Below are 126946 nucleotides of genomic sequence, written 5' to 3' on the forward strand. Positions count from 1 at the left end.
CTCTCCTCACTTTATTCCAACATCTGTTTCCTAACCAGGTCTGCCTGGAGGCAGGAAGTTACGCAAGTTGTCCGGAGGAAGCCAGAAGAGGGCTTAACACCTGTTTCCTAAGTCTTAGCTGGGTCCCTGAAATAGTCAGCTAGTGGTCCCCCAAGTGTTGTGCTCAGACTCCCTCATATTCTTGCAAAAGAAAAATAAGAATTTCTGGGAAGGATTTGACTCCATATTAGGCAAAGCCTCCTGTCTTAGGGCAAGTCAATTCCATAGAGAATCTAAGAATCCTAAGGTAACTTGGAGATGTTCTTTATGTATTCTTGATAATATCCTTCCTCAGTTATGTGTATTCCAAATATCCCTCCCAAGTTGGTAACTTGTCTTTTCTCTTTCCTTCAAGCACCCTCTGATGAATGGTCAGAGGCACCCTGGATGGATCCTCGTGCCTTTGCATTCTGCCTCTAGGGGAGCCCACCCTTATCTGCTGCTGCAGTTTACCATGACTTTGGCTGGCAGAGCTGCATGGGACTCTGGGCACCAGAATAAATAGCAAGCAGGCCTGCAGGCGGCCAGCACCAGGAATCGAGGAAGGGAGTTCCAGATGGAAGCAGCAGAGTGTGAAGATGCTTGACTTCAGGCCAGCCCCACGGCGGGGGGAGACGTGCGGGGGCTTGGAATGCCGTAAAAGGTTCCAGACCAGTGGAGAAAGGCTGCTAGGAAAGGCTGAGAGCATCCGCACGTAGACTCAAAGGAACGTGTGGTATGCAGCCCCTATGTTAATAAGATTTGGGGAATTACAGATGCCCCAGGATTGAAATCACCCTCACCCTAAAATTCTCATATCCACTCTCCAGCCTCCTGCCAGGATTACTAAAGCAGTGTTTCTTGATCGGAGATGGGAATCTGCCACAATGCTTGAAGGTCACTCAAGACCCCCAATACTTCTATTGCCTTCTATGCAAAGGGTAAAAAAATCAAACTTCAGATTCTCCTAAACTAGAAGGAAACAGATAAACACAGAGGAAATGATTTACATCAATGAGATGGATAAAAATTAGAGACAGAAAGAACTTCTCCGGAGACTGAGAGGGTGTGAGATACAGACCATATTCTCAAAAGTGAGTCTTGGTGTTCTTTTGTGGAAGAGACAACCACACTGGGCCTCAGTTTCCTCATCTATAAAATGCAGGGACCATTTTGTATCTTGCCTTATTAATATCACAAGAGAGTAAAGGACATTTGAGATGCTAAGGACTTTAACATTTCAAAAGGACGCTTCATCCCTACATCACCTTCCAGAAGCTCCACATGGGTAAATGTGGCCAGAGCCATCCATAACATGCTACCAGACTCGGCTTATCCTTTCAGCTGCCAACTTTCAGATAATAGCCTACTTTCTTCCCGTCACGGGAACCATGACTTGACCACTCTCAAGACTTGGTGGTCCCAAGCACTGGAAGACCACTTCCTACCAGCCTCCATCACAGCTTGTGAGCAGCAGGCGTAGTCTTCTCCTGGAGGCAGGGGACTAGGGAGATGAAAACAGAACCCTGGGAATGGGCTTAGAGCCAGGGAAGCCTGAAGCACCAGAATAACCTGCAGGTTTCCATGGCAGCCCTGAGGAACTCCAGAGGGCTCATGAGGTGCTTTGGGTGGGGAACAGCCATAGGCCAGGACTAGTTTTGGGTCTCCTATCCCTGCCTCAAACACAGCAGCTTATTAGTCTTATATATTTGTGTTTCTTACATGCTTTTGTTTTAAAAAGGGTCCTGTAGTTTTAAAAATGTTTATAAAACATCTGTCTACAATAATATATTTTATAGATAAAGAAACCATAGCCCAGAGAGGAAAAATTAATTGTACTCAAGACTTCTTTAGAATCAGTTACCAAATCCAACAGAAGAATTCTACTGGAAAGAGTACCCCCGCTGTTGACCCCAAACATGCACGTAAATCCCATCTATCCTTATAGCCATGCTGTGTTTTCAGCTCCCTGTTCCCTCAGTTTCTAAGAACTTCTGGGACAGGTAGGGATGCTATTTAGGAAAATGCTGCACGTGTATCCTCACTCTAGGGCACTGCACACCCTCCCTTCAGCTCTATTTTGCTCATCCTCATTGTTAACACTGCATTGTTGGTTGATTTAGACTACGAACAAACACCTTGAAGGCAGGGACCAGGTCTAATTCCGTAAGTGTGTGTGGTCCCCACATTAAGCACAGTGCCAGTAACTCAAGAGAAGCTCAATAGATGGTTCCTTAATTAATTAATTAATTAGTTAGTTAGTTAATTAATTAAGATACTTCTGCACAGACACAGTCTCCTGGTTTCTCTTCCCTAAGTATGCTATGCTAACCTCCTCCACAGTTTTTTTTTCTTCTGGGTTATAGGAGCCTAATCCTCTCCAAGGGGAAAGTTGGGCAGATGTACTTGAGAATATTTAAAAAACTAGGTTGGCATTGGAAAGGAAATAGCCAATATATTTAGCTACTCATGGCATGCCAAGGCCTTTTTGAGACAGAAATAAGCACTGTAGGAGGAATCTCAATTAAATATTTTTCTAAGCAGTCAATTCTGGGCTTTGCCTGAACATGGGTATAGAGCTGGGGTGAAACATTGGACAGAAAGTCAAAAGAATCCTGAGTGTGGCTCAGCTGCTTGTAATGTAAAGCTGGTGACCCCAGGGGTGAGAGATTGGCCTACCTTCCATTGTCCAAGGAGCAGGACTGGGACTTTCCTGTATCCTCTATGTTGGAGGATATTCCTATTCCTCCAGTCCTATTCTTAAGTGGCACCATATATTTGAAATATTCTTCCTAGGAGCTCCACCCAACCATTTCCATTAGTCAACACTCCCTAAGAACCCTGCCTCATTGAGAAACTGTTCCCAGAATGCCCTGAGGGGAAACAATGACATCTTGGGCATGGAACTCCAGCACGCATCTTGCTTATCTTTGTTAAAATATGCAGCAATTCAATCCAGAGGCATAAGGATAACCACCCCAAACTGAGGGGGTGCTGGGGGGATGAGGATGGGCTCTCCCACTAGGCAGGGTGAAGATGAGAGAGGGTACCTGGTGAGGCACAGTCAGTACAGAAGCCAGATCTGTCTGCCAATGTACACACGTGTGAATAATAACAAGTATCTTTTTTTCATATTTTGGATCATACTGTTTTGAAAACAGCTTTTCTCACTTAAAAATGTATCATCAACATTTTCCCATGTCATTGAGTATTCTTTTACAACGTGATTTTTAACATCTCTATAGAACATGCCATGCTCTCATTTGGAAGTCAGACTTTATTTAGCCAACTGCCAGCTGTTTAGCATTTAGATTGTTTCCTGTTATTATAACGCTAAGAGGAACACCCTCAGGGCACAGCTTTGTGTTCCTTTCTAATCATTTCAAGAAGCAGGATGGCCTGGTGGGTAAGAATGAGGGCCTTGCAGCAGCTCTGCTGGGCTCTCAGTCCCTTAGACCTTAGATGCAGCTCACATGACAGAGTCTCTCTCATCCTCATCTCCTTTATTTTTAAATGCAGATTTACCTGTAAACAGTGTTAACAGTACTTTATAGAGTTGCCCTGAAGATGATATTATTAAATGTAAAGTGCTCAAAACAATTGTCATCTTTAACACAGTGTCATTGGTTAAGAAGGTCTTCAATAAACTTTGTTATGTTTTTGGAGTTACATTCCTTGAAGAAGAATTTCTGATCAGCAATCTGATACATTTTTAAGGCCTTTGAGACATAGTGTCCCATTGCCTTCTGAAAGATGATACCAGTTTACATTCCCACAAGCAATTTAAAAGACCATGGGCTATCCACAGTCTTCCAAACCTTGTCTTTTAAAATACCCAAGATACTTGCTTTCACCAACCAGGATTTCCCTGTAGTAAGACTTGGCACCATTGGCCCTCTTTCTTGAGATCCTCAGTTTTCTGGTTCTCTCTCTTGTTTTCTGGGTGCTCCTTTGGTGTCTCTGATCTTCCCTCCACTGCTGTTGTTGCATGCCCCTTCCTGGGACCACGTGATGCTGCATGCCTCCTCAGGTCCAGGCCTCAGTGTTTCTCCTCTTCTTTTTCCACATCCTCTTTCTTGGAGGTCTCATGAACTCCAACCACCACCTCAGCTTCCCAGTCGTCACCTCTAATTATCACTCATCACTAACGTCCTGTCCTCCATCTCCACGTGGGTGTCCTGTCACCTCAAATCACCAACTCTAACACCGAATCCACTGTATCCTGCCCCCTTCTCTTCCACCTCCCCCAGGCAAGCTCCTGGTTTCCTTCTTTCTGTCACCAAAGCGTGAAACTTCATAGACAGCTTGGACTCCTCATCCTCTAACATCTAAGCAGTCATCAGACCAATACATTGTTTTTTCTCAGTATTTCCTGGAGTGTCTCTCCTTTTCTATTTCCAATACTATCACCCTTATTCAACCTTCATTATAAGGCAGGTCCTCTTACCAACCAGTAGTCCTCTCCTGCACACTCCTTTCTTTGAGGAACTTAGAATGGAACTTAGAAAAGCCACTCTCCTACTCAGGGATCCTCTGCAGTCCTTACTGCTTGAATAAAGCCCATATTCCTCCACTTGGCATTCATGGACTTCAAAGACCTGACCCTATTCTGTATTTCTAGCCCTGTCTTTAGACATCTTTTGCAATTCTCTTTGCATGGAATGTCCATTTGTTCTAACTCCTATCCCATCTTTCAAATCATTCTCATCCCTGAAGACTTTTCTGATCACTCGAACTCACAATAATAACTCAGTTGGGACAGTTGAGTGAAGGTAATGGTTTGAGAAACACTCAAACTGGCTTCAACCAAAAGGATATTTGCTAGCTTGCATCAAAGGAAACCTGTAGGTAGAGTAGCCAACGGGGTTGATGATAGCAAACACTGTTGCTAACCAGCAACTTGTCATGCCCTCGTTCCTCACAGAACTTCAATTTTGTTCAAGTCCCCACCTTCCTTTCACACAGCCCTGTGTTCCATGGAGGCTGACCTCATTCTTAACTCAGGTATATAGTACGGACAAAGGTATTGGCGTCTCAGTTCAAAACTTACTTCTGTCAATTCCTAGCTGTGTGGCCCCTGGGCAAACTATTTAAGCTGTGTATTTCCACTTCCTCCTGTATAAATGAGGATACTAACAGTACTTCTTCTAGAGCATCGCAATACAGGAAGAGAACTTAGAACAGTGCCTGGCAGATAATGAAATCGTATTATGAAGTGCTTGCTCTTTTTATGCAAACTGAGATAGTGAGACAAGTGTGGCATTCCAGGGCCCTTGTTCTTGCCTGGTTTGGGGCAGCTATGGGATCCAGTGCTGCCCCAAAAGTCATGTGGGCAGTCTGCTGGGGACCTTCTGGGGAGACTATCCTAACTCTGAAGAAGGAGACACAAGGGCTTCTGACTCCTTCATTTTCTCGACTGTGCTATGGCTGAAGTCTGATGTCTGGGGTGTGCTGCCTGAGGGGCATGGACCTCAATGTTGGTTGAATGACATCATCAAGAACCCAGACTCTCTTATCTCTTTGTTCATCCCTCTTCCAAGTGCTTAAGACAGCAAGTTGGCTGCAGCATCTCAGTCATAGTGTTCCAGCACAACAGCAACCAGAGCAAGAGAGCGACTGCCCTTTCCTGTGACTTTTTAGGAGTAAGAGAAATTTTCCCATAGGCTGTCCAGCACCCCACATTTCTGCCCCCATTAATTAAAATGGTATCATATGACCTTTCTTGAACCAACTAATAGTGAAGGAGCTAGGATTTTTCACAGCCCAATCAGAGTAAGCCTAGAGCTGGGATGGGGTCCTTATCCCTTGAGACAAAAATGCAACTTCCAGCAGCATCTCTGCTGGCTCCTTTGTCCACTAGAAGTGGTATCAAGATGAAGGATTTCCTTGTAGGGCCCAAGAGACCTGGGTTCTGCTTCTGACACTGCTGCTAGCTAGCTGGGTGAATCTGAGCAAGTCACTTAACTTCTCTGGGTGAGTGTGCTCGTTAAGGTGGAAATAGTTACCTTGCCTTCTTGTTGCAAGAATTCAATGAGAGTATGTGAGACAGCACTTTGTGAACTGGAAATTGCTCTACAGGTATGTGAACTCTAAGGGACTATTGTCTTCCTATACAAACCCACTCTCTCAAGGCAACAGGCAACAAAGCCAGCAGCTAGGCTGGGGAGTGAGTTAGGAGTCTCTGTCTCCCTCCTCTCAGCTGCTCTTCTGGCCTGCCTCACCGCACAGCCTACCCTGAGATCAGCAGCCCCACCACGGCCATCTCTACCCCCACAGACACAGGCCTGTCTTAGGGAAGAAAGAGGACCCACCTCCTTCAGATGCCCTCAGATTTTACTGTCAGGAGGGCTGAGATATCGTGTTTCCATCTAGAAGCTCTAGGCCATCTTACTTTTGAGCCAGTCTCTCAGGATCTGCAAAGGCCAAGCAGGAGAGGCTTTAGAAAGTGGCTGTTAAAAGCATGAGCTCCCAAACCAGGCAGCCTCTGAGTTAGCATCTCAGTAGCTGGTTAAACCAGGCAAATTACTTAACCTCAGTTTCCCCTTTAAACTGGGGCTGTGACTGTTTATTTCATAAGGCTGCTCTGACATAGAAAAACATGAAAACCACTTAGCATTGTGCCTGGCATGTGGCACGAACTCATCAAACAGAGCTAGGCTTTCTATTCTATTTAAGACAACTGTTGGGGAAAACTTGAAGAATTCCAGGTCGTCTCCAGCTGGTAGGAGCTTGGAAAGAGAATAAAGAATGTGGGTTCCAGTCCTGGTGCTACCACCATGAGCTATGTGAATTTGGTCACCCTGTGTTCCTCTGGGTGTCTCTCGATCTAGAAAGTGGTGGGGGGTTGCACGGGGTGACCTCTGAGGCCTACACAGATGCTCTCCAGCTCATCTTTGTGTCTTCCAAATTCTTCCATGACAAGACTTTCAGAGTCCCCTCCTGTCTGATTTTCAGAAGTGGCTCCCAGGAATGTCTATATCCTATTTACTCAGGGGGTCCCTCATCATTTCTGGGCACAGATACAGCATCTCCAGATAAGTGCTGCTATTGCCCTTTCACTTCCATCTGGGGCTCCTCCTGGGTTCCCCAGAATGCCGTTCCCCCCACCCCATCCCTAGGCCTCTCTGTCCTCTCACTTTCTTGTGTCCTGCCAAAATTCCTGACTCCCTAAGCCAGGTAGAAAAGCGGTTTAGTTTGACCCAATCTGGCACTTTCTCAGAACCTCCCCTGTCTCTGGCACATTCTTTGTGTTTGGGCAGGACCCAGAGAGCTAGAGAATTCCTCTCTCTCCTTAGCTTGGGTCCCCGTGTTGGCATGCCAACAGCCCCAAATATTTAAAGCAATCATGAAAATGAGCTCAGAGTCCCATGCCAGCACCTTGAAAGGAATCAGGCTAAAAACAGGACAAAGGAAGAGGTGAGGCCAAATGGAAAATGCCATGAAAGGCACTGCCCAGCATGGCCAGGACCCAGAGCCCTCCTCACTGGCTTCATTCATGTGTAGCCAGGCACTGTGCTGGGCACCAGAGATGCAAAGTGAAATGAATCATCATGCCTGCCCTTGAGGAGATCCCAGTCCAGGCAGGGAAGCTTGCACAAATTGACAATCACAATACAATACGGTAAATATGAACAAGATGCCACCAAAGATACAATGGAGCCACCAAGGACAGGGGCATCAGCTCAACCAGGGTAGGTCAGCAATGCATCTCCTTGAGCCTCGTCCCAGACCTGACTTAGGACAGGCATTTGCCAGGGGACAGGGCAGAAGACAAGCTTCCAAGCAGAGGAGAAACCACAGATGCAAAAGCACAGGCACATGAGGCAGGGTGAGGGAGAGGGAGAGAGAGATTGCTCATGCATAATTGCTTTGTGAACTGAATAGACCCAGCCTCCCCATTGGGCATGTTTATGCACATGTAACGCACAGGAAAGGAGTGGAATTAGACCCAGCCTTACAACTTAAGACTTTTTTAAATGTTGACAGAGATGGACCTTGGATGTACATAGATGGGAAGAAAGTCTTGAGCAGAAAGCCAGTATCGCAAGAGGCTTTGAGTGTGAGCCAAGCACTGCATGTCTAAGAAGAGGGTGGTGGGGCTGCATGTCCATACTGCAGCACCTTTCCTGTGATCAACCCAGGGAGACTGATCCCTGCTGCAGGGGAGATGGGGTTTCCCAGGTCACTTGAGTGATGGAGGGGAGTCACCATGGCAGGCTCGGGAGAGCTGGCTGTGCCCCAGCCACTTGGCACAGCTCTAGGGAAGGTGCCAGGGTCAAAGGCAGATGCCTGAGTGAGTTGTCACTTCGGGAGCCTCAGGGCATCCTAGTTACCAGGAGATGCGAGAAGTGGAGCAGGCCCAGTACCTCCTCCCGGCAGATCACTACTGAGTCCTCACAGCAGGGGTGGAGAGACGCTTTGACCTGAATCTTCGGGTGCTGGGCTGCGCAGTCATAGGGAGGTCTCTTGGAAAGAAATAAGCAAAATGAAAGTGACATAAGCAAAATGACCATCATGTTCTATAAAAAAGGAAATCTATTATGACCAAGACATCTGCTAAGAATGATGGTGTTATTAGCATCACCGTCACCATCAACAGTCATCTCTATTTAAATGGTTCTAATATTAACTAAGCACCTACTATGATCCAGGCTTTGTTGAACCTCATAGGCACTAAATCTTCACAACAACCCTAAGAGATCAGCATCCTTACTAATCCCATTTTACAGAGGAAGAAATGTCTTATCAGAAGACTAAATGAAGGTCCAGGATACCCTGAAACTAGGCAGTATATCTTTAAAAAGTGGAAAGTGTTAGGTGCTGAATTGTGTTCCCCTCAAATTAATATGATAACCTCTGATACCTCAGAATGTGACTGTATTTGGAGATAGAGTCTTTAAAGAGGTCATTAAGCTAAAATGAGGTCATTAAGGTGAGCCCTAACCCAGTATGACTGGTGTCTTAATAAGAAAAAATTTGGACACACACTGGTACAGAGAAAGGACCATATGAAGACACAGGGAGAAGACCGGAAGAGAAGCCTCAGAAGATACCAACCCTGTCAACACTCTGACCTTAAACATCCAGCCTCCATAACTGTGAGACAATGCATTTCTGTTGTGTAAGCCACGCAGCCAGTGGCATTTGTTAGGGCCTCCCGAGTAGACTAATACAGGGAGCAGCAGCCCAGGAATGCCCTAAAGCAGCAGCAAGAACCAAGTCTGCAGGGAGCACGCAGTGCCCAGCAGGGGAGCTGACCACCACGTGCCTTCACTTTGTCCTTGGCTCTGGGGAACCTGAGGACCATTTAGAGGACTGTTTAGCATCCTCAGTGTGTTCTGAGGGCAACAAGCCCCAGACGGTTTGGTGTCAGAGAAGCAGCAGCACAACTGATGGTCTCTCCTTTGACAAGATCCAAGCTTGAAATCAGTGGGATGAAAAATGGGGGTTTAAAGAGATTGAGACACAACACCTAAAACCAAGCAAAACCATCATAATGTTTCCACCTTATAGCCCTTTATATACCAAACCTCCATGAAAGGTGGGTCAAGGAGGCAGGCCAATATTTCCACCTGGCTTGAGAAGCAAAACTGGTGCCCAAAAGGAATGCATGTCCTCATGTGAAATGGACCAGAGCCCTGAGGATGGACCTCCTGAGAGACATCACTAGAATGGGTCAGTGACCAGGCCAACGGTCACCACGTCTGGGCTCTTGCATTCCTTGAAGCAAGCTCATTACAGAGAAGAGGCAAAAATATAGTCTCGAAGTTAGGCTTGGGGTTGATTAAGGATTGTGCATTGAGTCCTCTATAAAGAATTTTATTGTTGTAAACAACCATTTGATCAATAAATATGAGAGGTGTCCTCTCAAAAAAAAAAAAATATATATATATATAGTCTCGAAGTTTGGTTAAACTAAAACTGGTCTAGTCAGAGTGGGCAGGGAAAGGGGGTTTCAGGAATTCCAATCGGCCCCCGATGCAGCTGCCGCGGAGACCCAAGTGGTCTGGAATCTGAAATCAGTATGGAAATCACCAGAAGGACCGAGGAGTAAGGGCTCCAGGTTGCAGGATGGGGGGCCTAGAGATGAGGGAAACTTTAAGGAAGGTGGATTTTGGTGTTAAGAGCATATTTTAAAATAAGTACAAGCTAAGGCAGAGAAAGACAAGTACCAAATGATTTCCCTCATTTGTGGAGTGTAACAACAAAGCAAAACTGAAGGAACAAAACAGCAGCAGACTCACAGACTCCAAGAAGGGACTAGTGGTTATGAAAGGGGAGGGGTGGGGCAGGGCGGGTGGGGAGGGAGGGAGAAGGGGAATGAGGGGCATTATGATTGGCACACATGGTGGGGGGATCACGGGGAAGACAGTGTAGCACAAAGAAGGCAAGTAGTGACTCTGTGGCTGATGGACAGTGAGTGCAGTGGGGTGTGGGGGGGACTTGATAATATGGGTGAATGTAGTAACCACAGTGTTTTTCATGTGAAACCTTCATAAGAGTGTATCAATGATACCTTAATAAAAAAATTAGGTACAAGCTACTAGGACATAGGTCAGGATCTGAAATGAGGAGAACGTTCTAGAGGTGTTCTGCAAGTTGGGCTCCAAAGGAGGAAAAAGATGGAGCTCAAACGACGGAGGAAGAAAAGTGTGAGAAAAGTGTGAAACAGAAACTCAAGAAGGTTCCCTGGAAAGCTGGCAGGAAGTTGTCAAAGAGGAGCTTAAAGCTGGAAGGGGAGCCTAAGGGCAGCACCTGAGTGGGGAGTGGGCTGTGTGCTGGAGTCCTCAGACTCCCATGGGGAGGATTACCTGGTCAAACATCTTCTGTAAAAAGCTGGGCTAACGAGTCAGAGCTAACAACAGTGGGATTTGGAGAGAGCTGGGGTAGTTTAGCAGGCACCTTCCATGGTGAAGGGGGAGCAGGAATAAAGGGTCAGGAAAGAGGCCTGCTGGATTTTTAATCAGACCAAAAGTGTCAAGTTTCATCCCAAGTGGTATCCAGATGTCTCGTATTTCCGTGTTATCATTTCCACACTTACTCCCAGTAAGCAGAACACACCATCTGCACAGTGTTGAGCCAGAAAAGTAAAACCTGAGAGCAAATTGCACTGCAGGGCAGCATAATCAGTCTGATATGCCCAGGACATTCATTGAGACTTCTGTGTCTTCACTTATTTAAGTATTAATGTCCCAGTGCTTCCTAAGCAGGATGTTTCCCATTTGGTCTGGCTAAGAGGCAGCTCCAAAACGAGCCACGGAGTGGCAGTTTTCAGTCTCACAGGGCTTCTCTCCTCTGCTCCCAAATCACATTTTTCCCGTCACTGCAAATGATTCTCATGTGTTGACAGGTTATACAGTTCAAAACAAGACACCAGCAGGAGTCCAGGCTTGAGCAAGAACCAAACAGTGCAGTGGGGAGGCCAAATGAGACAGACATTAAGTGACAGGGGCAGGAGGTGACCTGCCCGCTCTTCCCAACTGTCTCCCTCTTGGCCCTGCTGACATGCTCTCTGCAGCCTCTGGGGGCAGTGGGCCATCTCAGGCAAGTCACGCCAACTCCTCAAACCTTAGCTGCTTCCTATGAAAAGCAGACTTGGTCATGCCTGCCTTGTAGGGCTGTAGGGAGGGCGAAGGTGCTACACAGGAAAAGCTTCTAACACAGCACCAGGCACACAATATCCCCTCAAGAAATGCTTTGGGTAATAATATTAACAGTGAACACCTACTCTGTGCTTGCTCTATTTCAAGAATGGTTTTAAGCACTTCACATATATGACTAACGTAATCCTTCGCAACTCTATAAGGCAAATTCCATTATTATCTCCACTTTACAAAGGAGGATACTAAGGCACAGAGAGGTTCTTTAACTTGCCCATGGTCACAGAGATGGCAGATCTGGGCTCCAGACTCAGGCGGGCTGCCTCCAGAGGCTAGGTATGAATAAATAAGTGAACCAATTACAAAGTTGATATATTAGTGGATGGATTGGCAAAAAACATGGATCCACATGAGCTTCAGTAAGGGGTGGGTTATGGGAGTAGCACATGGACAACTTGAAGGCTGGATGGTGTAACCCTGACCCCCACACTGCCCAGGAGCCACAGTCAGTCATCTACCATTGCTGTGCAGTAGCCTCACCTACTCTAAGCTGGAGGTGAAGGCTGCCTCCCTTACTTAAACAGGGAGAGCATGCCATAGTTTAGAAAGTTAGGACTGGAAAGGACCCAGAGGTCACCTGATTCCTAATTTATGTTGGAGGGAACTGATGCAAGAGAGAGGAAGTGACTAGCTCAGGTTCCCACAGTGCCTGCTGAGACATCCTGTACATGTCCAGCACTGTTTTCACTCTACCCCTGGCCTCTCCTTCATGCCAGGAAAGTCATATCTGGAAGTTGGGAACAGGAATCATGGGTGGAAAAGCAAGTTTGGAGAATTGCACAGCAGACTGTCTTACAATGAAGAACTTCCTTTTTTACAAGAAGTTCCTACTGAGGACTCTGATGAGGTCATCAGGCCTTCTCTCTCCCCAGCACTGATGGCACAGGAAGCTCATGGAGGGGACAAGACACTTATACAGAATGCACTCTCCTTTGGCCAAACAGGCCTCTTGCTGTTCCCCAAACACATCCAGAGCATTCCACATCCCCACCATTTGTTCACTTTGTTCTCTCTGCCTGGATCCTCCTACCACCTCCCCTGCTTCCCCATCAATACCTGGAGGAAACTCCCCAGCATTAAGGGGGCAGCTTGAAAGCTGCTCTCTCTGTGAAGCATCCCCAATGACCACAGCCAGAATGGACTTGCTGGGCTCCAGAGGCACCTCACACTCCCACATCAGCCAGGCCTGGCTATGAATCTCCATCCTCTACTCACTGGGGTGTGACTTTTGGCAAGTATTTTCATAGTCTACCTGTGCTTTTCCCGCTTACCAAGTGAGGCGACATAAATGAGATCAACATACAGAAAGAATTTAGTGTAAGGCCTTGTGCACAAAAAATGGGAGACATGATTGCCTCCCTAGGAGGTCTTATTCCACATGCTGTTTTGACTTATGATTGTTTGAGTTTGCATCTTCTCTGGTCCCAGGGAGACACCTATCTTCCTGGCAGGAACTGAGCCAAGTTCATCTTTCCACATCCACCACGCCCAAGCCCTGCACAAAGCTGGTGTCTGGTGAGCGCATGTTCAGTCAAAGTGAACTGGACACAAACAGGATGAGTTCACTGTAGCCGAAAGGAGGGGTAACTGTTTTTGTATGCAGCCTATGGTGACTGCCTTTGTGCATAGGCTTTAGAGGCTCTGCGTGGAAACGGAGAGTGGGCTCTCTCTCAGCTCTCATTACTAGAGTCATGGATGAGAAAAGCAGAAAACCTCTTCCTATCAAGGACTTCAAATAGTTCACGTCAGGTCCTTCACACTCTCAAACTCATTTCATACTTACTAAAATCTATGAGATAGACATTATTATCCCTATTTTTGGATAGCGAAATAGAGGCTCAGAGAGACTGCATTACCTGCCAAAGGCCAGATGTCAAGTGTATGGCTGACCGGGGGTTTGAACCCAAGGCTGTCTGACTCCCAAGTCCGTGCTCCACACTAGGGGTCTGAAAGCTCCCTCCCAGTATCCTTCCCAGTGCTTAATGGCCATGAAGCTATGAAGAGATTTTATATTGCTAAGTAATTTGGGGAAAAAAATCAAAAGGAGACTAATATTTGTGACTCACAAATTATATGAAATTCAAATTTCAGTGTCTACAAACAAAGCTTTATTAAAATGCAGCTACATCTTTCATGTATGTATTATCTGGCTGTTTTTGTGCTTTAACAGAAGAGTTGAAATATTTGCAGGAGAGACTACATGGCCCTCAAAGTCTACAATATTTACTATCTGGCTCTTACATAAAAAGTTTGCTGACCTCTGCTTAATGCCATTCTGTCTCTTACTGATAAACTACCTGCCAAGAAAATTCCCATTTCATAAAAATCATGCTAAAGAAAGGGGACCTCTCCCTGCAGCAATGGGCCTTGATCTGGGATTCTGACTTTCCCTATGCATGCTGAGCCAGCCCTGGGTTCTCACAGCTGTCACCACTCTCAGTGCAATTTGAAAGGCAGAGCTGAGGGCAGCCTCCAGACTCTGCCAGGAAGGGACAGGCCAGAGCAAGCCTGGAAAGAAAGGGAAAGGGATTTAGACCCAGAAGTCAGCTCAACTTCATTAATGCCTTCACCCCCTTGATTCATGATATCCTGCCACATCTTGTTCAGCTGTGAACGTGCCTGGGCCCTCTAGCAAGGACAGTCAGGCCAGAACCAATAAACACAGGGGCCTCATGTCCCAGGATACTTTACCGAGCCTCCACCCTGGGCAGGCAGCAGAGGCTCTGCTCAGCAGAGCCGTCTCTGGGGGAATCCAGGCAATTCCCTCTCATCCTGAGCCTCAGTCTTCTCATCTGTAAAACAAGAGGTTGACTAGCTGTTCTATTCCCCACCTGCCCCCCACACCTGCAGAAAGCAGGCCTTCTCCTTCAGAGTGCATAAACACTCCAGGAGAGTCTGTATCACCCTTTGCTCTTCCATTACCTCCCTGTGCGGTGAGCTCCAAAGAGCACATTTTGCTCTTTTGTGCCATTCCTTCATTCAGTAGGATTTTTGAGCACCAGCTATATGTCCAGCTCTGTAAAAATATAAAGGAAGTAAAAGTAACAGAGGAGTTTTCAATTTGTTTTAGGATACAAGATGCACCAGGTGAGAAGCTACAGAACAATCCCAGCAAATTCAGATTCTTTGTATAAGGCATCTTGTGCTGAGTGCCGGTCACATATTTGGCATGCTCCAGGTGCTTTCATAACCTTGCTTTTACTTAATCTGGAAAACATTGCTTTTGCATAGGCATCCATCCTTCGACCCATTTTACCAATAAGAAAACACTCTGAGAGGTTGTTTGAGATCAAATGGCTGTTAGGAAGCAAAGTTAGGCATCTAATGCAGGTTTCACTAGTTTCAAAACCTATACATCTTCATAAAACAGGGCTGCCCTTCCACCAAAGTGCAGTTGGGTGCCTGAATGATTGCAGAACAGGGATGTTAATACAAAGAGAAGAAAAACCTTATTTGAGCCCTTATACAACAGCAGAAAGAACACTGGACCAGCAGTTGCTCTGCCTTTTAATGAGCCCTTTAGCCCTGGGTGAGATTTTTTTCCTCCCTGGGTCTCAGTTTTCTCAGCTGTAAAACTACACTGGAGAAGCTGTACAAAGTGATCCCAAAGCACCATCCACCTTCATTGCCTCTCTCTGTACTTGCTTCACAGATGCTGCACTGAGGTCCAGGATTCATTTTTCAGCTCTGGTCATGCATCACAAAGCTCAACTCTGTGCCTATATCAGAACCTTAAAAAGACAAGGAAATCCTAACACAACTCAGATAGTTGAGTTATATGGGTTCAAACCACAAAGCTAAGAACAAATGGAAATTAATGTTACATGTGGTGGGAATGTAAATTGGTACATCCACTATGGAAAGCAATACGGAGGCTCCTCAAAAAACTAAAGATAGAAATACCACAGGACCCAGTAATTCCACTTCTAGGAATTTACCCAAAGAAAACAATTCTCTGGTTTGAAAAAAAATTGTATACACCCCTTATTTATTGCCTCATTATTTACAATAGCCAAGATATGGAAGCAACCAAAGTGTCCATCAGTAGACAAATGTATAAAAAAGATGTGGTACATATACACAATGGAATATTGTTCGGCCATAAAAAAGAAAGAAATCCTGCCATTTGTCACAACATGGATAGACCTAGAGGGTGTTATTTTCCACTGGGGAAAGACAAATACTATTACAATTTCACTTACATGTAGATTCTAAAAACAAAACAAAGCAAAATGAACAAAATAGCAGTAGACTCATAGATAATGTGAAGTGACTAGTGGTTACTGTGGGGGAGGGGAGGGACTGGATAGGGGAGGGGAATAAAGAGGCACAAAAATCTCAATCATAATAGAAGTTGGTCACGGGAATGGTAGTGCAGCATGGAGAATATAGCCAGTGTTTGTGTAACATCTTCCTATGTTGACAGACAGTAAAGGCACTAGTTGTGGTGAGTCTTTAATAATGTGGGTAACTGTTCAGCCACTGTGTTGTATACTTAAAACCAATATAATACTGTATATCAACCATACTTCAAAAAAAAAATACACTTAAAAAAAACATGTTATATAGATACTGTCTCCCCCTCCTAAGTCCATCCTGCATGGCTTTCATGGAATTCTCTTTCCAAGAAGAAGTTAGGTTTCTATTAAAATTGAGTTTCCAAAGACTCCTCAGCAAGCAACAAGATTCAAGGTTATCAAAAAGGAAGCTGGGGTGGGGCTGGGGTAGCAGAAGGGGGCCTGTGGCCTGGATGATGGGAGGATTCAGGCAAAGCGTGGGCCAAGATGTAAAAGGAGGAAAGAAGGGAAGGAGAGAGGGAGGAAGGCAGATGGCCTTAAGGCCTTTGGAGGAAACAGTGAGGTCACCAGCCGACTTTGATGGGAACTATCAGGGGATTAAGAAGAGACCAGGAATACAGTCATCTTAAATGCTTTCAGTGAAGTAAAAAGGTGACTGGACACCCAGTATCTGTAAGCACACCAAGCACCCAGAGATTGGTTTCTATTATCATTCTCCAATAAAAGAAACAGAGATGCCTTAGAATTGGCTTACTAGGACTGCAGCAAAAAATATGCAGTATGAACCTGGAATATTTTGTAATGTCAGAAAGTAAGGAAGTGCTCAAAAAAAAGTTTTGATTTTAAACCATTTACAGGGGTAACTTAAAGGGGCACAGGAACCAACTGAAAGAGCTCCCAATGGACAAACTGGAAAAGTCTGGGCAACAGAACTAATAAAGGAGTAATGATTTCTAACTCAAAGTATAAAACAAATACCCATGAGCCCATACGGAGATAAAAACATATGGTATAAATACATGAATAAATACATAAATGGGGAAGAAGAGAATATCTCTTATAGAAGGATCCCAAATGATTTATATAGATCCTCCTCCCTCCAGGAGGGGGAGCGTAACTTCCCATTCCCTAAGTGTGGGCTGTGCATGGTGACTTCCTTCCGAAGAGCACAGTATGGAAATGTAGGGAAAAAATAATCTCACAGTGGAGAAACTTGACAAGATAGCTGCCTTCTCCCCATGTCTCCACACATCTCTTCCTCTTCTTATAAGATCACCAGCTCTATTGGATCAGGGTAACATCCTATGACCTCACTTAACCTTCATCACCTCCTCACAGGCCCTATCTCCAGCGTATGAACTTCGAGAGGATACAAACAGTCCACAGCATAGAAACATAGTCCTCTTACACAGGAACCAAATGACATACATTAAATCTTATGGGCTGAAAAATAAATTGATAAAAGAAATACTAGCAAGATATTCACAGATACTTAGATGTATAGTCATGATAACACTATTGTAATAGCAAAGGTTGTAACAAAACAATATATTCATCAATAGGACATCTGGTTTAAATAAATTCTGGTAGATGCATTCACTGAAAATACTATGCATCTTAGAAAACAAGAATGAGGATCCTGTCCATGTAACATTACATAATTATCAATTTAGTAAAACAAGTAGGTGCATATCCATTTAACTTGCAAAACCTTTGTGTAAAAAAAAGAGGGAGGATAGGTATATTTTCATTTTGTCATATGTGCACAGAAAGACTTCAGAAGCATATACAAGACACTGATCACTGTCATCTTCATTAACTATTAAATTTAGCATTTAATATGGAAATGGAGTGGAAATAGTATGATAGGGACAGGGCAGTGGGAAGAATTCTAATCTTTTTCTGGTGCATCTTATTTTGAACCATGTAAATGTAATAGTTACTCAAAAAATAAAGTAGAAAAAATGAGATGATTTACAGAAAATCAATAAGTTAAATAGTGAGGTGACATGTGGATATGACAAAAGTTACAAAGGCCTTTAAGCAAATGATTGGTGTAGAGAAGCTCTCCCAAATGCTTCCTGGTGCAGCCTTAGTCTGGTTCTCGTTAACTGATTGATTCTTGATCACCCTTTAAATCATATCAGCTGAAAAATAAAGTGATAAAAGAAGAAAAGAACAAAAGAACAGCATGGCCAGCCACAGATGTTTAGATGGAGCAGACATGGAGAACTAATAACTCGGCATCCTCATCAAGCAAAAAGAGTGTCGGGAAGGCAAGTGACTTGGGCAAGCCTGTTGGCTGGACAGATTTAGGCCACCTAGGCCCTGGGCGCCTCTTCTTTTGGATGCTCTGCATCACATCATGCATGTCCAAACGCACCTATATTGAAAACAGTATGTCCATATAATCTCTAAAGCATATTTCTAAGTTTGCTTTTGAAGTGGGTTATTAGTAACTTATTAAATTTATGGTTACTTATGATTCCTGGGTATTTTAATGGTTGCATTCTCTGGGATTACTGCAAAATAGGAAAAATTTGACTGAAAGTTGTTTCACAGGAAGTTTTTAAATGCTAAATTTAATAGTTAATGAAGATGACAGAAGTTTTAATTAAATATACATTAATTTTGATCTTGTGGTTTCCTTTTGGCATCTTTTTTCAAGGCTTTAGTTTCCTAATGCCTGCAAAGCTTGCAACAGGCACTGTGTGAACTAGTGGCAGCGGAGGTAGGACCCACACACACCCCCCCCCAGACCAGTGCCCCCTCTGAGAACACCAGTCCTCCCCCAACCTCCTGGCACTGTCACAGAGGGGGTCCCCTGCCCACTCCACCTCACAGACACTGCTGTAAGGGGGAGGTGATGGGAGCCCACAGGTCTTTCCACCCCACGGGCCCTACCATTCCTGAAATAACCTGCTGTGTAAGGGGCTGCTCCTCATTCTTTCAGGGACTCCCATCATTTCCATCCACACCATAAATCACCAAGGCTTGGCACAAAACCCCTTCCAAGGTTTCCCAGAGAAAAGTACTATTAAATAAAACAAATAGGGGAGGGTAGTAAATGAGGGAGGCTGACCCAGGCATAAGTAGAAAGAATTTGAGAATGTAAGCTAGAGATAGCAAGCTACTGAGAGCCAGGCCTTTGTTTTCAGGAACAGAGCACAACTGCCCTCCTGCAGCCTCCTTTTCATTTCCGCTGCGGGGGATGGGAAAGGGCAAGAGCTTTGGGGTGGGGGTTCAGTGCTGCGAGTACTCATGCAGAGGAAGGTCAGTCAAGGCTGGAAGTAACCAGATGGCCAGGATGCAAACTTCCCAGTCACAGAGTCACAATTTCTCTTTCCCTTTAGGGACCCAAGGGAGGACTGCAAGGTAAGTCAGAGTCTGATTCTATTACACCGGATGCAGCAGCACAGAGGCTACTGTGTGGCTGCTTTTACTCCCACCCCTCAATGAGCACACAGGAGATAGGGCCACCCAATTACATATGTATTACTGATCCTTGGTATGTACAAATGGCAATGCATTATTCATTGATTGCATCCATTATTCTCTTAATTCCTGTAATTGCTCAATGCTTAGCCTCTGTCCCTGAGACCTGTCCAGCATAGGCCCTGCAAGCAACCAGAAAGCACTGGTTTTAGCCTAGTCCTACAGTCAAATACAGTAATATGTTAATAATGGTAACACTTGTAGGCTTCTTCTTGTGCAGGTACTTTGCAATGCACTCCACTCTTGGCTCATTTAAATCTCAGAGCAACTTGCTGAGATAGGAATCATTACTATCACCACTCACAGTGGGGGCACTGAGGTTTGGAGATGTCTTCCTAGAGGTACTCAGTGGGGGAGAATCAGACTCAGAAAAAACCAGTATAGTGGGGCTTGAGCCCCCACAAGTGCCTTCTCAGTTGACTTCTGATTCTTACAGGTCAGCTAATGACCCAAGCCCATGACCATCATGGGATGAGCTAAGGATCCTCCACTGCTCAGAGTGGCCATTCATAAAGAGCCTGTCCTCAGGGACCCCAAATCCCCATTCTAACTCTGAACCAGGTCCCTAGGGCAGTGGGCACTAGCTTAGCTTTGTACATCTTTTCCTTTTGAGTCTTGTAGCCACCCTATGAGGTCAGGGCAGGCCTTTCTATCCATACTCAACACATGGTGGAATGTCAAAGGTCACTGCAAAAATCTGGTAGAGTTGGAACTCAAGCCTAGTTTTCTAAAGCCAAGGCCATCTCCTCCTACATCTCAAAACAATGACCAGAGAGGGAAGGAGACTCTCCAGGGTCCTTGGTTCTATGGCTTGTCTTTCTCTCCCAAGAGATCAGAGAACAGCTCTCTGGGATTCTCCGTAATGACCAAAAATGATGCTTCCTTCCCTTAAGCACCTTCGGGCTATGCAGCTCCCAAAATTGGCCCTATGCTCAAAGCACAAGTGTGCCCTGGGGAGAATAACACCAGCTCCCTATTTATTTTATCTTGAGAAAATTAATAGTTCCTTTGGTACAGAAGGGAGGCCATGGAGCTGAAAGTTAGGCAAGGGGAGAGGGCTGAGATCAGGCGGATGCAGGCTTCTTTACAGTTCTGCTAAAGTTGGCCCAGCATACCACAGACAGCCTGCTGAGGCCGAGGAGCAGGTGAAGGAGGGTCCAAATCGCACCTTTCTTTGGTCTTCTGTTTTCTGTCCCTCACCCTCTCTTGACCACCTCATTCTTGTTGATCTAGCAGTGTTAAAGGATGCCAACGCAGGGGTTCACAGGGCTTTCTTGAAGGAGTGAGTTATCTGTCTGAAGCACTTGGCTGCAAATGAGGTAAACTCTTCATCCAGGATCCGTAGAGTCAAAGGAATAATCCCAAAGGCTAAATTCTCAGTCCACCATTTTTCAGCACTGCTAGCTTACCAGCTACCTTGTGACCTTGGGTGACTGGCTATCCTCTCCAAACTCAGTTTCCTCAACTTCAAAATGAAGCTAATCAGAGACCTATCTCCACAGGATTGGGTGAAGAGACCATCTAAGTTCTTTGTAAACTCTAAGCCAACAGAAATGTCATTATTCTTCTTCTACTAATTGCCTCAACCCTAATTATTAATCCTAATTGGCTATTGTACACATAGTGAATACCAGATTTTGCCATTAAATTGTTTTATTGGAAGAGATAAAGATAACACACACAAAAAAACCCCAAAAAAACATGTTAACATAAGAGGGCAGACTTGAAGAGATGGTCCCAAACTGAAGTCAACAGCAGCCTTGACAAAGAAATGCCAAGTTCTCCGACCTTTGCACCACACTTCAAAGGGCATTGGCCCCTGACTCACAGGTAACACAAATATTTTCTGCTCTGAAGTATTTCTTTGTTCAATACACTCATCCCATTTTCCCCGGGTCCTCTCCACATTTTTCTACATAGTGGCTGCCTTTTAAGCAGTAACCCTTAAATTTCAAGTGTGATAAAAATATCACAGGCACTTGTTTAAAACACCAGTTTCTGGGTTCCAGAGCTATAGAATCAGGGGTGGGCCCAATAAGTTTGCACCAGGGGTGACCTTGTGACCTTGGAACTCCTTTAGGGTTCCATAGCTTCCAGACCATACCAGTGTGTACCTTATGTTCTACATGTTGACTTTACTGCTAGTTCTCCCCCAGTAGCAGGAAGTATGCCCCCTTCCTTGAGGACAAGGGCCTCTCTTTTGTTTCCACTGTCTACACTAGCAATCAGCACTAAACTAGCAGTAAAAGCACAAAGAGTATGCAATGGGATGGGATAGGGAAGTGAGCCCTCTGTGATGCTCTGGTACAAGGATCCTCTCTTCCTAGGATAAGCCACATGACTGTGTGTGGTTGGTTTCCAAGCAATGGAGATGTTGATCTTGTCTGTGTTCTGGGGGTTTTGAGAAATTACCTCAAGGAATAAAAGGAACATTAACAGATGTTCCTTTTAATGTTGTAGAAGGGTCTCCTAGTTTTCATACCAAATTTGACATCTTGTTTGGCAGCTGTTTCAATTGGCTCATGGCAGAAGATATTGCTCACACTAAGATGATATTTGTCTATGTAACAGATCATCACAAATTTATTACTCCTCACCGGTATCTGGTTACCTCCTTATATAAGAGGATCATGCTCACCCACATTTCTGAACTCCCAAGTGGCCTGCTTTGACCAAGAAATATGAGCAGAAGCAATCATAGTCACTTCTAGATGGATGCTGTAAGAGTAGGCTTGTGCTCCAAATGCCCAGGTCCCAGACAATGATAGGAGCAGAGTCCCCAGCCTGGCATTTGGGAGTTGTCACTGATACATAAGTCACTTGCCTTTCCCTGGCTCATGTCCAGATGCCCACATGTGCCTCATTTTTATCAATGAAAATGTTCACTCACAACTAGGCTGGCTTTGTGATCTTAAGAAAATATGTTTCTTAAAATATACCTTTGTGAGCTTTAGTTTCCATGTCTGTAAAGTGAGGAAAAGAATAACATAATAGTACAAAAAGTTAATTGAATGCTTATCATGTGTCAGGCTGAGCACGTTAGAAAAAGTCTCTCATTTTATCCTTACAATAACCCCATGAGGTATTATTATTATCCTCATCTTATAGACAAGGGAATAGAGGTCTGAAGAAATTAGGAAACTTGCCCAGGGGAATAAAGATGTAAGAATAATTAGTTATGGAATGCAAATGGTCTGACACCAGAGCCTTGTCTCTTGACCTCCACATTCCACCTGTGGGATCATCTCTACGATCCTGTCTGTCTGGTCCCACTAAGACTCTGTGACATCACCGTGAAGTAACAACTGCCCTAGGACTCCAGTTACAAAACTAAGACCCATTTTCACTACTGCTCTACTCTTGTAGGATTAAGAAAATCATTTGTGCAGTGCCCTGAACATCTTGGAGGAAGGCACTGGGGAGATGAAGCAGATGCCCCAGTCCGCTGAGGAGGACAAGCCTGCTCCTGGGTTCAGGAGGGCTGTTCCAGCTACTTTCGTCTCCAATTGCTGTCTTGCTGTGCGATAAATGTGCCGGTAAAGCAGAAAGCCTTCCTGTTCTTGTTGAGAGACTTTTATATACAGATGAAAGATTGCTTACTGGAGAAGTGGTGACCAGGGAGAGAGCTTTCTTTTGGGGGAGGCCAAGGTAAGGAGGTGTGGCCTCATCATGCGGCTCTGGACTTGGGTTTGCAGCCCTTGGTCAGCAGGGAATTTTGTTCATTGTATCTGACTAATTCTCACAAAAGGCACTCCTTAGCCCCCTAAGAATCGCGCAGAGGATAAGAATTTGCCCAAGGATGGAAGCCCATGCTCCTTTCACAGGGCATTGGTGGGACGCAGACTTCCCCTATCTTCTTGTGCCCAGTTAGACCCTGCGATGAACAGACCCTCCTGTATCCATTTCCCTTCTTCTGTTAGGAAAAAAGGCTTTTTTGAGAAGACATTTTCATTCTCCATGGCCCTTTCCTTGGGTGACCTGGCTCTTGAGAATGAAAAATGCTTGAGTCCAACTGAACCTGAAAAGAGTGGTTCCTTCAGAGGAACAGAAATGTCAAACAAAAGCTTCCAAATTCTCTCAACCCCTGGGCACTACTGAATCTCTCATCTGCAAACCTGTGCCCAAAACAACCTCAAGTCCTCCCAACGACTGATGCGGAGTTGATCCTGAGTTCTTGTCATGGAAGGAGCTTCTGACCTTTTGTCATCTAGCTGTGTGCCTGTGAGCAGGTCACTTCACTTCTCTGCACCTGAACCTCCTTCTCTTTAAAATGATGGGGTTGGATGAGATGCCCTTAAGTTTGTCTCCAACAGTACGATTCCAGGATGCCATGAGGGTTGTGGTTCTGAGCACACTGGCATCACTGTGTTGCCTGACCGTTATCAAGAAAAACATCATTGGTTTACTTCTTCCCATCCACTCCCTCCTCCCTGTTAATCGGAAAATTTCTTTTAACTTCTGTCCCTACTTCCAACTACATCCACTGCCCTACCACCTGTGGATAGAATGGGAATTTTTTAGAGTCCTAAACAATATGACTTGAGAGACCCCTTGTGTTTTCCTACAAGAAAGTCTCCTACTAAGAGCTGATGATCAGTGACATCTACAGGTCAGCTCTCTGCTTAGGGTCCCCTTTGACCACAACCCAAGTGCTCTCTTCACCATGCCTTCCTTTGGGCCACTAAATTTTTCCTCCCTTCCCAATGTCCTGCAGTACTCCCCACTACCCCCAGCTGATCTTGGCCCTGATTCATTGGTGCTGACTCAACAAAGAAAAGCGCACCCCTCAGGCAGCCGGATGGTGGACCTCTGCCAGAGCCTGCAGGTGTGGGTGGGCAAGAGGGCAAGCAGACGCGGGGAACCAATCCATCAGCCTGTCACCAAGTCTCTGCTAAGGCCCCTGTCCCAGGATTTGGTCCCATGCCAAGCAGCACAGTAGGGTCCCAGAAGAGGAAGAGAAGACAGGAGTCTTTATTTTGTAGTAACTAAAGATGTGAAGCTAGAGCTCTTTTCATTTTGGGGGTCCCAAAGTGCACTAACCCACCATCACTCACAGGAGAAAGTTTGAGTAGTTCCAGTAAAGGCTGCCACAGAGGAGCTGAGAGAAGGTTGGAAGTGGATAGCTAGGACAGGGTTTTGAAGCTGCATTTGCCAAGCTTTGGACACAAGAGTAAGATAATGTCAGTTTATAAGAAAATGGAGGCAAATGGAAATTATGGGGGGATTTTAAAGCCTCCAAATCCAACCCTTGGTACTGCCATTACCACCAGGCCCCCAGTTTTCTCCTACAGGTGGGTGTGTGACACCTCCTTTGAGATAAAGCACTGTGGTTTTAAAATTTCCCCATTAAGATGAGCTGACTATGCTACTTTCAGTGTCTTTTTAACCCCCTTGTGCCCAGGCTTCCATTTGCAGAGGGGGAATACAGACCCTGAAAGATTCAGGGGCACAGAAAAGTGACTTTGGAATGAGGCTGCACTTTAGAATCCCAGAGCCCGAAAAACTAGAATCCTGATGCAACAACTTACCAGTTGTGTAACTGACCTAGGGACAGTCATTCAATGTCTCTGAAGTTTAGTGTCCTTATCCAGTGAGGTCTACAGCAGCAACCTCACAGGGCCTTGTGAAGAGAGGCTCAACTGCTAACACTTCATAGGCATTTCCATTAGGGAAGCAGTATGTGGGCACTGAGCAAAGATGAGACCCAGGAAAAATCAGCTCAAGGTGGGAGAGCACCAGGGGAAATGTCACTTTCTTATTCTTCCAAATCCAGACTTCAGCAAAATTTATCAAGGGCTCCCTCTGCTGTGGATTCTCTGCACTCATCTTCCTTACAAAATTACATACAGATTCCTGAGTTTAGGGCACAGCATTTGCATGTGCCCTAATCTAACGGAGTCCTATGAGTACTTCGTTAACACTACTCTCTCTTAAAAACATCCTTAACTGTCCATTCTGTTGTTCTTCTCCTAATTTTATGCCTTTGCCTCGTGCCTAGTTTGTCCCTCCCACCACCAATATCCTTCAACATAAGCCATTCTCAGAAAACCTGTCTCTTTACTTTTAAATAAACATTCTCTGAAGTTTAAGCCACTAAGTGCATTGCTGAAGTTGGATAATGTAACTTCAGGGTCCAAAGCTCATCCCTTTTCCAATTATCCCCCTCTGAAGTGTGTGACTTTAGACATAATTATTTAACTTCTCTAACCTTCTTTTTCCTCATCTGTAAAATGGAGGAAACAATCCTGTTAATAATACCATGAGTTTGGTGGTAGGAGAAGAGTTGACAACACAGGAGGAAAGGAAAATTGGGAAAAGAAAAAGCACAGTCAATAATGCTACGATCTTAGGAACTAGAAGAAGCTCAGCATGCCTAGTACTTAAAGGAAATAGGATATGACATAGGTAAAGTTAGGAAGGTAAGCAGGAGTCGTGTCATAAGAGCCTGTAAAATATGGTCCCACATTTACCCAGGGCAGGGCTGTCATGAGGATTACATGAGTTTACACAGATCAAGCACTTAGAACACAGCCAGGCTCACAGCAAGGTGCATGCACTGGGTATTCCTAATGAAACTTTCTCACTGCTAATCATGACTTAGAAACTAAAGCAGGGGAATTTTATGAGCAGAACTGCCTTGAACCGATGAGTTAAATAGGTACTTGGGAGGCAAAAAAGGTTTAAAAGACTTTAGGAAAAAGAACATCAGGAAAGAGAGGTGAAGATCCATATGTCACCCCTACATAATTGGCCTCTGAGTCTTAATAAATCACACCATTTATACACACACACACACAGCTCCCTCTCGACAGAAAGAAGCCCCTCTACTGGCTCCCTTCCAAATTTACTGCCATTGAGCATCGCATTGGCTCTGCCCAGTGGTGACAAAATTAGGGAGTTTCTCTGCATCACTGTAACATTTTGACCCACTTCTGGGGGGCTGTGCTCTCACTTAGCTTCCCCCATTGGTTCATGTCTTCACTGCTCTAGTTACTCAATTACAAAGCCCAGTGATTATGATAGTGTATTTTAATACTTTCCTTCTGATACTGACCTTTTTTAAAGGAAAAATTATTCTTGCAGACTCTGAGAATGTGATTAGAGTCCTGCACACCCTAGTTTGAGAAGTGCATGACAAATAAAATTGCATTCATTTAAATATCTTATTGATGCATTATCACTGATTGCCAAAGACTTGTTTCACAATTGGTAAAAATGATTTTTAGTATTAGAAAAATGGAATTATTAAAATTTTCTCTTCAACTTGCAGACCCTAGAAAATACACCAAAGTTCATCTTAATTATGTCTTGGTGGACTGTTTGTCCCCAAAGACCTACAATTACTAACTCCTTTTGGTATCCTTTTTCTTTACCTTGTCTGCTTGGCCACATTATTTAAAAATAGCTTGGTACTTACTGAACTGTAACTTTACACAAGCTTTTAACCATTTTAAATACAACCTCAGGATGAATCTTCCAAACCTTACTTAATTGTGGGGATGGTTCCTTTCTTCTAGCTCTATCACCCCCTAGTGTTACATATGATGCTCACATCCAATACATACTGACAAATTTCTTGGCTTTCTTGGAGTACTATTTGTAGGTAAGTACTTTCCTGACTTCAAGTTAGATTCTATATATATGCAAACCTTATAATTAGTACACATAATATAGGTAGGTCATGGGGAAAGGCAGTATAGCACGAAGACAAGTAATGACTCTATAGCATCTTACTATGCTGACGGATAATGACTACAATGGGATATGGTGGGGGGACTTGATAATATGAACGAATGTTGAAACCACAATGTTGCTCATGTGAAACCTTCGTAAGATTGTATATCAATAGTATATTTTTAAATAAAAAAATATATGCAAATCCATTGGGTTCCAAGGCCAAAGTGCACTATGTAAAACTTCAAAAATATCTAGAGAACTAGTGACTATACCATGACACTTTGTTCTTTTTCCAAAGTCAGTACACAAAACCAATAGTGAACATAGTCATATATATGTTGTAGTGATTATTCTGCTTTTCCCTGTTGACATTTTTAGATATACATCAATCTTTAATGCCAACCCAGGAAACAAAATGGAGCAGCAGCCTTCAGTAACAGAGAAGAAATGACATACACAAAGAGAGTGGCTTTAGTTCAGCTTGAAAGTTTTTTTTTAATGATCAGCATTTATTACTATTATACTTGAGCTGCTGAAACATTTCTTGATATTTTAAGTTTTTGCTCCATAGGAAATTCTCTTATTTAGAAATTAACTAAGCTATATGCTTTCTCGACTCCAACTTGCTTGGTATCCTTAATCATTAGCACTGACTTCAGAGAGTTTATCAGTGCTTCTCTAAGTTCTTCAGTTCTTCAATTTGCTGAAGAACACCTTCAGAGCCACCACCACCTATTTATATAGTGTTTCGCATTGTCAGTAGACCAGAAATGCTGAAAAATCATGCATACATTTAAAAAATGTTTAATACAGTACCCCTCATCTGTAGTTTCAGTTACCCAGCCTACCGCAGTTCAGAAGCCTATGATCCTCCTTCTGATGAGCCATCAGGTCAGTAGTGGCCTAATGCTGTATCACACCCGTGCCAGTCACCTCACTTTATCTCAGCACGTAGGCATTTGATCATCTCACATCATCGCAAGGGTGAGTACAGTACAGTAAGATATTTTGAGTGATTACATTCACCTTTTAGTACAGCTATATTGTTCTATTTTATTGTTTTCACCTCAATTTTTAAATGCCTAGAGTTTATCAAGTGCCTAATTACAAATTAAATTTTATCATAGGTATGTATGTATAGGAAAAGACATAGGGTTTGGTACTATCTGTGGATTCAGGCACCTCTATGGATAAGGGAGGACTACTGTGTAAATATTCCTGCTTGTCTCTAGCAATGCTTTTCTGCCTTAAAGTCTACTTTGTCAAATACTCAGTTTTCATTTCATGGATTCGTGTTTGAAGGTTGTCTTTTCCATACTTTAACATATTTCTATGTATTTATGAGTATCTATATTCTTAATTACTATTTTATGTCTGATTCCTTATTATTTGGGTGTCTTTTATCTTTACACATTATGTATACAACATTTGACTATCTTTTAATTGAAGTCTGTGTTATTACTAACGTGTATTTATGTACATGCTAATTGAACATCCTACTATGTACTAATTGTCCTACTAGTTTTCCTATCTCTGCTTACTTTAATTCTATTTCCACTGTATTATATTTTCTATTCTCTTAAGTGATTACCAGGGATTACACATGCTTGATTTGTCATTTGACCTCTTCGTGAACAATTCAAGAACTTTAGAACACTTTAACACTATTTACCTTCTTTCTCAACCTGTATTTTATTGCTTTAATGCATTGTAATATTACCCCCCAAATTATAATACATTATAATATTACCCCCCAAATTATTTCTATTATGTATGCAGTCTATGTTCACTTGTATTTACTTATTTTTCCTTTTTGTTGACTTGCATTCATTTCTGCATCGTCTTATTTACTTTCTGTCCAATGGGTGGGTCTGCAGTGATAAATGCTCTCATTGGATTTGTTTGAAATTGTCTTTATTTCACCTTATTTTAAGGATATGGTCACTGAGTATAGAATTTGTAGAACTTTGAAGACATAAATCTATAATAGTCTTGTAGAGTCCACTGTAGTTAAGAAGTCCACTGCCTATCTTATTAGTGCTTCTTTCCTATTGGCTGCTTTTAAGATACTGTCTCTGCTATTATAATACTATTTTTTTTGGTGTGATTTTATTTATTTTGCTTAAGGCTTATAGGGATTCTTCAATCTGTGGCTTGCCATTTTTTTACTGATTCTGGAAAATTCCTAGCCATTAACATCCCTCCTCTTTCTAGGTTTCCAATTACACATACATTAGAATTCTTCATTGTATTTCTCTTACACTTATTCATTCCTTTCCATTGTTTTTTTATCCTTCTGGGTATCTTCTTTTGACTCATCTTTCTAGTCACTGATTCTCTCTTAATTTGAGCCTAATTTGCTGTTAAATCAATTCATGGAGTTCTAATTTTAGTTATTAAATGTTTTAATACAACAATCAACATTCCTTTGCAATGAAATTCTTAGTTTTTTATTTCCTTGTCCACATTTTAAGCAGATGTTTTAAGTCAATGTCTGGTAACTATTATTTGGGTATCCTGCGGATCTTTCTCAGTTACCTATTGCTTCTCTTGGTTTTTAAAATCAAACTACCTTGTCTTCTTGTACACTAGGCTACTTCTATTTGGGTGCCAGGCATATATATGAAAGTCTAAGTAAGGTAAATAGAAGTTTAGGATAGCTCTTCTTTCTCCAAAGGGGATTTCATTTGTTTCTTATAGGCAGGTAGGGCACTAGTAGTTCTAAATTAACTAAACCCAATCATGGATTAGTATGATTTTAAACTCAACTTCAGTCCAATAGGGCTTATTTCTTGTTCACTTATACTCCCAGGGTGTAGCCTGCTGGAATGTAATTCCATATTGGATCTCACCAAATCAAAGGAAGCGCTAATACCCAAGCAAGAACCAAGGCAACTTCAGGGAATCTTAGAGGCAGAAATTCATGGTCTGTCTCTTAGAATGCTTCCATTAAAAGTTTGAATTCCAACTAGCCACCTCTCTGTGCATGACTGGGCCACATTCACATTCCCAGGGGAAATAATTTGATCAGTTTCATCAGTCTGTGTCATGTGACCATCCTTTTGTGGCCAAGGGAAAGGATCCTGTTATTGTTACAGGACATAAAGAAGAGGAAGGATTAATAGATGACATAGGATGGAGAACAAATTTATTGATTTCAGCTCTAGAAACATTAAATAGGTTACTGTGAAACATCTGATCTGCCCAGGGTCCTGGCAGAAAACAGATGGGACACTCAAGTGGGTTGAGGGGAATTAAATAAAAGGACTAGGTTTGACAGTGTGGAAATAAAAAATGCACCAAGCCCTCCAGGAGTAGTAACAACAACAAGGAGCTATTACCACCATAGGCCTACCTGTAAGAGTAAGTGGACACTAACTTTCAGGAGTAACAGCTATTGATACAGGAAAGAACCACCTAACAGATATGTAGCCTTCACTACAACAGTCTACCTGAACTTTCTTCTCATCTGCAAAGTCTTCTTCTGTTGGTGCCTCCCATTTGCTACACTTAACCAGAGGCCAGAGAACAAGGCAACCCATTGCTATAGCCCATACAGGGCAAGAAATCTTCTGGAATACAGAGCTGGGTGATAATGGTGAAATACCTAGGGAGATTCGTCTTTTCTGTTAATTGGTTCAGTGGCATAGAACCCAAAATGATAAGAGAATTGTCTCAATTTTTCATTTTAAATGGAACCAAGGTTACATTCCCTTGAATGCAAGAAGAAACATTATTTCCTTAGGCACAAAGACCTCCAAACTCACCAAACTCAATGCCACAAGAAACAGAAGCAAGAATGCCTTCAACAGGTCAATTGGCAAATTCTCAGTGCTAAGTCCCATTTACATCCCTTGATTTCTTGCCCATGCATCCTAGTTATGGGGGGGAGAAAGCACCATATATTGATACAGTTAAGGCATGTATTGTATCTGTTAGGACAATAACTAACTCAGAGAGTTAACTCACAGCTGGCCCTATAACTAAGCCTTTGACAAACCCTGAAGTCTATTAAGCAAGCTGTCTCTGGATAATGGAGCACATGGCAAGATATCCACATGGCTAACTGGCAATTCCTTCACTTCCCACCATGTCAGAGACTGTACTGCATGGGATATGACAGTGATGCATAAGGCATTCTGCAGCTCTGTGCAGTGATGCTGGCAGACATATTTGTAGGCAAGAAAGATAAATCCACACCCATTATGCATGTCTACCCCTAAGACAAACCACTGCCTTCTGCATGAGGAATGCATCTGATGCAATCACTTGGCTAACCGGCATCCTTGGGGAATGGTGTTGTATTAGGGCTCAGCACTGGCCTCTCTTGTGGCAGTTTGCCACTAAGCAAGGTCATCTTTGGTAAGAGGAGGCCCACCTCTCTGAGCTCATACAGAGGCTCAATCTCTGCTATGATTGTTTAATTCATGGGCCTATTGAACAAACACCAAGGTAGGGGACAAGAGCTGACTGAAATCCACAGAATGGGTTACCTTATTTACCTGGTTAGTGAGAACAGTACTCATGGTGCATACTTTCTGGTGCACATTTACATATAGAGCAATCAACTCAGTACCCATCCTAAGAATCCTATCCACATTATCTGTCCCTGCATCATCTTTGTCACCAACCTTTGATTTTTGTTCTTTCCAACTCTGTGACCAGCCAGTCACTGCCCATGTCCATTGCCTGGAGAGTTTGGAGCAGGTTTAAGTTGTGATCCTGGTACTCTGCAACTTACGTCTCCACAAACTAGCAAATCTGAACATTCCATTTTGGCATAAAATACTGCTCCACACATCTGATTCTGTAAGTTACAGACCAGGTAACATCAAGTTCATAATGGGAAATCTCAGTTGCATAGAAACTATGCTCCATGTTCAAGCGTTCTACAGGTTTCAGTAGCAAACAAATAGGTAACGGATGGAAGCACAAGTCACTAACTCCATATCCCTAGTGCACTATGACGCTTCTTTGGGGGCACCAGAAAACATCTCTGTCTGCTACTAACACTTCCAATCTATTTGGATTTGTTAGGTCATAAACTACATGGCACAGTAACTTGGGACTACAACTTGGACCAGTTCCAAAATCCTTTCTTTCTCCAGTCTCCACTCAAAATTGATAGCCTTACAGGCTATTTAATGAGACAGATAAGCACATCCAAATGTGATGTTTTGCCTCTAAAATCCAAACAGATCCAATGAATAGCACACTCCTTTCTAAGTTGGGGGTGTCTAGGGTGAAGAAATTAACTATTTTAGACAGGAAGTCCTCAAGATGACCTAAACTACCACATGCATATGTTACTAAGGCATACATGGTTCAAACACTTCCTGATCTCATTCAGTCCAGTTATTATGCCATGAGTAAAATAATGGATCAATAAGATCTTTTTTGAGGTATCAATATGATCAAGATCGTTCAGGATCATGGCAGAGAATATGTTAACAGCTCTGAAGTAAAACAATGAAATTATACTGCTTTCCCTGTAATGTAGAAGCTAAAAACTTTGCATATAGTGAATGGGAAAAAAAAACTTAATAGGCTAGCAGCAAAATGTCAGGTGCAGATGTTGATTTTCTCCAATGTGCAACTATATTCAGAACCATAGCTGAGATTGGTTATCATCATGAGACCATGCTCACGACAATTTCAGTTGTTTGGTGGTAACATTAATCTGATTCCTCAAGGGTCTTTTGTTTTACTATCTTGGTGTATGTGCCGCGGGTGGGATCAGAATAGTTTCAGAGGTTTGCACTTGACCTTTTCCAAACCCAGTAGACCTTGCTCCACTGGCCAACAGACAAATGAAGGGACTTCACCAGTTACCAAGTGTATCTCGTCCCATTCTACATTCTGGGGATGGGAGCCACCATTCTACATTACCCACTGACAACTCAATCCAAGGTATCATCTATCAGCTGAATGCCATAAGCTCCTATTCTCAACCATGGTCAATGGCCTTAGGTTTCCAAAGGAAAGAATTGAGTAACAATTTACAGTGTGCACTTTTGGCCATATTGTAGTGTTCTTTAATGAGCTGCCATTTGCAAAGCAGTTTGGGGACAAAATGCATTAAATTAGAAGGCTTATAAAAACAGGGATTAAGAACAAAGAAAATAACATCTCAAGATTCAAAGACATATGCACCCATTTATCACAGCACTATTTACAATAGCCAAGATATGGAAACATGTGTCCATCAGTAGATGAATGGATAAAGATGTGGTACATATACACAATGGCATTATTATTCAGCCATAAGAAAACAAATCCTACCACTTGCAAAAACATGGATGGAACTAGAGGGTATTATGCTCAATGAAATAAGCCAGGCAGAGAAAGACAAGTACCAAATGACTTCCCTCATTTATGGAGTATAACAACGAAGCAAAATTAAAGGAATAAAACAGCAGCAGATTCAGACTCCAAGAAGAGACTAGTGGTTATCAATGGGGAGGGGTGGGGGAAAGTGAACAGGGCGGGCGGGAGAAGGGCATTGAGGGGTATTATGATCGGTACACATGGTGTGGGGGTGGGGGGGTCACAGGGAAGACAGTGTAGCACCGAGAAGACAAGTAGTGATTCTGTGGCATCTTACTACGCTGATGGACAGTGACTTCAATGGGGCATGGGGGGGTCTTGATAATATGGGTGAATATAGTAACCACAATGTTTTTCATGTGAAACCTTCATAAGTGTATCAGTGATACCTTAAAACAAAAAACAAACAAACAATGGAGGTAAGAACACAGTCCAAATAATTCAAGTTTGATATTAAGGACACTTGCCCTCCTAAATTCACAGCCAATTTTATTTCCTTATGGAGATTCTCCATTTTGTATAGTTTTGGTGAGACTGTGTAATGAGGTGCCAAGGGATGGAAATGTAACCCCAATTACACCAAATGGATGCTCTTCAGGTGTTCTCAACTCCTGAACAGTGTCAAGACATAACACAGACCTGACACCCCTTATTGGGGATTCCTTACATGAACTCTTAGCTCCTCCTACTGGTAACTGTGAAGACCCCCTGGTTTCTTCTCTCATTAATCTAGTCCTTTTCTTCTATCCTGTGAAGCACTCTATAACCCTCCAATAGATATCTCTTCTGTTTTAGTTAGCTCTAGCCAGTCTATACTGCATGCAACCAGTAAACTAACTGGATGAGGTAGGAATTGAGGCAACTCAGCACCTTGGCAGCAGGAAGGAGTCCATCAACTTTCCTGAAGCTTGGTGCTCTGCTTTAGTGCAACTCAGCTCCTTATCATTAAATTCTCTGAGAATTGATTGGTTCCACTTTATCAATTATCCATCCCTTTCTCCCTAATGCTTGGGGAAATTCTTTTATAGGTCCCGTGCAAATGCAGCCAAACCTTAACTTACATCTTCCATAGCTTTATTATAAGCTTAAGAGTGACTGAGTAATCAAAATTAGACTAAAATACCTTTGTAAAGTACCCAAAGAAGTTACTGCTTGATCCTTAGCACTCATGTGCTAGAGTTCAACAAACTTCTTATCAGGTCCACATGAAACTTGAGACAATGCAAACAGCTAGGCAGATCACATGCTAATGAGCAAAACCTTCTAAGGGGTATCACAAGAGCCTGAAGAAACTTAACCTTAGAGAGCTCTCTGTATTACAAGCATGTCATTTGGTCATATGCACACACAAAGGGCACGATGCTGGTTTCCTATTATCAAAAAACTTGCTTTAACTCTTCCCCTTTGGGCCAAAGATGTACCTTATAAAGAGACTTCCTCAGCCTGAACCTCACATCTCTTCCTCCTTTCCCAGCCTAGCTCACCGTTTTGTCGCAGGCAGTATTCCCTCCTGATTCTGTCTCGTTTTACCTAACAGCCTCACTGAAAAATAGCATGCTATCTCCAGTTAGTTTTCTCTCTTAAAGACCTAAGACTCTAGTAAATTTAAACTCCTACTTCTTACCCCAGAACCCATGGTAACCACTATGCTACATTGACTTTCTTACTCTTGTCCTAATAGTTTCCAAAATTTTAGAAACTTTTTTGCAGTTCTGGGGAAAGGAAAACTTGCATTTTGACTGGAACTGACACACACACAAATTACTTTGGAATACTTTTACCATGCATGTCTTCCAAACCAGATTATGAAGGTTAATGAGGCATACTGTTTTTCCCCTGCTTGTGACAGTGGAGAGCATCTCTTGCCCATATTTCAGAAAGTAGTCAATGCACCAATGCTGACTTAGCTAAGTCTCTATCCTTGGCTAAGCTTCATTAGATGAACCCACAAAAATACTGGTGGGTCTTTGATGCAAGCCATACCACTTTTGACACTACTCTTAAGGGCCCTGGCCTATAGGGTTGAGTATTGCATGACCTTAATCTGAACAGACTCATTTTTACTGCTGTATCCTGAAATATATAATCAAAAGTTTCCCTTCCCTACTGTTTTGGCCCTAAATGCTATTAACAAAACGGCTTTTGGTTTTCCAAAGACAACAACAGTAAAACTTTTTAAGCTTCGTACAGACTGCTTGGTTCTGGTTGGATGTAGTTCCGATCTTACTTGGGTCCTCCCAAAATCTCTTTAGCTTCATTTGTTGGTATCAGAATTCGGTCTCTAGTCCTCATCTCTCATGGACAATCCTGTAATTAAACAAAGCTCACATAACCCCTATCTTTATCTCCATACCCAAAACAAAATTTGCAATTACATGTGCTCCTGTTTTGAGGTTTCTGGTTACCTATTTATCATAGGATAAACACAAATATTTAGGATGCTTTGAGATGGCCTATAAGCTTAAGAGTCTAGTCAGGAATACTTGCCTTATTCATCTTTGTATCTGGATAGTCAATTAAATTATTTAAAATCAAAGGCTCAGGGAACCATGGGGTGGGAATGCTTTATAAGAATAAAATGAAGGTGAGGATCCTTAGTCTATGAAGAGATAGAATAAGAAGAAACACTGAGCCTCTAAAATAAAAGGCAGCCTAGTACCTATGGAGTCAGAAACCTAATTTTCAGGGAAGGGGAGGGGGATAGAGGCACAAAATCTCAATCATAAGCTGGTCACAGGGATGGAAGTGCATGTTGAATATAGTCAATGTTTCTGTAACACCTTATGTTACTATGTTGACAAATAGTAACTGCACTAGTGGGGGTGAGGATTTAATGTGTGTAACTGATTAATTACTTTGTTGTATACTTGAAACCAATCTAACATTGTATATCAAGGATACTTAATAAAAATAATAGCTATACAGCTGCTTTGTAGACTGTCAAATGCTGAACAGATGTCAATTACTTGTGATTATTTCAGTATTCAGACTGTTCACAATTTTAAATATTTAAATAGCTTCTGACCACACAAAAAAAGGCCAACCTGATTTTCAGCCTTACCTTCCATAACCTTGAAAGTACTAATCCCTTAGCCACGGAAATATTTACTATTCAGCAGCTCAACTGGTAGCCATGTCCCCCCAATCCACTGCTCATTTTCATAAAACACAAGTATGATAAAAGCAACATAAAGTATGTAGGACTATCAGCTCTGGAGCCAAGAACACATGGATTCAAATCCCAGCTCCATTACTTATAAGTTACATAACTTTCTCGTGTGTAAATGGGGAGCCTAACAACACTTCATAAAATGGAGGGATTAAATGATATTCAGTGCTTAGAATATCCAGGCTCAACAAGTACTATTTCACTGCTTAGAAAATTCTAAGGTTCTCTATTGCCTACAGTATCACCTCCAAATTCCTTAACAAAGTAACACAAAAGGCAGGCATTTTCAGAACTGAGACAGAGAGGTTAAGTAACTAAACCCAGACCAGGCAACTACCTACACCTTGGCAGTCTGGCTGAGTTGGTGCCTCTTAACCAGCCACCCGATGCTTATTCAACTTCTGATGCTGACATGAAATCCTAGCCATTCACCTGGAGATACCTAGAGACTGTCCAACATTTCAATTACATCTGATAATCCTGAATTGTCAATTCAGGTCCTATTTCTACTGACTCAGTACTTACTATTGTTTCACAGTACAAAATCAGTTAGAGAACCATGTTACAAAAACAAGATCCACACATTCATCCATCAAATACTTAAGCCTATTAAGTGCAGGGAATTATACTAGATTCTGGGGCTGCCATGATGAACAAAACTGATGGGGGCAACAATAACCCAACAAAACAAAAAACCTATAGTCACGCTATGGGTCCATGAAGAGCTTGGCAGAGCCTTACCCTGAGATAATGTTTGTGCCAAAGCCAATGTTGGAGTAAAGGGCAAAATCTGTGCACAGGCTTACAGAGCATTTAAGAAAAGCCAGCAGCGGGCCACATAGAAGGTTAAAGATGATAGGGTCCAGTCCATGAAGAACTACAAAGGTTTTTACCCTATCCTTAGTTTTATAAGAATTTTATCACATCAGATTTGCACACTTAAAGAATTAGTCTTTGGAGTTGTACAGACATACCTGTTAAGAGGCTCCTGAGGAGTCCATACCACATATGGTAGTTTAGATGAAGGTGAGGAAGAAGTAAACCTGGCAAACTGTCAGATAATGATTAAGTGATGGACAAAATAAAGGGGATGAATGTTTATCATATACGTAACTATTCACAACTCTGTAATCCCTCCAAGGAACTTCCATCTTTTAGTTAGTGTGACCATCTGTGTCATCTTGAATCCTGTGTGCAAACTGGAAAATGGAATAGGTATTTGCAAAATCTGTTCTAAAATTCTTACCATTTCATATTGTTTTCACAAGATGCTAACAGTGTGTGATCAGACAATACCAAAAGTTAAGAGGCAGAATGTCACTCTACCTTAGAAACATTTCAAAAAATATATTAACCGTTATTTAGAAACAAGTTAGCACAATTTGAACCAATATATCTCACAAAAGTCAAACTGCCAAGAACAGACTTACAAAAAGCTAAGACACATTAACTAACCTGTGAGATTTATACTTATGTCACCCATCATTTGACCAGTAAAAATAATATTATGATAATCCATTTTAGCATGCTTTTCCAATTAAAAACCAGAAGAATTTTAATTTCCAAGTCTTTTTTGAGAAAGCAAAATTAATGCAATTCAAAGCAGAAACATAATCACTAAAATTAACAACAAACCAAAGTAACAGTTACATAAATTAACCCATTTATTTGTTGTCTAACAATGCTTCAAAAGGTGGTGCTTCTACTGGTCTTTCAATTCCTTCAGTCTTCTGATAGCCGACTTTACTGTGACAGCAGAAGTGGTGCTGGAAAGAAACACAAATTTGGTTCCAACATAATTAACTATGCTAACATGTGAAAATGACAAATGGGGAAATCTGCCGTATTTTTACATTGCAATCTTGATGGTGGCATCATTTAGTAGGAGTCATGTCTTCAGGCTCTTGCAGAATTAGAAAGGAAATCTCATATATCTGATTTCTCAGAAAACAGAGCATAAATTAACAGGCAGAAATAGTTGCAAGAGACTGACCCAAACTCATTAAGAGGGAATGGATGGAATATATGAAGAAACTAATAAATTATAAGATGGTACAATAAATGAGGTATCAAAAAAACAATGCCTAAGGTAGTGGAGCAGATTAAGTACATTATGGAAAGACAACTATTAAAAATGACTACAAAGTTTTACTGCAAGATTCAGGAACTGTACTGAAAAACATAACCATCCCATCCTGTGTGGTGGTTACAAGAATGCAACTCACTTTACCATACAACCAGAGCACTCTAGTCCCATTTTCCCTTTTGTCTTCATAGCCCCACAAGATGCTTGTACTGTATGTTTAATTCTTTCAACTTTTCCCAATTATTTGACATTGCTTAACTTTCAACTAAAATTTAAAATTCAATTCTTCAGCCACATTAGTCATATCATTTTATATGTAAGTAACCAATGTACTGGACAGAACAAGTCTAAAACACAAGCAGAAGAACACCTGAGCGGTCAAGGTAAGCAATGAATTCCAAGATCAGAGGCCTTCAAGGGTGGCTTTAATTTCCAGAAATGGATCAACTGAAGAGCGCACAACATCAATAACCAGCATAGAAAGATTTATCTCAGCTGCACTTTTCAGGGTCACAAAGCTGAAGAGGTCCAACCAATAGTTATAATGGCAGAGTTAGTGGTCCAGATGGCCTCAAGTTTCTGTATACAGCAACAAGCTGGCTGACCTCTTCATTTTTATAAAACAACTTGTAATACAAGTTAAGGTTCAGTATAGGATCAGTCCTACTAATGGACCTGTACAATATAATGCTCACAATGATAACCCTGACACTCTAAAATTCTAAAGTAATGTTAATCTGACTTATTTTTATTTCAGTAGTTTTGTTTTTCTTTGTGTAACTTTCCTTGCAATATCTGTGTTAACTATTCTTTGAAGAAAAATAAACCATAACTCTCAAAATCCTGAAGAAAGAGTAACATCCTTACTTTCTCAGTCTTGTAAGAGTTAAAACAAGCACATCCAGCGTCAAACCTGGAATTCTGACATGGTCCACACACTTCCACAAGCAAGGAAAAGGACTCACTTGTAGGTCCAGGCACCACCAGCTACTGTTTTCATGCAGGAGCCACAGTGCCAGATCCCCACAGCTCGTCTCTTCATTTTGGTCTGTAAAAAAGACAAGCAGTTTTCCTTATGAACCAAAAATAAAAGCCTCTTATCTCACAAATACCCAGAAGTCTAAATTACACCAGGAAATTAAAGCTGGTGTATTTAATAAGGTTATTCCTGTTTCTAACACCCGTAAGTTCGCTCAACGAAAAATGTGCATTCAAGACAGCGATATTGCAGAGACGTGAAAGACGCCTCTTAGAGGAAAACGGAAACAAGGGTTGCCATAATGCAGTACTTCTGCACACAGTAAACGCACAAATATTAAAGGAATATCTAGCAACACCAGAAAACAAAACTGACAGAATCATTTTCCACAAAGCTTGTTTGGCTTAGGCTGGGGCTTTTTGCCATACGCTTCTTTACCCTTTTAGTTACTAAGTTCTTTTCTTTAAATGAAAAGCGCTTTACAAAATCCTAAATTGTCAGCAATACTCGTCTTGTAAGCGACCGTCAATAGTATGCGCAATTCCATGTGTCCAACTTAGAACGGGCACACCATTTACACAATTCCTCCCAGAAGCCTCACTTCGGAAAGAAGCCGTCCTCCCGCCACCCAAACAAGGTAGACACCATCTTACTTTGCCACAAAAGGAGCAAGTGTACTTGGCGTGTTGGCTTATTTCGATTTTCTTCACCATTTTCCTGAGGGAGGCACCATAACGGGTCCCGTATTTACCGACGATTCCGACCTTCTTGGTGCGTTTCGCCTGTTCGGGGTTAAGAGAAAAACCAGCTACATTAGGCCCGAGGAGCCGAGATCCCGCACTCCCCCAAGGCCCGGAGTCCGAACACCACTCCGCCACCTGGCGCCGGGCTGTGCCTCAGCTCCCCATTCCTGCCGGTAAAACCGGGGCCCAGAGCGGGCCGGCGCTCCGACCGCACCCCGTTATCCTGCCCGGTGGGCCAGGCCCCGCCAAGCCGCCCCTGCCCCTCCGCCCGGTCTGCGTCCGAGAGCGGCGAGGGCACGCAGACCGGGTAGGACCGACAGGGCAGGCGAAGAGGCGGGTTAGGGCGAAGGGACCCAGGAGGGGGAAGATGCGCGCGGATAGACAGCTAGGCCGAACAAGACCGTGGACCTACCATTTCGCCTCTAACTAGGTGCAAGCTGAAAGAGGAAGAGACGCACCGCGCAGGCGCGGCTTGAGGCGGACGAACGGAAGTGGTGCAAGGGAGGCCCAGCTAGGAACTGAGCTCTATGGTCCGAAGGTCTCCTCGCCCCTGCGGCGCCTTGGGGAATGTGGCCACCCCTCTCTCCCTGTTGCTTAGATTTTAAGCAAACTATAGCAGAAAGACCTTCATACATGTCCGCTATTTAACACGTATTTCACAAAATCCTGCAAAGCAGGCACGATTTTCCCCTCTCCATTTTATGAAAGAGGAAAGAGTCCGATTTTAATTGTTCACTAGCACTAGGTTTGGAGAGTAAGTGCTTGAAGTTTATGATTCCAAATCTCCTTTCTTTCTACATTATACCTTCTGACAGCGGCAGGCCCTGTGCAGGGAACTCGCATAGTGGTGACAAAACCAAGGCTCCACTCTCATAAGTTACAGTCCCTCCAGACCACATCAGTAAGTTTAAAAATTTCAAACTGATCAGAGCTTTGAAGGAAGGAAGAGGATTCCAACTGAGCCTAAGACGGATGGGCCTGGGGTTGCCTGAGGAAAATCAGATCTGAAGGCTGGAGGGAGCGAACAGTCACTGTGGACTTTGGTCTTCCAGCTTCTCCCTTCGTCTCCTCAGTTCTGATGGTCCGCCTACCACTTCATCTCAGAATCTATTCCCATGGCCCCATACTAGGCTGACAGGTGCCTGCCTGAAATCTTAAAGCCTAACATCACCCTGTCTAACCACTATCTGTTATCTATCCTTTAGCTCTCTCAAGGAGGTCAGCAGAAAAAAGCTAGCTTTCCAGTTAAGGAGTGGAGTGTGTGTTCTGAAAAGGCAAATGTTACTCTTCATGTAGAACACACACTAGAAGGTTTTGCTGCTTTTTCTCATAAGATGGTTAGGCCAGAGGAGAGGAAGCTCAGAGAACTTTTGGAATTAAAATGCAAGAATGGACCCTTGATTTAGGGTCCAAGAAAGACCATGAGGTCTGAAAGCCACTGGGGACTTACTTGGCCTTGTTTCCAATCACAACTCTAGTAATAAATGGCTTCAGTTCACAAAATGTAGCATTAACTGTCTCAAACGATTTGGCATGTTTTTACTTTTCCTCAGAAGCATAAGCACCTTGACATGTATTTAATATGTCATAAGGCTATATTTACTCTTTGGACCCTTCACAATTTCAGTATTATACCATGTAACCAAATGCAAGGAGTTCATTTCATGGTGAACTGAAGGGAGCCAGACTGTAAGAAAAGAAAGTTTATTACTTACAGTAAGTAAGAAGACCACCAGGGTTAGCTCCCAGAGAAGTGTCTCTCTGAACAATGCACAGGCCTGCTCTTTTATAGGCATAAATCAGTCCCCCATGAAAATAAGGTGAAAACCCAGTGCAATTCTGATTGGTGTACAGAAGGGGAGTAGTAATTGGCTAAAACTCTCAGTTCTTGTCAGCAGGAAGGAGTCCTCCAGGAAACAGGGGGTGCTCTTGCTGGTGACCTCCTGAGGCTTGGTGTTCCTGGAACATCTTGTTCTGCAAAACAGCTTAGCAGAGAATGGTAATTTTAGCTCTAAGTCCCCCCATTAACCCCTTTTCTGCCTAGCTGGTCACACTAAGAGAATCCCTGGGGCTCAAAGGCCGCAGAAGTCATAATATTAATAATGCCAGCTGGCATTTGTTGATAGGTAATATATGATAACTGTTCTGAGTGTTTTACATGGATGTTCACATTTACTTTCCATTGCGATCCTTTGAGATAGGAACAATTATTACCTTCATTATTAGGATAAAGAGAGATATTATGTAACGGTAGGAACATAGGTCTAGTTTCAAAGCAGGGCTCTGCTACTTACCTCTTGCAGGACCTCTGACAAGTTATTTTGCTTTTCTCTATGTCCATTTCCTCAATTGCAAAACTGGATAATTACAATACCCACCTCATGAAATTGTGTGAAGAGTCAATGAACTAAATGTATGAGAAGTATTTGGCACAGTGCTTAGAATACAAGAAACACTATATAGTTGTAACTCTCTCACTATTATTATTCCAGATGAAGAAACTGGAATAGGCTAAGAGAAGTTAAATGCCTTGCCCAAGGTCATACAGCAATAAGTGGTAGTAGAATTAAAACTCAAATCCAGGTCTGTCTGACCTTAAAGTTAGCTCTCCTAATTGTTGACTTGCATCACTCCAAGTCATAACATTTAGTGCACTGAATAACAGCAGAAAATGTACTTAACTTGGAATCAGTCTAGGCCAAGCTCTATGATGACCTTGTGGCAGGTCTTGGGTTAGCCACAGTCCCTGCATGGCCTCAAGAATCACCTCCCTGCCTCCCAGCATCAACCATCCTTATAATGAGGGGTTTTACCCAATGATCTCCAAGGTCGCATCCAGCTCTTATGTTCTGTTGTTTCAGGAAGAGCTCCCAGACTTTGAGTGCTGTTGGGGCAGCTGACTGACCAGGCAGTTTGTGCTGTCACATTCTGGTGGATTTTTTTTTGTGGAACAAAAAGCAACTCTCTCATTATCCTCCCCCATCTGTTACTCTTGTGTAACTCCAAGGAGAAAAAGCAAAAAGGCTATTTTTTGTGGTCATGTATAGTGGAACTATTTGAGTTGGTTTTTGTTTTTATATATTTCTGCATGTTCTAATTATTTTTTGTAATGAACATGCACTTACTTTATAATATGAAAAAAATTACAGTTAAAAAAATAAAACCAACCTACTGGCAATGAGTACCCTAACACCCAGATCTTGGTTTCTAATGCCATTCTCCAATAAAAGGAACCAGGAATCCTTGGAGAAATGACTAATTTGAGGATGGCAGCAAGACATATACAGGATGAGCCTGGAGCATCTGGTAGTGCCAGAAGGTAAGGGAGCATTCAAATAGCAAAAAACAGATGAAAAAAACCTACATTGATGAAGACATGTCAAAGGGACACAGGAGCCAAATGAAAGAATCCTCAATGGGTTAAGTCTGGAAAAAATTAAGCAAAAAATAAAGTGGTATTGATTTAGAACACAAAGTAGAAAATAAATGTCCATGAGTCCATGCTGATATAAAAAAATGATCAAATAAATAAATGAGTGAGAGAAGAGGCAAATCTCTTGTGCAGAAGAATTGTGAATGATTTATGTGGAGTGTAACTCCCTACTCCTTAAGCATGAGCTGTGTGGGGACTCCTTCCAAAGAGCACATATGGAAAGAGGGGAAGAGAGTAACTTTAGGGTGGAGAAACCTGACACACACTACCAGAGCCAGGTCAAGGTCAGGATCAATGGTCTTAATCGCATAGACAGTATGTAGCTTCGATATGATGTGATGAAAATGGCACTTTGCTTTTGTGATCCTCCTCCCCTAAAAGCCCATAACCCCAGTGTGGTCATGAGAAACATCAGTTCAAATAAGGGAACATCCTAAAATACTTGACCAGTACTCTTGAAAACTGTCAAGATCATAAAAAACAAGGAAAGTCTGAGAAACTGTTACAACCAAGAGGAGCTTAAGGAGACACAGTGACTGCATGTAAAATGGGATCTTGAGACAGAGAGAGACATTAGTTAAAAACTACATAGCTCTGAATAAACCTGGGATTTAATATTCTATCAATATTGGTTTGTTCATCGTTAAGAAATGTACCACACTAACAAAAGATGGTAACATTGGGGCAACTGGGGGAGAGGGTACCCAGACCTGTCTGTACTATCTCCTAAATTTTTGTGTAAATCTAAAACTTTTCTATAAAGTCTCTGAAAAAAAACAACAAACTGAGACCACCACAAGTCAACTCCATGAGGGCAGGGCCTATGTTGCCCACCTCTGCAGCCCAGGACTGAGCGCAGAGCGTAGCATGTCAGCGGTAATGAATACTTGCTGAATGGGGAAATGTTACCTCTCGTAGTATAATGTGATGATGGGTTTACAAAGGGTTGTATTTATCTGGGCTTCTCTGCCTTACAAGGTCAGTTCACTTACGTTGGAGCTCAAAAAGGCTTGAGAGATAAATTAGCCCAAACTAGAAACTGAGGACCAGGGAGGTCAAATGATTCAGACCAGTACTCTTTCTACTGTATCGCAAGATTCAAGTTGTTTCCTCAGCTGTAAATGAGCGTAGTACAAGCCGTATAAGGTTCTTAGGAAGATGAAATAACTTTTATGAAGGGCCAAGTGGGCATTTCTAAGTGATGGATATTACTATTGTTGAGATGCTAATGACCTCATTTCAATGTCTCTTGATGCCTTTTCAATCCTATTTCCTCTTCTGTCATACTCAGGGGATGACAACAGATCTGCTTTCCACTTTCCCTTAAAAATATGCCCATCTCTTTTCTTCCTAATTTCTTTAGCTGGGGCACTGTGAGACTATTAGTCATGGGCACTGCTACCAAGGGCCACCGATGGAGTAGGATGTGCTCAAGGCCTCTGGATTCCACCACCAGCTCCATGTATCCTTTGCCCTTTAAGGTGAAGAATGGCATGGGGCTACTCCTCTGGGAAAGCAATGCACTGCATTTTGGGGATGATTTCTGGAAACCTCTCCCCCAAAACTATGCCTTGCTTCCCTCCAGAAAATTATAAATTAAAACAAAAATATATTCATATTGGTGCAAACAATGGGACTGGCAGACCGGGGTGTTGAGAAGCAAGCCCTCTCATGGTCCTCCTGTTCTGCTCTGTGCCTCTGGACCAAGCAGGAGTGGTGCTCATGTGCCGTGGGTGAGTGGTAAGTCCCTTGCACCAGGCAGCCCAAGCAGTGGTGAGAAAATGCATGAGTAAGGATGCAAGAGAGTGGCTGAAAATGAGACACTCCCTGATAGGAGGAAATTGTTCATGTTCAGAGCAATTTTGTCAAAACTGAACAATTCTCTTTAAAGAGCAAGCTTGAGGATGTCCAAATAGCACTCTCATGAAATCAGCTCTAAGCGGCGTCAGGAAATTCTGCTTGAAGTCTCCATTTGTCTTTTCTGTGGGCTAATCTCCATCCCCATTAGAGCACTATTAGGTGTAGTGCTTAACTGTAATGTGTACCCATAAAAGTCTCAATACAATTCTCTGTTGAGTCACCCTGCTCCTCAGGAGCCCTCAGAATTTACTTTTCGCCTTAAGAAAAATAAATAAAAGTTGCCTCCAGAGAAGAGCTCTTTTAGCTGTTGAGTCAACCTATTCTCTTGGGGCGCATATGTAGCATTTTATTTTGAGAGAACTCTGAGGTATGAGCATCAACCCAATTTACCTCGTGCTGGAGACAGGATTTATCCTGCAGTCCTAGTCTCCATGCCTCCCTTTCATTTCATGCCTGAAGAGCTCTTGCTTGCCCTTCACTGAAGTGCCCGGTGGCCACAGATGAGAGCCAAGTCTGCAGAGAACTGTCAAGAGCCCTGAAGACCAAGAACTCCACAGGGCAGAGCTGACTCAGCAAGGGAAAGGCAAGGCCTGCCATGGCCAAGTCCTGGACCCCTAGAAAGAACAAGGTTGATTTCTGAAATGGATTCCTTTCCTTCTCCCTTTTCCCCATGGATTTACATTAAATTCATTTCAGTTGTTGTTTTTAATGGACATTTCACAGAACATGGACACAGCCATGTATCCACCAGGATTGGGAGTTATTCCATAACTCTTATAAGGGATAAGGTAGATCAATATGAAACAGTGGCCAAATAAATATATTACATGAAATGAGCCATTTTCAGTATGTAGAGTTTAATAGTTTTTATAAATACAAATGTTGTTTATCCTTACATATATTTGTATGCACAGGGAATAAATTACCAACGGCTCCATTCCAAATTGTTTATATTGAATTATATTACCTCAAAGAAGTAGGGCGCAGAGTTGGAGGGATGAGAGTGTAGGATTTCATTTTTTTACTTATATGTTCCTAGATGAGTTAATTTTGACATCAAATTTATAATAGAAGAACGTACTTCAGAACAGTGGGTGAGGGGACACTCTTATGCCAATAAGTTGTGCTGAGGAAGTACATATTCATACAGATAAAAAAAAAACCTTGACCTTACTGAACCCCATGTACAAAAATAAAAACTTCAGGTAGATTGTAGATCTAAATGTAATGAAACAATAAAGCTTCTAGAAGATACTATATTCATAATCTTAGGGTCATATTTACACAGGTGTTTATAATACTTTGCTAAACTGTAAATTTGTGCAATGAACTCTGTTGTGTATGATATTTCATCCCCGAAAGGGGGGATTAAAAACGAAGAGGACGAGGGCCTGGTTCTCAAGTAATCTGTTGCATGGCTCAGACAGAGAAGAGAATGTGGGCAAAGGGTATTGCAAAATCAAATAACCGTTGGTTGTCATAATATCCAAAACACTGACTCACAGGCTTTTCGATGCTTTCTGCTATGATTATGAATCCATTTCCTTCACTGAGACACCACAGGTAAAGACAAATCCAAAATAACATGTAGGTATGAGACTGCTCCAATGAATGACATTTAAACTTCCAAGGCATTTTTTAGCCATGCAACCCCAAACTTGGTAAGAAGTGGAAGGATAGGGTTACAAAATAAAGTTGAACTTCTGTTCATCCCCTTTGCAGCTAAATCCCACCTAAAAAAGAGCTTCAGAAAGCATCGAGGTTCTGATAGACAAGAATGAACAGCCCAGACAGAACCTCAGAGCTGGCGGGGAGGGGACGACAACCTGCCCCTGTTGTCTCAGCTCTCACTCTGGCCTAGAAAAAGGTTTGGGAAAGCCACGAAGGAAAAGACACGATTAATTCGAGCGCAAGTGGGTCAAGGCTAATGGGATCCCTCGTTGCCTCTTTTGAGTCTGTCTGACATTGGTGCTAGAGGCAGGAAGTCACCAAGGTCCTTTAGGGAAATAATGACCACGATGAGGGGAGGCGGAGCCCAGCTGCAGGGAGCCACGGGGCCTTTCCTAAAACCCTTTTAAGAGATACTTGATGGCAGGGACAGGAGTGGGATGAGATGGGCCCAGATTTCTTCATTCCATTTCACATTTCCAGAGAACACAGCCTATGCTGGAGGGTGGGTGTCTGGCCTGAGCTTCAAAGTAAAGGAGGAAAAGGAGTTAGTTTGGAAATCCTTCCTTACACCCAAAGGTATTCACCCTCTATGTAAGTCCAAGTATCTTTTACTGAATCATACAGAAATGGCTGGATGGCTCTCAACATATTTCAGAGGTACATTTGGGACAGTACAACTTAAAATATATAGGTTACATGGTATAAATAAAATTTGCTTTGGAGGTCCTCATGGACATGTAAGAGAGAAAGAGTTTTTCTCTAGCAGCTGAAACTCAGGTTCAAAGAGGCCTCAGATGGAGGCTCAGCAGGCTGTATTCACTAAGATCACAGAGGAGTAAAGGTTTCAAATATGAGCACCAAATTGCGAGGACAAGGGAAAGCTCTCTCAATAGCAGGCACTGATTAGACACCTTACGGTATCCCACGGGCCATTCTGTGTGGCAGGCCACCAGGTGCACACAGTGAACAGAACAGGGACTTACTAGTTTAGCAATGGACCATGATCCTCCTAAGCAACACTGGATATCTATGTCTCAAAATCACCTACACATTTCACTTTACTTTGGAAACCTACACATCGTGTACTGGCCACATCCCTGGGGTGAGGAGGAACTACTGAAAGCAGTATGGAATGAGAGCCTGTAATCTCATTCTCTAAGATACTGAAGAACCTGATCAAGCCTAGAAGAGTCCATGGAAGGGCTGCTCCCAGCTTCTCTGGTTACCTGACGGGGGCTGAGCGTGAGTCCAGACTCATGGGAGAGGGCTCCAAAATGTTTCTCAAGCCATGTGGTATCAGTATGTGGAGCAGAGGCCATCGACAGGCTGTGGGGCAGGCAAGGGAGAAGTGCTCCTTCCTGAAACTCTCTCGGGATCTGACCGTGATCCCAAACCTTTCTGCTTTCTGGGCCTTAACTCACTCCACAGGTTTTTCCCTAAGGAAGTGACTGTGCTGTTTCCATTAATGTGCCCCCAAGGCTGCAAAAATCATGTGGTCTAAGTTTATATAGGGTTTTAGTATTTCTTTTCACACAGGCTCTGCCCCCATTGGGCTGCCTTTCCGCAGGCCACCAGTGTGCGAGCAACTGCCTTTCTGCGTATCTGCCCCCATCGCTGTATCTACTGCAGATTATGAACCTCCAGGGGCAACGACCATGACATGATATAACTGGATTTCTGGAGCACCCACTCATGAGGTGACTTGGTAGAGCTGATCTGAAGAGGTAGCAGCTTTTGTTCTTAATCACTCTTAGAAAAATATTTAAGTGGCTGTTTGGGGCAAAACCAGAGTAACATTTAGAGAGACCCAATAATACTTGTCCTCTGGAAGGGTGCAAGAAGATGTCACTGTTATGTCTGCTAGATGTCAAACCGAAAAGAGAATAGAGCTGGGAGGGGGATGGTACGACAACTTTGGTGGCCCCAAGGAGAGCCCAGACAAGCGATCCCTCCCAGGTCTGCAAGTCTGGACTTCCTCCAGATAATGCTGGGTAGTACTTGGTGCAGGAAACCTTGTGATGTGGAAACCGAAGGCCTAATTATCTACGGCGGTCTGGGCCATAGCAGAGTTCCTGATGGCAGAAAAGGTCAGCGGACGCAGGTTCAATTGCTCATCTACACAATCCTTCTCAAAAGGGAGATGCACTCATGCATCTTAGGCTGAGGTGCTCAGGCTGGACTGTTTCAAAGAGCTCTGACCTACGGAGGGCCAGCAGTAGTGGATCCACACAGTGGCTGATAGGAAACATAGTCACCAAATGCCAGTTTTGACCAAGGCAGGCAGAATGGCCAGCATCTTTCTCATTATTTCCTGAGGCCCCAGACTTAACACAGGCCAAGGAACCTAGTTCAGACTGTGCTGTGTCAGCATGCCTGGGTGTTAGGTGGTCCCCAGAGATCTCCTCTCTCAACTGGAGCCATCTGAAAGCCCAGTAAAGGTGACTGAAAGGAACACGAAAGTGGTGTATTTCAGGTCTTGTTCTAGTTTGTTGAGCAGAGAGTTGGCTGGGGGCCTGCAGAGAGGCCAGCTCACACTTACAGCCAGGCTGGACCCCACAGGAACTGTGTAGTGAACTGCTCATGAACCTGCCAAAGCAACCCCAGGCCTCCTGCTGTGAGCAGCACACCTAGGCCTAGAATGGGCACTGGAGGGGTGGCTAAGCTGCAGGTCCAGCTCTGCCACTTCCCTGCTGAGACTCCCTTGGCTCTGTTTCTGCATCGATACAATGAAACTATAATTACCTTTCTCCAAGATGGGGCTCACTGTGTCAAAACATGTACTCAGCCCAGTGCCTGGCACCTAGTAAACAGTGTAAAGTGAAAACCTTCAAATCAACAAATCCACCCACTATCACACCGGAACAACTAGGCATCTTTCACTGCTGCCGAGAAAACTGGGCTCACTCTAAGCCCTTACTTACAGCTGGCCCACTGTCTCCATGTAATACCAATTGAAGCAGCAACTCCTTCCTTTTTAAAACACTTAAAAAAAAATCACCTTCATAAACACTCATTTTTTTCCCTGCGTGGTGCCCTTAACCTCTTCTCAAACTTAAATGCTGGAGTCCTGGTTCAGTCAGATCTGCTTTTCTCCTCAAGCCACTGTACCCCGTGATTTCATCCAGCCCCGTGACTATAAACACCATTTACATCGGCTGAGGACAGAAACCCCAGCTCTAGTTCTGACCTTCCCCTGCTGCTGACTCAGATACCCCACTGCCTCAGAACAAGACACACTTCGATCTTGCCGCAGGCTGGGTTTTCTGGAAATGCACTGACTTGGAGTATGGGTTGGAAGATGTTTATTGGAGATCAAGCATGTGAAAGGAAGAGGCAGCGGGGCTGGACAGAGCGAGGTGACCTGCGATACAGGCCTGAGAACCTCAGACAGCCCGGGGGGAGTGGTAAGTGTGCAGCCAAAAATGCCATCAATGGTATCCCTCCAAAAGTCCTGGCTTTTATGCCCACCTTGCCCTGCCACCGATGCAGGTCGCCCCAGGAAGGGTGTAACTCAAAGTGGCCGTCTATGGACTAAGACCCAAAAGTTGGAGCCAGGTGGAAGCTACTTCCTGATTGTACTCCCGGAAGCTGGGCAGGGAGCCCCTCTTGAAAGGGGAGCTGGTGGGGCGTCTGAGGCCTGCCACAAGTTGTCTAAGATCTCAAAGGAAACACAGCCACACCCAAACCCTTGACTTCACGCTGTCCCCATCCATTTCTTCCCCCTTTTTAATCTCAGTAAATAGCACCGCCAGTTTGCTCAGGCAAAAACCTAAGTCTCCGTATTGACTGCTCTCTTCCTCAAGGCCCCGGTCAATCCATCTGCAAATCCTTTGAGCTGTATGTACATTGCTGGAAACCCGCTGGGCTGAGGACTGAGACCAGCACTGCAGTAATGACAAGGCGAGCGCGAGCTGTAAAAACAAAACACCTTCTGTTATTTCAGTCAGCTCTGTGACTTCTAAATATTTTTCTTGCCCCTTACAGGGGAGAGGTAAAACTGTCCCAATTATCGAAAAATTCAAATCTCCTCTTCCTCTGCGGGCTGTCTGTGCCTGCGTGTCCATCCGGCTGGTCTTCCGGGGACGAAGCACTTCCGGGGTCAAAGGACTCCGCCGCCTCCAGGAGCGCTTTGTCGCTTCCATCCTCCTCAAAGGACTTCTGGAACAGGTCATAGATCTGCAGCTGCTTTGGGTCCTGCATCAGGGTAAGCAAACAGAAGGTAAAAGGTAAAAGGGAGGATGCGGGCTCCAAACCGACTCTCTCTCTGCCACTTCGCTGGCCAGAACACCCGCAGGTGGGGCTCAGGGCCGCACACGTCAGCCAGGCCCTGCAGGGTGACGATTTACCACTAAAGCAGCCTTACTGCCTTCGTGTCTGACATCTTATCTTCTCTGCTGCTCGATGGGTAAAGAAAATAAATGGCGTGAGAGCAACAAAGAACCCACTCTCCCACCATGATCTATGTTGGAAATGTTTTCTTCCTTCTGACTTGTCCCATCAGTTTCCAGTACTGAAGTAGCTCGTGAGCTCCCTCTTTCTCCAAAGCCTCTCTCTGGTAAGGGGTTAGGTCGCCAAACCACTGTGGTCAGCCATGGCTTACACCTAATTTTTAGAGGGGTTAATAAAACATACTTGTGTCTCACATCCTGGTAAGTCACTTTAACTTACAAGTGACCAAAATGGCCACCCACGCGGCAACACCGTCAGTGTTGAAATGACACCTAGTGGTACAACCACAACACACCATGATCTCACCATCACCCCTTCCCTCATCTCTCCCAAGTCTGAACTCCCAACCTTGACCATCTTTCAATTCAGATGTATATTTCAGTATCTCTGTTGACATCCATACATAACTCCATAAAACTGAACCCAAACCATCTCTCATTTCATGCCTACATTCTCAAACCAGCTCCTCTTCCTGAAAAGCCTTGTTTTGACAGTCTACCAACATTCTTATAGTTCCCCTGGCTTGAAATCACCAGGGCATCCTGACTCCACATCTCATGCATCAAGCTGGCATCACCCGTTCGTCCCATCTGTTCCCTCCTCATTTCCTAGGCACATGCTTTACTTGGGCCACATCACTTTATACCTGTGTGGATTTGCAATGGCTCGACTGTCCCTCCCACTTAGGCCTCTGCCCATTTGAATCTCTGACAGGTCTTTGCCAGGCTGATTCCACCCCACCCCAGCCTGTCCTTTAACAAAACTTTCTTGTCACTATAACTGGGCCCCCTGTGTCTATCTCATCAAGTCTAAAGTTGCTTCCCTGGCTTTTCAGGCCTTTGATAATCAGATCTCAACCTAACTGGCCTCTGTTTCCTCACCATTACCTAACAGAAGCCCTTTGCACTGGTGAAGTAAAGTTCCTTGAAAACTGATCACAGGAGCATGTCCTGTAAGAACTCCAGATTATTCAATTAACCTGCCTTTCAAGATCCCAGCCTTTCAGATGAGAAGTGATATTAAAGATCACTAAGGGCAGCCCTACACTACCCACACATCTTCCTCTAGGATATCCTCATCAGCCTCTGTTTGAACAACTGCAAGGTAAGGCAATCCTGCCCTGCAAGGTAGCCTATTCCAAGTGGAAATAACTGTTAACCAGCATTTTATTATGCTGATGGCAACACCACATGCTAACTTGGGGCACACATACTTAACAGAAGCGAGTTCCAAGGTCAGATGAGCATTTCACTTCCCCTCTCAAAAGGCAGGCTCTCTGAGTGAGACATAACCTCTTTTGCTTTTGTTTCCTATACAGGAGGTAACATTTTCTTTTTCTAGTAGTTGGTGAAATTTTCAGCCCTTGTTTCAATTAAAAAAAATGAACTGATAAAATTACAATCAAAATAAATATACTGATAAGCCTCATTTATATTATCTTGCACTTTAGGCAGAAGTTATTAATTAGTTCAGAGTAATTGAGGATAAAGCCAATGTGAAATTTAAATGAGTTATAAATAAACTCATTCTCACTGGTTGACAATCTATTAAAAATAAGGTTCTTCCTTTTCAAAGGGCATATAATAACCAAGGCTCTGTTAAGATATCATTCAACTGAATCAGAGTTCTTTAAAAGGCTTAAAATAAGGTTCTTTTAAAGTTGGCTTATTGACTATATCTGTAAGGATAATGTATACTTCATATTTAAATATATGATCTCTGAGTCTTATTTATCCCAATAATGTATTGGTAAGAAAGGATTTAGTTACTAAGTAAATGTAAATGAAAGATCAAATCCTCAGACTCTTAAGTCTTGGTGTTACCAACAAGCTTTTGACGACTTATACTTGGCCTCAGATGCTTGGCAATTGCACAGGAAGAAGACACCTCGCCTTCCTGAAGAGCGACCATCGGGCGGCCTTTCTGCCCTCTCCCAAGCGCTCTTGTTGGCAACAATTCACTCAGGAGTGTCCCTCCGCAGGCAGTCCTTCCCAAGTTTCCAGCTTCCTTGTTGACCAACAAAGACAAGCCCCTGGACGTCTGCGTGCCACTTGCTCCTACTGAGGTTCATTAAAATGAGGAGGAAGGGCCGAGGCAGCAACAGGGCCAGAGTGCCAGGTCAAGGCAGGCCTGCTGGGCTCTGAGCTGTCCTCCCCAGAGGCAAACCAGCCTTCCTCTCATGCGCTGACAAGGCCCACTGGCCTCTTGCTCACCTTGCTAGTAAGGGGCTGTTGCAGCGGGAATGCCAGGCAGAGTCGGATAAGCCTTCTGCCTTGGGCTGATTCACTTGACCTGTGACTTTGGGCAAGTCTTACAGCTCTGCATGTCTCAGTTCACCCCTCTATAAAAATGGCAAGACACAATAAAACGCAACAACAGAGGGGAAATATGTTATATAAAAGCAATACCCTATTTTAAACACTCCCCATTCAGTGCTGGGAATGTGTTCCTCTGGCAGCCCTGCTGTGTGGCGTTGCTATGTACTTTTCACAACAATTCAACAGTTGCCATGGGATTTTTCTGGCAGTTTCTAATGGCCTGATGGGAGAGACAGGACTGGAAGCCCTGCTTTTATGAGATTGTGGGGGCCTATCAGAAGCAGCAGGAGTTTACATCATCACTTCTCCCTGAAAGGATGCACACTGGACTGACCGAGGATGACTGTGGGCCCTCACTGTCAGCTCCTGGGCTGGGTGACATCCAGGAGTGATTCACACCTTCCCTTTCAGGACCCAAGGGCTGGGAAGACAGCTTAATGCCTCCCTCTGCCCCAGGGCCAAGGAGCTGCATGTTGGTGTTACCTTGCAGAAGTAATCAGTGGCTTCTGTCATTTCTGAAAACTTGGTCTCAGAAAGCCCGGCTTTACTCAGAACTTCAATCTTCTCTTGAATCAGAGGCCTGTTGGGGAGAAATGAGCTACAGTGAGTACAAGAGGCACAGGACGGGCAGACTGATTAAGATGAGGCCACCCTCCTGTTCTTATGGGTCTGCAACATGCTTCCTGTTTCACATCTTTCTATCTCCCAAGGCACAGATGCCTATCCTAAAATATCTGCCTCTTCCCAATTGTAAACCAAACAATTTAGGGCCCTTACCATCAGGTTCAAATTCTTTCTACTGGAAAGTGTGTAGGAAATAAATGCTGCCTCACTACAACAAAATCTTGAACCTGGTGTTAGGAGCTACCCAACTAACAAATCCACTAAACAAAGGGATGAAGTGGGGACGACTTGCACGTATTGCCAACATAAGACCCTGTAGTCATACAGCTGGAAACCGATGAGTAGTGCAAGCTAATGAGATAATCAAGAAACTCAGTATCAGGAAGGGGGAAATGGGAATGAGGAGAATTTGTGGATTTTTTGTTTAGGCAACAGGCACCCCCAGGTTGAAAATTTTACCCCAGCTCTGCTAATGTGCTGTACAGCTCAGAGTGAGCCACTTTCTAGCAGGGCCATAATATGTGGCCTTATCGAACCAATGCTGTCTTAAAGGGGCAACGGGGTCCGTCACCTATCTCAATAAGCACCTTCTCAGCTGGGAAATATTTTGCAAATGAAATTCCATCTACAGCTCGTCACGATCAGTCTGTTTCCCTTGTCTTAGGCCAGTGGGAAAGGAGTCACACCCCTTTATTCTTATAAGATGTCCTCACATACCCTAAAAGCCACCTGGGAATGCCGTGAAGGGGGCCAAGTGTGGTCATGACAGTGGGAGGCATTACTAACGGGTGTCCTGTGTGGATCCCTGGGGACCTTAGCAGAAGAGGCAGCACTTAGGGAGCAAAGGAAGTACATCGGTGTCAACCCTTGCTCAACCCCAGCCACTGGGCCAGCGACCAGCCGTACCAAAGGTAGTCATCAGCCGTGCCTCTGGCTACAAGGTAGTGGATGCTCACGGAGCTGGACTGTCCAATGCGGTGCACCCGGTCCTCAGCCTGGATCAGCACCTGTGAGGCCAGGGGATCAGGATGCATGGAGCTCAAGGACTAAAGTGGCTGGCCCAGCACAGCAGGCAGCCCCTTGCCCCAGAGCCCCACCACGCCTTTCCTCAAAAGAATTTACTGTCACCTGGCAGTGGGCCTATGAGTCTCTGCCTACAAACAACCTGTCATCTAAGAGAGAAGCAAGCCCAGCTCTGGTTGGAGAACTAGAGCCTGCAGCTGGAAAGCTGTGGATGGTGTTTCAGTGTTGGGCATGGCACAAGGCGCCACAAAGGCTAACAGAACATGATACTGCTGGCACTCAGGACAGCTCACAGAAACCATCTCTTTCTTGAGGAGCACTGGCTCCTTCCTCCCCACAGCCAGGAGCACACCCAGAGAATTTGTCTCCCCGTCCCTCACCCCTGGGTTCCAAAACAGCTCGGCGAACACCACCAGGTCGGCCGACGAGAAGGTGAGACCCATGTTGGCGGCGGTGATGGACAGCACGGCCACGGAGTGCCTTGTGGACAGCTGGAACTGCTGGCACAGGTCCTCTCGGTCTGAGGAGGAGGTGGAGCCATCGATGCGGATGTGCGGCACACACTGTGGGTACAGGGGGTAAAGGGAGGTGGGCGCCACCCCCCCAGGGCTTCCGCAGCCACCGCTCTGGGACAGCGCCGATGCTGTCCTGGCCCAAACCTGGCGGAGCACCCAGTGCTCTCTTGATGCTGCTGTGGGAGTTGACTTTACTTGTCTTCCCTTTCCATTTCAAATTTGTGTTGTATTAATTGTAGATTCACATGTAGTTTAAGCAGTAATTCAGGATTCTTTATGAGTTTTGGCTAGTTTCCCCCAATGGTAATATTTTATAACATTGATATATCACAGCTAGGATATTAACTTTGATACAATCAGCTCATCTTAGGATTTCTCCAGTTTTACTTCAGCTTGTGTGTGTTTCTGTGTGTGTTTTATAAGAATTTTGTCCCCATGTGGGTTTTCATGTATCTACCTTCAGTCAAGACACTGAACAATTCTAACACCACAAGGGTCCTCTGTGGCCCTTTTATAAGCCTTCTTATCTGTCTTCCATTTCAAAAATGTTTCAAGAATATTAATACAGAGACAGAGGCCTTCTCCTAAAACCACATATAATACGAAAATACATTAATACAACTAATCCTGAAAGAGCAACAGGAAAGAAGGCTGCGCCAGACTGCATACACCGGGAGAAAAGAGCAGACCTCAGGGAACAGGGTAATGTACCAAAGCCATGATCCAGTGGGACCCAAGCCCTTCCCCCACCCCAGCTCACTGGTGGGAGGAAGAGAAATAGGAGTGGGGAGGGAGTAGAGGCCTGGGACTGCTGAACACCTAGCCCTGGAGACATGCTCTGGGAGCACGAACCTACATTGCATGGTGCTCTGGTGATTAGTGGGGTTGTAAAGCTAAGACAGGCAGAATACCTGGAGAGACCAAGATTCCAGCCACTTGTGGAAAGCAGGGATCCATATTCAGCTGCTCTGGGACAAAAGGAAGGTGGGCAGTCTGAGAATTCCTAACAGTGCGAGGGCTGCTAAAGGGGCAAGGATTGTACAGAGCTTACTGCTCAGGAGAAAGGACAGGCACACAAAATTGTCCAGGCTCACTCAGGTTAGCAGTTTGGTAACTTTCAGGAGCTTCAGGCGCTCCATCCCACTGGCTGGCTACACAGCTCCAAGGACCCCCACCATGATGTGCAGCCTACTGTGCCTTCCTCCTGGCCAGCCCGTAGCTCGCTCGAAAACCAGGAGCCCCTGCCCTAGTGTCAGGCCAGCCAGAGAGAAGCCCTGCCTATGGCAGCTACAAATGCAAAGCATAGAGGCTTACACCTGTGTGTTTGGCCCACTGGTTCTGGCAGTGGAGAGTGGCATAGCAGCCAGAGAGCAGGCAACAGCTCTTTCCTACCCCCAGGCACCAGCATCACTCTCCTGTGACCCCTGACATTGCTCTAGGTGCTGAGCAGCTCCAGAGAGTAGAGCTTCTGGGCACTAGAGGGTGCCACATACAAATATGAAACATCAAAGGAACCTGGCTCAAACCCAAATCCCACAAACACCAGAAAAAGGGTCAAATGAAACTGAACTCATCAATCTTCCTGAAAGAGATTTCAAAATAAAAATCATAAACATGCTCATGGAGGTACAGAAAAATATTCAAGAACTCAAGAATGAATTTAGGATGCAGATCCAATCATGGAATACAATGGAGGGTTTTAAAGCACATTAGATACGGTGGAGGAGACGAAAAATGAAATAGAAATTAGAGAAGAGGAATATAAAGCTGAGGCACAGAGAAAAAAGGATCTCTAGGAATGAAAGAATACTGAGAGAACTGTGTGACCAATCCAAACAGAACAATATTTGTATTATAGGGGTACCAGAAGAAGAAGAAGAAGAGAAAAAGGGATAGAAAGTGTCTTTGAGGAGGTAATTGCTGAAAACTTCCTCAATCTGGGGAAGGAGATAGTCTCTCAGGCCATGGAGGGGCACAGATCTCCCAACACAAGGGACGCAAGGAAGACAAGACCAAGACATATAATGATTAAAATGGCAAAGATCAAGGATAAGGACAGATTATTTAAAGAGAGAAAAAAGATCACATACAAAGGAAAACCCATCAGGCTATCATCAGATTTCTCGGCAGAAACCTTACAGGCCAGAAGGGAGTGGCATGATATATGTAATGCAATGGAGCAGAAGGGCCTTGAACCAAGAATACTCTACCTGGCAAGGTTATCATTTAAATTTGAAGGAGGAAATAAACAATTTCCAGATAAGCAAAAGCTGAGAATTTACCTCTACAAACCATCTCTACAGTATATTTTTGGGGGACTGCTATAGATGGAAGTGTTCCTAAGGCTAAATAGCTGTCACCAGAGGTAATAAAACCACAGTAAAGAAAGTAGAACAATTAATTGCAATATAAAGTCAACTACCCCCAAAGTCAGTCAAGGGATAGACAAAGAGTATCGAATATGATACCTAATATATAAAGAATGGAGGAGGAAGGAAAAGGAGCAGGAGGAAAAAAAAAGAACCTTTAGATTGTGTTTGTAATAGCATACTAAGTGAGTTAAGTTAGACTCTTAGATAGTAAGGAAGTTACCTTTGAACCTTTGGTAACCATGAATCTAAAGCCTGCAATGGCAGTAAGTACATACCTATTGAGAATCACCCTAAATGTAAATGGCCTGAAGGCAAAACTCGACAGCTACATGCAAGAGAATTAAACTGGATTATTGTCTAACTCCATACACAAAAGTACACTTGAAATGGATCAAAGATCTGAATGTAAGTCACGAAACCATAAAACTCTTAGAAGATAACATAAGCAAAAAATCTGAATATAAACATGAGCAACTTATTCCTGAATGCATCTCTTTGGGCAAGGGAAACAGAAGCAAAAATGAACACATGGGACCATATCAAACTAAAAAGCTTCTGTACAGCAAAGGACACCATCAGCAGAACAAAAAGGCACCCTACAGTATGGGAGAATATATTTGTAAACAACATATCCCACAAGGGGTTAACATCCAAAGTATATAAAGAACTCACATGCCTCAACAACCAAAAAGCAAATAATCCAATTAAAATATGGGTGGAGGATATGAACAGACAATTCTCCAAAGAAGAAATTCAGATGGCCAAGAGGCACATGAAAAGATGCTCCCCATCACTAATCATCAGGGAAATATAAATTAAAACCACAATGAGATATCACCTCACACCAGTTAGGATGGCCAGTATCAAAAAGACTAAGAACAACAAATGCTGGCAAGGATGCAGAGAAAGTAGAACCCTCCTACATTGTTGGCGGTAAATTGGTTCAACCATTGTGGAAAGTAGTATGGAGGTTCCTCAATAAACTAAAAATAGAAATACCATTTGATCCAGGAATTCTACTCCTAGGAATTTACCGAAAGAATACAAGTACTTAGATTCAAAAAGACATATGCACCCCTATGTTTATTGCAGCACTATTTACAATAGCCAAGATTCGGCAGCAGCCTAAGTGTCCATCAGTAGATGAATGGATAAAGAAGATGTGGTACATATACACAATGGAATACTATTCAGCCATAAGAAAGAAACAAATCCTACCATTTGAAACAACATGGATGGAGCTGGAGGATGTTATGCTCAGTGAAATAAGCCAGGTGGAGAAGGACAAGTACCAAATGATTTCCCTCTTTTATTGAGTATTACAATGAAGCAAAACTGAAGGAACAAAATAGCAGCAGACTCACAGACTCCAAGAAGGGACTAGTGGTTACCAAAGGGGAGGGGTAGGGGAGGGTGGGTGGGGAGAAGGGAGAAGGGGATTGAGGGGTATTATGATTGGCACACATGGTGTGTGTGGGGGCACGGGGAAGACAGTGTAGCACAGAGAAGGCAAATAGTGACTCTGTGGCTCTTACTACACTGATGGACAGTGACTGCAATGGGGTATGGGTTGGGGGGGTACTTGGTAATATGGGTGAATATAGTAACCACACTGCTTTTCATGTGAAATCTTCATAAGAATGTATATCAATAATACTTTAATAATAATAATAAAAGAATGTTAATACAGTGTGTGACTTTTTGGGATGGGCTTTTGCTCACTTGACATTATTCCCTGGAGATTCATCCAAGCTGTTGAATGTACTGGTAGTTCAGTCCTTTAATGGCTGAGTAGGGCTTTGTGATATAGATTACCAGTTTACCATTCACCTTTGCAGAGAAACCTGGGCTGGTTCCAGTTTGGGGCTGCTACAAATAAAGCTGGCATGAACACTTGTGTTCAAGTTTCTGTGCAAACATAAGGTTTCATTCCTCTGAGATAAACATACAGGAGTCAACTGCTCGGTTGTATGGCACTTGCTTAAGTTTAGCTTATTTTCTTTAAAGGGGCATTTATTTATTTTTTTTATAGTGATAAATAAAGACAAACATTATAAGGAGAATAAAAGTATGAACACTATTTCCAATCTGTTTTTTTCCCATCACTCTTTTCTCAATGTGTATAAAACATTTTTAGGTAGTTTTATATCCTGATTTTCTCCAATTAACATTGTATTATAAATAAACTAGATTATTAAAAAGTTTTCTAAAACATGATTTTTAATGGCTGTGTAGTATTTCATTATGCAGCAACAGTATAATTTAATCATTCATCTATTTCTTCACATCTGGGGGATTCTTAATTTTCACTAAAAAAGGATGGGTTGGCTAATGTCCACCAACAGGTGAATGGATAAAAAATTGTGGCATATGCATATAGTGGAATATTACTCAGCAACAGGAAGGAATGAGCTGTTGATACACTCAATAACATGTATGAATCTCAAAACATATTAAATGAGAGAATCAGAAAAAGAGTACACACTGTAAGATTCCACATTTATATGAAGCTCTAAAAATGCAAATTCATCTATAATTACAGAGGGCAGATCAGTAGTGGTCTGGAGATGGAAGGGTGGGAGATGGGAGAAACAGGAGAGGTTAGCAATGGCACGAGGATACTTTAGGGGCTGACAGATATGTTCACTATCTTGATTTCCACCAAAATGTACTCTTTATATATGTGAAGTTTATTGCATGACAATCATGCTTCAATAAAGTTATAAAAATAAGAAAATTTAAAGGATGGGTTAAATAAATCTCATCAAGGTTCTTTGCCCATGGTTATTTCCTTAAATTAACTACTAAAAATCAAAGTACCATGGCAAAAGGGAAACAATTTAAGGCTCCTGATATTATCCACCAAATTATTTTCCAATAAGCAATGTTTGAAGCATGTCCAGCTCACTGCACTATTATCAATAGTGAGCATTCTTAAAACCTGTAGATTTGATTGGTTAAGAAAAAGTATTTTAATTTTCATTTACTTACTAGGGGAGTTGAATTTTTTCATATTTCAGATTCTTAAAGGGTACAGTGATCTCAATAAGTTAAGAACTACTGGTCTAAGTAACCTAAGTGTCCATCAGTAGATGAATGGATAAAGAAGATGTGGTACATATACACAATGGAATACTATTTGGCCATAAGAAAGAAACAACTCTTACAATTTGCAACAACACTGATGGAGCTGGAGGACATTATGCTCATTGAAATAAGCCAGGCAGAGAAAGACAAGTGCCAAATGATTTCCCTCATCTGTGGAGTATAACAATGAAGCAAAACTGAAGGAACAAAATAACAGCAGACTCAGAGACTCCAAGGAACTAGTGGTTACCAAAGGGGAGGGGTGTGGGAGGGTGGGTGGGGAGGGAGGAGAAGGGGATTGAGGGGTATTATGTTTAGTACACATGGTGTGGGGGGTCACGGGGAAAACAGTGTAGCACAGAAAAGGCTCATAGCAGATCTGTGGCATCTTGCTGCACTAATGGACAGTGACTGCACTGGGGTATTGGCGGGGACTTGACCCCACCAATGTAGTAACCACATTGTTTTTCATGTGAAACCTTCATAAGAGTGTATATCAATCATACCTTAATAAAAAAAAAAAGCAGCAAGAAGAACACAACAGGAAAAAAAAAACTACTGGTCTATGTTATATTTTCTATGGCTGAATTTGGACTATTATTTAACAGTATATCTTTTGACGGACATTTAGGTTTTTAATTATTCAGTATTACAAATAACATGACAAATGCTTATACATAAATCTTTCTGACTGGTCTGATTATTTTCTTAGAATAAACTCTATAAGAGGAGCTTGAAAAAAGTAGTCTATGCATTAAGTTACTGCCCACTGCCATGCAAAACTGCACCAAATGTACAAAATCATGATTTAGCAACTGTGTATGTGTGACAGAAAGGATCTGTATTTTAGGTAATTTGAATCCATTTTTCCCTTTGTGATTTCTTTCATTGTTTGCATGCTTAGAGACCCATTCCATATCCAGTGATCAGCTATATGTCCATCTATATTTTCTTCTAATACTTGATTTTAAGGAGCTTTGATTCATCTGAAATTTAATATGGTAAAGTTCCATTTAAGTTTTCTACCCAATTACTTAGCCAATTACCCAAACTTTATTTGTTGAATAAATTAAACCAGATTTATGATGATTCTTGATATATTTTTTATTTATACTAAACAGCTATCCATTTTATTCCACTCATCTGACCACCAGTTTTTGAATAGACTGTCTAATACATTTTAGTAGATTTATAATAGATTTTAGTAATCTAAATATGGGAGGGCCAAGTCTATCAACATTGCTGTTTCAAAGCTGTCTTAAGGACCTTTCCTGCTTATTTTCTGAGACTGCTTTAGAATACTATAAATTTCCGTTAAAAAGACAACTGGAATTTTTACTAGAATTGAATTAAGCCTATAAATTGCTTTGAGAAGGACCAGTATTTTTACACTCTTTTAGCCTTTTCACAGGAGCCCAGTATGAGTCTCTAATTATTCATTAGATTTTACACTCTATTTGGTGAGATTACTATTAGGTAACTATATTTTTTGTTGCTGTGGGCTTGTTCTTTTTATCATTACACTTACTAATTAGTTATAGGTGCTACATAAAAAAGGCAATTTATTTTAGTATATTTATTTGGAGTCCAGGCACCTTACTAAATAAACTCATGCATTCTAACAGCTTTCCAATTAATTGTCTTGAGTTTCTGGAAAATAGTGAAAGCCCTGATTGTTCCTTTCCAGGGATTATAGCTTTTAATTCTATTGGCTGGCTTCCTGCATCTCATCATATACAAAATTCAAGTCCAGGTGGATTAATGATCAACCTCTAAAATTTTCAGAAAAAAAAAAAAATTACAAGACAAAATCTTCATGACCTTAAAGAAGGAAAGAGTTCTTAAACCACTCATAAAAATTAAAAACAATATAGGAAAGAATAAACTTGAAATGTAAGTAACAATTAAAAACTTCAATAGAAGTTTCAATAGAAACTTAAAGTGAGAAGATAAAAACATAATGAAGGGTAACATACAGAATTTATAAAGAGTATTTCTCATTCAGTAAGAAAGATAAATAATCCAACAGAATAACACAGAGCAAGGCAGAATATTCACAAAAGACAGCCTGAAATGACCAATAACATAAAAGGCCATACTTTTTACTGGTATTCAGGAAAAAAAGAAAAAAAAAAAAGAGATTTCATCACTGGATTGGCAGAAGTAAAGAGTCTGATAATAGTACATGTTACTGAGCACACAGAACAGCAGGAATTCCCAAAAGCTGATGTTGGGGTTATAAATTTGAACTAACTGCCTTGGAGATCAATTTGACAATACCTAGTAGAGTTAAAGATAAGCCTATGCAATGATCATGCCTGGACACGGCCATGCACATACACACAGTATGTACATATACACACACAAGACATTTACATAATAGCAAAAACTATAAATGAAACTCCACATCCATCAGCAGGAGAATGGATAAACTATGCTATGGTCATCCAAGGAGATACTATTCAGCTGCTCCACTGATGAACCACTAATGTAATGTTGTATGGAGAAATCTCAAAAACAATGTTGAGCAAAAACTAAACTACAGGGTACTTTCCCTAGGCTGCCATGTATGGTAATTTAAAAAAATATATATACAAAAGGAGATTGTATTTTGTTTAAGGGTACACAGAGTAAAGTCTGAAAATATGGAGGGAAAGGATTCAGGATAGTGGTTAAATCTGGGGAAGAAGGAAGAAGCATGAGTTAGAGGGCTGCTGATGGGGCCTAAGCATTAATTAAACAATAAACTTTGAAATAAATATAGCAAAATATTTAGTGTATTAAATCTGGGTTGGGGACACATAAGCATTTGAGATCTATTTGTACTCATCTCATCTGCATGTTTGTAATATTACATATAAATGTAATAAAAGAAGGAAGACAAAAGGCAATTACAGTCCTAAATTTAACCAACAAATGAAAAGAGAGATGAAAATATGTGTTTAGCTTTTCTTATTTAATTCTCCATGCAGAAGCTGGTAAAGATGGACGGCATTTCCATGTGAAACATTACAACTTCACAAGTCTGGTTTCTTACTTAATTTGATGTGTTTAGTTTTAACGAACACCCTTGGAAATGCTTCTAGATATTTTTCATTCAATTTAATGAGAGCTATAAAACTGTACTGAAGTCTGCACACTGCCATGTACATTTAATAAGGGCACTGTGACAGTAATAAGGAGGAACAAAAGGAAAGAAAAGGATATTCACATAAATGCTCGCCCTACACAAGGGGACGGTTTTTGCTGACTCCTCTGTTGATGATTTTGTAATAACTTACACAGAATAATGGAGGAACCACTGGGAGACGTTCCTAAAGTGAGACTCCTGGGACACCTGTATAAAGCAGGGAGGAAGCTAAATGACACTGCCAGGAGCACAGTTTGACCCCACAGTGGTCCTACAGCAAGAATTCTTTAGAAAGTTTTGAGCAACGTTTCAGGAAAACATAATCTCACTTCTTTGCTCAGATCTGACCTCAGCCTACTCAGAACAACTTAGCAGCCAATACACAAACAATAAAAGCATCCTGTATTGAATTTTTAAAGGAGCTCACCTTTCTCTCAAGCTCTTTAGTAATTGCATCCAGAACCACCTTATGGTGTGCAAACACCAGAAACTTCTCTCTTCCACTTTCCAGTAGATCCAGGATATATTCACTGCATTTGACAATAAAGTAACATACATCATCTAGTTGAGGTTACTGAAAAGGGACTGCATCTGTAGCAGATGCCTTTGGGGGACCCTCCCTTCTCTGAGAGTTGACCTCTCCCTCTTCCCTTCAGGCCAGGTCACTTGAATAGAAGCAGCAAAATGAGCAGCTGTGGGGAAGCCATCCTCTGCTACGTGTAGAAAGAGTTCTTCCATACTATGAAGTCATCTCTCATACACAACTAAATTGAAGTATCCTTACGTTTTATGTATCTCTCATGTTACTGAAACTTTCTTATTATCTGGGATCATTGAAGATAACTACCAGTTTCCACTTTAGCTGCTACTATCATTATGATATGTTTTCAGTACAAACTGAAGTGTTGGGTAAGATCTGAAAATGCTTAGGCAGAGGATTAAGGAATTCTTGATAGTAATCAAATTTCTGGAAGCATAATAATGAGACATAGTAATAAAAGAAGACATGGTTTGGGAAAAGCTCTCCAGCTCCTTCCCACATTAGACTGCCAACTAGAAGGCCAGCAGTTAAGTCAGTGTTAAGAGGATTCTTTTCTGAGAAAAAGGAAATATGGAGTAAAGGATCTTATTTGGTCTTTATTCCCTTGATTTACTTCTCTCCTCCATCCACTGTGTTTTTTCTTAACTTCCTGCCCCCTATCTTCATCTGTGGCCTTAAATGAAGGAAGGCAGCTACCAACTGGGAGCTGTGGGGTAGAGAGCCACCTGGCTGGCGGACCCCTGAGGCTTCCCCAGGATCGATACCCTGCAGAGGGTTCACAGCCCCGGGAGAGGTCACTGTTCCCAGAGGGGCGACGGGAAGGTGGGCTTCCTCAGACAGGGGAAGCACTCTCTCGGCCTGAGGACATCCCCACACACGGGTGTGTCTGGGCAGAGGAAAAACATTCAAACACTGCCCTTCTTAGAGAAGGACAAATCTCAAAAGCTTGTCATAGGCAGGTGGCAGAAAGGTAAGTGGGCTGTCCTCTAAACAGTGAGAATTATTTTCAACAGCACAATGGACAACCAGGGTACGAATCTGAGTTCACTGTGAACTGTTGACACTAATAGAATCTACTTTAATTAGTTTGAGAAACATAAAATTTGCCATGATATAAGCAAAAAAAAGTTTATTGCTATAGCGTCAAAAAGTCACAAGGCCATAAAATCAACTTGGCCAGTTCATAAACACCGCAGGCCCCAATTTTCCAAATTCCCCTTTCCCCTCTATATCTCAGACATGGCTTTGTAGCTCTGCCCATCCCCAAGTCCCTAAATTACCAGGCTGGAAATATTTGCCTACCACCATAACCTTGGCTTTTTATATTGGAAGATGTACATTAAAGTGAAAACAAACAACAGCAAAAAGGGGAAGAAAATCAAATAGCAGAGAAATTTGGGGTTTTAAGATGTATAATCTAATTTCCACTTACTAGCTATGTGACCCTAAGGCTAGTATGCATAAGATTTACTGTTTCTGCATTTTAAAATGGGGCCAATATGACTTATCCTGCTGATGCCACAAAGAGGCTCTAAGTGTGACACGAGTTAACAGATGTCAAAATTGTTTGGAAACTACCACACACTATACAATTCATCATGGAGTTTAAAAATTGGACGTGTAAGGTATGTTACAGACTGAATGTTTGTGTCCTCCCAAATTCATATGTTGAAATCCTACCTCTGATTGGAAGGTACTGGGAGGTGGGGGCCTTTGGGAGGTGAGCAGCTCATGAAGGTGGAGCGTCACGAAGGAGATGAGTGCCTTTATAAAAGAGACCCAAGAGGAGCTGGAGGGTATTATGCTCCGTGAAATAGGCCAGGTGGAGAAAGACAAATACCATATGATTTCACTTATTTGTAGAATATAAAAACAATGCAAAACAGAAGGAACAAAACAGCATTAGATTCACAGACACTGAGAAGGGACCAGTGAGGAACGGGGACTGTTGGACCACTGTGATGTATATTTGATAACAAAAAAAAAAAAAAAAAAGGAGACCCAAGAGGGCACCCTCACCCCTTCTGCCACAGCCAAGGGGTGAAGGACACAGGGAGAAGTTGGCTGCCTGCAAGCCAGGAAGGGGGCTCCCCAGACATAAGATCTACTGGGCTCCATCTTGGACTTGCCAGTCTCTTGAACCATGAGAGGTAAATTTTTGCTATTCAAGTCACCTAATCTATGGTGTTTTTGTTATAGGAGCCTGAACAGACTAAGACAAGGTTATTTATGAGGTGGCAAGAAGGTTAATTTTAAATTTCTAAAGAAATGCTGGTTCTGGGCCCAGCACACTGTGCACCCTGAGGTCGGTAGTCAGCAATCTGAGAGAGGGACGGGAAGGACTCACACTCCTGCCTCGGTGATTCAGCAGCACAGCAGCAATGGGTTGTTGGGGGCAGCCCAGGTTGGACGCTGAGAGAGATGTTTCCAGGCTATGAAAACTACATCTGGAATTCATGGTCTTGTAACAGTATCGCAAATGAAACAGGCAGGTCCCAGAGGGTAAAGGAGAGCTGGCTAACATCCAGCGGTCTTTTTGCAGGGAGTCTCAGATTTGAACAAAGCAGTGAACTCCCTCTCTTACCACATTTAAGGGTGCAGAGGGAGAGGCTGATGAGGCGGGGAGACCCGCGGGCTGAGTGACAGGGGAGGACAGGCTGTATCTGTCTTGATCTGTTGCAGGTCTCAGTCCCCCCAGCCAATCTGGCAGCACTCAACCCACACTAAATTCATTTTCATTGTAATTTAATCACTTGGACCATTATCCTGCCAGAGCCTCACACGAATGTTAAACAATAAAAATTAGGCAAACTCTGCATCATTAGAATTGCCTCAAGTTTCCACCACACTGATACCTGAACATGAGTGGGTTTTTCCTTTCTTTAAGAAAGGCAGACAATTGAAATTTTTCGAGCCAGTGAATAATTTTAAAAATAGAAATTACTCAGCCTTAGTTTATAAGGTAGAAGGAAAACTAAGTGTGACAACTGCAACTGTCTGTATTTTTTGAACTTCGAATTTGCTTTTCATGTAGGCAAATAAAGGCTGGAACTTAATGTCTTTGGAGAAGGCCAGAGAATCCCCATTAGGCAGCCCTTCTGGTCTTCCATGATTCCCCCCAATTTTTTCCTACAGGCAAGAGACCACAGTTCTCCAAGAGGAAAAGTTCCCCTTAAGAGTCTGGGTCAAACCCACCCTCCCTAGAGGCGGCAGAAGCCCCAGGCTACTGGGGTTACGACAGGATCCCTTAGGGACCCCCAAACACATCCTGGCAGTGCTCACTCCAGTGACAGGCCTACTTATGCCTTTCGGGTAATGAGACTATGATGCCCTAAGCTTTATATTTAAGGCGGCTGTAATTCTAGTTCCTGATCATTTCTTACAGAGCGGTAAGACCGTTCTGGCAGACTAAGGTAATGGGTGTTTCTTTTTAAAGGTGAGAGAGAGAGAGAGGTGGACATTTGGTGACCACTTACATGGCAGGTGGGATTTTAGCTTCAGCTGTTCTGTTGAAGAAGAGAATGAGGGCTTCTTTCTGCTGTGCTTTCTGTGGAGAGAGAAGCCAAGGGTTTAAAGTCTCCCACTCTGAGAACTCTGGGGTAAGCTGATACAATTATCGCCACTCTGAGCTTTACAAATCCTAACAGCTGATCGCCAGAGCCAGGAGACCCTGACTTACCCACGTGCTTTAGCTGAGCCACAGGAAGTGTCTGGACTCTAGTTTTTTCTTGGAACCAGCATATTAGAGCTACTCTGTCAGCCTCTAAGAACTACTGTGAGACTCCAATGAGGCCAGGAACATGAAAGCTCTTTGGAAAAGGCATTCCAGGCAGGGCTTCACCATCCAGACCAAGCTCATGCTCAGCTGAAATGCAGCTCTGCTAAGCAAACCTATTCACCAAAACCTGGTGACAGCCTACACATGACATTGGCCCAAGTTGTGTTTTGCTGACACCCTTTCTTCTGCTACACTGTGTCCATACCCAACTGACTAAGCTCACTGTTGTCCAAGGCTTACTGAATCAATTCCAGCTGAGCCCTGACTAGTCTATTCTAGGATCATTCACATGTTTTGGGCCTGTCTCCCACCACATAAGGTAACTGACTTCCAAAGAGCAGAAACCACATTTTCTTTATAGTTTGCATCTGAACAAATCCTAACAAAGAATGCAAACATAGGAGATTCTCAAATAGTTTCATAATACTATTTACTAATATTGTTATGATTATTTTATTATATGTAATTTTATGACATAAAAACTGCTCATAATACTACATACTATTTACTCTTTACATGAACTCTTACTATCCCTGGGTGGGTAGCCATCTCCTTACACTAGCAAGCAAGGGTTTACGGATGCCCCTACTTTGTGCCTGGGCCTTGTGAGGCCAGTGATTGAAATGACAGCGTCCTCAGGGAGCCAGGAGGTGACCTCAGAGTAGTAACACTGATGGCCCTGAACTCATTACATAAAACTCAGGAAAGCAGCCACAGCCAGACTGTACTTTAAATTACTGACACTGCACAAGATGATGGGAAAAGTTGCCTGACCACATGGCTCCTTGGCTTTCAACAGCGCCTTTCCTCCAGGTCTTGGCAAAAGAGGAGAAAGATACCACGAACCACAGGAACTCGTAGAGGCACTGACACGGTAGCGGATCCATTTCATTCTCCCTGTGCATGGTGGCAGTGGTGGCCACTGTCCCTCCTACTATTCTGTGGCAGTCGTCCAATTAAACAACTCAGCCATCCCAAGAACTCATGGTGAAGATGCGACTCCCTGACCACGTGTCTTAGCTTGTTTCTCAGCTACAGGTGCAGCTGAGACTTGGAAGAGGCTCTGGACACACCCACGACTCCTGCCTGAGGCCAGTGAGCTCACAGACATCATCAAGTCCATCCACGGATCCTCAAAGGGTCCCCTGCAGCAGATTAGGCCCTCAAACCTTTGGTTGCTAGAAAGATAAGCTAAAGGGATGGAGCCAGGCTTCCACAGGTGACCTACCTGCAGAATGCATGCCTGAGTCTACAATTTGGCACCTGTGTCCTTCAGAGATCGTCATTACCCTTGGCATGTCCCTCCCTCCCACCCAGGCTCACTCACTCCACACTGGCTAATAAGAAAGGGAGGGAGCAAGACAAACAGATGGAGCTAAGGTGAAGAGCACTTTCAGAAACCTGGTGAAACCTGAAGATTTAACACCCAAAGCAGATGAGGGTGTGAAGGAAACTTTGTTATACATGCTGGTGGAATGGTACACTGGGTCCTTTTGATGCTGATTCGGCAATGTGCCCCCAAAGCCTTCAAAACACGCCCACACCCTGTGATGCAGCAATTTACTCCTTAAAATTTGTTCTCATGATATGATGGCATGTACACAAATTCATATGGAAGCCACTTTTTTAGAATATTATTACTTAGAATAGTGAACAATTGAAATAAATGTCCAGCTAAAAATAACTGGCAAAATTATAATATAGCCATGTGAAGAAACACTAAGCAGTCTTTAAATATTATGTTTCAAAGAACATTTAACAACATGGAAAAGTGTTCATGATATAACTTTGTAACCTATTTTCTTCATCACTTGATATATGTTCTTATGATCCTGATTTCGCTTTTAAAATGCATATATTGCTATTACACACATTATATATGTATTTATATAAGAGTGTATATGTAAATTTATATTTTAAAGCAAAATGCACATATATTTTATAGAAAAAATACCCAAATGATATATGCCAAAATTACATGGTACAAAAGATAGGTGACTCTTTATAGTATAGTAATAAAAAATGTAATAAAAGTTACTTATTATTAAGTACTTCTATTTTTCAGATTTTATACAATAGACACCTATTGTATTTTTAATGTGGGAAAAATCGAGTTTTATCTTAAAAAAAAAAAAACTCTCCCTATAAAACCGAGTAGACATAATACTAGTCCATTAATGATCTCACTTCTTTTGCCAGCCACTGGCTGGGAAATTTTAAATAACCTGCATTCTTTGTTCCTGCCTCCTAGACTTTTATTAAATTAGATCCACTGGGGCTTTGAATGTATTTTCCTATGTTGGAATTTGAACAGACTGTCAAAAGGCAGAAGGGTGAACTGATACTGTCACCAGGAAGTCTGCATGGACTTGTTTCATTTTCCTGCTCCTGGTCTTGCTGATCAAAAAATGGCTTTAGACAAAAGACTATTAGAATCAGCTTTTCTTGGCTTGTGAAGAGATATCTATTATTTCAGCTGAAAATGAGAAAAAGCTTTTGTCATACATTGCATTTTATAAATTGGCTGCTCCACCTTGGCTTCTGTGATTTAAAGCTTTTAAAAATATATCTTCTTCCAGATGGGGAAGGCATGTGAAACCAAGAATCACTTCTTGACAGGTCAGCCTGCTTTGCTGGAACCACCACAACTGCAAAATTGCAGGGGAACTTGGGGGCTACAAAGTAACTATATAAATGGGAGGGGCTATTTCCTGTAGATTTGCAGGGTCTCCTTATTTGACTAAAACCATAAAACCATGATTTCCCCACTTTTAACTCTTTCAACTCAGGATTTCACAGCCAGTGGGGGCTTGGAAGGGATGGTCAGTGGTCAATCTAGTCCAACTCACCCGAGGCTGACTCCCCTTCCTGAGTTAGGTTAGGGTGAGCTCCCAATCGGAGCCATGGCTTACAGGTGCACCACCAAATCAGTGGCTTTAAGAGCAAAAATGGTTCTGATGGTCTAAATCGCAAAGGTCGTAAATTCATTTTCTACTTGGATTTTCCATTATAACAGAATTTACATTAAAGAACACAGAAGGGAGCCCGATTTTCAAGGATTTGTCTTATTATGGTTAAGAATTTAGTATCTGGCTTCAGTATCATGCTAAAGGTAATCTGTACCAACTCAATTACTCTTTTTTAGGGACAAACTGTTAATTTTCCTGTCAAGGAAGCAGACAGCAACTCTCAAGCACTGGGTAAGGAAGAGCTCTAGGCTTTTCCTCCACTGGGTTCTTGAAGAATTACACTGTAATTTAGGGTTTGTTTTTGTAATATGCAAAACAGGGCTAAGACTCTGGGTAAAGAAGCAGAGACAATAATCATACAACATGTGGACGCAGAGCAATTGACACTATCCTTATGTACTTTCCCAGCACCAAGCCTATGGAGGAAGTAATGGCTCCCCTTTTTAGGTAAGTAAACATCAAGATCTCCCAAAGGCTTTAAGGGGTTTGATAGCTACTGGAAGTTATAAAACAACCCAACTGTTTTCTGTGGTTCAGCCTAATCACTTTCACATCACTGCCTATAAACTCAGAAATCAAACTTTCAGGTTACATCTGAAATCATCTTTGGAAAGAGCCATTCACCTAACTTGAGGAACTATATATAATTGGCAGGAAGTTTAAATGATTCTAAACCTTGCTGCACTAAGCTCAAAATTCTCATAGTTTCATTTCTTTATTTTTCTTTTTGGTCATACTGAACAATTTATAGTTGCCTCTTGGCTAGTTAATACGACTCTCCTCCTCAATTCTAATGCCCCCTGACTGCCTGTTCAGTTGTCTACATTGGCTGTTCTCCCGCTGGTTCTGGAAGTGGACCAGTCAGTCACAGGTGAGGATGTTCTCTGGGGAAATCCTACAGACTTACTTCCATCATACACACAAGGAACTAAAACGTGGCGTTTCATAAACATTCAGATCTTTGCATCTAAAAGTATCACGTCTGAATTTTTTCCATTAATGCTGTATTTGCTGTACTTGTTTACTGGTTTTCTCGTCTGGTAGAGTTCACTAGTGGGAAAAGTTAGTAGCCATTAAAGATTTAAGAAAGTTCTAGGAAAAAACTTAAAACTGAGAAAAAACTTCCATTCATTAAATTTTTATCTCTAGAAATCAGAACAAGATAAGATCAACACTGATTTTAGCAACAGAACACCCTGGTTCTACTGAAATACAATTTGAGAACCACTGGTTTATATGTCCACCCACATCAGTGTTGTGAAACTGTTTGAAAACTTCACGGGAAAGACGTTATGCCTGCTTAGTTCCTCCAAACCATTCAGATTATTATGTGTAATACAGTATAAATAAGATACAGCTTGACAATTTACAAGTATACCCTCGACCCTACACTCCTGTTACTCACTAGTGTTGGGCATCGCACAGTAAAATAACACTAAGAAAATCATACACTCTGTATCTTGTCATTCTTATTTATTTTGTACTCTCCCCAAAGGCTAGGATTTCCCCTACATCTAAATTTCTTTATACAGGGTAATATCAAGCCCAGATCATGCTTTATGATAATGTAAAAAAATGTCAATGACTGTTACTTTGTTGGCAATGAAAACTGAATGGTTTTATCCCAAGAGGACAGAAATGGAGCTGGTGTAAATCACTTTATAGCAGTTAGCACAGTATGACACTGAAGACAGGAAATGAAACTGTTTTGAAAAGATAAAATCACCATTGTGGAAAAGAGCTTGAAAATATAGGGGTAACAGGCTTGGTTATAGCCTCAGCTTTGTCAAGGAAGAGCCATGAGGCCTTGGACAAATCACAATCTCCCTGAGCCTCAGCTTCCCTCCCTATAAAATGGGGATGCCCACTTCCTATCAACCATGAATGACTGTAATAAGGATTAAAGGTTAAGAGGGTTGGAGACTCTACTTTGCTTTACTGACATCAATTCGTTATTTTGATTAAAGCAAATGACATGGAATGGTAAGAGGGCTAACATACCTATCAAATACACTTAGGACTGATCTCTAACGACTGCCACCAGACTGAGGCATTCTCAAAACACACTCAACATAAATTCCAACCTTTGAGGGATTTAGAATATGTATCACCATCCTGCAGTTGGATATGGAGTTTATTTTTACGATCATCCATCCACAGTGATCTGCACAAGTATAAAACTGCAAATTAGGAAGAGATTTCGGAAGCAGACTAGGTAGGCTGAGAAGTGGAATGGGCTCACTGCCCTTGCCTGGGGAGGTGGGAAGAGGTTACAGAAAGGCAAGTTCAGAGAAGACCGGGTAACCTCCACAGAGCCCCTCCCGGGAAGAAACAGGTGTGGATGCAAGGGCTTCCACACCCCCATCCCCCACCCCAGACTCACAGTTTTGTTCTTGGTGGTCATTTCCTTGGCCACGGCATCCAGCGCAGCTCTGGCCTTGGCGCTGATCTGGCCCGGGGCAACCACCACCATCCGGCGCTGTTTGGCTGGGAGCTGGGAAAGGACGTCACTTTTGAGGCGCCGCAGCATGACCGCTTCCTCCAGCAGGAGCTTCAGCTCTCCTAGGTTGGAGGAGCCGGAATAATCCCATCCCCAGGAATGCTGTGGAGCAGAACAGAGACACGGCCCGTTAGGGTCTCCCAGGGCCAAGTGGACAGGGCCGTGACCTCCAGGCAGGTTTCTCTTTGCACAGCCTTCTCTTCCTGTGGCTTTGCTGAGAGAACTTCAAATGGCTTGAAAGACTGAATAAAACCTCATATAAAATAAATAAGAAACAAGAAGGAAAAGGGAAAAAGAAAGTTAGGAATCAGATGAACAAAAAAACATGCAACATGGAGTGAGTGCTACAATTTGGCACTAAGATTTCCTAGCAGTGAATGCAAGACATGAAGTGGTTTGGTGCCCATTACACTAAAAAACAAACAAGACACTAAATTTGTCTGACTATTCCCGTACACTAAATACAGAAGCCATCTTCACTAGGGCTTACCCTACACAGTCCATGGCACTAGGTAATAAATAATGTTGTCAGGAATACCTTCATTTGACGAGATTCACAGGGACTTCAAAGCCATTGTTCCTCAGCATGGGTCACACTAGCACTACTGAGTGCAGTGCAGTGAACACAGCTGCAGGGCTGCTGGTGGCAGGGATGCACGTTTCTGCCAGGCTGGCTGAGTCCAGAGGTGGGCTTTAGAGTGCCCACACAGTGCTTTGTACAATGGGCTCTTCAGTCAGCAGCTCATGTGAAGCCATGAGCAAGAATGTCTATTCTGGGCCAAACAGCTGGAGAAGGCATTACCAGTGAAAATAAAAACCCTATCTTTCATTAACAATCTGACTGGAAACAGGACTGACTTCAATGGTCTCATAGAAAATCAGGGAGCCAGGGTGTCCGCTGCCTTATATTTTCAGCACCTGCCTCATGCTCCCCTGGACTATGAACTGCCTAGGGTATGAGATAGACTCGTTCATTTTCAAGGGCCAGTAGACCTAGTACCATCGTGGAGACGTGGTAGGTGTCCTCTAAGCCTCTGCTAAATAGAGGATAGGAATAGACAGTCAAAGATGGGAGAAATAAAATGATCAAAAACTGCTTTGTCTTTTTAAAAAGTACTCTGAAATCAACTGCAAGTTCTCAGCAAATGCCTTCATGCTGTGGGGTTGAAAATGAGCTCGGCATGGAGCATTCTCTTCAGGGGCCACAATAAAGAAAAAAAAAGCTGTCCTGGCATATCGGCTGCATTAAATAAAAATCATGCTGGGAATAAGCAGGTATCATAAGTAATTTGGATATCATGGTCCTAAATTCTAATATGGTCAGTTCTTAATCTTGTAGGTTAGAATCCAATAATACTAAAGATGTTAAATTTGGAATAATCACATCCAACAAGCTCTCCTTGAAAACTCACCATGTACCAGGCACTGAGCTAGGGGGAAGGGAGGATACAAAGATGAGAATGACACCACATTTGTTTGTTTTCTTGGATGGTGGTGGCTGGTGGGCAGTGAAAAGGAGAGAAAGGGTAGATGTGAGGAAGGGATGCTGGTGGCTGGAGACGGGGAACACAGGAAGGGGCAGTGCGTAAAGGCAGTGAATCCTGTCTTCAGCCACCGCCCTCAGTGACAGACATCACACCCTGGGCCAGATAGTCCAGGAGGTAAAGATCCTTTTCAGAAGATGGGTCATTTGCAAATAGGACAGAGGTATAAATCACACTCAAAGAGTTTTGAAGGACCATGACAACTATATACAATCTAATCTGGACTGACTCATGGGAAAGTGCATTACGGATTCTGTTAAAGAAGTATATAGCTTTAAATATGTAAGAGAAATTTCGTGCCTCAATAACCAGCTAAAAATGGTTTGCAATTAACTTTGCAAAGCATTACAATTTACATTATAAGTACTTTGTTTGAAGGTAAGTGGATATTTTTAAAGTCCTTGAAAAGTTTTTACTTTTAAAAAAGTATTTAAAATGCAAGGCAGACGATCTTATTTACATCGCGAACTTGCAGAGCAAGGCTTTGCCCTTATAGATGGCATGGCTAATGAGTAAGCTGCAGCCACTTCCCCAAAGTGTCTGTGTCTTTGATGCCTTAATATCTGAATTAATAAGGTTGTAGAGTCCAGCTAGAGCTTTTGCAGCAGGGGCACGACCCGCAAGAAAGAAGCTAGGGGAAGCTCGAGATGTGGATTCAAAGTTTCTGAAGTTACAGCAGAAGACAGGGAAAAAGGAGAAGCCATGTGTACCTGGGAGAGGGACTAAAGCTCACTGTTCTAATTCAGGGCCTGGGGTACTGTATGGGAACAGAGTGCAGGAGTTTGGGAAGTCCGACCTTGCCAGACAAAGGACTGCCATTGAAGGATAAATTCATCGTCCTGGTTTTGAAAGTAGACATTAGAAAGAAAAATGGGTGCATCCTCCCTTCAGGTTTTTGTGGATGTTCCAGAGCGTGGAGCAGAGAGGGCTCAGGAAGAGGATGCAAGCAGCCCCACCCACATCTGTCAGCTATGACACCGAAAGGACTTGCGCTTCCATCTGCCGCAGCAAACCAAGGCCCTGGCAGACACGAGCGCGTCTCACTGGTGGGTTTGGACACTGCGACGGAGGCAGCAAAGCCGAGGAGGAGGAGAGGCCAGACTGTGTGGCTGTCCCTAAGGAGAGGCAGCCCAGCCCCAGAAGAAAAGAGCTCAGGTGATTAAGGAGAAAAATGAATGCCTGAGCAAATAAGGAGCTGATTTTGTCTGTCATCCTGTCTGAGGTCACTTTTGGGGAAGACTCCTGGAAACGCACACAGGCTCTGGCCAGCCTGCTTGTGGCTGCCTGACACTGGGAGGCCTCCTAGCTCAGGCCAGGGGACATGCGGAGTCTGCCAAGAACACACTGCCGACCTGGAGGGGAGGCACGACAGCGGACGAGGAGGGAACAGAAGTCCTGGGGGTGTCTGGAGCCTCCTCTAGTGAGGAGGACAGCGTCCTGGCCTCCACTGGCTCCATCAGACTCATCAGCACTCATGGATTCAATGGACCATCAGGAGGAATTTGGCATTTGTGAATAATGTGATTTAAACATTTAACAAGTTTAAATTTCAAAAGTGTTCATTTTCTCGTGTACAAAGCTAATCTATTTTGTCGTGCATTATCCTCCAACCATATATGAGACAGATGCAGGGGAGAGGGGGAGAATGAAGGAGTGAATGATAGGGAAAGCTTTGCACGCTACTTTTTTCCACTTTTGTACTTCCTCGTGTCATCAAATAAACCCTTCTGTTTTTAGTTAAAATATTAAGGTTTTAGAAATCAAGATTTGGACTGCGGTGACATTTGTGTTTACAATTTCTGGAGCACTGAGGCTGCACAGAGGTACCTGCTCCCCTGACGGAGTCACAGGCATAATTTGTAGGTCCCAGGCTTCTGGCCTACCGACCAGGCCCGACTCACGATAATGTGTCCGGGCACAGGCTCACTGATGAGAGCCCCCAAGACAGCTCGAGATCATGCTCCCCATTCCACCTGCTCGGAGGCTTCCTCACCTTTTTGGCAGACTACATGGGGCCTCAGCCTCCCCTCCAGCTCACCGCAGTGCCTGCCTCAGTGCAGGGAGCCACCGGTCTCTCCACTGGAATCGCTGTGGGCATTAAGCTAGGAGGAACTGTTTTGATCTTACCCTTGATGACACGCAAGGTCAGAGTAAGGGGCAAAGAAAGCAGAATAAAATCTCAGTAGAGCTCCTGGGGCTCTTCTGACCATGCCATGGCCAGGGAGGAGGAACAGAGAGAGTCAAAAGCAGAGGAAGGGACAAGGGGGAAGAGAGGATAAATACCCGCTTGGCATCACAGTAGCGAAGTCCAAAGGCATGAAACTGAGGGAAGAAAGTAGGCTTGACCGCGATGATCTGTGTGTAGAGCTCTGCAGGCCGGGACATGGCGGGTGTGCCCGACAGTAAGATCACCCTCTTGGCAACCTAGGAAACAAACAGCCAGATGTGCTGAGAACACGCAATAGGGTCACTTAGCGAGTTTCCCAAATGCCCCAGTGAGACAGGAGCCAGATGCCCCCAGGAAAAGCAAAATCCCCTGAAATCTAGCACGAAATAACACCCCTGAAATAACATCTTTTATTTTCTGGGCATCTGATTGCCAGCAGTTGTCAGGTTTACTCATCTCAGAACCAAGGCAGATACTGACTGTGACTCACAACCTGGGAACTCTAAGCAAAGGTACTCTGACCAAGGAAAAAGAACATGCACGGCCCACTCCTGGCACGCCTCACGTCAGCATTTGCAGTCACCTCCTAAGCTGCCTTCATGACACCTGCCCATCTCTGTGTCAGCATCCGGCGCAGCACGCTGGACTCTACCATTCCTGTCTCCCTCACTGGACTGCAAGCTCCCTGAGATGGACGACGAGGCTGTGCTCAGGTTTATCTCCTAAAGCACAGCACCTGGCACAAAGTGATCAATAAATGATCACTGCATGCTGCAAAATGTGCAGAGAGAAGCTGATCAGTGTCCTCAGGGGCATGAAGTGAACTCAAAGAGGCAGTGTGAGTGGGAGAGGTAGTGACAGGCCCAAACTTCTTCCTGGATGGGCTCCTGACACCCACGTTGAACTTATGATCAGATAATGACATGGAGGGCCAGCCCTTTCTCACTCCCAGAGGGAGGAATCAGGGATGGCCCGTATATAAGCTTCTATTTGAATTTTGTTAGAGGAAAAAAAAAGTTGACACTTACTCAGCATCACCATGCTTTGAGCCTGGAGATCCGAGGCAGGCTCATCCTGTAGTTAATAAAGACTTTGAGAGCTGGGGCACAGACCCTGTTACCCTAAACCTAGCCCAGTCTGCAGCAGCCTGCTCTGCAGTGAGTAGGGTGGAAATAAATAGTGGGTTGATGCTAAGGACAAACTCCAGGATCCTCAGTATCCTGACACCCACCTGACCCAGGAGACCAGACCCAAGTATCACACCTGTTTTTAAGGTGGGAAAGAGGATGAGAATAAAAAAGGAGACACTTCAAACTGTATCAGAATACGGAATGGCCAAAAATTACTAGAGGTAAAATTCATTTCAGTTCTGGTAAGGGAACCTACCATGGAGCTCAGCTGTCTAGAAACAACTTGTTAACCACTGTAACCTTGAGTTAATGACAGAAGGATAAGGCAGTGGCATGCAGTAAATCAGCAGGGGAGGAAATTAGGTTTTCAAATGGATACACTGCCTCATAAAAATAAATAAATAAAGGTGCAGCAGAGGGAAGAAAAATGATTCTTTATAAATATACAATATATACAATTTTCAAGATGTACTTCTGCCCTCTCGGCAACTGCCAGTGCCTAATTCCATTATGACAGGAGGGCTATGAATTTCTCCAGCTATGATTTTCCACAGTTCAATTACCCAGCCTTCTAATTTCCTGCACGGTTTAACGCAGGCTCATTAAAATAACAATGAGCTTCTTGAATGACGTCTATAGAACTGCCTGCCTTGGCTCAAGACCATTTCAATGAAATGGGGAAAATGAAAAGTCTTATCAATAAAAGAAAATCAGCTCATCATCCCAAACCTATATTCCCTGTGTCGCTGTTGATGCCTGGGGATGGAGCCCGGGCAGAAATTAGGTGATGGAAATTAACTCCAGGATTCTCTTGTCAGACACAGGATGGAGTTTGTACGAGTCGTCCTCCTATACACTACCCAGAGTGGGGTGACGGGACCGTTGAAAATGGATGTGTGTGGGTGTTAAAAAGCAGAGGCAGCGTTATGGAAAAAGAAAAAGGCCAGCTTTGAAGAGAAACCAGAGCAACATCTCATCTATTTCGGAATGACTAAGCCTGCTCCCTGATCAGCCTCAACATGTCCGTATTGTCATCACTGTCATCCATAAGGCCTTTAATTGTACCCAGCTGCACATGATTTATACGCCACCCTCCACCTCTGAGAACTTGGAATTTAGGAAAATACAAATGCATAAAATCATAAATTAACATTAAACTGAACACTTTACAGTTAACTCTTCTGGCTAAGGGAGGAAAGGCACCAAGAAACCCACAAAGCAATGACATAAAAAGTTAATTTCTATTTGGCACTATGTGATTCACAGGAGCAGACACTGTCGGGGGCAGATGACCTTCAAAGACAGGGTTAGTTTCCCCATGGGTCAAGGCCATGAGCTCAGCCCCACAGAACAGGTCGATGGCAGGACAAGTTGGTGGATATAATTTGCCACAGAGAATCCAATAAGGTAATTCAGAGTAGATAATCCACAAACAGATTTTTAAATATGAGCCAAGAGAACGTTCTATTGTAGAGAAAAGAGCTGAAGTTGTTTCAAGTTCATACGAGAAAGAGCCTGGGAATTCATCATCACTTTCCATAATTACCTCTTTATTTTCAAGACAGGCAGTAACTTGCTTTCCTGAATTATTCTGATTAGCTATAACGTATTTCACCAGGAAGTATGTCATATTTACCAGACTAGCGGGAAATACCATGCTCCCCAAAGCTTAGTCTCATTCTTATACCCAATATTATTCCTAACAGTACTTTATAAATAAAGCTCATCCTACAGGTGGAGTCCCTTGTAATTTGGAACTGTAATTAGTAATTTAGGAACATGAGAAGGCAGGTGACATCAAAGAGAAGGTCAAGCCCGGACCACCCAAGTTCCTGACACACCTTAGAACTAGGTGGCAGGGACACTGCAACAGTGTGGCAATTACTTCAGAAGTCATTACAGAATCTTCAAAAATAAGGACATGGCAAACATAGTTTGGTGACGTTTGACCAAAAGTATGCAGATCAGGAACAAATGCACAATCATAGTCGTGACCCAGGAAGCCACAAGAGCCAACACCTGTAGATAAAGTCTGAGAAATTTGAGGGGAGCAATGTTCAGAAGAAATCCAATGGCTGGAGTCTGGGGAGCAGATCGGGGTTCTATTCTTCACTCTGCTCCCCATGACATACAAGACCAAACTGAGACAAATGGCATGATTACAGCCATTGCTGACTAGAGGCTGCCCCAAGGCTCAGCAGAGGGCCTCAATGCACTCAGTGATTCCTCATAAACGGCCTTTCTGAGCCTTGTTGGGTCCACATATTTCACACAAAATGGTTCCTTTCCAGTTGTATTTCTAGCCTTTTTCCAAAAGAGACAAAGTTCCAGTCACCAGCCTGAACAGCTCTATCCTTCTGAAACTCATGGTAACCATAACGCTTCATGTGATGAGCACAGTGCTCTGAAGCTGAGCGAGGTATCACTGCTATGATATTAATGAGATCCTGATGCCATGTATACAGCAACTAGTGCCCAGGTAAGGACAGGAGGACTGTGAGCACAGGGGGAGTGGTTTAAAAATACCAAAACATTATGAGAATACATCCAATGGTATAATGGTATAATTATAACTGATGAAAAGTTATGTTGTTTTGACCTTCAAGGCACGAAAAACACTTGTGTATAGATAGTGATATAACAAACATGCTCAAACTAAATACTAAAGTGAGTTTCTCTCCTCTGGAAAAAAGTATATTTTACCTTAAGTATTAGATTCCAATAATTTCCTAAGTCTGATTCTGTGATGAAATTGAGGAAATTCAGGAGAAGAGCATTCCATAGGGGGACTCCTCCTGAAGCCTGGTCACATGGGGGGGTCGGGGGAGAGACAGCAGTCCCTCCAAATGCCACCACTCTTCCCTGAGCCACCTCTTCTGGATGCAGAGGGAGTGGCTCTTCTGCCCCTGCCTGCATCTCCTATGAAGAGATGCTCACTGCAGTACTGTACAGAACAGCCAAAGCCTGGTTATAAATCCAGCAAAGGGAACAGGGGGTACATATTATGGTAGATTTGTACAACAGAGTATCATCTGTAAGAATGAGTTCCGTTCATCTGGAATAAGGTGGAATGACTTACTTACATGGGCACAGACTAAGTTTCAGACATAAACCTGCAAATCTGGTAACTATGGCTGTCTTTGGGGAGAGAGATCAAGGGACTGGAGATCCAGAAGTGGGAGAGTTATTTTTAGCTGTATACCCTTTTGTACTATTTGAATATGTCTATTGTGGATGAAATGAGAGTTCCTGTGGCCAGGATTCTCACCTGGCCCTGGTTGACTAGCTCACTGCACACCTGTGGGCAATACATGGCTGTTGACTCTATAAAAAGAGCTCCACCCAGTGCTCTGGGTGCGACACAGTGGCAGGGCTGCAAGGCTGCAGGAGAGCAGAGGCTGGAGGGGTGGCAGCGCTGAGGACAGAGGCCCAGAGGACAGATGTGCAGGACGACTGTGCAGAGAGGCCCAGAGGATGGCTGTGCGGACAGAGGGGCCCAGAGGACGGCTGGGCGGGCAGAGGGGCCCAGAGGCAGAGACCAGCTTGCTGCACACAGGCTTACTCTGAGTGAACGGGATTTTAGTGACTGACTTGCCACCTGGAAATAAAGTTGGGTATAACCCTTTCACCCCAAGAACGTTTTGCTGTCAATTTCTTTGGTCACATTGAATCCATACCAAATTTGCCCAAGGCTGAAACCCATTGGCAAGACACTATTTAAACCACTTTAATGAAAAACGGAAAAGTAAAGAAATAATTCTCTCTAAAGAAATAATCTAATGCTGGTTTAACAATAAAAAGCAGTATAAATAAAACACCACTAAAGAAAATTCAAACACACACCTCACTGCTCAAAAGGGAAGAGAGTGACACCCCAGAGCTGGAGGCTGTGGAGGAGACCCCGTGTGGCTCGGGGTGGGAGTTGAGGTGGCTGTGCCTGGCCCGACTGCACATCAGAGCTTCCACCGAAAGGTTAAGATTACAATCCAGCAATTCTGAGCATAGGAATTTGTCCTAAGAGGACTAAGTAAGCAAGCTACGAACATACTGATGATGCTCACTTGCAGAATTATTTATTCTGCAAAAGTGTCCAACACTATTTTTATGGGATGTGTCCATACAACAGAACACTCCAGAATCATTAAAAGTGATCTTGCCCTACAACTGATGTGTGAGAAAAATAAACAAACTTCTAACAATGGTTTTCTCTGTTGCAGGTATTAATTCTAATTTTGTTCTTTATAATTTTCTGTCTTGCCCACTTTCACACATTTATATACAAAAACAGATCCACATTGTTTAGTGGCAAACAGTGCTGTGGGGGTAGAAAGATTTCATATTTCACAGGGGATGATGATGCTAGTTTCTCACAACCTAACAACATATCCTCTGCACGCGGCTGCTGCCGCCATTTATGAAGCACATGGTTTTGGGGCACGATCTGGCCTGGCTACCAAACAGCCTGTATGATATAGCCTTATTACTCATCATGCACATTTGCTGAAAGTATCTTTAATTATCAGAATATAGTTCTAAGAGATCCACGAGTTAGAAGAACAATCAAGCAATATTAAATTCAGCCCTTACATGGCTTTTCAAAGGCACATTTCACTTGTTCCCAACTCTCCTCTTATACCGAAAATACTTAGATTCACTTCCTTAAGAGTACGTACACGAGTGTTCTCAACAAATGTGGGAGGAGTGATTTGCCTCCCCCAGAGACACTGGGCAACTTCTGGAGACAATTCTGCTTGTCACAACTAGGGGATACTTCCTGCCGTTAGAGGGTAGAGGCGGGGGATGCCGCTCAACACCCCGAACTGCCCAGCACAGTGCCATGCAACACAGAATTACCCAGCCCTCAATGCCAGTAATGCCAAGGTTGAGAGACTTGGATCTAGATGAAAATACAGCACAGACATGAAAGGTCTGGCTCACATATTAGCATAGAATCCCTACCCCACCTCCACCCAATCCTGAGTGGTTTCCGGCAACCTGTTCGTGGGTCCTTAACATGTTAAATTCACCCAAGTTCCACAGCAAATGCAAAGTAATATATACTAGTTAACAGCTAAATATTTGTTTTGAATGTGTCCCTTTGAAATACAAGATTAAAAATGTGAATGATGCTTTAAAAGTCTAGCTCAGCAGCACATATTTCAGAAACTGATACACAGCCCAGCTTATCTGCCCAGGCAATGACTGCATCAACAAGACAATTGCCTGGAGGCTTTCCTATGATACTGCTGGTGATGTAATCTGTCTACTGCACAGCTTCTTTTGCCTGAACAATCAGGGGTATGTACAGATTTTAGTTATGGCTATAATACTGGAACCACAGTACCATGGTCTAGCAACATTTTTCAAAAGAAAATATATTAAAGCCTCCCCAAAGAGAGGTCACCACCTGGGAAAAACATTTTAGTGTGCCCATAAGTGGCTCTCAACCTATAAATATTTATAGGTAATATCAACAAAGGATCAAGCTTTTTAAGTAAAGGGCTTTGATTTTCAAGTTGGGGCACATGACTAAGGTGTGCTTTGGAGGGTATGTGATATTACTTGGTATTCCTAAAACAAAACTTGAAATGAGCAGACACTTGTACTTTGGAGGGCATTGGAAAAACTAAGTTAATTTTCAAATGCAAATAAACTTCACCAACATTTAGCATATTTGTTTTCCCTAGTTGGGTACAACTTAAAGCTTCTTTTCAGCAATAAAGCTACAGTTTTGCAGCATTTGAACCAGCTTGCAACAAAGACTGCTTTAATAGAGCACAAGATAAACACATACTTTTGTTTGCTCAGTCTACACAAACTAGATTCCCCCAAAATCATCCGTGGGAGAGTTCTACCTTGTTATGAGAGAAAAGGCTACATTTCTAATTGCACTATTTTTTTCTAAATTAGGAAAAAACTCCCTACAAAAAATGGAAGGAAATTTGGGGGCTCTCCCTCTGTCAGCGGACATACAGTGTGTGATGGATGAAACATGGAGCTAATAAAATATGTCAGAACTAAGTATTTTCAGACAAAGACTTGAAGCTACACTGCATACACACGGCCGCCTGCTGTGTAGCCAGGACTCAACCAGTTGAACTGCTCAGGCACAGAAAGGGACATGGTTTAGACCCCACAGAAAGGGACATGGAGGCTGACCCCATGGATAACAAAACAGGCTTGGGGGGGCCCCAGAGAAGGACATCGGCTTGGTAAGGCATGTCTGTGCTCTGCCAGCGCTTCTTGAGGGTACCCACCGGCCGGGTGCTGTCTGCAGAGCTCATCTCCCTTAGCTCCCAGCACAATGTGAGCCTTGCCCCCACAAGTGACTTAGAAGACAGGCAGTTTCTCCTGGGCTGTTTAGAGGACACGCTGCTGGAGGGTCTCCCTCTGCCTCGTCCAGGAGCCCGAGGAGGATCTGCAGTGCAGCCCCTGCTCGGCCTGTGACCTTCAGCAGGTCTTCATCTCTGAGATGCAGAGGCAGCCTAGGTCCTCAGCTGAATGTTAGGAAGGAAAACACACTTTGCACCAAAGCCCTACGTGGAGATGCGGCCTAAGTCGATGCTAGGTCACGCCCCCAGCCCCAGCCCCAGCCCCGGCCCTGTGGGCCCTGCTCCCTGCACGCCTTGCCAGGCCGAGCAGAATACACGGGGCTCTCTGTGCAGGACGCACTCAGGCTCCAAGGCCGTTCTCAGCAAGGCTCACCTTGAGGACAGGCATGGCTGCACGACAGCGGGCAGTCTTACTGTTTTTGAGGAAGTGAGATTCATCCTGAAAAGAAACAGTCACACCAGTGAACGAGAAACCCTGGGTGGACAGAACAGAACCCACAGTAAACCTGAGCCTGGCACAGCAGCACACTGAGGACGCCTGCCATCGCACACTCATGCTCAAGGCGACAGCTGTAGCCTCGGTAAGGACCCAGGCTCTGGCACAGCCTCCCCACCCCATTCTGGGGAAGCTGCTTCACCTCCCTGGGACAGCTTTCCACCTGAGAACTAGGGCTAGTGATTCCCCTGCCCACCTCACAGGCTGCACTGAACAGAGGATTTAGACAAGTGGCTCCATGGGTACTGAAAGGTGGTATGCTGCCGTGTAAGACACATGTCAGTGAAGCAAAGTGCTGGTGACCTGCTGTGGGCCGTGCGCTAGAGCAAGGCCAGGGGGCCCAGTTCCTGCCCCCAGGACGCACAGCACAGAAAGGGCGTCAGCCACAAGAACAACTGCTCAGACAACCCTCTGAGTGCTGTCACTAAGGTAGGTGTGACCAGGTGCTGCAGGGACTGGAGAAGGGGAGATGACATGATTCCTGTTCTCAAGGGACGGCTGTCATGTTTAGAAAATGGAACATCATTATTTCTAGCTCTGCATTCTGTGCATAAGCAAACTACTTATGCCATCCTGTCTAAAGCCAAAAGAGTAACTAATACATTCTTAGTAGTTGGGAGAACATTTCTATTTTGGTACACATTCGAAGTATTTGCTATGTGCTTCTGAGCAACTTCGCGACCCCTTTATGGTGCCAGTTTCTCCATTTGTCAAATGGGTATAATACCTGTACCTAACGTGGGGTTGTAAGTTTTAAATGGGCTAACACACGTAAAGCCCTTAGAATAAGCCTTCAGTGGTATTAGTCACCTATGATGGGGACGCGGGGAGATCTGGGCTCTATCCCCAGCGATGATCTCTAAGAAATGCCTTGTTCCCCGAGCAACAAGGAACCAAAAACCGCCTCTCAGCACAATGCAGGGTGTGTGAGATGAACTCCCAAATGCCACAGTATCTGTTCCCAAGACCTGGGGTATGACATTTGTACTCCTGTCTGAGGATGAGCCCATATCATCAATAAAAAGGCTAATAGAGAGGAACAGCAGAAAGTACAGACAGTATGGAAGGGAAAGGACTCTTTAAACCAATGGCTAAATGTACCACTATTCTAGCTAACCACTATTATAACTAACCACAATGGCTCAAACCTGAAATCTTTTCTAAGTGTGACCTCTCAGAGCCATCAGTTTATTCTTTCCTACAACATTTCTCTCAAGTCAGAAGAGGACAAGGCTCTTAATTAACTGAAGAACAACCAACACTGGTGGAAAGCAGCTTGCCAAAAATCTTAGGGCATATGTAAGAAACAGAAAACCAGGAATACTAAAGCCAGATGCAATCCAGCTGTGATCAGTGACTCTCCATCTTGCTAGCTTCATGTGGGCAAATTATGTAACCATCTCATTGTCAGTTTCATTGCTGTGAAATGGGGCTAACATCTGCTTTAGGGGCCATTGGGAAGATCAGCGATTACATATAAGGAACCTGATACAGGTCAGCACTCAAGAAATGAAGGCATTATTCTTCCTACTCCCTGCAGGACCACTGCTATCATCCCAGGATACTTCTTTTAATGTTTTCACTTCACATGGAAGCTAATATTTTTTCAAAGCCACACCTGAATTTGTGTCAAATCAGAAATGACTCCCCCAAAGACTCATCACCCTTACAGCTTTGGAAAAAAAAATACATTTAAGTTTGCCTGTGCTAAGAACACAGTATGGTTCTCATGTTAAAATTATACTAATAGATCCCTGAGGTCAGCAAATGTGCCTTCTTCCCTTCTCTGAGTTCCCACAATACTTGGCTCACACGTAAATGTGTTCTAATGATCTGGGCATGTGTCTGTCTGTCCTGCTGGGCTGTGGTACCCTGGAGGATGGGGGCTGACTTTCCTCCCTCCACACCTTCAGTCTGAAGCACTATGCAGGGCGTGGAGCTGGTACTCAACTGCTAGGTGAACACAGGGATGGCAGTGCCTCCCACAACAGTCAGCCCCATGCTGGGAAACCCACAGGCGCAGAGTCTCTCCTGCAATCTTGACCTGTGGGACTCAGAGGCTCTAATTCTCTGGGCCTCCTAAAAACTCTCTCCTTTCTCTCCTTCTAGGCAAGATATGCGGTATAACTTTGAGCATCAAGGCTTGGGAAGCCACTGTCAGTAGAGAATTCTATTTTTAAGGGAAGGAAAATACCATTGGCTTTTAAAATTCACACATTTGAATAAAGATGTTGTATATCATCTGGAGGCACCAGGCTTCTTGTTTTGCCAAGAGGAAAACGAGGGTAAACTTCCATTGTAAATCATCCACCACATGCCCTGCCCCTGAATGTTTGTTAGCGGTAACCCGGAACTAGGATGGGAACTGGGTGGATGGGGCGGGGATGAGAGAAACTGCATACTTCCGTAATTTGTAATTGTGAGCCATGTGAACACATGGAGTGCTGACAGAGGCGCCTGGTGCCCCAGCTCTCTAGATTTTCCTTGTGACACACGTGAGGAGCTAGAAAGAAAGGCAGTAATTGGAAGATGCACTGTCCCATCTGGGAGCAGGATCTGAGTACAGCGTCCTTTGTAGAAAACAACCAGAGTACAAAGTGCTTTTGGGGGAGGTGGAGCGAGTGTCTATACTGGCTTGAAGAAAACTTATTAACTAACTGCATGTCTGGGCCATTCTGACCAGAGGGCGCAGAGGAAGGCCTGTGCCCCACTGTCTGGGCTGCAGTTCTGGGAGCCCAGGTGGCCTGGAGTCCACAAGCTGGCCTATCTATGAGCTCATGTCAGGGAGAAGGGCTAGAAACTCCAAGCGCAGACTGAGTAAACCACATTTTCCAAAAAGCTTCCCAGGAGGGTTTAACGTGCAGTGCAGTCAGGGTGGAGAGCTGCTCTTTGAGAAGAATGAACCATTAGTTCTCCACAAAACAGACAGTGACTTCTCTTCTCCTAGAAACAGAGAGAGGCTCCATGAGAGCACAGAGAGGGAAGTTCTTGGTGCTGTTAAGAACAAAGCTTCCACAGAGATAAAATAATTAAAGATGTTGCCAAGTCACTTACAATGATGACAACTTTAAAATGATGATGACTTTTTAGCTTCTTTTCTAACTTGCTCAGAAGGTCAAAACTGACGATGTTAACCAAACCCGCTGTCAGGTGATTCTTGCCGGTCACCACGACATTGATGTGCTCTGGACTCAGAGATGGCAGCCACCGAAGGAAGGCCTGGGGTGACAGGAGGGAACAAAACTGAAATGATCAGACCCAGCAGCTGCCAGCCGTGACCCCAGCCAAGCCACCAACTGCCTTCTCTTGGCATGGCCCGTGTTAATGCTCCCTGAAACATGACCTCGGCCTCTTTCCCTCCACACCCCCTGCCCTTGCCACAACCCTTGTGCCCGCGAACAAAACACCTCCAATTAACTCCGTCCTCCTGCCCACCTTCCCCTCCCCCTCCCACTAACAGGACCCTTCCTTCCTGGGTGAGCAAGCACTTAATTGTTAGCAGGCATTTTGTGGTAACCATGGATTTTACTTCTGGGATATCTAACTGGATGGCAAGTTTCTGCAGGGAAAGAATTTAACTCGTTTTAAGAATTTTAGATGGGAATTTTTAGCAGAGCCTGCAACAATGAAGGTACTGATGCTGATGAAAACATTTTTTGAGTATTTTCTACAAAGCCATCTACTCTCTCCAGAAATCTTGCCTCTCTAGCCAAAGCCAGTACCTGGAGCCAATGGAGGGTCACCAGGTGCCTCCACACCAGCGGCTTGGTGTCTGGGGGCTCCCCTGCCAGGCCTGACTGACCCTGTTCTGATACCATGAGTTCTTGCTCTTTCTCCAGTCTCTGACTTGCTTATAACCATCTGTCAGACCATTCCCTAGAATTTTTGAGGGTGCTGTGTGAATCTAACATACACAAAATAAGTATGTGTTGAATCAGTCATTTCTAGAGGCACAGAATTCAGATCCCTAGGACAGGAAAAGACTGACATTGTTTCGATCACACTTTCTTTGTTTTGTCTTCTCTTCGATGGGAAGGGCACATCTGGGCATCAGGCTGCAGGCCTGGCTGCCTCTTCTCCAGGAACGGCCCACAGGGGGTTAGGAAGAAGCCTCGGGGTGAGGATGCCGATGGCCACCATGGGGAGCACAAAGTGGGAGAAGCCGCACTCGATGAACTGGGTCTGCACTCCTCAAGGGGTTTGCTCGTATGGATTTTTGGTCATTTCATGGAACCACTCTGATCGCTGGATTTATGGAAGACAGCTCACAGCCGAGTGATGACATAATGTCTATGTCAGGCTCTTCAGCCATAAAGGTACCCGGCAGACAGAGAACATCTGGTCTGCACCACCTTCCACAGGGTGGGAGACCGTGAGCCAAGAAGTGAGGAGACGCACCTTAAGATGATCCTGCACTGCTCTGTGTAAGCAGCAAGCATGGCGCTCAACCAATCTGAAATTCAGTTTTCTCATCTGTAAATGGGATTAATATCTATGATGTCTGTGGCACATGGCTATTAGGGATTCATGGAAATAAAGGAGGTAAAAATGTTTTGAAACCTAAGTGTGGTGCAGGTGAGCGGTGTTATTAGCAGGGTGGTGCTCAGGAAGTGTCTGCTGACAGACTGAGCAAGTCTGAGCTCGGCAGCTCATTGGCTTTCTTCCCTAAAGGCCTGGCCTGGCCCAGTGTTCATTTCATTCATCTCTCTTCCCCCCACCAGCTGAGGCAGAATCTTTAGAGCTCCCCAGAGCCCTCCCAAGCTGTTCTCTGATTACTTTAACACTGAGGAAAACCTTTGTTAAAATCACAACAGAGAGAGACCTGACCTGCTCCCAGGTGAAGCGCACGGAGGATGGTACCACCACAAGGAGTGGCCACTCCTTCCGGTAAAAGGCAGCGATACAGATGGCTTGGATGGTCTTCCCCAGGCCCATGTCATCAGCAAGTAGCAGGCGGCCTTCTTTTGCTATGGCAAAACTGACAGCAGACAAGGTAAGGACGGCGGCGTAGCATGGGCATTAGTTAACCTGCCATCACACCACCACGTCAAGTGACAGGCGCTGCTCAGTGTGTATCTGATATACAGTGTCTCAGTGCTCGGTGTGGGCTGCCGCACTAGCCAGCATGGGCCCTGCTCACAAGAAGACACCTGCTCCCCCGAGAGGCAAGACAGGAGCCAATTAGAGGGCAGAATAATAATGATGCTGATAGAGTCAAAATAGGGGAAATGTGGAATGGTGGTCAAAAGGTACTAAGAAGTGCTAGAAGATCATTAGGTCACAGAAGCTAAGGGAGGACATTTCCAATAAGAGGAATCACCCCAGTGCAATGCAGGTGAGGCCCAGGGGAATGTGAGAGGAGGAGAGTGGGAAAGAGTCCCTAATGACGGGCTGGCAGGGGCATACTCATTGATGTGAGAGATCTGCCCAGGAGGGAAAGGAAGAAAGGTGAAATGGTGGGGCCAAAATGAGGCTTTCTCAAGATTAGAGTCTGCTGTACACAAGGAAAAGGGAATGCAGCTAGCAGACAGAAAGTACTGGAAAAGACAGACAGGGAAGGATGGTCTAGGGGACCCAGGAGGGAGCAGCACCCCAGCAAAGCTCCTCATTAACTGAAGCCTCTAGGGCCCGAAGCCCTTCAGTGCAACAGTTCTTGCTAATAGTTTGTGAAAAGGGTGACTCCACTCTTCCGGAGCCTGACTGGCCCAGCTGCAATCCCAACCAGGTACACCTTTGTGCAAGTCATCTACCCTCCTTTGCCTCAGCTGTAAGATGGGAATAATCATAGGACCTACACCAGAGACTGTTGCCAGGGTTAATAATGTTTAAAGCGCTTCAGATAATGGTTGGCATCATCATAAGTGCTGGGAAGTGTTTCTCTGATAACTATTATTCCACAAAAAGAAGAAATATACTCAAGACGCAAACAGTAAAAATGACTTAATTGACTCACATGATGAATCAGTGAAAAGCTAAAAGGATCCCTAGTGCCAGATATCTGGTCCCCTGCTCCAAACTCCAGCCCCTTTGCATCTGAATTCCTGAAAAACTGATCATCTGCTCAGAAACCTGTTGACAAGCCAGTCAACAGCTCTTTCTCTTGCTTTCTCACACAATAACCACAGAGTCTAGCCTCTTCTAATCAGCAGCTGGTTTGGCTGACAATGATTCTAGGCTGCATGGGCCTTTCTGAATTGCCTGAATAGTGTTTCTGCCCTTTGAAGCCAGTGCTCGACAGAAGCTGAAAACTGAGCAGATCTGTGGGTGGCGTGAGGCCAGCATGCCTGGAATCTGCAGCGCATGGAGACGAAGGTGTCATGTTAGTGCTTCTGTGTCCTCCCGGCAGCCATAACGGTGCATCAGGGGAGAGGGAGCACCCCTTTTCTGCACCCACCTGGTCATGACCTCACTCCTCCAGTGGGGAGGAAGGGAGCCCAGAGGTGTGCAACCTCACTTCTCCAAACAGCCCCAACTCCTCTCCGCACACCTGCCTCGGTTAAATCTTCAAAATAGGGCAAATGTGAAATGGTCGACTGCTTCCAGCCCCAATCCACCATACAGACAGGAAAGGGGAGGCAAGTGTGAAAAGATTCAATTTTTCCTTTCTGATTTACAAAACTGGTGGCTAGGGCAGACAGGGTCTCCTAAGCAACAAACCATGGAGGGCCTTCTGTTTTAGCCTCCTCGGCACTACCATTTACAACGTCCACATGATCTGGCCTCTCTGGTCATTCTCAGAGGAGAACAGGTCCTTGAATTTCATGGTCTTTCCTTTCACCCTGCCTTCAGGTAACCCAACTAGGAAACAAAGTGCCAAAAATGAGAACAAAGAGAATGCTTGGGTAACAGAGTAACAATCACACAGCTGAGTGCCTTTTTTGACATAGTATTTCAGTGTAACAGAAAAAATGCTGCACCCGTCCTCAGAAAACACAGACACAAACTTCAGCCCCAATCCACTTCTGCAGTGCAGTACGGTGCAACTGGGCCCAAATGGCACACAGAGAATTAAATCCTGTAGGAGACAGTAGCCATTTCTAACCAAACACCACAAGTGGCCGCACACAGGCAGGCTGTCTTCGTTTGCCAGTTCCACTGACAATCTATCTCCTTCCCTTGCACAGGACTCTACCTCCAATCACACTGTCTAATAACAGGTCCAGCTCGTACTATTTCTGAATGGCTATCAAGACTGTCTCTCTCCTCTCCTCAACCTCCCATATATTCACTAGAAGGCAAATTCAAACCTGTCATTTTGCTTCTCCCAAGAAACTCTGGAAAACAGAAGATGGGTGTATCTTTTTTCTTTCTATTTTAAGAACACCCTGCCTTTCTTCTGGAAGACCCCCACCTTACACTCTCAGTCCAAGTAACTGATGGGCAGGCTCCAACTCTGGCTCCGTCGATGGGCCTACCACCCAGGCTTGCCAACATGACGCCTGAGCTCCCCAGGCCACAGGGAATGATTCCACCGTCAGCACCAGATTTCAGGCATTTCAGTGTTGGACCCACTAAGAAAGGGGTGCTTCCGTTGGCTTGTGAGCTGACGGATGCAAGCTGGAGGCCCCCTGGCAGCCCCAGCTGCCTCCTGAGGGGTGTCTGGCTGAGGACAACGCAAACTAGGGAGAGAGCAGGTCTGAGAGAGGAACAGAGTCCTGACGAGATCTTTAGAGACCCTGGGTTTTCTAGGACATGCACTGAGAAGTCTCTTCTTTTAAGCTAATCTGAGCTGGGTTTCTGCACATCTCCAATCCAGAGTCTTGATTAGCACATGGACTTTGAAATCAGTGGGTTCAATCAGGGTTTGGTTACAGCAAGCCTCACTATTTAATGCCTAGAAGCTTCTAGACATTCTTGAAAGATGACCATTCGTAAAAGAGGGAGCATGCAAACCCAGTCCATAGTTAGTGCTGAAATCCGAGCAAGAGGAAGATCAAGAACCTACTTGACTCCAGCTCTCTGAAAGGGCAGCAGATTAGACACGAGCTTGGGGTCCACTCTGGAGAGGTCTGCCTCAGGGATGTCTGCAGTGAGACAGACAGACGTCTTCTTAAGCTGAGAAGCAAAAGCCAGGGTGAGCGTCTTGGGCAGAGGATCCAGCTGAACCTGTGGAAGGCAGCGCACCTTTTCAACTAGAAAGAGGAGGAGAGGTATATGAGTTGGACTGAATGCCCAAAAGATCTAGGGAAGGAGAAGGGGCTTTGAACACACAAAGTTCAAGGGCTAGAATTCTCCTGTGTATCATCTGAAAAAAGTAACCAGAGAGAAAATCGGGAGCTGGCAGATGCATCCTAGGCAAAGTACATAAAACCAGAAGATTACACTTTTCTTTCTCTAGTCCTTAATTTTTTGCAAAGAGGGCAATGAGTAACACAACACTGATTTCCTACATACATAAACCAGAAAGAACTGTAAAGTGTCTTGTGATTTTTTTTGACCTAAAGTATTTCAAAAAATTATCTTAGTATTCATTCAAATAAATAAGGACCCATATTATTAAAAATCAGCCCAGAAAGATCCATAAAAAAGACTTAGAATGAATAAATCTTGTCTTGTTTCGATTCTCCTATGTTTTATTTCAATTTTGATGTTTGAGAAGCCTGAGAATTCTAAGTTGCCTGCTGTCAACAGGTAAGGAAGCACCATGCCCTGTACAGAGAAGCTGTTAGGTTTTTCCAAGAAAGATTAGTAGGACAGTAGTGCTACTTAGAAGCAACAACAATAATAAAGGGCAGAATCCATGCTAAGGCTATACCAATGGACAAAAATGCAAGTGGCCCTGTGTACCTTTGACCCTTCCCATAAGAGAAAATGGCGTCCCCTTGAGAGAGTTGCTGTACTAGTGATCTCGGCAGGGAAGCGGCCAGCAAGCCCATGAGTCTGGACGTGACCTAACAGCTCCCTACCTGTCCTCTGAAGCAGGTGTTGGCAAGCTAAGGCCTGTGGGCCAAATCCGCCTACTGCCTGTTTTGTAAATAAAGCTCTGCTGGAACACAGCCATGACAACTAGTTTATGAGCTGTCTAGGGCCGCTTTCATGCTACAATGGCAGAGCTGAGTAGTCGGGACAGAAACCACATAGCCCACAAGGCTTAAGATGTTTACTCTCTGGCCTTTTACAAAAAGGTTTACCAGCCCCTGCTGAGAAGCTCAGAGTCTATCACTAAGAGTGACTATTAATCTGTTCTTTCAATCAAAGCTTTTATTTAGCGGTCTTTTCTTTCCTTCCAAGTGTGCTGGTCCCAGACCGCTATACAATGGGTGGGGAAATGTCTTCTTCCAGTCAGAGCCATTAACCTAAGCAGGAAAAATTACTCGGAGTCTACATGGAAAGGAAAGCAGATTAATTTCACTGAGTTTGCTTTTTGAAACATTATAGCCTCTCCTGATTTTAAAATTAAAGGGAAAAAAACCCTTTATTCAGTAGAGAAACAGAAAAAGAATAAACCAGAGATACTAATAAAACATACAATTCTGGATTTGATGGGAAGGGCAGGAGAAGATAAGTTAAAAATTAAAGTTAAAGATGACAGACCCAGACATCCCTGGTGGTAGAATTATCATTAAAATACTGTGCTATGAGCTCTAGCTTTCAAGATGTCCTTCCCTTTTATCACTGTCCTTTGAAAAAGTCTAATTAGAAGCATAACCATTGTTTACAGATCTTCAATTGCTCTTTGTCCTTTGCTTTTCAGGGGCACCCCGGGGAAGTCCGAGAAACCTGTAGTAACCTGCCAAGGGGCTAAATGTCCTCAGGAATCTGGTAAAGGGAACCGAAGAGAGAAACTGGGTATATTTCATTTCTACCTAGTATTATTTGAAATGCTAAGGGTGTTAGTTCTGTATTCCATATGGTCATGAGTTTTCTTAATATTCTTACAAGGTACTCCGAAAGTCTTTTGCCACAACCATCAACTGGCTACCATTGCAAGTATTGACATGAACATGAAGAGCCAAGGCATCTACTACTACCTTAAACTGCTTTGTATTTTCAATATATTTAAATCGATTTCTGTCCTTCACTAAATACATGTGCCAGTTATTTCTTGAAAAGTTTGCATGAACAGAATCACCGAGATAAGAAATTAGGTAAGGCTGGCAGCTTTTAATATAAAAGAGACTTTCCATATTGATGCAGAAATATATTTTATGCCTCCAAATTAAATCTGAACATGCTGATTTCTGCTTACTTCAGGGGACTGAGCACTCCATGTGCCTTCAGAAACCATTTCATTTCAATCCTAGTGATCGTCGACACTCAAATACCTGATGAAAGCTAAGAAAGGGCTGATGATCGGCTGGTGTGAAATGCGGTGCTTTATAAGCATTATGTTCTTTCAGCCATTCAAGAGGGAAAAAAGCCACTCTCTGCTGTTTCCTACCAACTGCTATCTCCAAAGTCCTGTGCTGCTAGTTCAGCCCATGGGGTGCGTTTCTGAGAAAGCCCCCATTCTCTGTGGTCCTTTCCTAGTGCCTGAAGATGACAGGATTACGCTGTCTGGCTTCATGAGTCATCTAGAAATTGTTTCTGTAAGATTGCTCTTTGGCAGAACATTACTGAGCCACACAGCAGAGCGATGTTAATGTTTTCAAATAGCAGCTGACAAGACAAAATCTTTGAGGGGGATGTGGAACCCTTCTGGACTGTGACAGTCTGGGGAAAACAAAAGGCCTTCTGCCAGTTTCACTGTGGGCAAAAGGCCTCAAGTCACTTAGAAAAGAGAGAGGAGGAAAGCTCTTAGACTCACTTTATCTGCAGAAAATAATTGTCACCATGGCATCAATGTGCACTCATGTACTCAGAAGGTCTTACTGTCATTTGTTAATTAGTTTCATATGCACATCTTCACTAGCCCAGAGTCAATAACCTAACTTCACACAAAAGGATAGACGTTGGGATGAGGAGAGAGGTGCAACGCCCCCAGGTGACCACTGTTAGCAAAGGAAGCAGAACTAAGCCGGGAACTGTGACGTTCCTCGGCGCCTTGTCTCCCCCACCTCTTCGTTCATGGATGTGACTTCTAATTTCCAAATGGGTCACGTTGCAAACTCCAGAACGTAATTTTAGCCTGATTTCTGTCACTGACTTTATTGTGATCCTGTAATGCTCCCAATAAAAAAAAACAACTATTTCCTTTCTCTGGGTGGAAGCTTTTCCCAGTCTACAAATGGGAGAATCAGTCATATCTTCCTCAAGACAGTGTAATGGCAAGATTAATAGAATGTAAAAAAGCAATCTGAACTCTAAATCTAAAATTAACTCAAAAGCCATGGAGTTATTCATATCAAATGCAAAAACTTTATGTGCGGCCATTATGTGCATTTTTCTGGGTGAGGAACCCATTGTTTTCATCAGATACTTCAGAATCTATGGCCCACAAAAGATCTCGAGCTGTAGTGCTTTGGTGAGTGGTGAGCCATGGTTTTTCATTGTTACATTCATCTGCTAATGCTGAAAGTATCCTGCTCTTTGTCATTCCATAAAAGTCAAAGTCTTTATAGTTAATGTATTTATGAGTCTTTTTGTGGTTGAAAGGGAAAGGGCAAGAGGGAAAAACTCACTCCTATCACTCACCAGAAATTCAGTTTTGGCCAAATAGTTCCCTCTGAATCATAAGTTCCAAACAGCAGCAGCCCTGGGGGTCTCAGATCAACTGCTGCCATCCTTCCTGCTTTAGCTAGTGTTTGCTGATACTAAATAAGTATCTCATCATATTCAAGCTTAACCTTGAGTTTGCAGCAAGTCTTTCCTCCAGGAATCAAAAGCTCTTACCTATGTTTCATTTCTGTCAGTGGGGCAGATATGAATTAAAGACTCCATTTTTTTATAATGTTGAATTACCTGCTCGATGTCACATAGTAAGTCACATAAGGAGACAAAGGAAGAAACCCAGCTTCTCCCTCTTCCTTAGAAGCTCTAGCCTGGTGGGCAAGGTGGCCAATGACTGAGAGCAAGTCTCTCCTGGCCTGACTGGTACCACCCCTGACCCAACAAGTCCTCAGGGGATCAAGCAAGAGGACCCTATGCTGGGCCAACTACACACCCACTGCAGAACTGTGAAGCTTGGAAGATGGGTGACAGACAGACTGGCATTCCAGGAGAGGCTGAGATACGACCATGTCTCCCTTCCTCAGGCACGTTAGACTTTATTGCCCCAGCCAAGCAGAATAGAGAAAAATGATCAGCCCAAACTGGCCTCTCCTTCTTGTAGTTTTATCTGTACACACAGCCATTCCTTGGGTCAGTCTCTAAAGTGCTTATTAAATGCTTATGCACCCTGGTGTAGGGTTCCACCTTTTGTAGAACTCAGCCCATAATGAAGCTCGTAACCACTGAGACTCTCCAACTTTTGTTGTTCGTCTGGTTCCAGAAGTAAACTGAGAGCCTGCTCTTGGAGGGAATCTAAAGGAACTTCCATCTAAGCTAAGCAATCCTAGCCCCCCTCTGACTGCCAAAGCCCACATACCCTCTCTTCTAACACTCCTATGACAGTGGGAGGTCTCACAGGCCTCGTGGAACTTGACGGGTACTGCCTCGCAGAAGAGGCCCTGTGCTGGCTGGGCTGTTACAAAGCCACCACCTCAGCAGACAGGGGTAGGGCTGCTCAAGAGCTTTCTCGCCTTTACTTGTCCTGTACACAAGTGTGTGAAGTCACCATAGTGGAGAAGGAACAGAGTCTTTTAAAATGTTAACTTTAAGGCAGATAATTAAAGCTTAAAAACAGCATAATATAAAGCAAGCAAGGTGGGCATCTCACTTAGTTTACTGTGCTCTTCCAGGAGAAAGTTCCATTTCCTAGTCTTGACATCTGCAATGACAAGAAACAGACAGGCAAACGTGAGGCCCTGCCCTCCTGCTATGTCATCGCATCTACTCTCATTCCTTGCTTTCTTGAGCCTCGGTAAACTCAGGCGATGGAGCTGGTCCCAGACCTCGATACCGAAGTGCAGAGTGCCTGCCCTTGAGGCGTCCACAGAACTCAGGGAGGAGAGACAAACAGGCATGCCGGGTAGCAAGGGTGGTTCTAAAGGGTGCTATGGGGATATAAGAGCGGGGAGCCCAGCAGGTCAGAAATGCTCTGAATTCCCAAAGCAGGGACAGTGATTGTAGCTTACACTTATTCAGTGCTTACTGTAAACCAGGCACAGTGCCAAGAGATTCACATGAACCCTTTCTTCTGCTCCTCACTATGCTCTAAGATGGGCACTCTTATTTGCTCCATTTTATACATGGGTCAGAGCAGTCAAACAGCTTGCATTCAAATCCCAGTTCTGCCACTTCCTAGCTGTGTGACCTTGGGCAAGTGATGCAACTTCTCTGTGCCTTCGGTCCCACATCTGAAAAATGAGGATACTACGGCCCCTGCCTCTCATGGTCCTTGTGAGGATTACATGAAATTTTAAAAGGAAAATGCTTATGAAAGTATGCCTGGCAAACAATGGGCACTTAAAAAAAGTTAGCAATTATAAATTATTATTATTGTTATTATGATGGCACTTGCTGATTAGATTACAGCATAAAATACACACAATGGTAGCTAAGAAGAGCGAGCATCTCATTATCCAACACCGTCTAATTACCTCAAGAGGTTTCCTACCAATCTACCTTTTGAGCAATCAAGAAAGCTTCAACTCGAAAAATGCTTTCGGGACAGCAAAAGTTAATTCTCCTCTGTATGATCACTGAGAAAGGAGGGTGGTTAGGGAAAAAGCATCATGGACACAGCAAGTCAGTTTCAGGGAACAAGTGAGGTAGCCCAGCTGAAATCTGACAGGGAAGAACAAAAGCAGACCACTCCTGACGTGGGAGCCGGACAGGGGACTCCTGACAACAGTCAATCCTGACAGTGGCAGAGCAGCCAATGGGAGGTCCATGAATAGGAGCTACGGCAAAAGATAATCCAATTATGGTTTTTGGATGTCTGGATGTGGAAAGGATTGGGTGTCAGTATTTTAGCTGTCCACATTCCAAAACAACAGTCTGGGTCAGGAATAGGACTTCAAGGGTCACACTTTTCAGGAGACATAAGGCCTCTGTACAGCCTGCTGAAGGCTGCCTGAAGCCGAGCATCTAGGGGACAGGGGTGTCAAACCCTGGCCCTTGTGTGAGCAGCCCATCTCACGACTCAGGCTGGGCCCAGCACATCTCACCTAAATCCTACTCAACAGCCTGCTCTCATGGGTTAAAAGTCTCCATTTAAGGGATAAAAATGTATCAGCCAGCATAGCCTTCCTCCTGAAGGAGGCTCAAACCCTGATGGCAGCTCACTGAGCAGGTTATTCTAGAGGTTTCTTCTATGACATTGAATGAACATGAGGTCTCAAAAGGCATGCAGTTTTAGAGGGTCTGCTTTTTACTGCCTAAGGAAAGGACTTAAACCATCTCAAGAATGGGAAAATATTTATCCATAAAAGCCACATCATTTTATAAAACAACAAGGCCTTGGCTAAGAATGCAACCCAGAATTCAGAATTCTAAAGCTGAATCTCTTATTCTGATGGGGAAGCTTTGGAAGAACTTCACCAAAAATAAAGCTACCTTGTTCTGCTTTGGCTAGTGTTTTCAATCCAGGCTGATTACTAGACTCACCTCAAGATTTTAAAAAGTGTCAATGCCCAGGCCCCACCTCAAACCAATTAAATCAGTATCGCTGGGTGGGAACCAGGCATCAGCGCTTCTCTGGGGTGGTGCTCAGCAACCTGTGTTTTACCAAGCCCTCCCTCCAGTGGATCTGAGGTGTACTCAAGTTTGAGGACCACAGACTTTTTTTACCCAAAGGCATTTATTTTTATGGCAAATGCCTGTCTTTCAGGTTCCCCTAAGGTCAAAGTAAAAGCAGGTGGATTTAAATGGTTGAAGCAGGAATTCACTTGCTTCTACCATGAAAACAATGATCAGGTAACTGGGGAAAACTGTGGGGTCTTCTCTTTGGAGGTCTTTGAGGACAAAATAGGCCCTCTGATGTGTTCACTATCTGGAACCATTTGGACATCACCTTTCTACAGCAAGCTGAGCAGATTAGGAAGGTTCTACCAATAAAGTCGTTTCTGAGTATTTGGAGAGAAAAATACCCTATTCTGAGATCAGAGACCACTATCCATCCTGGGAATCAGGCAAAGTTCAATTACTTACCGTAATTTCTGGAATCCATCTGTTTAAACAGTGCAATCAGGTCTTCTGAATAGCCGATTTCCACCTCAAAGCGGGTCCGGGAGATGAGCACGCATTGCCCTTTGACAAAGGCGAGGGAAGGAGCTGAGGGCAGACAAGCCTGTGCCATGCTGCCCCTGTTGGACGGTGACTCCCTGATGCCCTCTGCTCCTTCCAAAGGCTGCAGGGTGACCGTGGGGAGGTGCTGGGCTGCTGTCACTGTGGAAGAAAAAGGAAAGGACAGATAGGACAGGTAGATGATTTCACATGCCCTCGGGTGCTCAGGCAGGGAGAGGAGGAGGGCAGGGACAAGGTCAAGAGGAATTACGTTTGGCAGGTAGGAAAGAAAAGGCATGGTTAGATTAGGAAAGCTTACAAGTGTGCATTAACTGGGGCTTTGGGAATTTTCGTATTTGTTGAGCGTATTCTTCTCCTCCATAAGTTTTTAAACTTAAAAAACTTAGAACTTGGAAATGAACAGGGGGAAGAGGAATCTCACCAGGATGAGTAAACTCAGATAATTTATGCTGCTGTGTAAGAGAAGAAACTGCAGTCAACACCCCAGAAATCACCCACTTAACCCTATTCCCAGGTCACTACTCCATCTACTGCTCAGAGAACAAGGGAAAGAGACAGGAACATCAGGCCACATATGCACAGTTCTGAAACTTACTTTATCTATTACTGACGCATTTTAGAGATGAACTGATTTGACTATTAAAACAAAAAACTAAATTGAAAAGCAAAACTACTGAATAAAGATATGTGCAAGAAATGTAAACACAGCTCACCCTTAAAAAAATACTAAGGCCACAAAATATAAGCTAGAGATGTAACCAATTCAAAATAAGAGGGAAAATGACTAGTAAATATTTGAAGAAACATTCAACTTTATAAATAATCAGGAAATAAAAAGCCATGTTTTTGCTTATCAAACTTGCAGGATAAAAAAATAGTTTTCTGCATTGCTAGTTGGGAATAAAACCTTTTGAAAAACAATTTGGCAATATATAGCAAGAGCCCTAAAAAGTGATCATAATGATTCAACTTTTAGAAATCTATCCCAACTAACAACTGAAAACACAAAAATTTACGGACAAAGGTTTTCTTTATAGCTTTAATGCTGGAAAAACCGGGAACAAATTAAAATTAAGCAAAAATAAAATATTTTAAGCAACTTATGATGCATCCATACAGTGGAATGTTACAAAGTCCGTATTTTTTTTTTTCAGTAAGAAACTCTGGAGATGACAAAAATATGAAACCAATAATAAGTTCAAAAATATGAAATCATTTTTTTAGACATCAAAGTGGTCCAATAATGGACACATTTTCATGACTCAGAATTAGCTATTAGCATTCACCATTAAAATCATGCTTATTTTAAATAATTAATATAGATGCCTCTGCTGGAACACTAAGTATGAAAGTCAAGATAAAGATTATATTACATACATAAAATTTGTATTTGTACGTGCATAGGAAGAGGGCTGGAAGGAACAAAACCAAAATGGCAAAAGGGGTTAACAGACTGGGGAGGTTGTACAGGACAATAGTCTTCTTTGCATTATGATACGTTGACATACTTCCCAATACTCTAGGATAAGTAGGGTTAAAAGGCAAAACCCAGAAGCACACCTACAGCAAAATTACAGGAAGGCTGACAGAGATGGTCTTTATGTTTTATAGATAAAAAGTAAATCTACTGAGAAGACATGACACTCACAAACTTGCCTGAAAATTAAAGCACAAGGATAAATGCACAAATTCATAATCATTGCAAGACTGTTTAGGGTATATCTCAACAGACAGTAGGGCAGGTGTGCAAAACACTGGTAAGGATTTTGAGGAGCTCGATAATTCATCAGCCAAATTCATCTAAAAGGTATACAGAGAATTTTCCACCCAATAACCAGTCTTCGAAAATATGTGGAGCATTACAAAAGCAATCACACTACTCAGAAAACCTTCGTGAATCTGCAAAAGCAGAAGGCATCCAAGTTCAATTCACTGTAGTCAGAGAACAGGAGCAAGAAAATGACAAAACCAAACCACTGGTTTAAAATAAGCAACGAGAAATCCAGGTGTCAAAACCTGTAATCTTAGCCCAGAGCACTGGCCCCACCCCTCCCAACACCTAACAGATTAAAATATCAGTAAAAATGAGCCCCCCAAAAAGTCACCAGCAGCTACCATGGGTGACATCACCTATTGCCATGCAATTCAAGAGGTGGAGGCCAAGGAGAGAAACAGAAATCCTGCAGGGAGACGTCTATCACCTCCAGAAACTGTAGTGATGACTCCAGAGAATTCTACCTCCTGCCCCAAATCTGCAAAGGAGTGACCTCATCATGCATCCTTGTCCTTCCCTTTTGAATTGGTGAGAGAGAGAGAGCACAGAAATGGCTGCTGGGAGATGAGAATCCCCAGGACAAACTCTGCCAGAGGCACAGGCTCCAGGCACCGGAGAAGGTGATGAAAACCTTGGTGGAGGACAGCCCACAGGACCTGGGAAGACACAGTGGTGCCCCCAGGGGCTCCGCCACTGACCAGACAGTGTCAGCTGGAGCCTGCCCGCGCGATGCCCCCTTGCTGCACTGTGCCTGGAGCTGTTCCTCTTAGAGGAAGGGCCGCCACAGGTGCCTGTCACAGCTGGAGCTGGCAGTCCAGTGGGAACATGCACTCTGAAGCTGTAAGTGGGGGTCTGAACCACAAGGGTACAACTAAGTGGCTGTGTGACCCTATTTAGTTACTTATCCACTCTGGGCATCAGTTTTCCCATCTGTAAAATGGTTGTTACAGGGAAAAGAAGAGCACATCTGAGGATCTTCAAACAACCTGGCATGCAGCAGGCTCCACTAAGGGCTGGCTTTTGTTACTATTACCGGAGGCTTTCACCCAAGGAATGCCTCAACAGGCGGGCCAACAGAGAGGAGGAAGAAGAGAACTGGGATGGTGCCCTAAACACCATCTGAAACACATGCTAGGCCACACTTGCTACTCCAGAGGAACTTCTCAATAGCAGTGCCTCCCTGCGTGAGGAACAACATGCCTACTTACTGAGGGCACTGTAGTCAGTTATGCTGAAGTTCCACGTCTTGGTAGCGGGATCTGAAATGACACAGAAGAACTTGGTTTGCCACAGTGAGATGGATGACTGTTGTTTTAAGTTGTACTTGGACATTCAACAAGAATTTGTTTAATGTGTGGATGAATGAATGTCAAGTTCCAAACCCTTCATAGACTGAGAGCCCCTACCGATTTATAAAATCTCTGTGGAGGACAAATAGCAAATAGAAAGGAGAATAAAGCTTTTATTCCATAGAGTAGAATTCAGGTCAGGCTGGAGGATGTTACAGCCTCACCTAAGAGGGCTGAGGACAGAGGGAACTGGAATCCAAGTTCCTGTGACCCAGTAGATGCAGGCAAAGCGGAATGAGGAGCCTGTTTCAGGGCCCTGCAGAGCTAGCCACACACTCTGCCCTTGCAGACCGACAGCCTGACCATGTTAATCCACCTTACCGAGCCACTTCCATGGCCTTTAAAATGAAATAACATTTCCTTATCTCAAAAAACTGTTATTGGGCTCAAGTACTACGATGCACATAAAGCCCCTGGCAGGGGAACTGGCCTCTCAGTAAATATTCATCCATTCTCCGCACGACTACACAGCAGCCCTCGAGTTTGGCAGCTGTTTGAAGGAATGTCTATTACAAAAAGAAATATGACCTAAAACAGACAATTTTAACAACTGGATGGGCAGAATGTGCTAACGGACTCTCCTCATATTTATGAGGAACTGTTGGATTAAAAGAGACTCTAGAAATAGAAAACACATCTGACGGACAGATGGAAGGCTCCTCACCGTAGCTTCTGCTGGGCAGGCTCTTGAACACGGCAATGAGCTCTGCACTGTACCCGATCTGCACCTGGAAACGATCTCCACTCCTCACGCACGTTCCCCTCTGGGAGCTTACTGCTTGGTGGGGGGAGGTCCCCAGTTTCTGTGGGAGTCTTCCTTCTGTCCTGGGTTTCGAACTCCCTGAGCCACCGAGGATGCCAGAGATGTTGTGCCCTGAGGTGGAGGGTCGCTCTGCCTTGGCCTCCAACTCAGGATCCCTGGGAGGCTGTCCGGAGGAAGTAGCTCGTGTCCTCTGAGGACTCCCTGCTTTGGCCAAAGTCTCATGAGTTGTGTTAGAAAAGGGTGTTGATTTGGACCCATGTGAAGCCTGAGGATGACTGTGACTTAACTTACAACCCAAGAGCTGCTGGCTGGGGACCTCCAGGGGACTTTGTGCCAAGGCAGGGGAAATCCCAGTGAGAGCCATCTGACTCGGCAGGCTGTCGCTTGGGCACGCTGTGCGTATCTCTTCTTGCTTCTTCCATATCTCCTTTGCCTGCTCTGCCGTGTGCTGATGAAAACTAAGGGGATTGTGAGGTCTCTGGTCACCATTACATGAACTATTGGGATTCTGTTGCTTGAAAATGACACCGTGGCTCACTGGCAGATCCCTGGGGAGATTCTGGGCAGGGCCCCGCTTGGACTGGGAAGGGCTGGCAGCAATGGAGGGGCCCAAGCACGCACCCTGATGCTGTTCTGTTAATGATTTCTCAGCTCTACGGGCCAGAGCCCTTTGTCGATTCTCTTCGATTTTTTTCTTCTGCTCCTCTGTAAGAGGCAAGGACATTTTAACAGAGAAATGCCTATGCAGGAGCATCAAAGTTTGATCGGAAACTTGGCAAAAGCTGAGGAAGGAAAAAAATATTGAAATAAACATTAAATTTTTGTATTTGCTATTCTTCTACCTTGATTTTAATAAGCTTTTGTCCCAGGAAACATACAAGGAGCACAACCAAAGAACATACTGAAAGTTTCTTTTATAATCAAACGCACATCACACATGCATACAGGGAATAGTAGGTGGCATAGGCTAAAACAATGATCCTGACAAAAAAGCCAAGAGCAAGGTCTGATCAAATCCAAAGCTAAAAGCTATTTCAGCTGCAGTATTTTTCTCCCTCTCATGCCCCAGCCAACGTGAGTTATCAGATCCCAAGGAAGTGATGCAGTGAAACCTAAATCCATCAAATAATGAGAAGAGTGACATTTCAAACTAGAAAGGATAATGGATTACACTGACATAGACCAAAATAACCACATACCATAGTGTTATATTCTAACAGACTCTTTCCAACCTGGGAAGAAGGAAAAAAAAAACATTAGCCTCACAGACTGCACACTAAATTCACTCCTAGAATCCAATCTTGTTATCATTCCTGGCAAATCAAATCTGCAGGCGGTCAGGTGCAAGCCACAGAGCAGCTGGCTTTAGGGTCGGCCTTCCAAAAAGCACCACAGCACGGCAACCGTGACTCTTTTGGAAAAATAATAAAAATAAAGCATGCTCATAGTACAAATTTGGATGCTACAAAAAGAGGTAGAGAGAAGAGCAAAATTAATCTGTAACTGCACCATCCATCAATATTCATTGTTAGCAGTTTGGAGCACTTTTTTGCTATCCATATTCACATCCACACCACGTATTTGGAAGATACAGGTGTTCACTACCAGAATCACTATAAACATTATTTTGTACTCCAATTAAAAAAAAAATAAATTTATTCAGGGCGTTTTTCTATGAACTCAGCCACGTTTGCAATATTCTAGAACCCACGAACTGACACTAATTTCTTTGGCTTGGTTCAGACTAAGCTTCCACACAGTGTGATACTCAGGGACGCTTACAAAGATGACACGGGGGCACTCCAGCAGCGCTGTTTCGGTCTTCTGAGAGGGGCCCGAGGGTGCAAGGGGTTCCCTCCCTCTGGGAGTCCCTTTGCACAACCCCAAACAGCACAGGGGTCTCTAGGTCCTCCCCCAGGGACCTTCCACCGCCTCCAACCCCCAGGAGTTAGGGAGGGGTTAGGAACGGCTTTGCTCCGGGGCACAGCTGAAGCCGTAGGGCTCCTGGGTAACGCACTCCTGCACACCTTTCCCAACAAGGCCCCCAGACTCTGCAGGCCCGCGGGCCTGGTGCGCAAACTGCCCTAACTAGCCAGAGGGGAAGAAACCACGGGATGAAGTTCCACTGGCCAGCCCCCAATCTACAGACTTCCCACCACATCGACGCCCCTGTTCCTCGCTCTGCTGGGAGCCTGTTCCACCCCACGTTGGGAGCGCGCCTCACCCCAGCCCCGCAGAAAGGGAGAGCCACGCCCCCCCACCCCTAGAATCCCCACTTGGATTCTCCCTTCCCCGTGGCCCCGCCCTCTTCCAGGCTGGCATATGGTCTCGTCCTTCCTCCCAGCCTGCCTTCTCACCGTGGAGGTTTACAGTGCGAGCCACCCTCACTGCTGACCCGGGACCCAACGGCGTCTCCGGAGCCCTCCCGAGCCAGATTACTCTTCCGGTGGGCGGTTAGGGGAGGGCATTCCGGCCCAGCCACTTCGCCCGCCTCTTCGCGGCGCCGGTGCCTGGCGGGAAGAGGGGAGAAGCTCGGTCCCCGAGGAACTACACCTCCCAGCGGGCAACGGGGCTGCAGTTGCTCTTCGAAAAGTGGAAGTGGAAAAAAAAAAGAGCCGAGACACCCGAGCGGGGCTGCAGGGTCTTCTGGGATTCGTAGTTTGGGCCTGAAACCTGGCTGTACAGGGAGGACGCAACGTCGTGGGCGGGGCGGGGCTGGAGTGGTGCACCCTGTGGATTGTAGTCCTCGGTTTCCCCCAAAGGTTTAGCCCAGCGCCTGTGAAAGCCTGCATCGCTGAGGTTCCCAAAACTGCAGTGCAGCTGTCGGAGCCGTCTGCACTGGGCATCCCAGGCAGCCAGGATGACTTAGTAGCTCTGAATACTATTTCTGGGGCATCCATTTCTGATACTGATAACCTTGCAATTTAACTTGTACCCTCAATCTCAACCTAGACCTGACCTTCCTGGACCAAAGGAGAATTAGCGACGTCATCATCGTCATTGTGGATAAAGTGAAGGTTCCTGTGGCCAGGATTCTCCTCACCTGGCCTTGGTTGGCTAGCTCAGTACACACATGTGGGCAATACATTGTTATTGACTATATAATGAGCTCCACCCAGTGCTCTGGGTGACACAGTGGCATGGCTGCAAGCAAGGCTGAAGGAGAGGAGGGACGAGACTGGAGTGGTGGCAGGGCCAAGGAATGAGACTGGGACGGCTGTGCAGGTAGAGAGGCCCCAAGGCAAAGACCGGCTTGCTGCATACAGGCTCACTCTGAGTGGATGGGATTCTAGTGATTGACCTGCCACTGTGGAAATAAAGTTGGGTATAGCCCTTTCACCCCAGCAATGTTCTACTGTCATTTCTTTGGTCACACTGAATCCGTAGTGAACTTGACGGGGACTGAAACCCATTAGCAAGACAGTCATCATCAGTAAAACTGAGCGTTTTATGTGAGTTATCTCATTTAATCCTCACTACAATCTTATGGAACATATTTTTTATCCTTACTTTACAGACGGAAAAAGTGAGACAGAGCTATTCAATAACTTTTCCAAGGCTTTTTTAGGCTATTTGTAATTCTGTGAAGCCCTTTCTCTTAAGGGAAAAGTAGTAAACTGACACTATTCAGTCCGTTTACTCCATTTCGGGGCATGAGCACCCTTTTCATTCCATGATCAACAACATGTTAAATATTGGTGGTAAATACAATATCCTTCTATTATCTCTGTGTACATTACTGTTGTTACTCTGCTTTCAAACATGGCTTATTTAAAAACAGAGATTGCACTCTACTTAAGGACTCAGAAAAATGTCCAAGATATAATGTCAAGAAAAACAAGCCACAGCAATGTATATAGGTTGATCCATTAGGAACAAAACAGAACAAAACAAAAACCCTTACCTATAAATGCATGTAAACTCATAGGAAGAGGTCTGGGAAGGAAACTCCAAGACTCACTAAATTGTTCAGGACCAGGATAGGATGGGATGCACTCTTCTACATTTTAATTTATATTTTTCTGAATTATTTGAACTTTCTTCTAATAATCATATAGAACTTGTGTAACTTTTGAAACAGTAGATCTTTTTTTTTTAATGACAAAGACATTGGCCTTACTGGACTTTGGTGATGTATGATACTCAAAAGCGTTCAAATCTCAGCTCTCCCCCTTTTATTGGCCACATAGACCCAGTGACTGTGCCTCCATTTTTCTCGTGGTAAAGTTAAGATAGAAACACTACTACACCTTGCTAGATCTCTGTCTTGCCTATGGGTTTCAGCCCCGGGCAAGTTCGCTATGGATTCTGTGACCAAAGAAAATGACAGCAAAATGTTCTTGGGGTGAAAGGATTATACCTAACTTTATTTCCAGGTGGCAGGTCAATCACTAAAATTCCGTTCACTCAGAGCAAGTCTGCATGCAGCAAGCCGGTCTCTGTCTCTGGGCCTCTCTGTTTACCCAGCCATCCCGCACAGCCATCCTCCAGGCCTCTCTGAACAGTTGTCCTGCACAGCTGTCGTCTGGGCCTCTGTCCTCAGCGCTGCCACCACTCCAGCCTCTGCTCTCCTGCAGCCTTGCAGCCCTGTCACTGTGGTGTGCCCAGAGCACTGGGCAGAGCTCTTTATATAGAGTCAACAGCCATGTATTGCCCACAGGTGTGCAGTGAGCTAGTCAACCAGGGCCAGGTGAGAATCCTGGCCACAGAACTCTCATTTTATCCACAATCTCCTTGTGGTGAAGATCAAAGTGAGATAATATGGGAGAAGTGCTCAGTGAACTGTGAAATCTCCAGATTTCATCCCCAGACAGATGGAAGAGGGATGTTGCTATTATTCGAGGTAAACCTTCTTAGGTCTTTCATCTCTCTACATCCAGAATGCATTTCCTACTATATAGTATAAACAGGAACTAGTGAACGCCAATGCCTTTCCCTGTCCTTCCTGTCCCCCAGCAGTCAGTCAATTTTCTCAGAAAGCTGAATGCTGTGCACTTCACGCACATCAGCCTCTGATTCATACGACAGTCACTGCACTTTGTTGTGCTTAGCCACCTCACCTGTAAAATGATATATTGCCTTTTGTTACACTAAGAGGGCATGTGGACCAAGGGAACTTGAATCCTAGAATTCCACATAGGAGTCCATATAGGAATGCTACAGATTCATGGATCTTATCCCCCTAACTCTCAATTTGGTAGGTCTGTAATTGGACTAGAAGATATGATTACCTTTCTAGCTCTAACATTCAAAAATTCAAAGACTAGGAGATTAAAATATGAATTCAGTAAAAAAATATGTATATATCATTTTCAGAAACTAAAATGTTCAGATACTGCATCATTTATTGAGGTCTCACTATATGCAACACTTTTTTTTTTTATTCCTATACTTCTGAAGTTCTTGAGGCAACTTACAGTGAAATTCATTCATCAAAAGTGTAAAGGCCAACAACAAATGTTGGCAAGGTTGTGGAGAAAGGGGAACCCTCCTACACTGCTGGTGGGAATGTAAATTAGTTCAACCATTGTGGAAAGCAGTATGGAGGTTCCTCAAAAAGCTCAAAATAGAAATACCATTTGACCCAGGAATCCCACTTCTAGGGATTTACCCTAAGAATGCAACAGCCCAATTTGAAAAAGACAGATGCACCCTGATGTTTATTGCAGCACTATTTACAATAGCCAAGAAATGGAAGCAACCTAAGTGTCCATCAGTAGATGAGTGGATAAAGAAGATGTGATACATATACACAATGGAATATTATCCAGCCACAAGAAGAAAACAGATCCTACCATTTGCAACAACATGGATGGAGCTAGAGGGTATTATGCTCAGTGAAATAAGCCAGGCGGAGAAAGACAAGTACCAAATGATTTCACTTATCTGTGGAGTATAAGAACAAAGGAAAAACCGAAGGAACAGAACAGCAGCAGAATCACAGAACCCAAGAATGGACTAACAGTTAACAAAGGGAAAGGGACTGGGGAGGATGGGTGGGAAGGGAGGGAGAAGCCAGGGGGAGAAGAAAGGGAGCCTTACGATTAGCATGTATAGTGTGTGTGGGGGCACGGGGAGGGCTGTGCAACACAGAGAAGACAAGTAGTGATTTTACAGCATCTCACTATGCTGATAGACAGTGACTAATGGGGTATGTTGGGGAGAGTTGGTGAAAGGGGTAGTCTAGTAAACATAATGTTCCTCATGTAATTGTAGATTAATGATACACAAAAAAAAGTGTAAAGGCCTAAAGGACAGGACATGGGCCAAGGGATAGAGAGGGAGGAGAGGGTAGTTATAGATGCTGAGCTCCAATTTAACTTGGAGCTTCCTGGCAGCTAAAGCAAAAAAGTCAAAAAGTCATGCAAGGCCTTCAAATAAACACACAGCTGAAGCTCCCAAATAGACGTCAGCTGGGAAGTGCCAAAAAACTGGTTCTAAGGTCACCTGGTTGCCTAGAAACACACAAATGAAAGGACGATGGGATTGATATTTTGTGAAGTTAAGATTTTTAAAATGCGTTTTATAATTATGAAATTATATAATATGACAAGTGTCATTTCATAGTTGTTAATGTTTAACTGGCTTTTCTTTAGTAACGTGATGATAGTTACAAATACCTTTGTTCGCCAAAGTAAAAAGTTGTTTTCCCCTCCCCCAAATCCAATAATGTTTAGTTTGTGAAATTCAAAAATCTGGCAGACACTTTTGTAAGGAATTCCAGAGATGAGTACTGTCCAGTTCCTGTCTCTCCACAAGATTGAAGTCTTTGGAGGGTAGAAGGCAAATAGTTGAAATTGTCAGTTTCAGCGAATGTCCTAAAAATTTGTACCATATGTGGCTACTTGTTCTAAAAGAGTATTTGTTGTTTATCTGAAATTAAAATTTAACTAGGTGTCATATTTTATTGACCATCCATTTCTATTATCAGTGGCTCAGGACTTAGTTGGCAACAAACATACATGGATAGTTAGAAGATTCACAGGTATATTGATATGCCGAATTTTAAAGCTAGAATGGACTGAAGGGCCTAGCCTGTATCACAGGTGAGGAAATAGGGGCCACATCAGGTGCTGGTCCATAGAGCACTTTTGTGTATTACAAAAACACACCCAGAGAAGTTAGTTGTGCCTGACATCACAGACCAGGCAGAGGCCAAGCTAGAATATGGAACCTCAGTCCCAGTGCAGGGCTCTTTCTAGGCACTAATTAAACATATAAACAGTTGTTGCATGCCTGTTCTTGCCATGTATTCTGCCTGGGCACCCACAACAGATTTAAGTCCCTGTCCCTGGAGTTTATATGCAAGTGATGTAAGTGCGGGGTTTCCCCCGTTCCCCCACCCCCCTCCATTTCTGATCCCCTTACAGAGGGCTTGATGCCATTTGGGGAGGGAATTTTTGACAGCCACTTCAAGGGCATGTCATTACTCCAGTTAATTACACCTAGAGAGCAGTGATAAGATTTGGGAGCAGACATAAGACTTTGGGTGGATAAGGAGGCTGTTCTTTCTCTGGGTGCTGCCAGTCAGCAAAGGCATTTGCATATCCAAAGCACATAGGAGCAATGTGAAGGTTTATAAGCCAAGAAATTCACCTTCCTTAGCGGTTGTTCCATTCTGATGGACTTAATTGCTTAGAGTCTGACAGTTCCGTTTTTCTGGCTCCTCTCGTCTGCTCTCTCTAGCCCTCCTTCCCCCAAAACTCCATATATATTATAAAGCCAGAATGCCAGTATTATTTCTATGAGGCTCATTTGATAGCTTGTTGTGAGGGTTCTCCAAGCATCTTCATTTCTCTAACTGGTTGGTCTTGGTAGCTGTGATTATTCACAAGCCTCTCTCTCAAATCTGGCATGTTTTCCCCTGGGATGGCTTTGTACCCTCTTTGCCAAAAGCATACCCCTCCATACCCTGCTCCACTTTTCCTAGATCTATAAAATTTCACTTTTCTGTTCCTTTTGATATCCCTAATTCCATGTTATTTATCCATCCACTCACAGATTCCTTTACCAACAATTCAAGGGTTTACTATGGGCCACATACTGTGCAAAGGCACTGGGGTTGAGGCAGTGACTAAGAACCAAAGATGCTACCCTTTCTTCAGAAAGCTTACTGTCTAGTTGGGGAGGCAGAAAAAAAAACCAACATCAAAAACTAATATTAAGTGCTTGAAGGATCTAAACAAAGGCCCCAAGTAGAGGCCAGAGGAAACTAGTTCAGAGCAGTCAGGAAAGGCATCCCTGAGGGGAAGCACTGAAGCTGAGACCTGAAGGTAGCTAATGCAGATGTCAGAGGGAAACGAGCATCACTGAACTGGAGGCAAAGGTGAGGCTAACTGCAGTCAGGCAGAAAAGAGCTGGGTGTGTTTGAGGGGCCAGATGAAGGGCAGTGTGGCTGCAGGACAGTGTGAAAGGAAGAGAGTGGCTCAAGACGAGGCTGCAGAGGCAAGCCAGGCAGTTCATTTCAGGGTCCTGCCTGGAAAGTGTGCATTTTGGTCTGAGAGCAGTGGATGTGTGTGTCTTAGGAAGACTGCTCTTGCCACTGAGTGGAGCGTGCCCCAGAAGAAGGCAGGAGCGCCAGCAGGAAGGTGTTCTAGGTTGTCCTGGCAGGAGTCCAGAGAAGAAATGACAGTGGCCTGGCAGGATGGCCACGTTGGAAAGCTGCTTGGAAGGAGACTCCAGCACCATCTCTCCTCCTCAAGGAGCCTGAATGTGTGAGTCCAGCACACACACACACACTCACACACACACACACTCACACAGATACATTCAGAGCCCAATTGTTCACCTCCCACTGGTGCCAATAGAAGAGAGATTGACTTAGAAAGTTGGGCTAGTGTGCTGAACTTTCTTATGACTGTTATTTTTTTCTGTGTATTAGGGGACTTCTTTATGGAAGTATGAATTGGAGCAATTATGTTCTTTCATGATTATTAATGGAAATGGAGCCAAAGGGGAGGAGCTAAGTAGCTTCTTCAAGGCTAGAGATACCGCTGGAGCCCAGACTCTATCCCAGGCGGCCTGCTTCCTACTCCTCGGCCAGTGCGCCGCTCCACAGGTCCTATGACGAGGGGAGAGCCACCACACTTTGTTTGACATTCTAGTCTTGATATATTTTTATCCACCCTACAGGATATTGCCCAGTGGTGACACTTTTGTGACTACAGATGTGCAAATTTAACTTTGGATTGTCATTGGCTTGGTGCAATATCCCTGAAGGTCACTAGGGGGCAAATAATAGTCCTTGGAAGTTGGTGGGGGTCTGTTCACTGTCCTGCCCAAGCCCCTCTTTACATCTTGGTGTTCTCTGTTTAGGCTTTGTCTCTTCCAATGTCTTCCTTTTGCATTTTACATTACATTTATTTACTTTTTATCCTTTTCTTTTTTTCTCTGTTTCCCTAACCCTATATCCAGCCTGCCTAGAGAACATAGAGCTAAAGCTGTTTATTTTTTAAATTACTACTATTTTTAGTAGCTTATTGTATGTGTTGAATTGCTCCTGGTTTTCAGTTCTCAAAGAGTACAAGTGAAAAGACTTTTTATTTCCCTTCCCTAGCCTTTCCCTTCTCTCATCTGTTTGAATTTTACTTAGATGGCCATCAATGGCCTCTTCCCCTTGAATAGAAGAACAAAGGGTGCCACTCTGACCCAAATAAAACATCACCCAAACAAATGAAAGGTCATCCAATTGTTAAAGAATTTTCAAGAGTAGGGGAAATTTTAAGAAGCTTTGAAAGCTGCATCCTGTCTCCACTAAATAAAGCATCTAAATAACCACCCAAGGTGTGGGGGTCCGATGGATTCGGGGAAAAGTCACTTCTTCCTTCCCTTCCCCTAGTATTTCACAGTTCTTCTTGCAGAAGATTCTCCCGAGTGTCCTTCCAAATTCTCTGCAAGTTTAGATTTGCTTTGTCCACAGGAGAAAGATATACGGAGGATGCTGCCAACTATTTTATGTTCCTGTTGACCCGAGGGGCTTGCAATCAATCCCTTCCTCGGAAACACACAGCAAGCTGCAGGTTCAGGTGTCAGGGTGAAGAGGACAGAGGTGGCTGTCTGCTGCAAGCAGAACTATTCACATCTGCATTAGACGGAGGCATGCTCAGACTAGATCAGAAGGAAGGAACAGTCCCATTCATCACGAGGGTAAATTATACTAATTTAGCAGTTCAGAGAATGAATGCTTTCTAGGTAGTTTACAGTAAGAACCTCTTACTCCTAGATGCAATAATGGAAAACCACGAGCCATCAGGTCCATTTGGGAAAGACCATTAGCATCCAGTCCACTCACCGGCTTGGGCCTCTGGCACTTGTTTCCAGGAAGTCTGCTCCCTCTTAGCAATCAGTTCAATATTATTTGGGTTTTTATTTTATTCTTCTCTTGTAAGCTTCTGGAAGATCAGGGACTCTTGGCCAGTAAATATTACATATGTTACATACTCAAGCCTTTTAGACTTTTGGCACAAATGTCTACTTCTAAATGATAGAATTAAATCCCCACCTTCCACTTCTTGCTTCCATTAAACAGACAACTCCAGAATTCCTTCTCCGCGCCCCCACCAGCTTGTTACAAGCACATTCTTCCCTGCTTGTAAACAAATGAAAACACTTGGTTATTTGCATTTTGAAAAATTTAAAAGACAAATTAAAAAATGGTCTCACACTGTCAGAGAGAAGGCATTTAAAATATTAATTTAAAAAACTATGTATTTTTTTGGATAGACAATACATTCACATGATTGCAACTCCATACACATGCAAGAGCACATGCAGTGAAATGTTTTCTTCAGGCTGAAGCCACATGAGCTTCTGCTTCAGGGACCCTCATTTGCATAAGCCCCATCTCTAAGGTCTTCGACCCAGATTTGTGTTCATCATTTTGTATTACTTTTTCTTTAAAAGCTCCCCTGTACCCCAAATTGTATGAGCTTCAGTGTCTCCAAAGCTTGAATCTGTCCCTGCTCCCAGCCTTGTCTCTTAGCCCTCATTCCCTTCCCAATAGGCAACAACACATTGGTTTCTTGCATATTTTTCTGGATATATTTTATGCACATTTAAGTAAAAACATATTTATCCTTTCTTCCTCTTTATGTAAGTGGTAACATGTTGTCTACACTGTTCTGTACTTTGTTCTTTGCCTTTTGTCTTGAAGTTAAGTAAATTTCTTCATGTTTTGGTTTCCTCATCTATAAAATGGAAATAATTGTACCTATCCCAGAGACTTCCTGTTAAAATTAAATAAGATAATGTTCAGCACTGAGCCCATTACCTGGAACACAGTAAGTGACTAGTAGATATGCTACTGTCCTATTGTTAATATTTAAAATGTGCTCCAAGGAAACAGTAAATAAAACAGTGCGTTACTGATAACATAGTAGCAGATGGATGAAACAAAGTAAGAAGTCTGTGCCCTCAGTCTTTATTATTTGTGTGCAGAATACTGTCCATGGGTGGAATACAAACACTGAAAAGGAAAAGTTTGTCTCAAGGAGCTTCAAGTAATCTAGGGGGAGAGAGAAGATATTGTGTCAAAAATGTAGTACAAAAAGAAGAAATTACCGTAGGGACTGGTAAGGGGCTCAGTGCATGCTGGCAGGATGGTGGGTGCACAGGGAGTACAGAACCAGGAAGGCTATGTGGATGAAGTGGTATCTGAACTGACCTTTGAAGGGTAAGTAGGAATCTGACATCCAGAAATAACAGGAAAAAATGGGAGTTACAAGGATGATCCAATCAGACCTAATCACAAATGCTGGGGAAAATTTGGTTAATTAAATGATAGAATGGAGGAAAGAGAGTTATAGATTGTCAGGATGTTCTTCTGAACGGCATGATCTCTGGGGTCTTTCATCAAGTCTGAAACCAGTAAGGGAGGGCCAGGCGTCCCTCGGTGGGGGGTGTTATGTGGGCTTTGGTTGAATTTGGCATCTCAATCTCTCAATTGCGATTTCGAGGGCTGGGGTTGTGGGGAGTATCAGAGTTAACAAAACCAGTCCCTCATGAACAAACTCAAAGTCTAAATCTTTAGCTAACACTTTATCAATAACATGTTCTAATTACACTTGAGGCTTTGAAACTATGCCTCTGTGTGATAATTTCTGTAAAGTAGAATTTAGTCACAGTCATATAAATTGTAACTGTATGGAAGAAATAGGAAGCTTATTAAATAGTGTCATTTGATTACAACTGCAGATCTTGATAATGCTTGCAACAATAGGTACCACCAGACCCTCTATATCAAGTTTGTAAGTAAGATTCCACATGCAAAATTGTCCATAGGCCATCTAACCACTTACCAAGGCCAGATGGGGCTTTGAGGAAACTGAGTGGCAAGCCATGTGTTAGACAAGAATGAAGCTTATCTTGATTCTAGAAATTCAAAAGCCTTAAGGCTAAGTCAGCTTCCAGACAAATAAAAACTCCAGAGAAGAACCAGTTCCCCAAGCCTCTGTCTTTAGATTGAATGAGTTTCAGACCTAAAGACGGAGAGAGCCCCTGCAGCTGGCCTACCTGGCATATATAGAGTGGGCTTCTGCCCATCTGGCACCTCTTTACCCTGCTCCTTCTCCTCTTGGTCTGCATTCCCCTTGGCCCCAAGTCCTCACCCAACCAGCGTGTGCTGCTTGTATGATCAGCAAGTCATTTAGGGAAAAGGCTTTTAATTAAGAGAAGAGCAACAAATTATTAAATCAGAGTCATTTATTACCCTGCCATCTGGCCAGAACTCCTCCCAGCCCCCTTTGCCTCCACGCCTGCATAGGCATAGAAAAGGAGAAAGAAAATGGAAAGAGAGGAGACCTGCCCCTGCCAGAAGCTGGAAAGGACTGTGCAGCCCCTTCTGGGAGCAGGGTGAGGGTTCTAGGAGGATTTCTCGGGGCCTTGTCCATACTGTAGAAGCTGGGTCTCACCTGTAAAATGGGACAGCAATGTCTGTGTCGATGCTTGTGAGATGGATGGCACAATGCTGGCATGGTGGAGGCGCTTGGGAAACGTATGTCAGATTTGGAGCTTGTATGTTAGGAGCTTTGTTTTGAAGGCGGGTGGTGATGGCGATGGCGGCCATGGCAGTGGCAGTAGTGAGGCAACGAAACCTGGTAAGTCCTGGCTGTTCCCTTTGTGTTGTGACCCCCCAGGGCCCCACACATCAGGGGAGCTCAGGAAATCCATGCTCACCTCTTGCCCCTACCCCCTGCACCTGGGTGCAAGGACATCAACCGAAGGGAAATGCAGGTGAGACATTTGGCTGATAGAAAGAGGGGCTGAGAGACACTTGGTGATGAAAGAGGCTAGGAAATGGCATCTAAGATGTATTTCATTAGGTAACAGCTTTGACAGGACGATGCTGGAAGACAGAATGACCTAGACACTGCTCCTAAAAATAAAATCACCACGGAGATGATGGCCAAGAAGGAGGATTCATACACAGATATCGGAGACTCAGTTATCACAAACAGCACTGCCTTCGGTGACGTGACTTCCCCAACAGCGAACAACTCCTGGTGAACACTGAACAAGGAGAAGTATCATCTTCCTGTAATTTACAGAGTAGTTCCATTCTCAGCAATTAAAAATGTCCCTCTGTATAATTATAAAATGAAGTTACACTCTAAAGATCAGATGATGGTATATAATTTCCAGCCCTATAAATATTCAGTGGGACACTTGAAAGTTGTGTGGAGTATGGGGTAAACCATGTGCAGGATTATCCCACAGGTTGCAAAAGATCAGGCTGCCCAGTTCCCAGCCTTTACATGCCAGGAGCGAGACCTCTACGCACCATTGGGGCAACCCAAAATACTCCATACTTTTCCAAAATGCCCCCTAGAGGGGTGATCCTGTGCTAGACTAAAAATTAAAATGTGAATCAACTAAATTAAACGTATAAGAAATTTAAGTACAATTGAGAAATTTTAAATGGCAAAACAATCAAGAAATTTTGAAGTGGATATTAGATGATGCCTTGCCAATGAGTTTCATTCCCAGGCAAGTTCACTATGGATTCAACGAGACCAAAGAAATGACAATGGAAAGTTCTTGGGATGAAAGGGTTTATACCCATCTTTATTCCCACGGTGGCAGGTCAATCACTAGAATCCTGTCCACTCAGAGACTGCATGCAGCAAGCCGGTCTCTGCCTGGGCCTCTCTGTCCCTGCAGGGGGTGGGGGGGGGTCTCAGTCTCTGTCCTTGGTGCTGCCACCACTCCAGTCTCGTCTCTGCTCTCCTGCAGCCTTGCAGCAGTGCCATTGTTTTGCCCAGAGCACTGGGCAGAGCTCTTTATATAGAGTCAATAATGACATATTGCCCACACGTGTGTACTGAGCCAGCCAGCCAGGGCCAGGTGAGAATCCTGGCCACAGGAACCTTCACTTTATCCATAGATGATATGAAAGAATTTTTGAGACAACCAAGAACTTTTGAAGTAGATATTGGATGATATAAAAGAATTTTTGTTTATTTTGCTCTATATGATAATGAAATAATTTTACGTAAAAATACAGGCACATGTGTGCACAATAATACAAAAAGTAAATCAACCTTAGGGTAATATCTCAACAGTGACCATCTGAGTATAATATATCTATGAATTTTATAAAAAATATTTACTGGGGTGGCTGCTTAACTCACAGAGGCCCACTCTTCTCTGGGAACTTCTCATACAATAGTTAAGGCGGCCCTCAGCGTTGAGTTTGTATCACATGCCCTTCCCCTGCCTTCCCACCATAGACAATCATCTAGGTGGGGGTGGGGCACACCTGACCCAATTCAAGCCCACCCGGTCCTTTTTTCACAGGTATTTGGCATTTGAACTGTTCATTGAATCCATTGGGTCTGCAATAGGACCTAGTACACAGGAATCTCTCAATAACTATTTGTTGATGAATGAATAAATTGGTTAATCTAGTTAGCCTTAAAAATGAAACATATTATGCGAGTTGCTTATAGAAAAATTAGCAACTATGCTTAGGAGTGAAATAAGAACCATCTTCTGGAACTATCCAGTATTGACCTTTGCTATGCACCCTCTCTGATGACTCTCGGCAATGCCCTTTGAGCTGTAAGGAGTGGAAACCCACTCGGGCTGACCCAACCACAGGGACGGTGTTCAAAGGCTGCAGCAGACTCCAGGGAAACCCAGGGCAACAAAGGAACTCTAGGCCTCAAGGAATTAAACTCCAACAGACAAGGGAGCTGCTTCCTCTGGCTATGAGGGTCCCCGGTCCTCCCTCCCGTGGCGTCTAGGCTGCAGCTCTCCACCTGCTCCAGTCTTCTCTCTCGGAAGACGCTTTCCTTTGCTCACTCATTACTTTACACACGGTGCTCATGTCTGCTCTGGGGCCTGCATGATGTCTTCAGACTCCTTTGTTTCTCACTTCCAGGTCCAAGAGGACCCTGATTGTGCTGCTCGAACAGGGGGCCTTGTCTGGTAGACAGGGTCACAAATCTGTATCTGCTGGGGCTGTAATAATAAGAAAGTACCATAAACTGGGGAGCTTAACCAACAGAAATTCACTGTCTCACAGTCTAGGAGGTCAGAAGTCCAAGATCAAGGTGTCAGTGGGTTCGGCACTTTCTGAGCTCTCTGAAGGATTTGTTGCATGTCTCTTCCTAGCTTCTGGTGGCTTTCTGGAATCTTGGCACTCCTTGGCTTCTGCTCCATCACTAGTCTCTGTCTTCATTTTCAGGTGGTGTTCATCCTCTGTGCATGTGTCTGTGTCCAAATTTCACCTTCAGATAAGGGTGCAGTCATACTGAATTAGGGTCTACCTTAGTGACCTCATCTTAACTTGATCATCAGCAAAGATCTTATTTCCAAATAAGGTCACATTCATGGGTACTAGGGGTTAGGACTTCAACATCTTTGGGGGGGACACAATTGACCCATGACAATCATATTGAAATAGTCAGTAAATTTGCACCTTTGTGTGGCTGCTAGTGAAAGTACTGATGTTTGCCTGGTACCAATGTTGTTTTCTATGCAAATACATTTTTTTCTTGCAAAAATGGAATCATACTATGTATTCTTCCCTGAACATGACATCGTGAAAATTTTCTCATATCAATAGTATATTTTACTTTGTTTCTAATGCCTGTACAGTATTATACTATGTGAATACATCATAATTTATTTAAGCAATCCCTTATTGTTAGATTTCTTCCAATTTTTTGTTATTTTGTACAATACCACAACAAAGATTTTTGTCTCAGAATATTTGTGTATATTGGTATTTATTTCTTTAGGATAACTTCCTTGAATCAGAATTAGTGATCCAAAAAATATGACGTTTTAAAAGTTTTTAATATATATACTGTCAAGTTGATTTCCAGGAAGTTTGTTGAGAATGTCTATCTTCCCAACATCTTTGCTTATATCCAGTAGAGTATTTTTGGTCAACCAAAGTCAAAGAGATTACAAAAAATCTTATAGTAGCTTTAATTTCTACTTTTGGACTGAGATTGAAACTTTTCCACATATTTATTAGTCATGTATTTCTTGTTTTGGGGAATTTTCTATTCATTGACTTTGCCTAATTTTCTATTGGATTTCTTTTTTTCTTATTTGTTTGTATAAATTTGAGTTTTTTTATAAATTAAATTGAAAAAATTTTATAATGCATTTGAAATACAGAAGTTTGAATTCTATCAAAAATTTGCTTATCCTCTTATGCTTAGAGTTTATCCATCCATAGAGAGGATAAACAATCATGTATATATCTTTTTATTTCTCCTCTAATGGTTTCTATTTTTACAGTACAAATGTTGACCTGCATGCTCTCATTACTTACATCTGGTAGATTAAATATGGCAGCTAATTCTTTGCTACTTCTACTTCTGAGAGATGGAGTCTAATTCTCCTCTGGAATCTGGCTTTAGTGACTTGATTGACCAATAGAATGTGGTAGAACTGATGTCCTGGGAATTCTGAAACTATGTTATACTCTTGTTGCAAGGCTCATGCAATCCTGAGTCTCCCTGTAAGAAGTCTGGCTCCCTGAAAAGTCACCATGCTGGACAGGTTATGTGTAAGCCCACAACTAAGCCCAGAATTGTAGCCCTTTGCACCAAGGCAAACTAAATACCCAAATAGCCTTGTCAACATAAGATGGAACAGAAGAATCACTCAGCCAAGCCCTGCCCAACTTTTTGACCCATTAACTCATGAGATATAACATGTACAGTTGTTGTTTTAAGTCCCTAAATTGGAGGGTAGTTTGTTATGAACAACAGATAACTGGAACATTACCTCTTGCCTAGACTATTATAACAGAAGCCGTGAACTAGAGGAAAAAGCACCACAGTTTCAGGGAAATGTTAAGAGTGAAGAATTTCAACAAGGATATTCTCATCAATTGGTAGTGACTGCTGATATTAAAAGTAGCAAGGTTTACAGTTGACATATACTTGGAGACAGAAAAAGTGGTGAATCTATCCAAACTCCAGCATATTTTGACAAAAAGCTTTCTTTAAGTAATTGAAATCCATGGAGCATTCTTAATGTACCATACACAGTGCTGCTAAGCCCTTGGCACAGATTTTCCTCCTTTAAACATCAACAGATTTCCTGGGAGTAGCTGCCATTATTGTCCCCATTTTACAGACACAGAAATGAAGGCTTTGAGAGGTTCAATAACATGTCTATGGTCACAGAGCTAGAAATAGGATTTGAATCCTTGTGTCTGGGCCTACACACTTGGCCACAAGACTCACCTCCTTTTCAGAGCGATGCTCTGGTATCAACTTGCAGAAAGTCCCCCTTTGCCAAAGGACAGGCCTGGACACTAAATCTACCAGATATTCCACACCAACTTCTACCAAGTAGATGTCTTTAAGTCTGTGAAATCAGAGGGATGAGCCAGATCCTCTCCAACCATTCTTCCAGATCTTACCAGGTTTTGGTTCCTAAAATTGAGCCAGGGGCTTAGCAACATGGACAATACAAAGGAAAGCAATGGTCCCTCCGAGCCCAGCATGCAGAGTGCCTTTTTCTACCCAGGGTCCTTTGGTTCCAGACACCTGGAGGGATGGGGTAAAGTCACTTAGGTAGGAAGGAGCCTGAGGGGAGGGGTCATGTCTAATTCATCCCTAGAGCCCAATACAACACCAGGCCTCTTAGGATATGTTTGATGTTATAAAAGAAAGCACCTTAAATCACAGTGGCCTGAGTTGAGACTCCAGACCTCTGAGCCACTTAAACTATTCTGAAAGTTAGAATAGTTTACCTATTCTGCTGCCTTACCCATGTTCAGGAACAAGTACGGGGAGGTTATTTCTCTCTGTCTTATCCCTGAGTCTCTGCCTTGGTCATTGACCCTCACCATGTTCCTACTGGGTGCAGCTGTCCCATGACTGAATTAAATCTACTTCTCTGGTCTCAAGAAGGGCCACTGCTCACTGCTCTGCTGCTGGGTCCCAACTAAGTGTCAGGTGCTTGCCCCCACTGATAAAGAACAGTCCTCCCCCACCAAATATGCACTCATGGTCAGACACATCTCGGGGAAGTTCTCGGCCTTGGGGCACCAGCTGAAAAACATTTTTTTCTTCCCAATGTAAGTCCTTCCCTCTTATAGCCTTATAGCTAGCATCCAATTAAAGTCCTGCCAGGATGACTGACAGTGGGAGTATACATTTGCTTCAAGGGCAAGCTCCTCGCCTCCCCCAAGTAGGATGTGTCTGACCCCAGATAATGGTCCAACATCAATCTACTCCTTCATTTGGGTTCTTCAATCTTATCCACGTTTACCTAGTAAATGAATGAATGAATGAACTGCCGCAAACCAAGATTCACTGATTCCAGACAATCAGCCCTACACCAAGCATCTTCTTAAGTATTCTGAGAGATTTCCCATCACACCAGAGCTTATACAATCTTAGAGCGACTCCTAACCGTGTCGACACTATGCTACCCCTCCTCTGGCCATTGTTCCTTCTGCAAGTCCAAGATCATTAATCATTGCCACCTGCTAGGCCCTTTCTGTAAGACACCATTCCCTGTGAAGCCTCCCTGCTCATCTCTCTCTCTCCACCCAGCTTCTGACACAGAAGAGTGGAGGCTCACACCTGTTGGAATGGGGGCAGCCAAAATCAGTCAACAAGTCCATGAATCTTTTCTATTGCCCCTCTATTTCTCTTGAGTATGCCAGGATTGTTCATTTTCTTCTGGGATTGGCCAAGAGGAAGTGGTGGCGAGAAGTAGGGAAGAGTTAGGGAGAACAAGAACAACAGTAATCGGTGAGCTGGGCAGAGCTTTGGAAGCACCCAACGTCTGGCTGCAGCAAGCTTATAGAAAAGTTTTCCAACTTGGACCTGGATTTCTACAGGGGAAAAAACCGAAGTAAGAGTGCAAAATATGATGGTTTGTTTGATGTTCTCTTTGCCTTATTTTCCTTAATGCCTGCTGCCTAATTTCTTCAAGGTCCTGCTCATGTGGGCATGAATGAATTGAGTGACTGGTGCCTCAGTAGGAGGCAAAACCGTAAAGTAGGCCACTCTGGTCTTCTGTTGTCTCTTGGCAGCACTAGCTCTTTGTGCTAAAAGGAGCAGACACAAGGGCCTCCTTTCCACTCCCAGGAAACCTACTTTAACAGTGACCTGCTGGGAAACACACTCCATCCTTTGTCATCCAAAACCTTTGCGACTCTAATGGTAGGAATTGCAGGCCCGATAAGAAGGGAGGGTGTCACAGGCAGGTGGGCAGAGGAGATATTTTTAGGCAGCCAGAACCTCAGAGAACCCATCAAATCACAGAGGCCCACCCACTCCACCTGTTTCAGCTTTAAATTTGGATTCAGTTTCTGGTGGCATAAAAGATTCTGTGCCTCCTGCCACTGGGAGGGCCCATTCTCCCACTCTGGTGTCTCCAGTTAATCTGCCCTCCAGCATCCTGCTGGCTGTGACGCAGTCTAAAGGAGAGCAGGCAGCCAGACCAGCCTCGCCAGACTGGCCATCTGTCCCAGCTGAGGGTGAAGGTCCTGCCTGTCCCAGGGCTTCCCAGGGCAGCTGCTCCAGGAAGTAGATTATTAAAGCATGTGTACTTATGCATGCCACTGACTGAGAAGATCTGGATGCTGGGAGAGTGACTTCTAGCACTTCTGGAAGGGCAGACCAAGTCCTTAGTCTCCATATGGACAATTTCAGAAATCAGGACCCAATATCGGGTAGGTGTAGTAAGGGAGAATGAATAGGGGTAGAATAGACCTGGTTTCTGGTCCTGGCTCTGCCCTTCAGTAACTGTATGACCTTGGCAATCTTTTCCCCTCTCTGGACCTCAGTTTTCTCCTCTGTGAAATGATAAAGCTGAACAGGATGTATCTACCTTTCCTTTAACTCTCTCCTTTTATGGACCCAATATTGTTCAATATGATCAAATACCTGTTTGGAGCATCCAGGGAAAATCTATGAGTCAGTGAAATTAGAAATTGTTACACATGTCCATACTTGAGGTCCAAACTTTCTTTAAGTTTATTAATGTTTTAGGCAGAAGTATTTTTTGGTGGACTGCAGGAGTTTAGGTGGTGCCTCATTCCACTTTCTTTGCTGGTATAGACTCAGCAAAATATTCAGATTAATTTGGGTGGACTGGCATCCAATGTACTTTTATCTCTCGTCTATTCAGACGTGATTTCCTGATGCTGAAGGCTCTATTCCTATCCTTTCTGTATCAGTTAGAACACTTTTCATTGCAACGGACAGAACCCCCAACTCTAATGGGCTGAAGCCAAGCAAAGAAAATGTATTGTCTCATATGTCTGAGCCACTGTCACTAAAATGCAGTTCTTCAGTCTCTCAGCTCTGCATCCTCTGTATTTTCTCAAATCTTAGGTAGGACCATCCAGAAACTCCCAGGTAATATACATCCACACTGAAGTCTGTGTCAGCTGGGATAATTTGAGCTGCAAACAACAGCTCAAATTTCCGGTTAGCTTAATCAGTAAGGAAATTTTTCACTTTGCTCTACAAGCAATCCGAAGACAAGTGATACCCAGATTGGATAATTAAGTGCCTCAACAGTGTCATCAAGGAGCCAAGTTTTCTTTTTACTCTTTCACTTCCGGTATTAATTCGTCTCAGATGGCTTTCCTCATGGCCACATAATGACTGTTGAAATTCCAAGTGTCATGCCCGGACATTGCAATTTGCAGGAAAAAGTACCTCTTCTTCCATCTCTTTCTTCAGAAAAAAGATATGTTCTCCAGAATCTTCTAGATGATGTCTTCTCAGGTCTTATGAGACAGAATTGCCCTGCTTGCCCATTCTTCAATCAACTACTGACTAGTTGGATAAAATTACTGTGTGGTTAACTTAGACCAGTTGTTTTCAACTAGGGATGATATTGTCCTCCAGGGGCCCTTTGACAATATCCAGAGATGTTTTGGGTTGTTACAAACATAGTGGGATGCTCCAGTAGATGTGGCATCAGCATCTAGGGGGGAGAGGACAGGGG

At 43.7% G+C, this 126946-nt stretch overlaps 2 protein-coding genes across 6 annotated transcripts; both read right to left on the bottom strand.

Moving 5' to 3' along the window:
• Window positions 1-38284: 38284 nt before the first annotated feature.
• RPL37A (ribosomal protein L37a) lies at window positions 38285-40963 on the bottom strand. Its single transcript, XM_036916124.2, has 4 exons — window positions 40865-40963; window positions 40363-40491; window positions 39696-39778; window positions 38285-38410 (listed from the first exon to the last, which is right to left on the bottom strand). Exons 1-4 carry the CDS (start codon window positions 40865-40867, stop codon window positions 38347-38349), a joined length of 279 nt encoding a protein of 92 aa, XP_036772019.1. The 5' UTR covers window positions 40868-40963; the 3' UTR covers window positions 38285-38346.
• A 5618-nt stretch (window positions 40964-46581) lies between these two features.
• Window positions 46582-108075, bottom strand: SMARCAL1 (SWI/SNF related, matrix associated, actin dependent regulator of chromatin, subfamily a like 1). 5 transcript variants are annotated; one of them, XM_036916133.2, is made up of 18 exons: window positions 107863-108066; window positions 106705-106737; window positions 105407-106287; window positions 104602-104652; window positions 101524-101760; window positions 99149-99199; window positions 94337-94523; window positions 91219-91369; window positions 89446-89610; window positions 86269-86334; window positions 78550-78690; window positions 74606-74824; window positions 68952-69022; window positions 65362-65464; window positions 56211-56393; window positions 55714-55814; window positions 54667-54763; window positions 46582-51610 (listed from the first exon to the last, which is right to left on the bottom strand). In XM_036916133.2, exons 3-18 carry the CDS (start codon window positions 106257-106259, stop codon window positions 51395-51397), a joined length of 2892 nt encoding a protein of 963 aa, XP_036772028.2. In that variant the 5' UTR covers window positions 106260-106287; window positions 106705-106737; window positions 107863-108066; the 3' UTR covers window positions 46582-51394. The 5 variants fall into 5 exon arrangements, 4 of the variants coding, with proteins under 4 accessions (XP_036772028.2, XP_057359551.1, XP_036772034.2 ...); XM_057503568.1 differs by lacking the exon at window positions 107863-108066 and adding an exon at window positions 107288-107539; XM_036916139.2 differs by lacking the exon at window positions 106705-106737.
• Between the last annotated feature and the right edge of the window lie 18871 nt (window positions 108076-126946).

This window comes from Manis pentadactyla, chromosome 6 (assembly GCF_030020395.1).
Source record: "Manis pentadactyla isolate mManPen7 chromosome 6, mManPen7.hap1, whole genome shotgun sequence".
NCBI classification, from domain to species: domain Eukaryota; kingdom Metazoa; phylum Chordata; class Mammalia; order Pholidota; family Manidae; genus Manis; species Manis pentadactyla.

Bases quoted from the DNA above. Each gene is read 5' to 3' on its own strand.
- RPL37A (XM_036916124.2), bottom strand. The intron at 39,779-40,362 runs GTAAGATGGTGT...TCTTTTTTACAG, and splicing joins CTTGCTCCTTTTGTGGCAAA to ACCAAAATGAAGAGACGAGC. The intron at 38,411-39,695 runs GTGAGTCCTTTT...GTTTCTTTCCAG, and splicing joins GGTGGTGCCTGGACCTACAA to CACCACTTCTGCTGTCACAG.
- SMARCAL1 (XM_036916139.2), bottom strand. From the start codon at position 106,259: ATGCTCCTGCATAGGCATTTCTCTGTTAAAATGTCCTTGCCTCTTACA. The intron at 104,653-105,406 runs GTGAGGAGCCTT...GTGTCATTTCAG, and splicing joins CCTGCCCAGCAGAAGCTACG to ATCCCGCTACCAAGACGTGG. The intron at 99,200-101,523 runs GTAAGTAATTGA...TTGTCATTGCAG, and splicing joins GATGGATTCCAGAAATTACG to ATGTCAAGACTAGGAAATGG.